This window comes from Anopheles merus, chromosome 2R, assembly GCF_017562075.2.
Source record: "Anopheles merus strain MAF chromosome 2R, AmerM5.1, whole genome shotgun sequence".
Classification (NCBI taxonomy): Eukaryota; Metazoa; Arthropoda; class Insecta; order Diptera; family Culicidae; genus Anopheles; species Anopheles merus.
In genome coordinates, this window is record NC_054082.1 from 4,245,819 (window position 1) to 4,389,997 (window position 144,179).

The following is a 144,179-nucleotide window of genomic DNA, read 5'->3' on the forward strand; positions in this document are numbered from 1 at the left end:
CCGAGGAACAGTACCCAGGCCGGTGGGGTGAAAAATAATTGAGTTTTCTTTTAAAGACCTCTGCGTCAACATTGCCACACGGGGCGGCAGTCCCTCGCTTTGCCTGGAACGCTCATTAATAAACACTTCAATAGGATCTTGGTGCTGATGTTTTTCTCCTTCTTACCTTCTCCAATTCCCGCACAGAAAAGATTCTAAGGCCGTTGGGGAAGTGTCGGTGTCGGTACCGATCGGAATGCTGCGTGGTAGTACCTCACGTACCTTCTTCTCTTCTCATCAGCACGCGTGAAGTTTGCGCTTGAGCGCGCCCGTTTCGCAGGGTAGTGCCAAGGTACGGAGCAGCTCTAATAACGCCGAGGCAAAAGTCCTTTGGTCGGTGTGGGGCCGGGGCGTGGCGGGGATTCCTTTTTTCCTCGTCTGCCGGTTCGATCATAAATTCATTTTAAAAATTCAATAACCAGCGTGAGATAAAAGAAGGAAAAGCAATTCATCGCACAGACCCACACACACACACCGCGTGAGATGGGATGAGGCGACGAACCGGCAAAACGGTGCTGTCAAACGAAGGTACTTCTGAGCTAGAATGCGTAAGAATCGTATCCTCTACCGGTTGTGTAGAGGCAAGGGTAGAGGAAGGCAAGAAAAGAAGAAAATAAATTGATTTTGATCAATCGAGTCGGGGTAGGGCTATGCGGCATGCGAGAGTTTTTGCACCAGCGACGCTTTCGGTAGCGGTATGTGAATATATTCAACGCTACCAATTTGCGGAAAATGTGTGTACAAAGAAAGGACAGTTTTCCATACTGAATGTATGATTGTACGTACGGAAGGGAAGGAACAGTGACAGAAGCCTTTCTTGAGTAGTGCAACCTGGTTAGGTGATAGTACGGATGCCATAATTGTTGTGCATTGTGAAGAAAATGTGAAGTTATTTGTAATGAAATTTCCCATTCGTTTTTTTTTTTTTGTTGCCCATCACAAACCATACAAAGCGATGAATGGTTGTGAAAGAAAGACAAAAAAATGCGAAAAAAATGTTTCCACTTGCCAGTTCTACGACTAGAGTGACAGTGTGACCGACAGAGACGGAAACAGTGCAGAAGAACTTATGTACCGAGCGGAAGGAAGGAAGGATCTAAGCAAACGACCTCGTAAACGGGACAGAACATTGGGCGAGGAAGAAAATCAAATGATTATTAAAATTGATTTCCCCCACTCACCTATGGGGTCCCCCTCCATGTCCGTAGTGGATCCAAGGCCCAGGACACAGTCAACTTCAGTTCCATTTATTTGCACCATCGAGCTGTTCCGTCATCTTACGGAGTGAAATGCTTTCTTCTGCTGGAATATTTGCAATTAGTATGTGAGAGGGAACAGTGCATGGTATGTGTTTCGGTGCAGTTGACGGGTGTTACTAGTAAAACATTTGATGATACTCAACATCAAAACTTTACACTCTAGAGCAGCGATGTATCATCAATGGCTGCTAAAGTTGTGTGCGATCAATGCCTTTGCTGGTACGATTTTACAGCCATTTTTAATATTAATCCCACCACTGTGCATTAGCCTTTGTTGTTGTCAACTCACACTTTCCCTCGCGTTCGTTTGTTCATGTTGTGATTATTTCGCAGCCCCATTTCCTTTCCCCGTGCTGCAGACCCGTGCTTCAGAACCGTACCGACCCGTGCGAAGCGCAGAATTAATAAACTCGCGCTTTATTAGGTTTTGTGCCGGGGAAGCCGAACGAACCGGAATCAAATCATTCGGTACGATTGGAAAAGCTCACCGGTTCTGCTTTCCTCGGGGGTGTTGTTGCTGCTGTGTGAGTTTCTGTTCATTTTTTCCACCTCCTCTGCGTACTAGTTCTCATCGTACAAGGTGAAAAAAGTTGATAAAAAATGTATAAATATGGAAAAACATGTGAACCGTTTGCGATAGAAGTGGCAGCCGAAGTAGGAACAAACTTCTAGTTCCCCTTTTCATAGTCGTTGCGTAGCGAAAGTGAGGAAAAAATGGTCGAGGAGGTGAAATATTTCACGGCAAGCGCGTCAAATCATTAGAAACGCAAAAGAATGTGATCGAGCTTAGTACGAGTCCGAGCTTTACACGGGGAAAATGTTCGCTTGGCGGGAAAATGTTGCCAATTGCCGGCCCGAAAGCGACGAAATGGGAATGCGAAGCCACACAGTAAAGGAAAAGAGAGAGAGAGAGAGAGAGAGAGAGAGAGAGAGAGAGAGAGAGAGAGAGAGAGAGAGAGAAAAACGCTGAACCGTTTGCTTGTGAAAGCAAAAAGAATCTTCAAATAGAAGAGAAAATAAAAGCTGAAATTGAAATGAAAAAGAAAAATCAATGATTATTCATGCGCAACAATAAAAAAATGAATAATCGGAATAACGCTTTGAGCGATATTCATGAAAGTTTTACGCGGTTTTCCGCCATAACGAACGGGAAATTGCTTTCCCTTTTTTTATGCTGTATTCCACCACCGCACGCCGCTGATGAGAACGCAAATTGGAATTGGCGCCGTTGGAGCTAGGGCGCGGAAGCTTGCGCCAGCACGTGCTGGGTGGCTGGTTGTTGCGCACGCTGGAGTGTGCTTTTTTCGCTGATTTTATTCGAAGGTTTTGTTTTGCATGGAGGCGCGGTGTGGGCGCGTTCTTTTAACTGCCACGATCGATCACTGATTATGGTTTTGTCTTGCGGATTGTTTTGGAATTTCCGTGTAATATCACTAATGCGGCGTGCAAAGTGCAGGATGAGCGCTAACCAGCGGAGCTTTAGGCATGGAAAAAACGGATTTTCCATTCAATTATTCAGCTGAACTGGTGTGATGCATCAAGTGACATGCCGCTCAGCTGTTTTGTGTATATATCCAACAAACGAGCACGTTGTTAATGTTTGAGGAAGCTTTCGAAAAAGCACGTGCTTATGAAGACGATAGAATATCGCCTGCAAGACCATTTCCAACACACGCACGTCCGCACGCACTTGTGAGCATTTGTGAGGTCGTTCTCTTGTCCCTTGTTTTCCGGGGTGCTTGTACGGGGCCTGTTTGTCTTCCCGCCCGAAAGCAGCGGGATGGTGAGAACGCATGAGAGACCCGGCTGACTGACTGTTGTGACGTACTCGCAAGCAAACAGTAAGCCCTACGAGACAAGGGCAAAAATCAGTCCACCACGCTGACCAAACATATAATTTATCACTTATCGTGATTTATGGTTTTTTGATTCATTCAGGGGAATTTAATATTATTTATTTATTTAGGGCCGCAACGATAAATTTCGTTGTGACTAGGGATACCGTTTCTTTCCTACGTTCTCTTGCTCTATCGCTCTGTGTATCTCTCCGGCGCTGTTTGTTTGGCGGTCGTTGTTGTCGTTGTGCGGTATCCTTCCTTCCTTCCACGCCGGTGCACGATTTTTGCTGAGCCGCACCGAACGGAGCCGAAGGTGTATGACAGAGTAAGCTGGCAGGTTTCGTTCTTTTTTTTTCGGGGGACAACAGACACGCACAAAGAAAGCACTGGATGGGGAGGGTGAAAAAAGGGAAAAAGTCATCCCCGGGCTCGACATAGGTGTGCGTACATTGACTTGGCGCGGCACGCATAGATCAGGCAAGCAACGGAGCGACGATGACAATGGGAATGTATGCGACCTGTGTGACTTGCCGGCGTGAGGGAGTGCTGGGCGGAGCTTTATTTGGCTTTAATTGATCAACATTCACGGGAGGGAGCCGTGCCATGATGAGCAGGTTGAACACCTTTCGTCTGACATTTGGTGACCTTGGAGCGATGGCGGGTTTAGCTTTGATGAGATATTTGCTATCTGTATGTACATCTTATCATTAAACTGTAGGAATGGATGGTGAACTTTGATCATGGACGAACTCAACATTTCCATGGCATACTAGTGTTTTATAACAATGCATGATGATGGCCCGTCTCGTGGTACAGTTGTCAACTCGTGCGACTTATCACCATGCTCGTCATGGGTTCAAGCCTCGAGTGATTATCTTGCAAATGGGTAATAAATGAGTTACTGAAAGCCAAGCTCTTTAGTGGCACAGGGCAGACCTTGACCAACAACGGTTGTTGTGCCAAAGAAGAAGAATAAGAAGAAGAAGATGGGCTGAATTTCTTATAAACCATAACGTTCATGTCTTTCATATCATTTCAATTTTGGAGTAAAAATTCCTTTGTAAATTAACCACAATACATTTTATTTAAATACTTTCAATCTATCAAACACCTGCTGTTCCATACAGCTCTCATTCAGCTATAATTCATGACATACGCTCACACAATGTATGTACTCCTCTGCGCCTTTTCCGCCTGATGTCTACTGATGCCGGGGATGCGAAGAAATGCGGAGCGGGGTAGAATTGAAGCTCAACCTACGCACCTTCGCGACAGCCGCTGACAGCGGGACTTCCTGCTGTCGGCCGAAATTGCGTGCTGCGTCACTTTTGCCATGCAGCACGAAGAATCGTTTACATTCACTAATTACAAGCTATCTGCCAAACGACCGCAGCTTCAGCTTGATTACTTCATTAATTTGCTGCAGTAAAACTCTCCCCCTGTGTGTGTGTGTGTCTGTACAGTGTCAGCGCACTTTGAGCGCCCGCGTCCAGGCCAAGTGGCAGGTGGCTCCCTTCCAGTTTCCGGTGTCTCACCCGACACGTGTATAAAGTCTCGTTTTTCTCTAATTCTCCTGCGCCCATCCAGGCAACAAACTCAATCTCTTCCATGGTGCGCTGGTACCACGGCAAAAGCCGCACGTAATGAAGCCTCTGCGATCGGGGATAGTACCGCACCGTATCGGTATAACGGCAACGCAAAAGCACACACACACACAGGAACAGGCGGCAGGCGGCAGGGATGGTAATTCAAATCAACGTCCACCCACAACAAACAACATTCCCGTGCTTCCCCTTCCGACCGGTGCCATTCAGCGAAGCTTTCAAACAACCGGGAAGCCACATCGAAAGCCCGCATTAAGAAGTGAAAATGGTCTGTCTCGTGACACATTAGTGGTGAACGTTGTCCCAGCGAATCGAAACTCGGCTGCCTCCCGCTCCCGGCTGCAGCCCTCAGTTGGGAACTACACCAGCGCACGACTAATGCGTTGCGTTATTGTCTCCCCTTGCGCTTATCCCTGCCAGCCCTGCGCGGAAGACACGCAATGCGAACATTAAAAAGGAACGAACCAGATCTCCCCAAGGAATAGCGCACTCGAACCATCGCAACCATGACCTGCGCGGCCGGTACCCTTTAATGGGCAGGATTAGAGCCCTGGCCGCCAGCAGTACAGGGCAAACAGAGCAAAAAAAAAAAACTGTTACTCAAACCGCAGACACGAGCACCGGTTTCGTGGTGTAGGTAGTAGCCATTTTGCAGGACGTGCAGGACAGCGCCCAGCAAACGGTGCACGGGTGTCGGAAGCCTGTGCAAACCCGCCTGTGTCTACCTGGTTTGCCTTTTTGTTTTGTTACGGAGAATTAATGTTGCTACGAAACAATTCGGACACTTCCGGGCCCGGGCGTATCTGGGTAACAATGAAACGTGAATGTAACCAAACAGGGCACAAAAAGCAAACTCGCAGCAAGTAAAGAAAAATGGACGAGTGACATAAAAAGCATCCGCATCCGGTGAGTGGGAGGGGGCGGTGTGGAGGGAGAGCTGGCCAGCAATATACGACTCTCAGACCGTTCGCCAAGCACAAGCAGAGGCCAGGTGGATCGGAACACGCGCGTAACAACATTCCTGGGGCCGCTGCGGCCATAATCGTAAAGAGTCCTAAATTAAAAAGGACCTCAAGATACATTCGTGAATTAGTAATTGTTTCTACCTTTAGCAGATCTTTTATTTTTCCGCAACCGTTTCGCAGGTTGCGCTTCCGCTTAAGTAACGCTGAGGCAAAAACTGTAACAGCAGCAGCAGCAGTGGCAACAACCGATGGGATTGGTTGGGAAGTTTAATTTCACTGTAATTTCCACGTTTTTCATTCCAACTTGGCGTGGCTGCGCTGTTCTGAAGTATCTGGCCGCTCTGTGGGCGTACGGGGAGGAAGGAATAAGAGAATGGAAAATGGAAAATTAAGCTAACCGTGGCTGGCCACATTGTCTCATAAAACTGGACGAAATGATTCGTGGATGGTCGTCGAGTAGCACGTGGACGGAGGGAATGCAGGCAACCGCGCGCCTTCGGATCGGTCCAGAGGTTTGTGACACTTGTTGTGACAGTGGTGTGGTCAGGGTGGGAAGGCAAAAAGAAAAGAAAAATTGCAGATTAAAGCCACATGCACATGATACGAAAAACGGTTGGGGTTTTATCGTTTTGGACAAGCGAAACAGGCGCAGAATGTGCCGCCCACTCTACACGGAAAGCTAATTATTGGAATTGCTTTGGCTTTGGCTAGGGGGGGGGGACATTACGGAATGATTTGAAGCATTCCAAAACCTTAGAAGACTTATTGCTTAAAGCGCTCATCTAAGCCATAAGGATGAAATCTAAAATTTCTACTTCCATTTTTATTTCAAATGGTCTACCTCACAGACAGAGTGGTCAGGGTGGTTCAAACATCCGTCGAAAATGTGTTAGATCGCGAACAAATGGTAACCAAACGCTAAATAACATTTCACACCAATTTCACGATTGTCGATTGTGTAGACACGACCCTATTTGCCCACCCCAAACTACACCACAGCCGAACGCCCCTAAACGTTCTAAACTCTGAGGCGTGGATCACAGCGCAACAGCGACAACAAAAAAAAAAAGGCGCACCTCCCACACCAGTAAGTGAGATGTTTGCTGCTACTGGTGTTGATGGCGGTGTTGGCAAACTAAACACAAAAAAAGGAAACTCGCTCCACACACACACCCCAAGAACGCACACGAAATGTCGAGGTTCGAACAATCGGGAAAAAAGTTGATTGATCTGCCACTGGTAACGATAATTTCAAATTATAGTTTCCATTTCCCCGCAAGCCTCAGGCCGAGCACTCTCCTCCCCCTCTTCTATGTGTTCTCCCCCCTTCCTCTGACAGATGGGTGGGAGGGAAGGTTTCGAACTATCATCGCATGCAATCAGCAGCAGGCCGCGCAATGCAAAATTCGATTCCTGATCGGTGTCGGTGGGCGTCGGCGGTGGGACAGCTCGATTCATCGCAAGCTCGCGGGCGAGGTTTTGATGAACGCTATAGTTCGTTTGATTTTCCGAGCCGGATTGGGTGTTTGTGTGTGTGTGTGTGTGTGTGTTTTTTTTTCACCGCTCTACATGCCCGAGTGTGCCTTTTAACGGGCAAGTTTTTGCGCGTTCGCGCGAGTCCTTTTCAACGCGCCACCGGAAATTGCCTTTGAACGTCTGACGCAGGGGATGGCGTGAAAATGTCGATTGCAGTTTTATAATGAAGGTTTTAAAGTTGCTGGCAATAGGGGCAATGGGAATGAGCAGTTGGCAGGGAAGCCAAAACCAATGGGAAAAACTCCAATACTCCAAATTCGTGAATACCACTGAATGGTGCCCCGTTTGCTGACGGGGGTTTTTTTTCCCCCTGATGGACGGGTTGAACGGCACTGGGATGTGTGTAGTTTTGTGCGGGTAGTTTTAGTACCTCGCTCACAGTCCCCGAGCAGCGGTATTATGGTTCCGCTGGTGGAAAACGCCTCACCCATCGAAATTAAGTCGTCACAAATGGTGAAGGCGTACTGTGGCGTACGGCGCTGTCCCGTGGAGGGGATGAAAAGTTGGCTGTAATGGCAGCGCTGCTGATGAAACGAAGCGCCCTGCGGGTGTACGCGCAGGCGGCGGAAAATAAACAACAAACAAAATGTAAACAAAATTGCCCAGACAACTTAAAGCTAAAGTTCGTTTCGGCAAAAAAAAAGCATATTTTGAAAACGTTCCCCATTACTGTGCACGGCGATAAAACTCATTCAACTCGAATCAAAACAGAATAGGAAAATTGTATTAGCAAAATGCGTTCGGGTAAATCTGCTGCTGCCCCTTGCAGGGGGATGCTCAAGCCATGAGGCCATGTCGACGGGTGGGATGCGAGGGACGCTTTGGCTGTCTAAAAGCTGCCTAAGGTTGCCTACCCACCAGCGACCCCAAATTCTTTAGAAATTCTTCTCGCAACGCTGTACCGCTGTAGAAAACGGTCAAAGTCGGAGCCGTTTGCATCCAGCATGGCAAATGAAATAACCGCAAAATATGACACAACGTCTAGCTAACGCGTGCCATCTCGGTTCGTTCGACTCCAACAGCAACAACAACAACAACAGATTGGAACGCGAGTGTACGCGGTTTGCTTGCGGGTTCCACACCTCATTCCAATAACAGAAACTGCTGCCAAGCTGATGTAAATGGCAAGATAAGTAATTTAAATTTTACAGCACGATTGCGTTTTGTGTTTGAGTTGGAGTCTTCGGAGTTGGCAGTTTCCTCGAAGCAGCAGGAGACGTGGCCACTTCTCGCGAGTGCGCTCGACTGCAGGGTACATAACATAGCGATCGAGGCGGAGGGGGGAAATTTTAGGAAAATTTGATAGAAATGAAAATGGTGTGCGTTGTTTCCTGGGAAAGTACAATAACGGTAGTAGTACAACCTTATCGTGGAGGAGATCGGCGAGCGTCTGGCAACTTTGATATGACACGCCGGAGTAACAATGTGATGCTTGTGCTTGATAAGACATTATTGTAAATGTTTGCTTACTGTAACGCATGTCAAGTGAAAATGTGTGGCTTTGCAAGTACATTGAGGCCAAAAAATGTGTCAGAATAGAGTAAGATCTGTGCCATTTGGTCGCCTAAGAAATCTCTGACTTTTATTAGCAATAAATCTTTTATCTCTTAAAGCGTTTAGAGACGATTTATTTAGGTTATAACTGGCACCACGAACAAAGATACGTCATCACCCTGTTTTGAGTGACTTTTCCCTGCTACGTCTGGATGAAGTGCAATAGAATGTGTTTATATACATTAATGTATTATTACAACTAGGCATGTGTGTGTGAGTACCGGAAGAGCTTACAAACATTTTCATCGATATAAATAATCTCCTTCCCGTATCCAATGGATTTCAGCGCTCTCGAAGAAGAAGAAAAAGCATCAACAACAGCTTCAAAACATTACCTCGACCTTATTTGCCCTGTCTCCAGTGTGCCTTGCGAATTATTCCATGTGCAACTTTGCTGTTCATCGATTTGCTCCATTTACGCAACTTTCCTGCAACCGCATCTTCCAGCATCAACTTCCGTCAAAGCACTCAACGCATTCCCTTCTCGTGTCAGCATTCTTGTCAAAATCTTTTCCATAAACCTTTTTACATCCCTGCCTTTCCGCTCGTGCCAACTCTTATCGGAAGCGTAAAAGCTTCCTCATTCATGTGCATTATCCACCCACTCACTCACACACACACATCGCGCACAATCCCTGACTTTACAACATCACCCTCGAGGAGTAAGGATTATCGAGCAACGGTGGAAAACTTTTAAACAAACTCAGTCCCCCGCCCCCCGCCATTCTTCGGGCGCATTTTTGGAGCGTATATAGTTGTTTCCTAGAAGAACGCCAAACTTGACGCGAAAATCGTGTCCGCGCGTGTGCTGGAGAATGTGGCCCAAACTTTAGTCCTTCGCGAGGGGGCAGCCGGCGCGTAATGAGTGGTAAATTCGGTGGAAAATGTGTGCACCGCGGGCAGTAACGTTTGGTTGCTTGGGTAAGGGGGACTGCTCTTCTCAGTTCCTTCTTTTCATCAACTGGAACTGGAACTCTCCGTGTGGAAGGACGACCTTGCGCAAGCGATTTTCACACATACACACACATACACACATACAGCCCACAGCGTTTGTGAGCCCTCATTACGATTTCTTTTGTAATGGCAGCCAAAAGAAAGTGCTTTATCGGTGGGTGAGAACTAGTTGGGCAAAGTTTTTGATCCTCACTGTACTACATGAGTCTAGTACAGTACAGCAGTGGACGCTTGGTGCTGGGTGCAGATTGTAGTTGTACTGGTGAAACTTGTTTTTTGGTACGCGTTGACGTTAATGCACCGGACGGAACGAGTCGTAATCAGTTTTTAATCAAAGCCCTCGGTGGTGAGTTGAAAGCGCTCTTTGAAATTAATTTTCAGCTCTGCTGAAAAGGAGGCTTCAGTGTAGGGAGCAAAAATGGATGCTTTTTTCGTTGTTGTTAGCTATGGTGTGACCGGTGTCTGGCCTTTTTCATATGCTGTTCTGCATGTGTGTGTGTGTGGCATTGAATGCGTTGTCTCCTTTTTTTCGGAAATAATACTAATTACACAACCGGATCTACTGAGCACAAAGGTGACAGCTGCGGCGTAATGATGATGTGTAATCATGCTCAGCGTACGGAGAAGTCAGTAGACGAGTAGTTGATAACTTCCGAGAACTACGAACTACGATGGCATAAACAAATGTGTTGATAATATCTCGGCAAATGACGAGAGTGTTTAAGAAGCTCCTTCACTTTGCAAATACACTCCTATTTCAGAAATTCTCTATTTCCTTTCCAAGCCTGCCAAAACATGAATTCAACATGAAGCTTCAACACGACCGCACTCAATTAATAAATTATACACTAATGCGCTCACTTTAAAAAGCGCTTTCATTGCAGCGCTCCAGAGCAACATGTTTGCTTATGCTCCGACAGCAGAGGCTCCGACCCCTCCATCATCAACCCATCAATACACTCTAGCGTACGTGGTGAAAGCTGGTGCCGTATATTTGCCTTGTCTTTTTTTTTTGAGCGCACATCAAATCGCAGCGATCCACTCTCAAGTACGCTCCGGTAAATAAAACAAGTTAATTTCATTAAATTTATAGCGTGGAGATTTTATTAACCAGCCCATTATACATCAAACGCTACGCGGTGGCTGCCAGTAAGTCCGTGAGTGGGGCCTGTAAGTCAAAGGCAAAACTTCGTCCTCGCTGTTGTCGATGCGTGTGTGTGTGTGTGGTTGAATGGGGTTTATTTTTATTTTTCCATTCCAGTTTGAGGTCCTTTCTTGCTCTTCTTTGATTTTTTCGTCCGTTCTATTCAACTGCTTCGCTGTTCGGTGCGCTGACTAACTGGCGCTCATCGGCACTTTAGTCGCAAGCAGGAAAGGCACTTGGATGGTTGATCGGAAAAGTTTATTGTTTGAAGTGTTTAATAAAATTTGATCCCCAACGGTTGGTCCGGCCGCCGGTGCAGCAGGGATAAAAGTGTTCAGCAAGCACAGACACACACACACACACACACGCAACAACCCAACAAGAACACTTAATCTGACTTCATTGGATGTTCCGATGGCAGCGTGGGGATGGACAGCGGAGCCATTCAGTTGAATTCCGGCCACATCCCGTGGTTTGGGCGTAAATCAATTCAATTAGATTTAAAGTGAATTAAAATTTATAGCATCAAAATCGTCATGGATCGTAAAAACTCACTGGCAGCAGGAGGGAGGAAGCTTCCGTGCCATCACAATCGACCCCGTCGTAGAGTGGAACGTCGATGGGATATGGGGTGACATCGGCACTGTACGTATGTTTTTTTTTTCTTTCGTCAGGCACTTGCCTTTCATTCACTTCCCTTTTGGTTGTATTTTCGGTCCTTCGCTTCTCAGCGCGTTGCTTGCAATCGTCCTAGTGGTGGTGTACAGTTAGGGGGTAAAAATCCCCGATGGAAATGGTCGTAAAAGTTAAGCCTTTCCTTCTGGCTGGTTGGGTGGTCCCGCCAGAACGGCCCTTCCGTGGGTACTTCCTCCCTTGTGTGGGGTGTTGACGGTCCAAAATTCCAATATGCTTTGGCTGGGTGCTTACAATTCTCCCCCTTTTTTCCCGATGCGTCGGAATGAACGTCGTTTCGTGCCCAATCTACATTAATAGTCTCCACGGTCGTGTGTGTGTGTGAGTGAGGGAGAGTTGTCGCCGTTCGCCACAATCTTCGCTTGCGGTGAAGAAATGTCTCAATCAAAACTAGACGATCACATCAACGTCGACGGCATATTGTACTAATCCTGCCCGAGATATTACCATGCCCACTGACACAGCTCCTTCCCAGGCCGGGAGTTTCCTTTGTGACCCACTACGAGCACGCGGGTTCATTGTGTTTGGGGCAGGATATAGTCGGAAAAATTTGCTGCCAATGTAGTTATGTGATTTGAGCACCGGTGAATGGAGCTCGCGCACAAACCGGATGTATTATGGATCCTGGTCGGCCGGGGGCCCGGGGGGAAAATCCGACCGTGGGCGCAGTTGGTATTTTGTCCATTTCCTTCCTCAGCGCCGTGCTCGCATGAATGACAGCTCGCCGTTGTATGTCGCGGGAATAATTCACCTTATGCTAATGTTATTAGAGTTTTGGTTCGTTTCTTCTTTTCTTCTTCTCCCTGTTACAGTTATTTAACTGTACCTGAAAGCCGCCCAGCAATGCGTCTTGCCGGTGCGAGCAGGCTTGGTAAGCAAGGGGTGTAGTCCTTCTGTTGTTGTGCGCTACAACAACTTGGCAACTGTGCGTCGTTATGGCCACGAGAACATGAGCTGAATACTTCAAGAGCCGGGTCGGGAAAGAGGGTGCTGCTCCGCCAGCTTATTGTCCGGTTTCCACCAACAATCGGCCCTATGCTGCAGCATATTTTTGGAGCAATTTATTAAGAGCAGAAGTATATTATGAACGAGTGGAGCCACTGCCAACGGTAGCGGCTCCTGTCCATAGACTGAGCTCAACTCGACGCAAATGGATATCAATTTGTTATATTGACACACAAATCTCTTCTCCTGAGTAACGGCGCAATAGAACGAAGGTGAGAAATTGAACGTGCTGTCCGCGTGCCGTTGACGTCAGAATGTTCGGCCGGTTTGTTGGGATAAAGTTGTTCGGGTTCGATGAAGATTGGTTAGGGGCGAGGCGGAGGAAAAAGGTGTGTAATTAGTACTAATCACTTTTACGGATTCGACGGAACACTTGGATGGGTTGTATTAACCAGGAAGCTTTGGTTTATTGCCTTGCATCATGCGGAAAGGTTCAAGGGCACGATGATGTATCGTTTGCGGAGTACAAAGCTCTTGTGCTCTTGTAACAAAATCGATGGTTTGAGCTAAAAATAAGCAAAGTTGTCCTCCAAAGAGTGTTGTCATTGTGACAGATATAAACCATTCAAAGTTGTGGCAAACACAGTTTAAGGTCTGATATTTTTTGCATCCAACGCATAGTAAATTGCAACAAAAAGCACGTTATTTATTTATGATATGCTCGTTTCCACTTAGAGCCACATGGGCAATAATTCAGTTCGTGCTATTTTCACACCACGAGCGGTACACCTAGCGCGGCTTTTTTGTTGCCCGCGGGCTTTTACTTGTTGACCCGTTTGCACAAGGACAAATGTGGATAGTTTTTTATTCTACCACCCTAGTCAACAATTGGCAGCACAGGCGGCACCATTGCCAACGTAACCGAACCCACATCCGCATCCGCCGGCAGGCGTTAAATTTGGCATGAAATTAAATCACATCTCGCCGCCACTTCAAACAGAATCCATCTCGCCGTGCATTGAGCCGTGAATATTTTTCCCTTCCGTCCGCCGCATGGTTGCGACACGACAAGTCCTGCCACCGGCACCGACTGACCAGCAACCGTGGTCCCGTGGTCAACCGAGTCCGACAGTACCGTCGGGATGGTTTCAACCCTTTGCCGGCCGGAAAAGGCTGCCCACCGCCCGTGTCCGTAACCCGGAAACCAGCTGAAATTGATACCCAATTTCGGTCCGAAAGGATAACTCCGCCATAGACGGATTGGATGGTTGGCTCTTCGCCCCTTCCCCCCCTCCCATAACCGGGTTTGAGTGTAATTGGCTTCGGATGACCTTTTCGGGTTGACGGTTTTTGTTTGCTCGCTTTACGTTGCTTCCGTCACGCAAATGTCAGCTCGATCGTTCAAGCTTTCCCTGAGACAGGCCCGCTGGTCGCATGCCAATCTTCGTCGCCTGCTCGAACTCTGCATGTGCGGACGGGGGGACGTGAACGGAAATTAGGAGACGCGCAATCTCGGGCGAAATTTCGCGACAACCGTGAATTGAAGTGACAGGTTGGGCGGAGGAGACCGGTGGGCCGGCTCACGCGCAAAAACCGGAAGGAATAATAAGTGGGAAATTTAATTCAACTACGAACAAGAATTTCCTTTGCTGCCTTGCTTGTCGCCTGCCGCGGGCCTGGTAAGCAGCCTGGGCAGCACATTTGCATATTGAGATAAGCGAACATCTGCCCAGGCTGTGAAATTCTCGTTCTTTTCATAGCTTCTCGCCTCATGTACGTACACACAGCAGCTCATGCTCGTGGTACACGCACATCACACCCACTATCGTGATCGCACCTGTGCTGGTAGTCATCGGGAGCAGAGAGGCAAGAGAATGTGTGGGGGGGGGGGGTGGGTTGACGAATTTTCTAAGAAAACTTGGAAGCCTGCTTCCGGTGCTTGGTGGCTTTTTCGGTGAAAATAAATCACCATTGCAGGGGGGAGGGAAAGAGCGGGAAGTTTGGCTGTTTGTGTTTATTTGGAAGAAGTTTTTCGCACCGACGGGTTTGAGTTTTCTTTGTCGAGATGTCCGTCGGTGTGTGTTTGGGAGAGTTTTGCCGACACGGCTGCCATAGGAGAACAGTTCCAAACAGCCAGCAGGGACAGTGTCGTCTTGGTCGTGTCGAATGTAGCTTTTCGAGCATAGAGACTGTTGGGCGGATGTTGTCTAATCCTTTTGCCGGTGCTCTAGTTCCTTCCGGCAACGTGTTTGATTGTGTTTTAGTATAGTTTGGAGCTCATTTTTGCAGTTAATTGTGGGCTATGTTTCAAGCGAAAGCTAACAATTGATTGGATGCTTGAGATGAGTTTGGCAGTTGTCAATGATGCTACTAGATCAGTATTGTTACCGTAGATCTCTTAGGCAACGGTTCATTTAATAAAATCTTCTTCTTCTTCTTTGGCACAACAACCGCTGTCGGTCAAGGCCTGCCAGTACCCACTAGTGAAGTGAGCTTGGCTTTCAGTGACTTATTGTTACCATAGCAGGATAGTCAGTTCTGCGTATGGGAGCACGGACTTGAACCCATGACGGGCATGTTGTTACGTCGTCATTTAATAAAATACGTATAAGAAAAGTCTAGATTTTGCAGAAAAAAATGAACAATTTAGAGGAACATCTCAAGAAGGACCATTTAAAACAAAATTAAAAAGTAGAAATTATGAGTAGTTTATGGTCATTTTGAAAAGATGTTCTTCCCAACTACTATTTTTAGCTTTGTGGTAAAAAATAATGCTGGCTATTGTTTGACAACAATTGACTTTTAAGCACACTTTTAGGTTAACTAATGAGTGAAACTCAAATATGTAACTACACAAATCACTACCCGTAATTCAAACATCAATTAACTATGTCCATGCAATCATACCAATTAATTGCTTCCAATAAATAGCAATCCCCTGCGCAAGCGATATTATAATCCCGGATTTTGTATCATCGGCAATGGCACTCGCAACCAACCAACAGTGCTGAGGAGTAACGAATTGTGGTAGTACCAAATCTTCCACCTGGAAGGACAATTGTGTCATGACAAAGTACACAGCAAAGCAAAAACAATTCCACCACAAAAAGGGAGCGAAACAATAACGGTAGCCCCTGTCCTGTCCCACTTCAATTGCGCTGCATGTGGGCTGTGGGCGCGTGTGCAAAGGCACCGGAGTACGATGAATTATTCAGTAATAATAAATATAAATATCGACATTAAATGAAAATGGAAAATTAACGAATTAGTGACGCAACCGTTTTCACATTTCCTGCTCCACTCAGCTTCGCTGTGGGCTGCGGTGTACGTGCCAGCGGAAGGTAGAATCGCATAAAGCATTTGAAGGGACCGGGTGACAAGAATGGCACCCCCTCAGCCCACACCTCACCAAGGTAAGGGGGCGCAGCGAAACGCACCAGAACAACAGCCGAAACATTAATGGCATTTTATGCAACCATGGGCTTGGGTTGGTTTTAGAGGGAAACAGGCAGGACGCGTTTGGACCGATGTACTACTGTGGTTGCAAATGGCGCAAAGAAGTAAACCATCAAGCGGCAAACACACACACACACACACACACACACACACACACACACACACACACACGTACACACACACACACACACACACACACACACACACACACACAAAATAACGACTTCCAATGCCAAAGAAATAAGAGATGCATGAAACGGCCGACCAACCGTTTCCGCCGATGCACACCGTGTCCGTCGCCAAATTGCAACACATTCGGCGCTTCGCTTAACCCCCCCCCCCACCCCTCCCCCAAAAGGGCTCACAGAATGGCATAACGCGGAACACAAACGCACAAACGGTCAGCCACTCGAGCTTCCACCCACCGATGGAGGATAACGTTCGCTGCGTAAAGTGGAAACCTTCCAAGCATGAATCAGGAATTAATAAATAAAATCATATCCACAATATTAATTGCAACCTTCATTATTTTCGTTTATTTCATTCAAATGGAAAGTGCTGCTGCCGCTGCGCTCGAAACCTCGCAATGGCTCGTGCCGTGCCGTGGCCGTGGCTTTGGTACGGAAGTACCTGCTATACGATATGGCAGCCGCCGCTGCCCAAAATCAGCCGGGACGTTATTTGCGAAAACAAACGACAATCATCATTTATCATTAAACGGCCGGTGTGATAATTATTATTTTAATTATCATTATGATTACAGGCCTCAAATGCGTGGTTGTGTGAGTGTGAGTTTGTATGTGCGTGTGCGTTTTTCCATTCGTTTGAAGATTGGCCGATTTATCGTGCACGCGCGCGTGTGTGTGGTCCGTCCCGTGATGCACATAACCACATGCAAATAAATTCAACACGATCAATGATAATTATCGTAGCGGTTAAAGTTTGTTTTCCTGTTCCATTTTTCCCTTTTTCCGTGAAAAATCAGGTATTGCCTGGGACGCCTCTACAGTACTCTATAAAATATTATGTGATTGAACTGAAGCACTGCACTTCCTTCAAATTAACTTTATGCTGCACTCCAATCGGAAGCTTTACAAAGTATACTAATGCATATTAGTAGCGTTACGGCATCTTTCGCTTAGTTCGTTTGCCGGATTAGTACCGGTTACGAATGGAACCTTTTCCTTATCAAGGCAGGAGCAGCCCAATGCCGCCGTCGGCCCGCAATCAATAGACGGTTTATGGAGTGGCACATCATTTGCAGTGGAATTAACATTTTATTACGTCTTATTTATCTTCCATTACAGCTCTTTCCACAGTATCGCACAGGCAGCCCCGTGTCATTATCATTGTCGCGCTGGAGAAACCCCGATAACGGGACGGAGGGATCGATCGTAATGCATGCAAATTGTGCCATGATGAGCAATCGGGATTGGATGCTGCTAGAGCGATCTAATTACAATTATTGAAATGAAATCACTCTCGTTTACTTGCTCTATCTCTGTCTCTCTTTCTCTCTCTCTCTCTTTCTCGGTTAAGAAACGGATGCTAGAGACGATTGGCAGGAGTTTTTACGCGATTAAACACTTTACAGGCGTACAGTAAATTTCATAGAAAAGCGTTTAAATCATTTGCTTGCTTTAGCAGCTGCCATGCATTCGAATAATTTCACGTTTTTAAGTCTCAATATGCCAATTGAATGCATTGAAATGTAAATCCCCGTTTAAGCAGGATCGGTTTGCGACTCGCTATTGCTCATTAAAACTATTTTCTCATGCTATCGCTCGGACGGAAATAGCAGCAACAATATATCTGCTTTTGCCCACGGTCAGAATAACATTTCCCCATCGCCCAGAACGTACCAGGAAAGCTGTGTACCCCGCAATGAGCAATGGGCCAGTGGCCAGTGGGATAAACATATGCGAACTTTAATCCAATTACAGTGTCCGTCAGCACGTCCAGCGCAGGCGAGGGATGCAAATTTGCAGGCTGAGGAAGAATATGAAAAATCGACAATTCCAACTTACACTCACACACACATGGTAGAACCGACAGCTGCAACTCCCGTGGGGACAGCAAACCTAGAACAAACAAACAACCCGCCAAACAATGGACAGCGGATGGGAAAAAAGCGATACCCCGCCAGGTTTTGCAAAATAAACGGTTTCCATGTATCGTTCCACCATCATTTTCCATGCGAACAAACATTTGGATTGGAAATAAAAAGTTCGATGAAAAATGATTAAAAACATTTTTCAAGCGGATGGTGGGCTGTTTTAATGGAAAATAATCTGTTACCGGTGGGGAAAATGGAACTCCAAACCGTCTGCCGTTTCATTCACTTCGCTTCGCTCGTCGTTGCCTAGCGACCAAAATGCACAAATCAAAACACATATCAATTGCGAAACTAACAACTTTGCCGTCCCGCTGGGAGATAGAAAGCGAATAAAATGCGATTGTGGCTGTGCAAGGGTCGGCGGTGGGAAAAAAAATGTAAAAAATAAAACGGTTTACCCGCAGAGGATCGTATCTTTTGGCACGGATTCTGTTTGCGTTATTCGTTATCCTTGCCGGGCCGCGAGCGTATCGGGCGATGCGCACGCGATGCATCATGTATGTTGCAGATTTGGCTGGCCGTTGCTTTCGTGCATCTTCCGTTGCCGTTTCGCTTGAAAGGAGTGCACAATAGGAAGTGTTTGCGTGTGTGAGAGGGAAGAGGCGAAAGCGAAAGATAGCAATTCCCTAGCAACGCCGCCGGGGGTGAGTGGCGTTGTGGGTTTGCCGGCTGGGTTAAGATTCCGCATTAATCACGTTCTTGCTTCACAGCACAGCACGTAAAGTAACTACACATGGGTGTTATGACCGTCACCGGTGGGAATTATGGAACTGTTCCGCACTGCTCAGCATTTCCCAAAGAATGTTGTGACAAAAGGTAAGATCAGGTGGAAGGTACAGCATTTCTGCTCGAGGGCTTTCGACACTCTTTCAGTCGTTTGCAATTTCATCTAGATATTGGTTGGGCGGATGTTTAAAGTGTGAGTGTGTTAGGTAGCTTCCTGCAGGCAATGGATAACACTACTGATTGGATGGGAGCATAAGTTGGTTCTTTATTTGTTATTGAAAAATGTTTATCGGAGGTTGGGGCTTGTAGAAAAAATGGAGTAGAGGAGTGTGTGGTAATGAGTTACGCATTAAAATAGGCAGCGTTTCTTGAATGTACGTTTTCACAGTTCTTTCCAACTGTATGGTTATCCATTTGATGATTGCGGTTTGATGTACCAGTTTCAGATAATTCAACATGGCGCAAATGATTGAAGGGGAGCATTTCAAATATTCCTGTTAAAATTGAAGTGTGTTTAATCTGGAGCGAGAGTTGGTTATGTTAAATATAGCAATTTATATTTTAATTAATGTAACCAGTTCTTGGAATGATTTTGCATTACTGATTGCAGCATGATGAGAACTTTGAATTAAATTAAAAAACAACCCAACAAATTGCACTGCAAACTATTGTTCGATGTTTATGCTGTGTTTGATCAGTTACAGTTCGTCTGAAATCGATTTGCTTTGTAAAAATCGATTATAATGAATAGTAAAAGATGAACTGCAACTAAACGTTGTGCTTTATCGTTAGAAAACTAAACTATTAATTGTGGGCTGATGATGGATTGGACGCATTGTAAAGAATTGATTTTTTTATGTGCACAAGCTTTGTTACGACTAATGTTTATTTTATAATACCGAATGAAACACAACCAATATAAAAGAGCGATTTGGAAATGATGATGCTGCTAAAGTGGATTGTTCGTACGATGTGATTCCCCGCTGCACAATGTATGTAATACAACACGCTAGAGCATTTGCCAGCCTACCAGCAATGCCCAAAGGAGTCGAGTTGATTTGATTGTTGATCCTTTCCGCTCTGTTGTTCCATTGTTGTTGCTAGTAGCGAATAGAAACCCTCCCATATTAGATACCGAGCCCCACCGGCAAGCCACCGCACCGCCGCACAGCGCCGAATGGCCAATCAAACTTTGAATGAAAGCAATGTTGTTTATTGAGTTTCCGATTCTTTCAGGCATTTTCTGACGTGTTGTTTTCCTTGCTCGTTTTTTTTATTGCTTTCCCCTTCCCGAGAGGGAAAAGCGCAATGCAAACAATACGACGCCATATGCACGACCAGCCTTCACTGCACCCATCGAACGAGGCGTGAAACCCACCTCCGAGGGAAGGCGCCTCCATACAAATTGGCCTCCTGTACGCATCGAACTTTCGGGGCCCGTGTGTGTGTGTGTTAAGGGGGTAGTGGTGTGTTACCCGCAAGCAGTGGAACGCCACAGTCACGCAAGTGTCGTAATTGAGTTATTAAAAGTTGCAACTTGTGTAGGTAAATTTTCAACTTCTCAATTTTCCCGACACCTTTCGCCACAGCTTCGCCACGCACGCCCTCTCCCCATCGCCGGGTTAGCCATTTTCCAGTTTGGAAGTTGCTATTTCCGTCCTGGTATGCAAACGGCAACGGGCAGGGCCAGTGTGTGTGTGTGTGTGCAACTCGGGGGCAAAAGTGCATACACTCACGAAGTTTGAACTTTATCGCGCGCCCCACTCCTTTGGCTCCCTTTCAGGATGGGATGTCGAACTGTCCGTCTGCCGTGCCCCGTTTGGTTCGTTGCGCTAGATCGGAGTTATCCGTACTCGTACCGGGTTAGGCGGGAATGGGCCGGCCCAGGAGGTGTTTGATTCGACTCGACACGATCCAAGCGGACGCACGTCCGCATCGTCCGGAGGCGAGATTTCTTGAAAGGCAATTAACACTCGGCAATTAAAACTTTTCCAACGGGTTTGGAGAACTGATCGATCGAGGGGTTGTTGTTGTTGTGGTTTATTGTTTGTTTGTGACTGAATGGTTACTGTCTGATGTGGATTTAGAGATTGTAGGCCGGACAAAATATAAAACAATGTCTATGTATATTTGCATTGCTGTTTCATGCGCGATTATGATCAATATCTACTCCAAAGTTTGTGGTGAAGATCGATTGCCTATTGACGCTATAAAGTGTTGACGTTTAATTGTTTTATTATTTGGGTCGTTATCGATATTTGGAATATGAATTAAAATTTACATACTTAGTATATACATTAATGGTTGCAGAGGGCCTTTTTCTCATCATTCCTGTAAGCATTTATTTCGAGATTTTTAGTAAAATCCTTCCCCGTTCTCAACACAGTACAAGCCAGCGATGTTCGCTGAAACATCTTCCCGCGCTATTTCCCCAAAACGGGTAGTACAGAGTAAAATAGTGCTGGCTGTCTTGAAGAAGTGGTGAAAGTTAGAGCGAGAAAAAGCGACAACAGAACCTGTTGGAATAATTTATTAATTATCGGAAATTGAAGTTTTCTACCAGCTTTCTTATAAACCCGAGCTTCAGCATCAAAAGGGTACTTGGCGGCTTTGTTTGCAGAGAAATGAACGCAAGAACCCCACCCTTCCTGGAGTTGGGTACGTTAAGCTGATCGTTTCGTTTACCCGGCCCAGAACGGAAGGCTTTGTGCGGGGAAGGGCTGCATGCCCCCAATGGTGCTTTGCCCCAATCTCGAGCTTGTTCGAAAAACACTGCTGTGACGAAATCGTACGATAACGACTAATTCTGGACAGAGAGGGTAACGTGTGGTACGCTTCAACTGGTGAACCTGTGCGGAGCCTGCCCAAGCCCAACCGACGAGCGAACCGAACGATCTGTAGACTACATCACAAATTCCTCCATACACAAGTTCCTTGCACCCTTGAAAACATGGTGTGTTTTCTTCATTTCACCGAAACGGGTTCACAAGGGGCGCGGACCTGTGCGGGTGGCGTGGGTGGAAATTTGCAAAGACCCCACCGTACGGTAGCTTTTCGTACCGCTCGTTCAGTAATTTTCTCCCCGAGCTGGCTGGCTGATAAATAATTCAATGTATCGCCTCCTCGCATCCACTCCGCCACCCGGCGAGCTTTCCTCGCTCAGCACAACCCTTTCGGGCTGTTAGCTTTTGTGGAGAAAGTTTCCCCAGATTTTGGGGTTTGTTTTTATTTTCATTTAGACCTGGCAAACACACTCCCACACACACACACCCGCGCTCTGAATGCCGGAAGCGACCGAGGAAGGGTGTACATTTCGAGAGCGCCCGTAATCAATAGGCAAAGTGATTTTGATTATAACTCGATATCATTGATATGGAGCAGATTTTCGTTCTACATCGTACTCGCTGCGAGTCGTTGCCTGGTGGTAAGCGGATGTTCTTTCACGAACGACTTCCGAGTACCGGTTCCAACTGCTTTGTGGCGCTCCAGAGCAGGAGCAAAACAATCAAAGGAGTTTAATTAGAGCGCCCAGCTTCTTGTGGCGCTGTGTACGTACAGTGGCAATCGTTTCTTTGAGGCAGCGTTTCTGGAGAGAGAATGGAGGATTTTCTTATGTCGTTAGTTTTCCTGTAGTGGAGTGGAATGGTTGTCGTCGTAGCACTATTCGGCGAGATCGGTGGGCGAAACTGGTAGTCGTTACGAGGCAGTAAATCCCGAAGGAGTTCTAATACGACCAAAATTGAATAGAAAATGAGTAGTGTGGGACTTTAACGAGGTGTTTTAACGAGAATGAATATATTTGAGGAAATTGTTCTTGATTCAAATTTAGAGATCCGGATTTCTTTTTTAAAATACTGCCAATTTATAAATTGAGGAGCAGCACTGGTCTATTTTTAGATCTTGTTATCTATCCATGTAAAGATCTTTCAAAATAGCAAATGATTGATGTCATAATGCTCTTATAAATAGCCCTTGAAACACAACCGTTTGGCTGACATTCATTAGAAACCTTGGGAAAAAATGAACTCATCGTTAAGAAACCTTAAGTGAATGCGATCGCTTCACCATGCTTTAATGTGGCGTTTTAATATCACCTGCAGGATGTGTGAACGTTTGCACCTTGGTTGAAAAGGGCCGCACAAGGAGCTAAAGTTTTCCTTCCCGCTTCGCTTCGCTGACCCTTCACACGACACTTCCCAAGCAGGACCCCACACGCGGTTGTCCCGCGTGTGCTTCGGATTTTAACATTCATCGCCAACCCGCGGTGCGCTGGTGGTTCGTCCGATTCGTCTGCATAGTCGGCTCGCGCTCTCGCTCACCCGGAAGCACACAATCCCTCAGGGATTGTCTACCGTGCGCTGGAGTCAAGTGGAAGATTCATCTTCCCGGAACGGTGAGGTCGAAAATATGTGCCCCGTTTCGCGTGCACCATTCCTCGACAAAGAAGAGATAAACAAAAAAGATGACGCTACTGCAAGAAAGCAGTGGATAGAGCTCCGGAAGAAAATTCCTCGCCAAAGCTCTGGGTGTGTGTTGTTGATGTTGCTCAGTCGAGAAAAATTGCTCGGGGCATTGTTTAAATTTTCTGGCACATTTTTCAGGGCTTATCCTGGTGAAGTTTGTGTTTGTGTCCGTGTTGCTGCTGCCCATCAGACAACCGCACGGCATGAGCGTTAGGCGCTTGCCGTTGAGGACGCTCGTGCTGCGCGACTACCAACAGGAAGGTGTCGCTTGGTTTTGCGTTGGATTGTCGGCAGTGTCGGCAAAGGCAACAACAAAGCTGGACCTAGGATAATGGAATGTTTGTTGTGTGAATATTCCAACCATGATGATCCCCAGAGAGGCTTCGAACACAACCAGAAATATACAAAAAACAACAACAAAAACGAGTGTGTAGAATTCGCGTCCGCTGGATGTGAAAGTTATGTAGTTTACGGTATAATGCTGCTAATAGTAATCAAATTTCTTTCCCACTGTTGCACTTAATAACATATTCTGGCGGAATGTTTGGAAATCATACATTTGTTTCGTTTTATTTTCTTTGTCCTTATAAGATTTCTTCTCCGCCATCCGCCAAGACGCTTGACAACTTGTTCCTGTCCGTTCATTGTTTGGTAGTTGCAAGTCTCCTCAAAGGATAGATTCGTTTCCCTCTTTATCTCTCGTTGCTTTTTGCTAGTTTAGAAATGGAAACTGAAAACGTAAAGCAAACACAAGAATTACCTAGTACTTCCCTCTTCTGCCTGACGACCAGATGTATTAACTACTTTCTACTACACTTCTTAATGTTTGCTTTTGTACAGTGAATAAAAACAACACGTTTTGTTACACACACACACACACTCACACACATCTGGCGCTCGCGCGCTACCATTCTCACGGGGGCCAGGTGCCATCTGGCTCTTTTTAAATCATTGTTTACCGAATCTCTTTGGAATTTCCACGACCTACTCGACGTTTCTGTGTGATATGGAATCAGTCAGTCGAACCTTCGAACTTACTTTCGCTTCACCGGTTTCTGATATATATGTGTGTATTTACCTTCCTTTCCTTTCACAAGCTAGTGAGCCTTGCCTGCCTAACCGAACCGATAGGGGAATGATTTATTGTGATCGAGGCTGCATCGAAGGGAAACGATTGCTCAGGGTAAACAATCCGCCAGCTTCAGTTTTTCACAGTCTATCAATTCTTTTCCTGTTGGAAGAATTACTTGATGTGTGAAAAAGCTTTCCAGCGAACAGATTACCTTGCAAACGCTTTCCGTTCAACCGAACCGACAATACTAACTCTCCCGCAAGAGATCACAGATTCTCCGCTACGAAGTAAAACCCGCTCACAACTAATCTCTTTCTCTGGGGATATTGCACATTCTGTGTGGCTCTCTGCGGCTGTACCGCATCTATAGTGTACATCCACGCTTATTGTCCAGTCATTAACGCAATGTCTTGGAAAGGGCTGCTCGCGCTGCTAAGATATGCGACACCGAACCGTGCGCACGCGCGCGCGCGCGTGTGTGTGTGTGTGGGTTCTTCAATGTCGCTTCCGAGCAGCCACCAACACCATCTGTAATTCTGCTTTCTCGCCGGAAGATGCAACTCCGTTCGAAGATCGAATCGACAAGTCTCTAAAATATGTACATACATCGAAGATATGCCCCAGTCCCTCGCGAGGCGGGACAATATCTCGCTTGCTTAATAATGGCGCTACACCTTTTCAAATTCGATCCATTCCACTGTGTTTCTAAAACAAAGGCTCTACGATAGCTACGCACTAAACTTACGCACAATCACGCATTTGACGGGATGAACTGGGATGTTTCGCTCACGATAACGGGGGAGCTTCGGGTGAGCTTCGGGGCGGGATGGTATGGAGGATATGATTCTGTATAAGATTCCGCAGGATATGCGTGGGAGCCTTACGAACAAACACTTACACTAGTCTGGCGGGGTGACGTAGGATGAATGGGGGGGGGGGGGGGAGGGGAGGGATGAAGTCGAAGTCGATCTACACATTATATACAACTTTCCTGTATTCTGTTGGATGTGGTGACCACCTCGGGCCGAAACCGGTACTCGTTCAGCGTCGACGTGACCAGCGACTGGGAGGCCGGACTGCTCAGCAGGCTCCCCACCGCCCCGACCCCGGTTACGGACATCGACGGCAGCGGCAGCGTCGCCGTGGACGCCTGCTGACTAAGTGGACTGAGCGTCGAGGTGACGCTGCTATTGTTTGCACGGCCCAGCGTGGCATAGCTCTGCAAGGGAGAGGTGTAAACAGACGGTAAACCCATCTGAGGTGAGTGTTTGGGCTTGGGAGTGCTTAAATCGCGTTTTACTGCGAAAATATGGGGCTGGAAACGGGTGAAATGAAATTCTTGCTGTCTTGCACTTACGATTTGTTTACTAGGCTTAAAGGAGTAATGATGTACTTCAGTGTTCGACCCGGTCAGCGAGGCCAGACTGGATCCATCACAATGTCGCTCCTCCTCGTGGAGCAGATGCTCACCGCCGTTGCGGTGTATCAGTCTTGCCGAGGGGCTGCGGAACAGCGGCGTAGGAAGTGTCGTCTTCGGTGGCCTCCGCTCTGCGTTTGAAAAAGGGCACCGAAAAACCAAACCATTGAGATTTATGCCAGATCCGTCCAAACGGTACCCGGAACAGGTGAAGTGGAGCTGCACCAGCGCACTACTTACCATACTGATTCGGTATCACATCCGGATCCGTTTCGTCCCCGTCGGGCGGTTCGCCACCAAGCGTGGGACTACCGCGTCGTCCCAGCCCTCCAACGCCGCTGTCCACCAGCGGCGTCTGGATGCCGTTCGGGTCGTGCGTCTGATGATGTACGCCAGAGTCTAACTGGCAGTCGGGTGTCGAGGTCAGCTGGGCGGTTTTGGTGGGCTTTAGTTTTTTGGTCGTGTTTCTGTGGATGTGTGTGTGTGAGTGAGATAGTGAGAGTAGAAGCAGAAAGAAGGCAGGAGAATAGGTGGAGTTAGTAGTGCAGCCGTGCGAAGTGTTCACAAAAACGCCGCAGGCCTCCGGACTCCGGTGGACATTTTGCACCGCACACATGGACGGTGTGGGACTTACTTGCTCGCATGTCGCCGGTAAATGGTCGCCAGGACGATGCAGACTACGGCAAACAGGATGGCCACCGTGAGTGTTAATGCGGCTAATACCGGTGATAAAGGAACATTCATAACGTTGGACACGCCTGTAATAAATCAGAGAAGGATTGGCTTTGAAAAACCTGGTCTTTCGCAAACGGTAGGCTGGTAGGCCTTGGTAATGGCTTGGAGTGCGATCGTGTTGCGACCTGGCGAGAGGTACGAGCTTGAAGCAAAAGCACTAGAGCACACAACATTTGCAAACTTTGGTGTAAGAATGTTACCGATTGTGTAAGGTACGCAACAGTGATTGAAATAAATGTTTTGCAGAAGTAAACAATTTATGCGAAAGTAATGTTGAATTCAATTGGTTTATGTTACATTAATTCAAATAGAAAGTAATGCCCTATGCAACAGCTAGGCAAGCATGAATTCTTAATCCTCGGCTGCTCCCACTGCTACTGCTAGATTAGGGCATTAATCACTATCTAAATATTTTATCACTGTAAATCTTTCGCTAACTCCAGTCCGCCCAACCGCACTGAAGTATCCACTCGGAAGTGGACTGATGCGGCCTTTCAGCAGCCACTGTTCAGCGACATATGTTGTCGTCGGTAAGCCAGACGATACGGTCCGCCATAAACTATTTAGCCCCGGACCTCTGTCTGTCTCTGTGTGTGTGTGTGCGTGTGTGTGCGTGCCGTCCATTGGGCAGACTAAACGCAGCGCCGGGCTCATCTTCATTACCCAACGCGCCGTGACGCGTGGACCAACCGCTTTCGCCCATCTGGCCGAGCCGACCTTTAAGGCCGGATAAGTATCAAATTTATTATTAACGTCCCCGGGATCTCATTAATTTCCATGCCTTGCCGAACAAAATTACCTCCAAACCTCGGAGGCACAGTAGGTCCCGAAACGGCTGGGGACGGTTGGGCTCGCGCGCGCTCGAGGAAGATGCCGTCCTAGGCCAACCCAGTGTACGATGAAACGCTCTAATCCGGGGCACAAACATGACCCTCAGCCCCTTGCCCATGGTTTGACGGTGGAAGCTGTCCGCTTCCGGTGGTGAAACCATTCATCACGCTTTTCCTTTGCGGGCCACCGTCCGCTAGCCGGCCTGCCTAAGCATGCGAAGTAGGGATTTTAGCGACCGAGCAAAGGACGCAAGTGTGACAGCAGGTGATGTTGGTGGTGGTGGTGGTGGAAAAATCGCCACTGACAGTTGCGGTGCGGTGGTGCGGTATGGTGCCGTCTATAATCTCTTTCGAGCCACCGGGAGCTTTTCTCAGGTGGCTCACAAACAAAAGCGATTCTTTTGCGGATCTTTCGTGCAGAACCTCGGGCACAGCCGAGCTACGGTGAGTGACGGTGACCAGTGTCACAGGTCATCGGGCGTGCAGGATTGTGTGCTACCTGGGCGGTCAACACGGGGGAGGAAGTCGCCGTATGCGAAGGCGAAATGGATGGAGTGCGAACCCGTACCGAGTTATCGGACTTGCTCGATGGCAAGCCAGCTTCTACGCTGTCGCCCGGAAGCTGCGTCGTTCATTGGCTTAGGTTTTGATAACGTGCACACGGAGACAACAAGCTTAAAACGGGCACGAATGGTTCTAGAACGTACGGGATGACACAGAAAAAAAACAACAACAGGTCCTAAAAGTCTATAAGCTTCTTGGTGGAGTCGCAACGGCAGTGGTGTGAAGAATAGCTTTTTTTCTTCGCAGTTGCTATGGTTTCGGTACGGCAATGGCGGTGAAAGTGCGCTAGCCGATTTGTGCCGATGCTTTCGAGAAGGCGAAACGAACGCCCTCTGCGCTGGGAGTGTTAACGGATTAAGATGCAGCAATGACTTTGATGTGCATGTGAGCCAATTGTACAAAGTTGCTTGCTGGAAGGCAGCGGCGAGTGTTGTTTTCAGCTTTCCAGACCTGACTTTACGGAGCTCAGAAGAGCAATGGCCGCTAGAGGATGTATTTTCTCGTGAATTGTGTTAGCGAGTATTGTATTCCTGTGTGCTCTTACTGCAATCGTTGGTAAGCCGCTGAAGGCGCTGACCCTTACCTGTGTATTTGGCCACACCCTTGAAGGTGATATCATCTATTATGACCGGCTCCGAGCGGCCTTTGGCGTTGGCGGCGAACAGGATGATGCGGTACGAGCTGCCCGGCTCGAGGTTATCTATGAAGAACTGCACTGGCGGGTGCTGTGGGTGAGAAAAAAGAAGAAAAAATGGAAAGCAGGGTAAGTTTCCGTACTGAAGAGACTGTCCTGACTGTGTCGTCCAGACCAGAATCGGATGAATGTGCAGCATCCTTGAGCTGGCAGAACCGTATCCATTTCTAGGAAGGGTCTATTTCTAGACCAATTGAGATGAATTGAGTCAAAATAGAGACTGTGACACAGAATGTAGGTCAACTTGTTTATTTATTTCTTTGTTATATTGTTTACTTACTGACTTGCAAAGTTAATAAAACAAATCGAGCCAAACATGCTTCATCAAAGCTATATAGGCAGTTGCTTAACAGGCACTACCAGGATTTGCTGAACTGTGAAGCTTTGCACAAACAATGCTTGACCTCAGCAGCGTTACCTTCATTTCATGATGAGTTTCCGAGCGGGGAAAAGTACAACAAAACCACTTGTTCTATCCTTCGCTTCCACCAGATGGACGTAGAAATGATAACGGAAAACTACCCTTGGGCCACTTGTCACAATGCTGAAGCTTCTCCGAAAAAGAACAATCCTTTGCCCTGCCTTGCCCTGTCCTCTTCCCACAGGCCCGTTCTTCATGGGAGCAACCTAGGTGAAGCCCTCAAAACACCGTGGAATGTTTCATATATTTTCCAATTTTTATGTTCTGTACAGCGCTGCAGGAATCCCCCGGACGCCCACAGGTTATGACGAAAGGGAGATAGTTTTCAACCCGAGCAGAGTACGGCACGGTGATAAAAGGAGAAAGTTTTAAGAACCACCTTGACAGAACACAGCATACATACTCGCTCCTTTCCCTGCTCTTGGCGGCGCAGTGCCCCTTATTACTGGCTGGCAGCACTGGAAACCACGGCACGAGCGGGATACAACACTCAACGGCTGCACCGTGTTGCAGGTGCAGAGAGATGAAAATGAGATTTTTGCTCACCCGAGCAGAAAATGTTAGTGAAACAATCGACAGTGACAGCTGCGTGTGTGGGAGGGGCAGGCAGGCATGGCCGGTGCAAGGCTCAGAGGTCGGCTTGGAGGCTTGTTACGTGGCAGGGAGTGCAGGCGTAGTATCGATTTTGTTGCCAGCTTGCTGCACCAGCCAGGTGTCTGTCTGTGTGATGCAACCCACCCCACACCCGGTGTATAACCACGAAGCTTCGAGGGAATGTTTGATGGAAGGCGGGAAGAGGTCACATACCTGTAAGCTTAAATTTCTAACTAATCGCAGGACGGGCACCTCCACCAGCTCCAGCAGGAACATCTGCGGCAAACCGCCATCGAACCCCTCGATACACTCGATGTGCAGGGAGTCGGCTGATTGATTCGACACGGAGCAGTTCTGCAGTGCGAAAGGGCGACCTGGAACGAACACACACACACATACACATTTACAAACAGCGTTAGAGGGTGGGAAACACAGCAGAAGGCGAGTGGAGTTTCGGTGGTGGGCATGCTTATGCAAGAGTATCGATTGCAGTGACGAGAGCAGGCAAGGTAGCGGGCTTTGCACGGTTCGATAAGATCTAGAACATTGTAGGCGAATGTTATCTTGTGTCCCAACGTAGGAGTTATTTTTTAAGTTTTAGGAAGGCAGCTGCTTCATTCTTGCTTTCCGCCGCTCGGGAACGGGTATGGATATTGTTCGTTATGTTTTGCAAACACCTTTCACTTTGCATCGTCCACGCGGGTGCCTTCCTTGTTCGCTTGCGTTCCTATCGATTGTATGGCGTTTTAATTAAATTCCAGACTCGTCCAATTTTTGCCCCTTTCAGCAACCCACCAACACTTGACCGGAAGCGCTCCACTCCACCACACTCTCGACACTTCAGTGCTGTTAAGTGGGCCGGATTCGGTCCGGCAACTTACCTGCAGCCACCACTTGGAAGACGCAGGGTGATTTCTGCACACCGATCGCGTTCCGTCCCCAGCAGGAAATCGTCCCGTAGTCCAGATCGGATGTCGGCGTGTAATTAAGCCTCGATAGACCGGTCTGTCCAGTGTGCGGTCAGGCGTCCAGGAGTCGGGGGCGGAACCGGCAACGAGCAGCGACGAACAGAACACAGATGGAAAGAAAAGAAACGGCACGTAAGCTTACGCTAAATTTCACCATCCAATTACCACCGGTACGGGACCGAGGTGGTTCGTTTTCATTATCGCATTTTGAGATGTTTTCTAATTATTTGTCCCGTGGCCCTGGCGGTGGAGGGGGAGGGGGGGGCACTCGTCTCCGTGTCACTTACCTCGCTCGAGTGCAGACGGGACGGTAGCTCGGTCTGCTCGCCGGACGAGTTGAACGTCCAGTGGAAGGATTCGGCCGGTGGCGATGCATCGACTTCACACTTGAGCTGCAGCGTTTCGTGCTTCAGAGCGCCCAAGAGCTCTTCGCGATCCACCGCACAGACCGGGGCATCTGGAATTGTTCGAGGCGGGCGAATTGTTGTACGGTCAGGAGAAAGAAATGCGCATCTATTAGCTAAAGTGCATGCTGATGGAGATTGTTTCGGTGGTGGTGAGGGAATTGAATTTTTGTGGTCGAATTTGTGACGCTGAAAGCTTAAACCAGGACAACAGCTTGTGATTGGTGCCAGCTAATGGAATCGCATGACTTAAGGCACACTGAGGCCTGGAAAGAGGTCATTCGAGGTAAATTTTCCACAAAGCCGTATAACGGAGGATTCGCAACACTTGGGAAGCTTCTATGAAGGTTTGATAATGTATTTTATTTCAATAAGGCCTACAGATGTGTGTTTTTGAATCGAAATCGGAATAATAATTATAAGAATTATATGAAATTTTGTGGTGCCTTCCGAACCTTTACTTTACCAACATAAAAAACATACAAATGAATTAATTTTCCGAACATCATTCGCATTGAAACCGTTAAGTGCCTTTATTTTGAAGCCACAGCTTCAGCCCACATACTGCCATTCTGCATTATGAACTAATTGAGTGTGAAATGTGCATCGAACCAAATCAGTGGAAATTTCATTCAAAAAAATAAACGAATTTCCCATTGCCCTCCACAGCCTCCACTGCCAAAAGTGCCATCAATGCTGCTGCCAGTTCATCAAAACAGGTGGAACGGGAATGAACGGGAACGGGGAGGAGAAAAATCAAATGGCGTAATTTCTGATTTACAACCATTTCTGACAAACAAATTATCAGTCAATTGAGAGGGAAAAACGTGCACAAGGCAAGCACAAGATCGGGGCCGGCGCCGCAGCCGTAGAGCGAGGTGCCTGTGTGCTGGTTTTATTCGATTATTGTGACTGATTGCGGTACGGCGAAATCAAAGCATCCTCCGTTCTCCATTAAGCGCGCGAGTGCGCGAACAAAAAACCGGGCGGCTCCATCCCGTGTTACAACCGCACTGACACTCACACACATACATGCACACGGCCATGGTGAGTGGCGTTTTCCGCACACTGAAACCAATTGAAGTATGCTGGGTATTTGGGTGGAGATCATAGTGAACTGTTTGGTTAATAATTGGGGAAAATGAACAATGTTGGAGTGAACATGCCATTTTGGATGGACAATTTTGAGGGATACAATTTTACATGATGATATCATTTTTGGGCTTGGATACTGATGCCCTTAATTTTGGCCGAATATTGTCTCACTGTGCGATTGATGCTGGCTGAAAGTTGGAATGCTATGTCCCGGTCGAAAGGCGCCCACCATCGATCGGAAATCCCTGGACGGTTGTGACACTTCAATTACATTTACACGAATTGTTACGATGCCCACAATCGAGTACAAAGTGGAACCGCTTTTTTCCTTCCCAGAGCCCAAACCTAGGGCCACTATTTCCCTTTTTCACACACACACTCTCTCTCCCTCTGTGAAAACCCCTTTGCCAGCCGTTTAAGGAATAAAAACATCCATCCACAGCGTTACACAGCGCACAGCGTCCGGATGGCTGGAGTGCGTTTGTTTGTCGAAATTTACCGAGAATACAATTTAAATCCTCTCCCACCCCATTCGTGCGTCAAATTATTCGCTCATATTTGCGCTTGAATTTTCGGGCCGAATTGTTCACCCCATGGTCGCGGTGAAAGCGAGCGTAAATCGAACTTTTGCTGCGCCGGTAAATATTCATGTGTGAAATTAAATTCGACGCGAGAACAAAACACCGAACCCCCAAAGTGGTTGCAATTTGCGGAACATGATGCGGTTTAGTGAAGGTAAAATAAAATTAAATAAAAACATGCTCACTCTCCCCCCAACCACACACACATACACGGAGGTATGAAAACAGGCAAGCCTTTCCACCATGCCACCATGCCGCAGTGATTGCTGAAGTTTGTATTGCGCCGGAGGGAGGAGGGACTTCACCGCCGAAGCCTTATTTGCTTCCAGCCCACCGAACCGAGGTGCACCAGGGGTGCCAGGAGTGAGGAGTTAATGAAATTTCATTTCATTTACAATAATGCTTTCCCAAATGAATCCGTTCCAGTCGTTTGGTCGGGTGACTTCATTCAATGGTACCGAGCACGTTGGGAGGGAAGCTTTTTTTTCCCTCTCCCGCGCGTGGTTCTTTTCAAAACACAGAGAAGTAAAAGGCAAAGCGACGATTCGCTGAACCTGCATTGAATAAAAAGGCGAGGTGTTTTTTTTCTTTCTTCTTTCCAGTTCGTCAAGTACGAGTGGAGGAAGGAAATTCATAGAAGAAACAAAGTATCGTAGCGGCACACAAAAAAAAAAAAAAAAGAAGAGGGAATGAGGAAAATCAGGTCGTGATCATTTACGCGGTGAAACGGCAGCCCCGGAGTCGGAAGGATACTTACAGCGCACGCGAAGTGTGACGTGATTGCTCGTTCCGCGGCCCTCGGTGTTTGCCGCCATGCAGGTGTAATCTCCGGCCAGACTGCGGGACACGCCTTGCAGGGCCAGCGAGTGGTCGGACAGGATGATGCCAGCTGTGACATTATGATGGAGTTCGTTTCCCTGTTGAAAGAGTGAACGAGTGGGAGAGAATGAGAGCGAGGTTATAAAGGAAGGTATCGTCATCGGGTTCGCAGGACACGACACACTAACACACCACAAACGAGGTTCTATCCACCAGGAACGTTGGGGAGACAGCAAGCAAGAAGGACCTCAGACGAAGAAGAATCACAAGGAAAAACAATCACATATACATATACATTACTTTTTTCCGCTCTCGAACGGTTTCGTGCTCCGTTCCACCGCCTTGAAGACGTAATTGAAGGTGAAAAATTTACCTCAACCCTCAAACCCGCCCCCATCCCTCGTGGGCGAATCTTGGGCAGAAATTGAATTATTTACCCAGACCGCTTTTAATAAGGATCAAGTGAAGCGCCGGCAAGGAAACGCCGGCAAGGAAACGCCGGCAAGGTAATCAGACCGACCGCCAGCCGCGTTCGCGGCCCAGCTGTGTTCGCGGCAAATGAAGTTCCAAGTCAGTGCGGCTGCGTTTGCCAGTGTTGTGTTGTGTTGAGCGTTACGAAATTACACGAAAGTACAGACACACACCGTTTGGCACACACATCCGCGTAATGTAACTACCAGCGGTTGTTGTTTGCGCTGCTGGTTAATTGTATTCCGCTGAAGCTTTTCCCGCGGTGAGCGAACAGAACGCAGTCGTGGCGGGTAACAGGCCCCCAGGGTTGGGAAAGTGGATGTGGGGCGTAGGATCCTCTAACGATTATGAATGTACCGTGCAGATAATCCGAATTTTCGACATCAAACAGCAGAGCGACTGGAGCAGTGCGCGAGGCAGGAGGATTTTCGTGTAATAGAAACAGGTGGTGATGGTGGTGGTGTCGATGGTAGTGGTTTTTCTTTGGAAACAGCGACAACGGTGCGTAATATGCGGTTGTGGTTTTCCATCCCTTTTTAGTTGGTTGGTTGCTTGCTTGTTTTGGCTCAACCGCGTGTGCTGTGCCTGTTCTGTGTGGCATTCAGTGTCAATTAAATTGTTAATTATTCTGCTTGGAACATCATTCTCTCTAAAAGGCACCTGCTTATCGTTGGTGGCGTTCACCGAGAGGGTAATGTTGTACAAAGATTTCGTGAATAGAAGCGTTGGCTTAAGAAATTGGAAAGCGAACAAGACAAGAGTGCATCGTTGTTTTGTAACAGGTGGCACCGTTATGCCACAGGAAAGCGTGTGTTTTAATGCGGAAGTGCGTTGCATGTGCGTTACTGGAGCTATTTATGTTACGAAGAAAATAATTAAGCGTTTAACGCAGTCTTTCTGAATCGTTGGTATGAGTTTTGTAACCTTTTCGTGTGAGTCGTTTCGTTTTCGTTTCAATGCAATGATGAAGAACTGTCACAGTCACTTTCAAGAAAACGATTTCACTCTCAGTCGCATTAAATCAGTATACAATTTATTCGTGAGCATTAAACACCAATAAAATCGAGAGCTTTTAGCATACATCAAATCCGTTGAAAGCCACGCGTAATACTAAAATTGCTGACTAGAAACAAAAAAGCTCCACCAGGGCCATTATTTTCACACCACGCCAGTTCGAAGGATGATTAAATTCAATCTCTTTTCAGTGCGCTTGCCGCACAATTTGAATTAACTAATTTTTTATGAGGAGGTGTCTTTTATGGCCTCACATTATCCTCGCCAGGGCAGTAAAAGAATGGGGGGGGGGGGGGGGGGGGGTACGTACCATAACAAAACCACGCATGGTCAAGTGAGTCTGCGCCGCTCTCGAGATCGCTCTCGACTGAAGCCGGAAGGGTCCGGAATCTGCGCGTACCGAGCGCAACGCCATAAAGAACGCAATTCTCCGGTCTCATTTGCAACAGATCAACGCTCAGCGCCCCCGCGGGCGGTGGATGGACCGCACCGTTTCGCCAAATCCCATTTACAACCAATCCTCCAGTGGTTAGGCAAATCAAACACAGCACAGGACGGGCTTATGGGAAAGGAATCCAGGCATGGGGAAGCAAACGGAATGGCAAGCAAGTACGACGTCGAGCTCGCCGACAAATCGCCGTCCAAGGTTGCAGGAATAGCAGCCGAGCTGTTGGACCGAGCTGTCCCTCGGTGGGTGGAAAGCTCGAGGAGTATTCCTTTGTTACCGGAGAGGTACACACTCACACATCAGGATGCTCGGGGGCAGGGGAAGGCAGTTTTGCCCAAGGACGGTCCATTCTTGCTGAGCTCAGCGCAACGTCCCAGGGAGCAGAGGCAAGTATCGCACCGAATCGCTCGTTTACGACGCTCCCATCGCATCACGATGGGTTTGCGAAAGATTATAACGGCCTTCGGGAAGAGTGGCCAGCTTCCGAGGGAGCGAAGGGTAATGCATGCGATCGAGAGATAGGAGCAGGCGATGTGGCATAGTTTCTCGAGCGACGCGGACCCTAAAACCTTCCCGCTTCGTTCGCGTTTTCTTTTTCCTCTGTTTGTTTGTTTGTTTGCGAGCAGACGGATGATGTAAAACGGCAACCGAACGTATAAACCATCCTACTTACATCGTGATACCAGGCCAGCTTGTAGGGTTTGGGGTTCGATTGAATGTGACAGTCGAAGTAAATGTCGTCGCCCTCCTTAATGTCGTCCGGATTAAGAGATGATCCCATTTTGAGCGTCACGATCGGCATGTCTGTTGCGGCAAATGGGAAAGGAAGAAAATGCGGTAAGTAAGCTTTTTTATTACAGTGTCATCACTTTGCCAGAGTGTAAACATAATTTAGAAACCAGAAATAAACCAGTGGAAGTTTAGCGCAAAACTCTTTTATTCCGTGGGCCCGTCGGATGATGGCAGGCAGCTCCGAAGCCAGTCGTAAAACACACTTACAGCGATATAAAAATTCAACAAAACCAAAGCCAAGTTGCATTGCGAACGGCGGCGGCAGCGACGGTGCACTCAGCCACCACCGGAAGCAACTAAAAGTCACGACTGGAAAACATCCATTACGCTCTCTTAGTGGAGCACTACTACTGTACTGCGATTTACTTGTAAAATCATCCGGTAATCAAACCCCGGGCCGCTGGAATCACTCTTCCATTGGGCGCTTGCGACGAAACACGGCGGCACAATCTTCGGGCCACTTTATCTGCCACAACCGATGCAAATGGGTATGGATCTTCGCTCTCTTTCTCTCTCTCTCTTCCTTCCCTTTGCAGTCCAAAAAGAAGTAGTCTACGAGTTTCGGTTTTTATTGCGCTACCCGGCCAGACAACACACGCGCTCCAGGGTGGTGAGCGTTGATGGTAAGCAATAAGGAGACAAGTTTTATGCTACTTGTCGTTGGCTAACGTTCGCTTTTTTGCTTATTTATTTACGATCCTGCGAGATAAAGGGGCCCCCTTTGTGAGAAAGGGAAAGGGGGAGAGTTGTGGAACTGGAGGCACGAAGACACAAACACATGCAGACACTTTATTCGTCAACGGTACACGGCCAGTGCGGGCAGCAGGGCAGGTTCTTTCGGTATTCTACACTCGTGGTTAAGTGGCGCTTCTTCGCCGAGCACGCCGTGAGGGAAGGCAAGAAAGAGAATCACAGAGAAGGTAAGGAAGTGGTAGCAAAAGTTTCATCTCGCCCTGCCCGGACCCGGAGAGACTTTCGAAAGGACAATTTCAAGTATCTGCTTTTTATCATTTCACGGTTGCATAAACACACCAGGGCACAACACATAAATAGACAGCAACATGCTATGCTAGCGCTGGCAGAACAAGCGGGACAGTGATCTGAATGCAAAAAAAAAAAAAACACGAACACCGAAGAATCTCAATGGGCCAACAACGAAGGAACGACCGATTCAGTCCCATTCTTGTGACTAAAGTGAGTAGCAACAAAACGCAGAAACGAACGAACGAACGTACGCTCACAAACTTTCGGTGCGGGAGAATAAGTTAATTTTCAGTTTTATGCTACAGTATTTATTAGATTTGGTTTCGTTACGTTTCGTTTGCGCTTCCGTGTATCGTGTTCCCGTTTACCTTAACGGGAAGGTGTGTAGAGTGCGTTTGTTTGTTTTGTCACCGGCTCCTTCGATTGCTCGATCACGATTTATACGGTTGCGTCTCAATTAGGACCGTTCCGCAGGACCGCGTTACCGAAAAGGGAGGCATACAGCGAGAAAGACAGAGAAAGAGAGAGAGAGCGAGATTGTTTCCTCCCAACCACTTCCTGGCAGGCAGAATAGTGATGATGGTCTTTGTGGAAGTTTAGCATTTATTGGTAGCGCAATAAAACGCCTGGTGAGGTCGTAACGAGACACGCAGCACACGGCGCCGATCGGCGGAACGGCAGCACAGTTTTATCGTTCCGATCGAACCCCGTGGACGAATAAAACTGATAGGAATGCTGTAGGACGGATGGGGAGGAGGTCTGTAAATGGAATTCAATTTCCGTGTGCCGTTCCGTGTGCCTTTTTTTACTACTACTGCTGCTGCTACTACTGCCTACACAGCTCGCACAGTGCTCGAAGCCAATTCCGATCCATTGCCGCCCAGTTCGAACTCAATCACGGGCTGTGTGCGTGTGCGTGTGTTTTGGTGTCTTGAGTGATTTATTTGCTGGCCGCGCCGCCACGGAAGACCACGGAGCAACCCCAAAGAGACAGACGCTAATAAGACCGAGACGGAATAGAGACGTTAAAGCAGGGAGCGCCATAAACGGTGCACAGTTTTGCGCCATCGCCACATAAACCGAAAATCCTACAGCCGTAATTGGGAAATAAAAGGAGTTTTGAGCTGAAGTCCCTGCCCACCCCCTGCACGCTTAATTTTAAAATGTAATGCGATTTTTCCGTTACACTACGCTACTTACAATGCACCACCAGTCGCCACTTGTCCTCGATTGCGCTGTCCGGGATGAGCGGGTTCTCCGCCCGGCAAGTCAAATATTTGCCATCATCGTCCACCGTCGGCGTGTACGATATAACGCTGAGTGATTGGTTGCCCGTCTCGGAAAACTGTAGAACAGATGGAAAGCGAGAGAGAGAGAGAGAGAGAGAAAAAGAGAAATTGAATGGCAAAAGTAAATGTACTGACCGATGCGACAGAGGAGAAGCGAAGCCACGAGCATGGTCACGGTTCCAATTCGCAACAGTTACGAAGCAAACTTCCACAGCAGTAGCTGTGGGCCGGTTAGAAAGGTTCTCAGCGTTACACATTTCAATCACGTTCACGCTCAGCACTTGGAGGCACTCGCTTTCCCTTTTATGGCAGCACACTCCGACACTGGCAGCGGAAGATCTTTGACTGTGTTTATACTATGTGTTCAATCAGGCTGCAACAAAGTATTACACTGATTCGCAGAACTGCAGAGCCTTTTTCCGCAGTGGAATGTGTTGGCATTACATTTATGTTTCATGTGCTGCACATTTTGCGCTGCCCGGTAGTGATATATTGCACTTGAGTTGGAATGATATGAAGACGGGAAACGCTTACAGCGTGTTTATATAACATTGCAGCAGATTAAAACTGTCAAGCTTAAGCCAATCGGTGGCTGAAAATAGCACAATCTTAGCACAAAGCAAGAATGTTGGGGCCATTTTTAACCCATTATTACAGAATGAATTATTGGAAAAATTAAATGCCAAATGCGGTGTTCTATTCCGCATTGTTTTCTACCAAATATTCCACCAAAGGTTCAATGCTTACTGCCAACAACGAACGATTGCAAAATTTGATCATGTTTGCTAGCACAAACATTCGCTAGCATTATCATTTGCAATGCAATTTATTCGCGTGTTGTCTGCAAACGAAATTAGTTTGGATGCTCTCCAGCCCATCGCGTCGTACGGCAGCACAGCTAGCGCTACTTTGAATGAGTTTTTGAGCTAGAAAACAAAAAGGAAAAAAACAATGACCGCCTTCCTCCCCGGCCAGCGCTGCGCCAAATAATGGATATCGTGAAACTGTTGATTAATAATTATTGCCGATTGGTTTTGCTAATTATTTCCTCCGGCGGCACAATACAATTCGGCTGTCCGATGCATTGATTCAACCTACACGCAACATAATTATGAGCGCAATTAGCGAGCGAGTGCGCTCGCGCACGCCCGCAGAAAACGTCGCAACACCTGCGCTAGCCGGGCCAGCAGGTGTTCGTGGTGCGGGGCGTTGAAATTGTGGTTTGATTTAAAATTAATATTTAGCAATTTCTGTTTACGGCATCGGTAGCGATCGGCCTCTGTGTGTGTGTTCGGTGTGTGGTCACAAGGCCACAGTCGATATAGTTCGATTGTTGGCACAATGTTTTCCCAGAACTATGTTCACTTCAAAGATAGCGTTCGCAATCGCCCTCAAGGTATGAGGCAATACATTGTCGGTCTGTGTTTTTCCCCCATTAACATGGCGAAGGGGTTTTTCGCCCCTTTGGCAATGTTTTCCATTTCACAGGAAAAAAAGTGAACGGCATGTGTCGTGTGAATAGAATTGTTTGGAGTTGCTCGTCTGGAGTTGTGCTTGTAAGGCGAGAGCGAAGGGGAGATCGTTTGCAAATGACCAACCAACCGTGACGCCGTCCCAACCTGTAATTACAAACCGAGGGCCCTCGTCCATACTTACGTTCTTGGTCACTCGCTTGAGCATTCGGGTTCCTTTCCACCACGAGATGGCCGCTTCCGGGCGGGAGCCTGAACTTTTGCACTCAATCTCGTACCGCTTGTCGGCGGAGACGAACTTTTCCTTGGCCATGATGTGGACGGCGACCGGTTTGACTGTGGAAATCGAAGCATCGTTGCGCTTTAGCAGCTCATTTCCATATGCACACACACGCTGATGGAAAGTTTGAGTTCGTCAGCAGGTACTTACGGTTGACGTCCAGCACGACTACTTTATTGTTGGGCGGCGTCAGGTTCGTATTGCTCGCGACACACATCAGCCGGGCGTCCAGGTGCTGTCGGCCAATGTTTGGATAGGACAGATGATTGACCGTCGTCCCGTCCGGGCGGGTCTCGAACGACTCGTCGATGACGCTGTTGTCCAGGTACCAGGTAACGTTTGGCCGAGGGCGCCCTGGAATCGCGAGAGGAAAACATGGCACAGTGTAGCGTCACATGAGATGTGACCCTGCGAACCGATGACCCTCCCCGGCCGGCACTTACCTCCTTTGACCTCGCAGATCAGGGCAATGTCGCTGCCCTCGCTGTACGGCTCGACCGTGTTGGCCTTTTCCCGGCGCCGCGAATCGTAGATGATGGGCCGATCCGGTGGCACTGGAATGAGGGAAAACAGCCCCCGGTGGGAAAACGGAAACGATGAGCACAACATGGGACGCAAAACCGGTTGAGTGACAGCAGCGAGCGATATTTGTCAATCAGTTGAGGTGTGGTCGTTGTGCGAAAACCGTCCCTGTAGCCCTGGAAGGCTTACAGCAGGACAAGGTAAAATGATAAAATGGGGAAAAAGGGTTAAAATTGTGTCGTTTTTTCGTTTATTGATCGCTATCTGGGGTCAAAACAGAGCAACGAATTAAATATTGAAAGGAACAAGGAAAGAACAATCGTTATTAAACGGCGTGAATGAAATCACAACGAAGCTTTTCATTTGAACTATTAAGGGTTTACATTACAAGCGACTACTAATGAACTACAAGCTTCAGGATCGCAATGTTGCCTTTCTGATTGACTCTTTGAGTGATTGATGAATCTATTTAATTGTTTTTTTAAAATGATGATTGACGCCATGCCAGTCACCAGTCTCAACGAATGATACAACTTAATCGCTCGCTGCTGTTTTATTTTTTCATACCGCCTGCATTGTCACACACATAATTCAAACCACACGAGTCAAATTGCCGCAACAGCCGAAAGTCGGTGGAGACGCCCGGTCACTCTTACCTATCACAGTGAAGTTTATTTTGAGATTTCTCGTGGGCGAATTGCGAAAGTCTACCCGGCACCGGTACATGCCCTCGTCCGACAGCTTGATCTCGTCCACCAGCAGCTGGGCGGGATGGGTGGTGGCCCGGAAGAAGGCCCGCTTGCCGAAGTACTTGTCCGACGAGGAGAGGCGCGCCTGTGCCACCTGGCGGCCCCGCACGTCAAAGTTGTAGAGCGGTTCGTTGTCGTCCTCTTTGAACCAGAGCACCATGTACACGGCATCGTCCCGCTCGAGCGGCGTGATGTCGCACGGCAGGCTGGCCTGTTTGCCCAACACTCCGCTTACCGTCGTGATGGGGACTGGAGAGTGGAGGGATAGAAAGAGAGAGAGGAAAAAAACATGAAAATCAAACACACATTAAAGTAGTTCCACATCGCACCGAAGGCCAGCTGAATATTTACTTTGTCGTCGATGAAAGCAATAGCTTAATTAGCACAAAACCCTATTCTCCCTCAGCCCTAAGGGCACACACAACTCCTCCCCCCCACCCCCCCATTGAATGACACCGAAGCGGGGGTCTGGGTAAAATAATCTCATTTACGTCATGTTTTCCGCACCGAATCGATCAACACACATTCGCTCGGCAAAGCTGCGGGGCTTATCACCACTACGTCAATAACTTTAATTCTCTGCGCTCGCCCCGGATTTATCCTTTGAAATCGCTCACTTATTTACGATGGCGGACCGGCGGGACACCCATCGGCGCTGAGGGAAGCGCGCGCACACAGGTGAAACCGGGATCGCCGGGCGCTATTAAAAGGGACCTCAGTGACGTTTATGGCCCTGTCCCAAAATCCCCACCAGGTGGACGATGGCGCTTTCCGGCAATCTAGTGCCGGAATCACAAAAGCTTCGTGTCCCTTGACGACCGGACATGATGGTCGAGCTCCGAGCCCGGGTCCCCGAACCAGGGCGGAGCGCAAGGGCAAAAAGCCCAAACCCAAAGCATAATCCCATTCCGCCCCGATAAGCCGTAAGCTAGCATCAGTCAAAGCAAAGTATGTGTAGCCCGGGCCGGCAGCCTCGGCATCCCGGACAGCAGGGATGGGACTACTTCAAAAGCACACCCCGGTGATCCCGGCACATGAAACGAATTTGATCCATCCAATCCTTGCTCCCACTGCCTTCCAGTTCGTCTCGGCGCAGGCCGCATTCGCTCGAGAGGCACTCATTTGGTTGACTAATTTCCGTGCCAACGAGATGGGCGGTGGGTGGTTGGTTCTATACACAAACACACACACCGCCACCCCCAACGAACCAACGAAGGCCACACCACACATCGGATTACGTTCCACCGTTTGAACTTTATTTTATTACACTTCATTGTTATTGTTATAGCGCTCGTTGTCGTTGTTAGGATACTTCACTCGCAGCGCCACCCAGCGAGCCTGGTCGCCCACTCATCCCGCCCAATCGCATACTCACACCCAAACACACAGCCTAATGTCTAGTGCCATTCGTACGATGGCGCTCGTGTGCCTGTAAAAAACGACCATCATCAATTCATAAATACCACCTGTGCCACAGCCAACCGACCGACGGTAGAGCAGAACGCGACGGCATGAGCGCCACCGAACCGTAGTACAGCATTGCGCTAGGGAGGGCAAAGGTGGTGGTGGTGGTGTAAAGGGTTTTGTTTATTTATTTATCACTGGCATTTTTGCCATCCTCGGTAGCTAGCACTACTTTACTGCCTTTCCCTACATCATCTTTCTTTCCTGGGGGCCGGAGTGTTGTTTCGGTGGAGTAGTTTTCTATGCTGTCGTATTACATCAATGTAAACAACCGACACTATTGGGTGGTTATTGGGCCGTGGTGAAAATCACTGAACATAATCATGAGCTCGGAGCGAGCGCTTATTAGATATTGAATATGATTCTTGTGTGCATAGACATTGAAAGTCACGGATGTGTGAACAAGTAAGAATTGTTTCCAATTCCAATTAGCTTTTTTTAAATAAAATATTAGATGATTGATATACATTTCTATTTTTATTATATTTTTCTTATTTATGTATGAACCAAAACACTTATTTCTATCTCGTAATGTGTCTATCCGGGTCGAAGGACCAAAGAAGCGATGTTGTTTTGTTTAGTCCCGTCGAATATTTTCCCCTTCATTTTGTTGCAAACATTATATTAGATCTTTTATTACATTGTACAAAGCCATAAAAGAAAATATCCGCACATACAGACACAAGCACAAACTCTGTTTGCCTTTAAGTTGGCTGAATCAAAAGCATGAGGGCCTGCCAACACAACATGCCTGTAGTCCGCTGACACACGCTGCCAACCTTTTTTTGGGGCGCTGCGCCTTTTTGTCAGCTTTAATGCAATTAAACCCCCGAAAGCCCCCCGAAGCTACGCGGCCCCGGTAAGCCCACGCCGGATAACATCTCACGGGCGGGTAAACGTAAGCGGGCAAGAAAAAAAAAGGTTCAATTTTCTTTACGGGCACCACCCGCGCTTTCGATGTGTTGCAGCAGAGTGAAACCGAAAACGAAGAAAAAGTATATTTCCTTTCCCAACACAAACACACACACACACACCCACACGTAGAGCTTTTGTTCGCTCAGTGCGGCTTGTTACCAACGAGCAATGTTCTAAAGGTCGCTTAAACATGTTTCGATTTTTGTTCCGAGAGGAAAAGTTTCTTGAGTGTCGTTTTTTAGTCTTATTTTTAGGTAGATTTTTATTACGCTGTTAGTTCGATGTTGTTTGTGCGCGGTTTGTATGCTGCTGTGTTCGACATACACCTGCTCGCAGCAAACGGGAGGTAAGAAACGCTTTCGTGTGGTTAGAGGCATTAGAATTGGAATGATTAGCAGCAACATTGCTACAACCCACATCGTACCCACCTTTACGAATGCTATTCACTTCCTATCGACTGCCTAACAACCGTGCCGATCGAGATTAGTGGAAGTACATTTTCAATTAGAAAGCTTTCCCGTTAGGTCCGACGACCCAAACCGCTTGCTTTGCTAGCTTTACTACCGCAGCCTGTAAAGTTCTCAATGCAATCGCGTTGACATTGACCGTTTGATTTGCCTGGCCCGAAAGTCTTTTGCGTTCAATCATACCGACCCGGTTGTTAATCAATATTTACAAGGCTCCTTTCTGCCGTTGGGCTCTTGGGAAGGGAGCGCGAACAGGACGCAGGTAGGAAGAAACATCATCGTTCGGGGTAAAAAAAGAAAAAAAGTGCTATCGCGATCCACCTTCTCGGCGTTCTCGGGTGTGTTTGTTTGCCACTTCCGTGCCACCTACTGGGAAAGCGAGTGAATGTGCGTGTGTGCGTCCTGTGTCCCGGAATGCCACAAACGCGAACGCGCCCGGAACAATTTTAATTGCCGACAGCCGAACCCTGACCGTTCCGCGCGAACCCAGTGCCCGAGCCCGTGCCGTTCCGAAGGTAAAAAGGTAGGCAAAACAAGCAGGAAAGCATTGAACGAAAAAAAACCCACAGACCCGAGGAAAATAAATCAAACAAACGTGGGTGAGCCGTGGCGTGAAAGACCCGACGAACCTGATTATAGGGCACCGCGGTGTGCGTCGTTCTGCACCGCAATCGAACGGAAATGTCCGCCTTCTAGAAACAGGGCGATCTTTTTTTTTGTGGTTCTCCCGATCGCCTTGCAATTCCGAGCGCTGTGTCGATTAATTAACGGAACCGTTTTTACTTTCCATTTACCCCGTTGGTTCGCCTTATCGTACGGGGGCCGAAGCTCGCAGCCGCCATAAATCAAAACCACGAACCCGAACGAGATGCCCCCGCCTCTCGCTGCAAAGGACTTAACCTTCTGGGTGGGCTGCGAGTTCGATTGATGATTGAATTGGTAGGTTTTTCGATTGATTTCGAATCGTCATTAATTTTGGGCTCGACATTGAGGCGTTTTTTTTGTGTGTCCCCTGACTGTTCCACGTCCTGGAACTAACGGACCAGGGATCAGTTTCGGCTTATATGGGTCGGGCTTTCAATTTGAGCCTGAACTGAACCCACGGAACACGCTGGAAGGGTTTGAACATGGATCAAAGCAACACACACACACACAAACACGCAAAACTCTTTTTTTACTCCAGTGCCCTTTCCGTTCGTGCTTTCGATACGGCGTCATGATTAATTCACATGCCCTATCATTGCGGTTTGTGTTGGAAAAGTGTCAAATATTAAAACCGCTCATGCCCGCTCGTTTTGCCTTTACCGAGCGATCAAATATTCAACGGGCGGCGTGTTTCGGGCCTCGACCCGTTCGAACAGAACCAACCGGACCGATTTACACGACGACGGCGATGGCGGCAGAGTCGTCGGCAAATGTCTTAACCTTTATCAAATTTAATCCATTGACCGATCTCTCTATGTGATCTCTCTGTGTGTGTGTGTGGGACCGTTTTGCTGTCCGCAAGCTGCTGCCCGCATTTTCACCAGTGGGTAGGAAATTCTAAAATAGACTTCACATTAAACCCTTTCCCGCAGCGCATGTGACACACACACACGCACACGCACAGACCTCCCTCCCGCCCTTTCGGACAATCGAAACCGGCCAATGTCTTCTTTATGCGGCACGATTGGCCCTCAGCAGCCGGCTTGTGGCCTGTCCCTTACTTTATCTGATGTGCCTTCCCTATCAGCTCCGGGAAGCCGTCCTCGTATCTGTGTCTGTCAAAAGTTAGCATTCCCGGTATCGAGGGCCGGGTTTTTCTGCGGCCCGTGTTGTCTTTGCCTTCAGCCTACCTTCCCCCTGTTTGCCACTTTCATTTGCACCGAAAAAGTTACTCCTATTGAATGGAATTTGGACACGCGGGCGGAGGTTTTCGGGCTTTAACCGACCGGCAACGGAAAACATCCCTGTCGAAATGCTGGCCACTTGCGGGTGCGGTCGAGCACGGAGCACGAAGCAGCAGTAGCAGCAGCAGCTGCTGAAGGTTAGGGCTAAATTTATTGATCGTGCGAGCACATAATCTTGCCCAATCCGGCTAGCGTGGATAAACGAGGGAAATTTGCACCGCCCGGCGGAAAGGTGTGAAAGGCGCGACGTGGCGCTTGTTGGCACTTTGGTGTGTCTGTACTGGTCTGTGTGTGTGTGTGTGTGTGGATGTGGATGTGTGCTACACTCTACTATACTGCCACTTACTCGATATCCTGTGCGCTGGGGTTTATCCGCATCCGTTAGTGCGGCGTTGAGTGAGAGTTGACCGTCCTGGAGCAAAGGAGGTATATGATTGGCCAGTATCAGCGTACCCTGGGCGGGCCGGACGTTCCCGAAGGAGAGGAGGGAGTCGCTGGGAAGCACTTCAGCAGGTTCGCTTGGGCTTGGGAGTCAGTACTGAGGCAGAAATCGAAACATGGCAAGGCACAACTGCAGCACACTTTGCGCTCTGACCGACCATCTGAAAACGAGCAGCTAGCGAGCAAGGCGCTTCACCACGAGCGGGCTAGCTAGCACGGTTGCAGTTCCGGGTACCCAAAGGGGGGACTCCAGCGGCAGCGAGAGGAAGTGTACGAGTTGTCGACGCCACAAAACACGCTCTGTGTGGTTTTTCCGGTTCGAAACGGCAGCACACTTTTCTGCTACTATTGCCGGGAGTTTTTGTGCAGCATCGATCGATTGGCCGTACTCGAAGGCGAAGAAATGGAAAACCAGACTGGTTTGGTCAGAGTTTGAGTCGGTGTATGTGTGTGTGTGTGTGTGTGTGTGTGTGTGTTCTTGTGTGTTGGTGTGTTGAGTTTTCTTACCACCGAAAAAAGAAAGAAAGAAGCACACCACACCGTACTTGACGTCATAGCAAAGCCGCCAGCTGACTCACGTTCTCAAGATGGCGACAATTTGAAAATCACCGCAATAGGGTTATACTTGCAGCACCGTTGGTGTGTGAGTGTGTGTGCGAGAGTATCTTGTTGGTGTATTGAAGATGTTGAAAAGGGGATTCTTTCGAAGCACTTTGTGCAACTAAGAATGATGATCGCTTTAAACAGGATTGGGTTTACGGATTGATTTAATTTAAGGGAAGAGCTACAATACGTTATGAGGTTATGTGTTATCTGATTTATACGTCAACTATGAAGGATTTGGGGCAAAGAAGCACACTAACAGAAGAATCCTTTTTCAATCAGACACTCATATTGAAAGCCAATTTTAAATACTCCTACAAAAACGATCCGAAACTAGATATCTCCGTGTCGTTTGAATTCGGAGAAATGCATGATGCATTCAATGGCCATGTTTATTGTTTATTTAGGATATTGTTAATTTTCAGCCACACAGCTTTCGGCTGCAGTTTCCGGAGCAGCTAGCATAAATATCCCACTCCCACTCTCTTCCCCCAATAGATAGCGCAACTAACAGGTTAAACGAGGCCACAAAAAAGCCCCACCAAGCAATGCCAACTTGCAACCGACGCTCAGCAGCTTTTCACTTCACTGTGGTCATTTTACGTCCTGGTCCTGGCTTACAACAACAACGACCGGCGAGGAAAAACGGGACTCAAAATCTGCTCGCCAATGGGCCCATCCAGCATCGCATTCCCTCCCCCCCCCCATCCACCCGCTTACCTGGAGTGCAGAAACCATTTACATTCAATTCACAGCCCCAGCGTACGGCGGGATTTCCGAAGCACAACTTCCGCCCTTAAATATCCCGCCCTCCCGTCCCTCGGCTCAGTCATTCTGGCTCGGCACTGTCACAGTGGGCCATCTGACGGTGCCATCTTTCCGTAGCCCACCCAGCCCCGTCCGCCCTTGCCCCAGCTGTGACGGTATGAATTTGAGCTTTTGAATAATTAATCGGACGCTCGGTCCAATGCATCCCTCGCCGTTCCCTGCTCACTCCTCTTTCGGTTCACAGCCCGGTGGGTGGGTTACGCCACAGCCCACCCAACCCACCTGGCCCATTAAACCGGTACGCTGGAAGCCGGACGCAAGCCGTGTCCGGGCGCCCGGGTGCACAGCCCGAACCATAATCTCTGGCGAACAATCTCTAGCCAGCGTGGGACGGGCTGGGTGGTTAGTAGTGCTTAGCCTGCCAACCCGGGATTGTTGTGTGTGTGTGTGTGCCGGGACATTCATGATGTCTGCTGTGTACCCCGTCATCCCAAGCCAAACTCTCCACAACACAGTCAGCAAGAAGCCAAAGCACCCAGAGGGGAACCAGGTTACCGTGCACGATAAGCATCCAAAGAATAAATGGGGATCGTGTTGCTCCTTTGCAACAGGCCAAGAGGGAGGAGGCGAGGAAGAGACCGAGCATAACAGGCAGCAACTATACACTGGCTAGCAGAGAACAGAGGGAAGAGAGAGAGCGCAAAAATAGTGCATGCTTGCTGTATCCCGAGGCACCACCACCACCTCACACAGGGGACCGTGTGGCAGCCAGCGCCTCCCATCGGGTAGAGAAAAACGCTTAAAAAGCTTTCACAAAAACGGCGCTCGAAACTGCTGCTAAACTTTAGTTTGTGTGTTGTTATGTTCGGCCGGAACTCGGTGGCCCCTTTCCTGCTACCCCGCTTGCCGCGTACCGTAGCGCACAACACTTTTCGGAAAATGTCCCACTTTTCTGGGCGCTTTTAATTTTCCGTAAAACGACAACGACGACCCCGCAGGTCTCTTGATGGTTTTGCCGCAAAAATGAAACCACCTCACACATACCGAGACACGGCAAAGCACACGGCGCTCGCTGGGCATGGGCACATGCAAACATGGAGGCGAGAGGCGGGGCGGATGGGGCGGGGGCAAGCGAGTGGACCGCGCGGAATGGGCAAACGGCACGGAAGCAGCGTCAGCAGGCGTCAGGGCAGAACGGAGAACGTAGCGAAGGGAGTGATGGAACACAAAAAAAAGGAAAAATGGCGCACACACACACACACACAAAAACGAAGCAAAAGAAGAAGATCACCTCAACACGTCGACATGAATAAAAGTCATGTACCCGGGGCCGCAAAACCGGAATGTGTTCGGCCGACGTTAAGCAAAAATTCACCGGAAGTTTATTTTAACCCGCTGCGCTCTCCCCTCACACTGTCCACTTACCGCTCGCCGACGCCACGCCACGGCGTTGGTCACAATTCACGGTAGAGCTAAGGGTGAATTTGGTTTCGCTTTTTTGCTCCGTTTCGCTCACTCCCTCGACACACTTCCGTCACATTTCCGTCGGTTGGGCGGGTGCGTCGGTGCACACTTCCGGCTCTTGGGGAGGATTTGTGAGTGTGTGTGTGTGCTGGTTTGCATCGCGCCGGATGAACCCCCGGCACGTAATAGCTTATGAAGATGATTAATAAAATCCATTATAGCAATTTATAGAGAGATAAGATTTTTCCCATTCACTGCCGGCCAACCCCGGCAATAAGGAGTCCGCGCAGCGCGCGAGAACACACTCCCATTTCCACCCGTCGCTTGGGGGCGCGGCTTTCTTGCCTATTGCTGGATGCAGGATTCGTTAGTCGAGGTGAGCGCCGTTTTTTTTTTGTTGTTGCTTCAGCAAACTTCAACAAGCCGAGCTTGTTTACCGTGCTTACAATTAGGAATTTTTCATTACAAGCCACCCAATTCGGGTCGGGTCGCTTCGGGTCCCGTTGGAGCCTATGGAGGAGCGGGTGGGTTGGTTTTGTTTTTCCATCCTTCATTTAGGTAAAATAAGGCCAACCGAGCGGGGCGATGGGAGGAACGTTCTTATTGGGCGTTTGGCCGTGTGTGTTTCTGGCCGTTTGTACAAAGTTGGCGAGAAGATTGTTTCGCGTGAAAAGGCTGTGAAACATGAGCGATGAGCGATCCGGCACGATAAGAAGTGAGCGTTTGATACGGTGAATGGAATTTTGACGCGACGATCAGATAAGTAAGATTATAATTTTGTTCTTCTTTCACTTTAAAAGCTTTTGCAACAACAACATGAATTCGACTATTGGATTAGTTCATTGAAGATCTTAACGTCTTTGGATATTTTACCTTCAATCTATGACCTTATCTACGAAATTTGAAGTCCAAAAGTACATAATTTGAAGCACAATTTTCGAATACAAAAACAGCTCCACGACATAAATATTTCTTCATTAAAACGAGCTCTCGTTTCGTTTGCTCTCGCAGGTGTAATTTTAATTATGGAAACGGTCCGTTTTAAAATAAATATTCGACTCGTGCTCTGGTTCCTTTCGCGTCCCACCAACCAGCCCCATCAACATCAACGAGCGCCCTGTGCAATAAACAATTAGGAAACGCTCTAAAACAATTCACCCCATCATACCCCCCTACACCCCACCCAGCGGGCAAGGGTCCACCATCAGGGACTGGGAAACGGGGCGGCGAACTGGTTTAACATTTCCTCCGTACAAAACCCCGCCACGAAGGTTAAGCGAAGAGGTGAACCGAAAAGAAAGGAGAAAAAAAAAACGAAAACGAACCAACAGTACATCACAGTACAAGCCCTCCTCTTTCATGGCCATCAATTAAGTCGTGTCTTATCAGATGGGAGCCGGTCCCGGGGGGCGGGTGCTTGAAAGGAGTTTGTTTGCCAGGCCAATAAAATCTTTCACCAGAATTGGAAGATTCGTTGGCCGTTAGCTGGCAGTGGTGGCGCGAGCTGGCCCAGTCCGAGCCGCTGCTTTATGTCCTTCGTGTTGCGAAAGGTTGGAAAGGATGGATGGACAGACCCCCGGGGGAAGAGGGGGAGGGTGGAAGCGGCCGTATGCTAATTAATGTTGCATAAATTAAGATGCGACCAGCGCGATAAGTAATTACACTTTTGTAGTCGCAACAGCACACTCTAGTGATCAGCACGCAATCTTTTGCCCAGTGTTGGGAGCAATAGCTGGGGACGGGGGAGGCGCGTGGCCGATACTCGAACTGGCAAACCCGAAAGCAATACCGAACACGTCAATCCGTCGTTTTGCAGAAGCGTTGAGGCAGAACGGTTATACGTCCGGGAAAACGGAGTCCTTTCCGAGCGATTATGGCATCGCGGCCACGGCTTACACGGGTTGCGGTACGCGCTTCGTATGCATCAACCCTCTGGATGAATGGGATGTCACAGACGGAGCGACGTGTTTTTTGTTGTTGTTGTTTATGTCGCTTTCCCACTCTTATTATTTATGGCACAACGTGTGTTACAACATTTGGTTTTACGCTTGCCGCCGGTCTCAAAAGGGAGTTTTTCACTCGAAGCGCATTCGCCTGTCTTCACCTTTCAGCAGCTCTGTGACGGCGTGTGACGGGGGAAAAGATGGAAGAACCGCGGTTGGTCCTTCCACGGCCCAAAAACAGCCAGCAGCCAGGAGGGGCTGTGCTGGTTTTATGGTGTTTCTTTTCCGTTTTTACGCTTCATTTTGTGAACCACAGAGAAGCCCGCTGGCACAGAACGCACAGACACACACACACACGATGTCACGTGTGGAAAATGGAGCGCCATCGCAAAAAAAGATAGCGAAACCGCGTCCGTACCATTCCCGTTTCCCAATGGTCTCAGCGTGTGTGTGTGTGTGTTTGTGTGAAGGGAAAGAAAACCGACAACGACAAGCGAAAGCGAGTAACGACATTCTGCGGATGATGGCAAAAGATGAGCCCACTGGGCGTAGGTGATAAAACGACAAAAAGCCTCCACGTTCCGCATGTCTTTCCTTTACCCCCCACCAACCACCAACCAGATGGCAGATAAGCGTGGGTGGACTGGCAAGCTTCTGTTTTATGTTTTGTCGCGCTGACAGACCATATGTGGAAATGGCCCGAGCACTGAGCGGAGGCTCGATTACACGGAGGGATTTATTTGTGCCGCTGAAGTTATAATGTTGTCGCGGCTAAAGTAGTAAGTTCCCCGGCACGACTTATGTTTGCTCCTCTCTTTCTCTCTTTCTCTCTCTCTCTCTCTCTCTCTCTCTCTCTCTCTCTCTCTGTGTTTTTATGTTCCCGTTTTGCTGTTGCTCATAATCCTCGGGGCCAAAGTTTCGCCGGGCCGGGCTTGGAAAACTCGACACGAATTCCTGGTACTATCGTGCGTTGTGGGGATGCATTGTGGAGTTGTTAAGCTTGTGATAAGGCACACACGCACACACACACGTACATGCTTCTTTATAAACAGTGTCCAATTAGCTCATTGTCTAGCGTGAGTGCACTGCCGGTGGATCGGTGGCTGAGCTTGTATCGTAAAGTGCATACAGATCGTGTGAATCGTGTTTTACGAACAGGGAACAGAAGCGTTTGTTGTCGCTCAGCTGAGAGTACATACAGTGTAACAAATTATTATTTATGGGTTTTAAGTGGAGAGCTTTTTGAGGAAGTAAATGAAACTGAAACAAAAAGAGCTAATCCATTAACATTGTCTTAGAGAGTTCTTAGTTCGTCTGTGAAAACTTCGATGCCTTTTGCATTGTTCCTGTTACATTGTGATCCAGTTTTGTGGAATGTATTTCCATCGGACCTTATTAGCCTCACAACTACCTTAAAGCGAAAGCAATGGTGATACGCAAATAATGAAAAGAAAATCCCTCGTAGCACCATTTTAGCATAAATCGCATAAATGGGACGCGAACTACAAAAGCAACTTACCCCATTCAGACAACCTAGTATGGTTAACACTTCCCCCCTAGCAAGCAACTTAATTACCGCACGTATTCGCTAAGCTGTGCTTTCCGTCCAACCCACACCAGTTTCTTCCACTCTTTCCGAGGCTATTTCTGGATTTCCGCTTTTCCTTTCATTCCAGCGACACGGCACGGGACCTTCCCTTGGTGCGCCGGAAAGTCAAAAGCAGCATAAATCACTCCCCATTCATAGCGCACGAAATAAAGTCTAATTTATTTATGGCTTACTTTCTTCATTAAGCTTGAGCTGTAAAAAATCACTCAACCGCACCCGCCCGCTCCTGCCGCCAGCCGCCAGCGGCGTTGAAATCGACCCACCACGGAGTGACCACGGCGAGCGCTGTACGTTTTGTGCAGTGACAGAACGTAAGTAAAGTTTTTCTGACCCATCCGCCAGCCGGTCCTTACGGTTTGCCTCCCGAACAGACGAAGCGAGACTCCTATCTCGGTGTGGCCACAGCTTAATGCTTCAACTTTGGAGCCTTCGCTCATCTGGCCGAGGTGGCATTATGAATTTTTATCCAAGCGCACGCGTCTTGGAAGAAAGCAGTGCGGCAGTGTTTGGCACCGGAGCGCAACATAAATCCTGTAATAATCCTATTGCAGATAAAGCACCCACCTTCTGCGTGCTGAAGGGACGAATTAGAAAAGGTGCACCGAGAGGAGTTTTTCGTGCGGTGGGAAAGAACTTTTGTCGCCATCAAGGCCATCTCCGAACCTCCGAAAGGTGAACTGGTAGCAAAGCGAAGCGCTACGGAGAACGATGGCTCAACTCATAGGAAAGTCATTTGCAATCGAGACAAAACTAACTTCAACCTTGGTTTGCGCTGAAGATGGGAAGGATCGTTTGCGCTTCCGTGCCCGCGCGTTGACGAGAACGTGGCGAGAGCAGCAGCAGCGGACAAAAGTGAAATTGTTCCAAGAGTGCTTTTTCTCGCATTGCAAATCGGGATAAATATTTCAACGTCAAAAAGTTGCTCCCCTAGTCAGGGTTTTGCTGGAAGATGGCAGGAAGCAGGAGGAGAGGAGCGAGCATTTTCGTACCGAAGTTCGCTTCGGCTGCTTGCCGTTCTTCGCGTCAGCTTTTAGTTTTGTTAGCATTAGCAACTGTGCCGACTGTGGATGCAAAGTTTGCGTCAGCATTCTTTCACCTCAAGGGCGCACCACACTTACCGGGCTGGCGCAGAAACGATCCTGCCTCGCTCGAGACCGAGGCGAATGTATTGTTTTCTCTTTTAGTGCGGCTTAATTCGACGGAAAACGGGCTTTTCCTGCCAATGCAAACGTACACAACACAATCGCACGGGCGCAAACGCATTGACAGGCACGGGAGGAAATCTTGTCGCAAACACCAGACACGTACCCTTGTCAAACAACTCCATCCGAGTAGCTTCAACAACAACAACACCGCCGTCCCGATTCTTCCTCTCGCACACGGGGGAAATTGATTTCCCGGGCACTGACAGCACGCAAACGCTGGCATGGTTTTCTGTGCGGCTGGTGCGGCTGCGGAAAATCCCTTCCAAACGAAAGCAACACACACACACACACACACACACACACACACACACACACACATCCTGGAGCAATCCACTCACACGGAGCGCCCCCTATTGTATGCACAACAATGATACCGCCAATGGGTGTTCGTGTGTAGGTGCGTCTTTCGATGCATGCCATGGGCACGGTCCCCGGTAAAAGAGACCTACGTAAACATAATTAAGAGGAGCCGTAGTCCGTAACCGAACAAATCACTTTCCCTTCCCCTTTGGCGTGGAAACCTCCTCTCCCGAGTCGGACGGGCGCTTCTGCAGTGCTGCGGTTTTCTGAGCGCGTCTTGCCGTAGACCTGGTCGTTTCGATCTCGGAGTGGAACAAAATTGCCGTTGACTAGATAAATAGAAAGCGGGCCGATGCTCTCTTAGGCTTACGCAAACTTTGTGCCACACACCGAATCCGTGTCCGACGGTGTTGCTGTTCTTGGCCGGCAAGTGTGGAAATCTGTGCTCGCTGTGCGGAAAGGCAAGTCTTCTGCTCCTTGCAAAGGTAACGGTTGGGCTACGCGGGCCCCGGGCCGCCCAACGGAAGAAGCTTTTAGCACTCTTATTTCTCCCTCATTGAAGCACTCCGCTTGCCGCACCGATGCTGATAGCAGCCGTTTCTGGGCAGCCCGGACCGCCTCAAAGGAGCGCTGCACAACGGAACCGTACGCGAAACGGGGTATTTTCGGCGAGGCCTTCGGCTTTGGGCAAACAATGGCAAACGAAACGGTGATTTATTATGCAGTCTGCAATTAACATGTTAAGAGAATTAGGATATATTATTCATCTGCCGGCTATTTTCTTTGTGTCCTTTTCCCGTAGCGCCGGTGCTCGTTGACGCACCAAACTCGGCGCAAGACGTCACAAGCGCACTTGCGATTCGCCACGGGGAGGCTCGCCCTGGCCGGCGAAACCGGCAGCGTCTTTTCGTCCTGACACGGCTTTTGAGATGATAAATGAGTAATGGCACTTCTCCGGCGCTGGCTTCGGGTGCAAAGTCAATCGATTGGCCCGGCGCCCGGGTTCGATGTGCAACCGGGCGATGCCATTGTGCATTCGGGTGCAGGAAGCCGCGCTAGAAGGCGTTCGGTGCGCCAGAAAGCCATCTCAACAGAGCATGATTGATCATCTTGATCGTCTTTCTTAGCGCCTGGCGCGTTAGCCAAGGGGCAAACCCGTACGTGTCTGGGTGGATCTGACAGGAAATACATCATCTCATACACCTGTCATTTAAAGTGGAATGCATTGCCGATGGCGAGGGAAGAGTGTACTGTGAGATGGAGGAACATTTGATGGTGTAAGAGGTGGCCTTGCCCGGGAAATATAATTGTTATAGAGTTGAATAATGCACGGCGATAATGGAATTGGTCCTTGGGAGTCTGTAGATTGTCAAAATTTTCTAACAGAGTCACACGAAAATTAAGGATAGCATATGTAAATGTTTAGATTAAGTTATGTGGGATAGTATTCTTCTTCTATTTGGCGTAACGTCCTACGTGGACATGCCAGCCTTCAAAACTTAATTAATTACCACGCAGCCGGATAGTCAAATCCTTGCTTTGGGGGGACGGTCCTTTCTAGGCTTGAACCCATGACGGGCATGTTATTGAGTCGTTCGAGTTGACAACTGTACAATGGGATCGCCCCAATAGTAGTATTGTTAGATAGTCGAATAGTATTATTATCGTTAGATAACTCTAAATATTTGCTTTACAGGGTTTCCCACGTTTTATTGGTTGGTTCCTATTAATTTTTGGTGGGTTCCCATATTTGTTTTGGTGCATTCCCACGATTTTTTGGCCGTTTCCCATAATTTGTTGTCCAATTGTATTTATATACAATCGAAATTACCAATAAATTATGAAAATGAACCAAAAATCTTTGGGATACGATCAAAAAATCGTGAGAACACACCAAAAAATCATGGAAATTAACCAATACATCGTGGGAAACCCTGTATATGATAGAATGAATTATACAAAAAAGTAAGTGCTAGTATAAAAGCAATGATAAATATAATCCTACCTATTTTATTTTCAGAAATTATCATATTCTCTATCTTCTGTTTAAGACATGTAAAAAATCTTCCACAACTTTCAGACTTTTACTTCATAGTGAATAACCTACAGCAAGGCTCTAACAGAATAAATCCTCCACCACTATCGCACTAGCGTCCTCATTTTGTGTGTTTGCGTTCAGGATGGCTGACAGGCAGTACCGTACCAGCAAATAGTGTAACCCTCGCTCAACATTTCCACCGTCCCGTAAATCACACCACCGTGGCATAATTTTCCCTCCGACGCCCCAACAAGCGCACTAAGCTAGCGGGAAATCGCAGGCGTTTTGTTTACAAACACAAACAATCCCCGGACTGTTGTGTGGTTGGGGGCAGGCTTTGCGGAACTTTTCCACCCGATCCACCCGGAGTGGAGGGGGTAAAACCAGGGCTCCAGGGTGCGGTGTGATCGGTGTAATAAACTTTTCCTTCGCGTATTCCCGCAGCCTAACCGCGTGGTACGCGTCGATGCACTGTGCGGTGTGAGAATTAATCCCTAATTGTATACAAACATACGGAGGCAGTCGAGTGACCCTGGGCCCATGGGCAATGGCCCCGACGCGGACAGCACGGTGTTTGAGCTGCACTCCCGATGCATTAACAGGGGAAACGCAGCAAGGAGGGGATGGTTGTTGCCAGTGGCTGAGCCGTACCGCGTGTTGGAATTTAAATTAGAAGTAACTCCACGCTTCAGCTACTCCACTCCGGGCGGGCGGAGAAAAAGTGCCTCCGGGAGCGTGAGTGAGCGCTACGCTGGATTGTTGCATGAAAACGCTGCTGCGGTTACCAAATTATCTTCGCATCGTCGAAAGCGAAGCACCAGCGCAACCACCAACAGTTTGCTTTGAAGTCAAACTACTCTATTTGACAGCTCATTAGCGTACGCTAGCGCTCTGTCCGAAAAAGTCATGTGTACATTGAGGTTTCGATGAGCGGAGCCGCGTGCAGAGTTGGTCGTTGAGAGTAGAGAAAACAGACATCTCGCACCCTCCACAACACCCACTCGACAAGGAAGAGGAGAGAGTACCGAACGATGTGGTGGCTGGGAAAAATAAAGCCAATAGCTAAAGTGCACCGAAAACTAAGGCGATTGTTTGCCGTTCTGCTGCTGCTGCTGCTGCTGCTGCTGCTGCTGCTGCTCTTTCGGTTTCCCGCATCGCCGCCCGCCGCAAGATCAAACAAAACCGTTCCCGGGGCAGAAGAAAAACTAGCAGCATGTAGAAAAGAACGGCAGAAGACAAGCAGTGTTCCCAAAAAACCGCTCGCCCCACGTACAACCACGTTCGGCGGGCGGAAAGCTCAATTCAAACAGACTTTGTAGCTTGCTGGCGTATGAGTGAGTCCGAGATCACTCCCGTTTGATGTCACAGCAGGGGGGTTGTGATGTGTGGACGGATGCAACTGTAACGTTTGTTGCAGTCGGGAAAGTTGGTTTAAATTGTGCCATGCACCTCCTTACGGCTGCGGATGTAACTAAGGCACGCTAACAATGCTGAAAGCATAATGATACAGAGACAGAGAGAGAGAGACAGAGTTGTGTGTACTGACCGACTCATGTTCATGTTGATGAGTTTCATATGGTGCTGCACTATCAAAACGACGAAAATTACAACATTGTTTTGGATGTGTTGCATGTGTGTGTGTGTGTGTGGTAAAACTGTGAACGGGAGACACACTGCCAGATTGTAATTAAAATTAATTTCACAAGCTCTACCGGATGAAAACAAAGCACACCTATTTGCCGTAATGGAAGCGCCGTGGACCATGTGGAAAGGAAAGTGCTTGCCAAGCAGCCAAGCTACACAAAGCACCGGAAATGAACTCTCACCGGAATGAATAGTCGCTGAAAAGGACTCCAGCTCCAGCTCCCGTCCGATTGGGTGTAATATGGTGCCAAGCAGCCAAGGAGCAGGTTGATGTATGGGCATTTGAATGTACACCGTGTAAGAATGGTCTTTGCCCGTGCTATACGCGTATGAATATTTTACCTCTTTGAGCGTACGGTTGGGTTTGATGAAATTTAAGCAGAAGTAAGAAACTGCATTAAATATTAAAAAACCAGCTCCAGCCGGGAATGTCCTTGGCTGGGCCAGGCACAGTGGGTGGCTTCGAAATGCGCGAGTACGCTGCTCGTACCCGACATGCTCCCGTGATATATCTACCGGTTTAAGATCAAACAGTTGCACCGTAAATAATTTGCCCAGAATAACCTACCAGTACGGGTCGTCGGACAGCGAGAAACGGCGGCGCATTGTAGTGCCGTACGGTGTACGCTACCCTCTCGGTGTCCACCGTTGTGCGTCGTCATGCTCGAGACTTTGTGCTCGAGCAGGAGCTTTCATCGCACCCATTGCCCCAGCGCACCGTGAAAAAATCGCAGCACGCGGAATCTGGCTGCTTTTGTGCGGGCGCGTTATCGCGTTGTTGGAAAAGCGCTGGTTGCCAAGGATGGTTGGCCCATGGCAGCAACACAGCCCAGCCCACCCAGCCCGTGTAAGCGAAGGTGGAAAGGTAAGGTCCGGAGCGAAACAAACAGGACATCCATACCATACGGCGACACCGGAGGAGGAAAACAAGCTGACAGCGAAACGCGAGCTCCGAAAGCCGTCAGACAGGGAAGGAGAGCGAGGGGGAACAAAGTGGAAAAGCTTCCTGAAAACAAGCAGCTAAATGTCAGCCCGGTGTGTGTGTGTGTGTGTGTGTGATGTGGCTTGATTTATGTACACGTGCTCGCGTACCAACAACGACAAGAACGACGACGACGACGAGGTTCGAGCAGCGGACTGCCACAGCGTCTTTTATCGCATTGCAATACTTTGTGTGACTTGTCGAGGTGAAACTTTACCGGTACTGCGAACCAACTGCCACTACACCGGGTGATTGTGTAGAGTTTTTCGTGCTCGTGAGGGAGTAAATCACGCAAACCTTCCACCTCGGCTGCTACTCCCTTCAACGCTTCTTTTTATGCTGCGTCCTTCTGCACCCAGTCCAGACGTCATAACGAATTAAACAAAGCGTCAAAATGTCGGCTTCCTTTTGTTTCCAGTATTTTTTTTGCCTAGGAATGGTAATTTTACTTACAAAACAAAACACCGGAACAACTCATGCTACGCTCCGGTTCATATGCACACAACTCGCTACTCCAACCACTCTGCTCCATAGGCTGCGGGTTTTGTAGGGGTTGAATTATTGATAAATGGCTTGTAATTACAATCGGGTCCCTCCACTCTACGCTGAAACCAACACCCCTTGAAGCTAAATCGACTCGCCCTTCCCGAACGAACGACACAGTCCTGGGTGTGAGCATGCATCCACATTTCCTCATAATAACTTCATTGCAAGCGCACGAAATCGAGAGCTACGGTCGGTTTATCTCTTCAGCAATCCCCTTACTACCTCTATCTGAGGCCGGGCGTGCAATAATGTGCGCTTGGCGATGGTTTCACGGGGTCGGGTTTCCCACGCCCACGTTAAACACTTCAAGCCTAGGCCCGTGTGATCGGTGTGTCTCAAGGATGCCAGGCTGCAAAAGGAGGGGAGTTAGATTCTCCAACACCGGTCTTATGATTGAGCGAGGTACGCCTCTCCGGGTTCGGGTTTAGGGAGGAGTGCTCTCAGTGGTTGCCGATAACGGGCTATTAAAAGCGTTATTAGTGAGCGGTCACGGAGGAAGCTGTAGCACGACGCCACGACGGGATGCCGTTGGCTAGGGCAGAGGAAATCGCAAGCAGGCACAGCACGGTGCCGGATGTATGATTTGTTATCATTTGTTGTTGGCCGAGGGTGAACCTAGACGGTGTGCGGTTGTGGGATGTTCCGGAGGGATGTACTTTTTATGGAGACTATTGGAGTCAGTAGCTCTGAGTTATAAGAAAAAGGAAGTTTGGGTAATCAGAATAGGAAGATAACTGAATAGAGGCAGCTCAGAGCTTTTGTCGTTGTAACTTGAATTGTGTTAGAATTGCGAACATCAATTCAATGATATTATCTCCAGTGTTTGCAACTCCATTAGTTGTATAATTATGAATATGTAAAGATTTCTCTCTGGAACATGATATAGGACATCCTTTTGCGGACTATTGACTGAGTTTTTGAGCTGAATTCTGCAAAAAGATGAATTCCCGTCATCATTACAGAAAGATTTCAGAATTATCAATACGGACATTTGAGATAACTGCTCCTAGAGTACAAATTGGAAGACCTTAGTCAAAACTAACAGAAGGTTTTTGGTGAAATTGAGAGCTTTTAAGATTTTCAAAAGCTTCCTTGTTATGTTATGTTAGGCCCTCGTGGGCTGGTCTCGTGGTACAGTCATCAACTCGTACCACTTAATAACATGTCCGTCATGGGCTCAAGCCCCAAATGGACCGTATTCTGCTATGGTAAACAAAAAGTCACTGAAAGCTAAGCTCTCACTAGTGGTACAGGCAGCTTTTGACCAATAACGGTTGTTGTGCCAAAAGAAGAAGTGTTAAGCCCTTTTATTGAAATGGATGCAAGAGACATATCTATCTGTTCGATAACTTATTCCCAATGTTTCAAAACTACTGTACTGTATTTGATGTATGTTTACGTACCCATCCCATCAAACCATTCGAAAACTGCCCCAACATTAACAACGAATCTGCAGAGGACGCAATCAAAACGCTGTCCAAGATTAATCGGCCATTAGAGGGAAAAAGTGTACCCCGAATCGTGTCCCGACTAACGCGCCCCCAAAGGTGATCCCACCGAACTCAAGGCCAACCCACTCACCCATCGTAATACAATTTCGCTCGCAATCATTGCCGAGACAATTTGTCACCTCATAACAAAAGGAATTGGCTTTTCGAGTGACACACACAGTGCCTACTTACTCGGTCGATCGAGCTCGTTGATTAGATCGTCCGTATCGGAGTAGGAAGCTCCCGCGAAGCGGCCGACGGCTAGCAGCGCGTAAAGCGTCAACGCTACCCAGCTCCGGCAGCACCGGCCGGCCGTCGTCGTCGTCGTCGTCGTCGTCACGCTTCGCCGTCTGGTACCACTCGACATCGTCCTTGAGGTGATGAGCTGACCTTTCGAGCACCGTGTCGCTCCTTGGCCACTTGGACCACCGTGACTTCCCGCTGCTACTGCGTCCGTCCCGCTGGCGTGGACGCGCTCACCGCACTGTCGTGAAAATGTCATCGCACTGTTGTCAGATTTTCGCCATTCCTAGTAGCACACGCGAACACATGCACCGGGTCGCACCAACACACCCATCGCGGACAACGACAGCCACCACACACACATCCACGCACGCAACGACACGTTTTACACGCGAGCGCGATAGAATGATGTTGCTGATCGAAATTTTCACCACCACCAAGTAGTCCGTTTTTCACACTCGCACACACTTTCACGTACACACACACACACACACTTGGTCGACAAACGATGCTTTACGGCACAAAATACGCGGCACTGGAAACTCGTGGGAGCACTTGTATTTTCACTACAAGATATCAATTTTCTAGCCCTTCGCTTTGCCCCACTGAGGCGCTCTTATCGCACGCTATCTTTGCACGGGTACGGGTGAAAAAAAAATTCCCCTTTCTTTCTCTCCCTCAATGCTCTTTCCGCTTCCTGCTCACTTCACACGAAAATTCACCTTCACGCAACGGAAACGGGCTGTGGGCAGGATGCGGCAAAGATGATCCTTCCAAATTCGTTGTTTATTTTTCCGGTCCGCACTGCTGCTGTTGCTGCGTGTGTTGGTGTCGGTGCTGGCAGCGGTGCCACCATCGCATCGTGGCTCGTTTCGGTTTTCCTTATCGCTAATGGATAGCTGTTGAGCTGTCAGCAAAACCCGTTGCTCTCGTGGCGCCACAACGCTGCCGTTGCGCTGGAACGAGAAAGCACACGCAGACACATGAAAAAAGGATCAGAATTAAAATAAAAAAGGAGCGACAAAGCAGCTCCCGATTGTGCCCGATAAGGCAGGAAGAAGAACACTCGGAACAGAGGGCAAGGGCAGGGAAAATTCGAAACCCATTTCCGTTACCCGCGCAACATGAAAACCAAACTCCAGGAAAAAGGTGGCCAAGGGGTTGGGGCCATTTCAAGCGTTGCCTCCCTCACAGCGTGATTGCCCTTTGCGTGGGTGTTGGAAAACCAACTCCCCCACTCTCCCATTCCCACCCCGCAAAGCATGGTTGAAGAAAACCGCCCAATGGTGGCATTTTCCACTCCACAACGCTTTCACTCGTTAAGTTCTTGTTGCGTCAAAGTGTTGTGCTTTTGCTCTTTCTCTCTCTCTCTCTTGGGTCTTCGGGGCTGCTACAACAAATCAGCTTTCCTGCAGTGCCCGCGTTTGGCGTGGCGTGGGCTGTGGCCGGGGCAGCGGATGCTCCGAGCCGACGCTAGACAAGGGTGAGTGTTATTCGATTGTCTCAGCGCTTCCGCCGACGTTTCCGCCTACGTTTGGTGCGGAAATTCAAACACTCCCGCGGCTACCCATGCTGGTCACGATTCGCCGTTCTTTGCACGGGGGTTTGCAGCTGGCTGGAGAGGGCAAACGCGAACAAAAACGAAACAACACGAAAGGAAAAGAAAAGAAAAGTAAAGAAAAAACAATACCAAGAGCACTTGCAAGATGAAGATGGATAGTTTCCGAGGGCTAAAGGACAACCTTTGCCGTTCGTCGTTGGTGTGGCACAGAAGCAGAGGAGAGAATGCGAGCTTGAAGCAACGATAAAAGGTACAGAAGCAAGAAGATACTCGTTATATGATAAGGATTAATGGTGTGACGTCTGAGCGAAGGGACACTGGTCGAGCGTGCCAGTGAGTCGGTGATGAATTGGACTTGTAAGTCAGATGTGTGTCGTTCGTTAGTTTGTAGTTGAAACGCCATTGCAAAGAAATGACTCCTTACCTCTAGCATGAAGTATTTATTGTTCTTGAATCTCAGAGCCGATATTTTTCTAATCGTCATAAAACCTTCCGATACGCAATTTCTGCTTTGTTTGTCCCTTCAGCGTTGCTTTCTGTGAAATTTGGATCTGTGGAACCGATCCCTTTTTTAGGTCCAACCATTTCCCCGGAACTATCAATACTTGTTGACGTGAAAATCACGACACACACCGCACGAGCCCACAAATCAGTGCCCACCGGGCCCATGCACCCGTGGAAGACATGGTTGGCAATTTTCCCGAAAACATGTCGCAACAGCATGGCGATCAATCTCTGACAGCGCACCTCACGGACGACCTATTCGTTGAGATTGTTCGCGTGCCACACGTCGTCTCGTTATCGTCAGCACCGTTCCCTTACCCTTCGGCTCGGCTTCGGTCACCTGGTCGCCAGCCCACGTTTTTGTCACCGAAGACAGCCCAAGGCCGTTGCCATGAAACGCGCTTCCCAATGGAGAGAGCGAGAGAGAGAGAGAGAGAGAGCGAGGGATGTATGTGTGTTCCAGTTCATAAACGACACCGACACTGGTCGTGCATACGAAACTACACTGACTAGTTCGCTACGGCACACGGCACGGCGTCATTGGCCAGGCGCAAAAGAAAAACTGTCATGCCGAGGGAGCGAGGCAAAATCACATCACGCGTTGCGAATAAAATGATATATGGAGCATAAAGCCTCGCTGCGTCGGCTGCAGAACGGCTTCGCCTGTGCCAAATAAGCTCATTCTTTCGCTGGAAACACGTCGACAGCTGGAACGACGTTTGTCGGCACTTGGAACGTTTGCTGCAGATAACGAACTTACATCTGTGCACTGTGTGCCGATGCCGCGACATGGGTCTGTTTGGTCCTGCCGAACGTGAGCTACTTAGGTTATGTGTTGAAGGGAATTTTTACTTCTTCATCGCTCGGATGTTTTATGGACTGCTTCTGCTGCTGCAAGGCTTTTCCCGCTGCAATGCCTCGTCCCAATGGGTCGGTTTATGAATGTATCCCAGCAAGGACAATCTACGCGAAATGTCTTACACCGCTTGTCGTCTTTGCTTGTCGTTTTCCCGAACTCACAGAACTCAGTAAATAATCCGAGGGGTGAGTTCTTCCACTACGCTTCGATCGACCACGAAAGTGACTTGTTTTAGACTTTGAGAAGATTACTCCGCAAATAAAACAACAAAACACATTCCAAACGTCACTGTGACTGGTCGAAGATTCTCTGCGCTCCGACTATTTTCAATATTATTCCGAGAAAGCCTGTATCTTTGCTGAACTTGTTGCTGGTGTAGGTGACTTCATTGCCTGGTTTTGTTTAACAACTGGATTATTCACCGTCAATCACCTGGAAACGTTTTCCGGCCCACAATCATTTCGTCGCTTCAACATCACAATCAATCGCTCATCCACAAAGCAATGGCTGGTATTTGTTCCGCCTGCGCTAACGACATCGTAGCTGCTGATCGCATTGTGAAATGCCAGGGTTGGTGCAACTCTGAGTTTCACTTCTCATGCAGCGGACTTTCTGAGGAACTTTCCGCTACTATAGAGTCCTGTGCACAACTTTTTTGGGCCTGTAAAGCCTGTGTAAAGTTTCACAAGGATCCGCGTACGGCCGTGTTGAGGTCATCCACCCCGTACACTCACACTTCTGTCGACCTACTGTCCAGCATAGCCGACCTTAAAGCGGGCCTCCGTAGCGAGCTGTCACAGCATACCACAGCTATTAAGTTAGAGCTTCTGGAAGTTTTAAAGGCGGAGATCCGTTCCTGCTTGCGATCGACGCATGCCGCCACCGATTTACCGTCTCAACGGCCCATTCATCACAATTCAGCGCCTAAATTGTTTAATTCAGGGGTCAAAAATATCCCCGGTACTATTACACCCACACTACAACAGTATCCATCATTAGCCGCTTCTCTTAGTGTGAGTGCGAACGAACCGTCATCCTTCACCAATATGCCACCAGTTTACAACCCGCAAACACCACTACTCAGAGGATCGGGATCGCCGCTCGATTCTGACACACTAGACACCATCCCACACACTGATACGCGAATGTGGCTATTCTTTACGCGTTTCTCCCCATCGGTTACCACTGAGCAGATTTCTCTCATGGTACAAGTACGGCTAGCACTCGATAAGCGGGATGTGTCTGTACACCGTTTGACGAAGCTTGGTGCCGACACTAGTACACTCTCATTTATCTCATTTAAGGTGGGCATACCAGCCACTCTACGCAACAAGGCTCTCTCACCTAACACATGGCCCTCTGCTCTTACCTACCGAGAGTTCCGTGACTATCGGACCAATAATTATAACACTAATACCTGTGCAACAACTGAAACAAATTCGATGCTCGATCAAAACGTTACTCCCGCTACCGACACTTATCATAATCCTCTCTCACATTCTGGAGGGAGTGCCGCGATGCCAACTACTACAACAGATACGCTCGCACAGCCCGTTACGATTTCCTCACCTGCCATGACCACTACAGACGCAGCTTTGTTTACAAACGAACCACATCTTGACCTTAATGAGCGAATGCTTGTTACCACCACACCTACTAGGTCACCTCCCGAATGCTTAGCCGCTCCTAAAAAACGACCGAAGCGAAACGCTAAACGGACTGATGAATCTGCTGACGCTGGCCCGTCGGATGAATAGCAATCTTGCACAGCATCCGGCGATGCACCTCGTTCAGCTCATCCCAGTCTCTCTATCTACTACCAAAATGTACGTGGTCTACGAACGAAAACTACAAATCTTCGCCTGGCGCTATCAGAATCAGAATATGATTTTATCATTCTTACCGAGACTTGGCTTACTCAGTCCATACCTTCTTCGCTCCTCACTGACGATCATTATCATATCTACAGGTGCGATAGGAATCTTTCCAACAGTGCCCTCTCACGCGGTGGGGGTGTTTTAATTGCAAGTTCCTCTTCAATACCGACATGTGAAATCGCATCGCCTAATACCATACTGGAACAACTTTGGATCAAAACATTGCTGCCAGGTGTCTCTGTTTACATCGGCGTTGTTTACATTCCGCCTAGTCATGCGAATGACCCCGCAGTGATGAACGCTTTACATGATAGTGTACGTGAAATTTCAAGCCGCATTAAAGAGAGCGATTTATTATACGTCTTCGGAGATTTCAATAAACCTGATATCAGATGGGAGCTGACTAATACATCAGAAGCCACCGATTGCTCTCCATGTTATTCTGTCATGCATTATGCACCTTTATGCAATTCCGTGGCTAATACCGATTTCGTTGATGGGTTGCATAGTACCGGATTATTTCAGTTGAGTGGTATTGCAAATCAATCTGGGCGTCAATTGGATCTGGTCTTCGCAAACCTTGCCGCAACCAATATTTTGTGCGACTCAATCACACCTCTGCACTCTGTGAATGGTACTTCGGCTCTAGAGAACTTCCTCCCATACGTAACACACTGTAGTATTCCACTTCTCAGTGAGGACTTTCATCATCCTTCATTGGATATGATGATTTATTATCCCGTACAACTATCCCACACCACCAACAGTCACACTCGCAGTACAGTCAATAGAAATTTCTTCAAAACGAATGTGGAACGTATGAATGCCCTTATTGTGTCGTTTGACCGTAATTTTGACTGCTCCAACTTTTCCACTATCGACGAAGCCACCGATTGCTTTAGCGTTTTTATGCGCTCAGCGATTAATTCCTGCGTTCCTGTTGCTCAACGAAAGCCTGGCCCCGATTGGTCTAATGCATCTTTAAGACGGTTGAAAAAAATAAAATCAAAAGCCTACGCGGATTACAGTAGAACGAGATCATCGCTGCATAGGAGAATTTTTTTCGATGCACTGAACAATTATCGTCGACATAATCGTGTGCTCTACCGCTCCTTCATTCGCCGTACCGAAAGGCAGCTATTTTCTAAGCCGACACGGTTCTGGAGCTTCTGGAACAAACGGCGCAATATAAGAAGTATCCCTCCGTCAATGAGCTACAATGGCAAAAATAGTATCGATACATCCGATATTTGCAACACTCTCGCCAATCGTTTCGCTGATGCATTCACCCTTCCTGTTCACAATCCTAACACACTAGCAGAGGCCACCCGCAATACTCCATCGGATGCTATCGATTTTATTATACCCACAATTGACGAAGCATTAATTGCGCGCACACTCAACGATATAAAACCATCTACATCATCTGGACCTGACAATATTCCCGCATACATATTGAAGCACTGCCGTCAATCACTCGCACCCATTCTTGCCAAAATATTTAATGATTCCCTTATGCGTGGCACGTATCCTGAGTCCTGGAAACACGCGCGAATGATTCCTATCCATAAAAAAGGCAGTCGACTTCATGCTAGTAATTATCGTGGCATTGTATCCCTATGCGCTTGTGCAAAGGTGTTTGAGCTCATTCTATACAATCCGCTACTCACAGCAGTTCAAAACTATATGAGCCCTAGTCAGCATGGATTTCTCCCAAGGAGATCTTCCACCACAAATCTTGCTGAATTTGTTGGCTACTGCTTCGACAACATGGATCGTGGTACTCAAGTTGATGCAGTATATATCGACTTCAGGGCTGCGTTCGATAGTATTTCTCATGATATTCTACTTTCGAAGCTAAAAAAACTCGGTTTCCTCGACTGGCACATCACCTGGCTGCGTTCATATTTAACTGGTCGTTCGTACTACATAAGTATAGGATCTCATCGTTCTCACTCTTTCACCAGCTCCTCCGGTGTGCCTCAAGGGAGTAATTTGGGACCGCTACTCTTCCTCATCTATATTAATGATCTATCTTTCGTTTTACCGCCAGGCCAACACCTAATGTACGCCGACGATGTAAAAATATTCGCTCCAGTTAGAAACGACAGTGACTGTGTACGCCTTCAAACGATCCTTGAGAATCTGGATAGCTGGTGCAGCAGAAACGCTCTCCAAGTGTGTGCTGATAAATGCCAGTGTATATCATTCAGCAGAGCCCGTCACCCCATCACGTTTACATACACTATGCTCAACACGGCTTTGGCTCGCACGACATGTATCCGTGATCTGGGGGTGCTACTCGATCAGAAGATGTCATTTCGCCCTCACATTGATAGCGTTGTTGCGAAGGGAAATCAGCTACTTGGTTTAATTACGCGGACCTGTAGCGAGTTTACCGATCCCATGTGCGTCAAGTCGATCTTCTGTGCCATCGTAAGGTCGTGCCTGGAGTACTGCTGTCCGATCTGGTGCCCGCTTGGCGTTGGTGACATCAATCGCCTCGAAGCCATTCAACGGAGACTCACCAGGTACGCGGTTCGACTCCTTCCATGGCAATCCCACCACGCTCGGCCCACCTACCATCAGCGGTGTCTGCTTCTCGGACTTGAACCACTCTGCTCTCGACGTAAAAACGCCCAATGCCTTTTCATATTTCGGCTCCTTAACGGAGAGATCGATTCCCCGGCATTACTAGCCAGCATCAATTTGTTCGCTCCCTGTCGGATTCTTAGATCCAATTTCCATCTCCGTGTTCCGCGTACCCGCAACAACCATAGCCAGGGACACCCTATTATACGTATGTCCCTCGAGTTCAATGAAGTGTTAGATTTGTTCGATTTTAGTATGTCTACTTCCACGTTCAAGGAGAAATTGCGTCTACGTCACATGTAATGTTTGCTTATAACTAGATGTTTATTTATATGCTCCTTAATTTAATTATAAGGTTGCCGATTAGACATGATGGTCCGTCGGTTTATATATGAAATAAATAAATAAATAAATAAATAAATAAAACAGCTCTCTTGCTACACGGTTTGCGTCACCACTAAATCGAGCCGCATTCCACGCGTTTCCGTGGCGTCATCCGCGTACGCCATTTCCATCAAATGCCCCATAATTAGGTTTGTCACCACGACGCGGCCTGATATTGCGTACGGCGAAGAGTCTTCCCTTTTTCGTTTACTCCACGGGTGAAACGTTCCCGCCACTTCCTGGGACGGCCTGGACGCCAGGACGCTGTGTGGCCAACGTAGGGCCGCCGTTGGGCCGCATTTGAGCCACATCGTGAAATAGATTATTCATGAGCATCCGCTTCAAAAGCGCCTCGGGACACTCGATCAGGTCATGTCCCCGGTGCCGGAGTGGGAAAGTGTGATCCGAAACCGAATTTCCTTTTTCCCACACACACACACACACACACATACACTTGCACACAGACACAGAAACACGATCACGATAGGGCGGCCGATGAGATGATGATTCGGTAAAATTCCCTTTCTCCCTTTCCCGGGGAGGGTTTTGCCGGGTGTTTCAACTTGCAAAACACTTTCTTCGCCAAGCTCCCCGAAGACAAAGGAAAAACCGGACCCGACGGCGCATAATTTTTAAAAAGCATTTCAACCAACCAAAAAAGAAACCTTCCCCGACCCGTGGCCGTGCTCCGTGGAGCAAATTTAGATGCGGTTTTTATCGGCGCGGCGCGGCTTCGGGGACTTTGGCGTTGCGATGATAATATTGTGTTACACGGTGGGTTTACAATATTTGTGCGCCTACCCTCTGGGAGGAACATCGGTATGACAAATTGGCAGGAATTTCGGCAATGTTTCAAAGGACCTTTTTTCTCCCCCGCACTTTCTCCACGGTCGGGGCGGGAGTTGCTTTCGAAAAAAAGCCACCGAACAGACGGCTAAGAACGGGGGAAAAACAATAGCGCACACACGCTGCTCGTGCTGAGATACATTGTTGTGCCAACCGGAATGGAAAGTTTCCTTTTTCTTTGTGGCGGTAGTGCTACAAGTGTGTGCGCGGGTGAAAATCTAATCAAATTCACGAAAGTAATTGAAATACAAAAAGTAGACAACTTTACCATAAAGCCCATAAAGCCTAATTACGGTCCACGTGCTGTCTGGCTCGGAGGTGAAACAGCTAGCATCATTTCGCTTTCAAACGAACGGATGATGAGCCGGGAGGCGCCCGCTGGCCGGCTCGCTACACCATCGCAAACCACCACCATCCCGTGGGAGGTTTTGCGGTGCGAAAAGTTGCGGTCGCTAATCGTTCGTAAAGAGGGCGTCGTTGCGTCGTTTTTCTTGCCACCGCCCCTCCGGGCTGAGCTGATGGGGTAAAAGGAATATGGCGAATTTTCACCGCGACATCAAAAGCAAATCCCTTTGGGGGGGGCGGTGATGTTTCGCTTTTTGGTGCCGCCGAGACGTCATAATTCGTTCCTCGAAAGCGGTCTCTGTGTGTCTGTGTATGGTTGTGGGTGTATCAGGGTGAGCGTTGGCGAGCACTTTAGCATTAGACGGTGGCAGCGATGAAAAACGACAAGTGACACGTACCCGAAAATGAAAATGGTTAACCGAATTAGCGTCTGAAGCGTTCAACGGTTTCATGTGGCTTTTCAAGTGAGCAGGTGGGGTGGCGTTGTAGCTGATTGCTCTCAATTTGCTTGCACTTTATTGTGTTTGATTCGTAAGTGTAACGTTTGTTTGATGTAATTTATGCAGCTGGCAAGCTTTTAGGTTAGATGAATTATTTAGGCAAAATGTAAACCATTTGCGATTAAAACGTGAATGCATAATAAGAATTTCCGAGAAGGTTTCAATGAGTAAAGATTATGCTTAAGCTAAAAATAAGCACAAGCATAGTCAAATAAAATGTAAAATTTACATTGTAGAAACATGCACGGGTTGTTTAAAGATACGCAAGTTACCCAAAAGAGTGAAAAGAACAATTAAAGTTTCAGATTATACATGAAAATCGCTATAATTATACGAAATTGATTCAAAACAATATGCTTATTGGATTGTTTTAAAGAAAAAAAACGTTCCTATCTTCTATTAAAAAAATAATTAGCAACCAATCCATGCAGAAATTGACAAGGAATGCAAAATCCGTGAATCGTACAACATTATTCACATTATTCAGCTTAAATAGCATATTATGGGGTCGACTCACCCACCACACGCTCGCATTAATGTGTATTTGCATTGCAAATTTTTAGAGTGCTTCTATCGGACATATATTTTATCTGTATGATGTTGTGCATTTCTCGGTGCTCGGTGCGGAAAATGTGGTTGCAGGTTGGTCAGAATTATGACCCCGATCGCAACATTTCATACATACTTCATGCGAATTCCATCCGAACTGCAGCATGCACCGCACAATGTATCCTTTTTTTTCTTCTTTTTATCAAAAGTTTAATCGGAAACAAAAACCCAATCAAAGTATCTTTCGATGTGATCGGTATCAACACGTTTCGCACATTTTCTCACCACTCACAGCAATCAAACTCGCATTACTGTTAATTTGCGAAACGGGCTAATCATTTGCTGTCCCACCGTGCTCCCGCCACCATCGAAACGACCATTTCGACACACATACACTCAAACCCTCAACAAGCAGCATAACGATGGCGGTGGTGGTGGGCCAAAAGTAGCAATAAAACTATCATTTGTCCCAGATTCGCCTAGTTCGGAAAAGTGGCAGCTGACATTATCGATATATGCCTTGGCAACGAGCGCGCGAAAAGGCCTGGCTCGCAGTCGGGCACGTTTAGGACGGGGAGCCTAAAAAAAGGAAGGAAAATCAACGCCCGAACACTTCGCTCACAGGGACGTGTAAAGCTTTTAGCCACTGCCACCGCCACGGCGGGCTTGACAGACTTTTCGGGTTGGCTGTGACAGCGCGGCGGCCAGTGAACAGTAATGGGTCGTCCCGCTTCGGCACAGCGAGGCACAGAACGGTGGCTACTTTTGGCATAGTTCATACATTGATGGCCATTGTTATGACTGCAATTAAACGATTATGGAACACGCTTGCACCGTGTCCCGTGTGGGTGGGTGGATGGGAGGAAGAAGATGTTTCGTCCCCCAATCTGTCAGTGACAGTTGAGCTCTAGTCCGGCGCCAGAGTACGTGCGACAGTGGGAAGACAAACTGGAGGAAGCGAATCCTGTGTAAATGTGTGCATGTGTGTCGTGTGATGACGTCCATGCTTCATCAAGGATAATGGTCGCTCGTTTTGCGCCAGCAACGGAGGAGGGCGCTGCCAGGAGGGGCTGTGCCAGTTTGCTCGAATGATCACCATCAGCGTCGATTTGATGTCTGTTGCCGAACTGCCCAACCGCAACACATCGGACTCATCGTTACATTCCGCTGGGAAAAAGGGACGCCACGGTGGACGTGTTATCTCCGGCCGAGTCGTCCAGTGGCGCGAAGAGACGGAGAAGGAAAGTTCGTATAAACTCTGCTTAACAGAATTAAACTCATATTGTACGTTATTACAGTTATGCTTCTTTATTACATTTTCATGGCCATGACAACGCATCGAGATCGAGAAGGACTGCTTGGACAAGAGAGAGAAAGCCAAAGAAGGAAGCCAGTGGAATGTAGCCCCGGGAATGGGTAGTCAATTGGAGATTATACGGCGGCTCCGTCCTACAAGACGTGGATTTAGGATGCCACGAAGTGTGTTTGTCTGTTTAGGAATTTGCTAGCGTTTCTTATCCTTTCCACAGTGAAGTACGAAACAAATGTCGCAACGAATTGTTTGCAATATACTTAGTGATGGTGGAATCTGTCACTTGTACTTGTACAAAGTGTAAAGTGAATTTATCATGTTTTCAAGATTCTTGATGAAATCTTTTGCCTAAGCAACACGTGTGAGAAACTTTTGAGCAGCACTGTACCAACACAAACACACACACATGTCCCGATAAAAATACACCACATGTTAGGAGATTTCTTGCGCACCGTGTGCTGACCGAACCGTGGGCGTTTTTGCACGTCCTGCCAGCTGCGATGCTCTTTGCTCGGTCCGGAGGAAAAACCAAGAAGGAAATCATTATCGAAGGATGTGAGCGGAATAATAATGCGCGTGTTGTTGTCTGCTTGCAGCGTAACGGCAGGTCGATCGCCAGCAAACAGGAAGTAGTTTGCGGTCAACTTCTTGCACTTGTAGCCATTTTCCTGCACATCACAGCAGTGTTAGATAATATTTTGCCCAACCACGATCGCCCCACACTGTCTTGCGCTGCGTGTGTGTGTGTGTGTGTATGACTGTGGTTTTGTGTTATTTATTATCCAAAGAGCGTGGCGGTGACTTCAGCAGATAAGTGGTCAGTTGAGCCGCGCGAGGAATACACAGTTGGCACGCGTATGAATTTAATTTCGCTCCATTTTCATACGTACTGCAAAGCTGTGTACGTGCTCAGCTGTGTGCTCAATTTTACAGTTGTTTAGAGCTTGTGCGGGGAAAACCCCCCCCCCCCCAAGCGCAATATCTAAGCGATGAGTACTTCCCAGCTCCATACGTTGAAGTGATTTATGGCTATTGTTGAGGGATTTATTAACTCAACGAAAACGCAAAAAAAAAAAACAGAACGTTTTCTTCTAAGAATTAGCTCGTAAATTTGTTTACAAAATTTTAATAAAAAGGCAAAATTGTGGAAAATTGCAACGGTCCGTCGGTTATGTAGCCTTCGTGAATGAATATATTCTTCCAAAGCCCACACCACAACTGCAGGTTTTGAGATCAAGTTCACTTTCCATTAACATTGCTTGGAAAACATCCTGCAACCCAGCGCCCTGGGGTCCTCCACCCCATCCAGGTTGCGGGAGGGAAAAATAATTCACGCTCCAATTATTTTTCCACCCTCCCCGTGCGGTGCAGCAAATGGGAGAGATTGCTCGCCAGCAGCAGCAGCAGCAGCAACGGTATCAACATCAGCTAGGAAGAACAAAGGTAACGCCAGTGAAAAACAAAACCATCCAAGAAGTGTTGAAAAGGGTCAATTTTACTACGAGGATGAAAATGGTCGGTTGCTTGCTTGCTTCTTCAGCATCCCTTTTTCCTACTGTTCCGAGAGCTTGAGCCTGATTGTGTGAGTGTGTGTGCACGTTCTTTCGATAGCTTTATTTTGTTGGAAACGGATTTCGGGAAAACGTGGAAAGCCCATTTGCCAATCAAGCGTGGATCGTACAGCCTCGAGCGCTTTTTTAAAGGCGCTCTGGTATTGCAATTTTGTATACAAAAAAATACACATCGAAAACAAGGAAATCACGCACCGCATATGCTTGTGATATTTCGTTAAAAAGGTTGCTGTATTAACATGTTCACTCTGTTCACGCTGCCCCTGCTATTCAACATCAAAGCGGCTGGTAGCCGCGGCACTGTACACTGGCTTCACCGGCAGCTTGTTTTGGCGTGAGTGAAGCAGTATCTTTTAAAGTTTTCCACGAACATAATGCAAATGTCCATATAAAGGCTGCGCGGAGCGGAAAAAGCGGGCTATACACTTTCATCTCGATCGACTAATTGACAGGACCGCAGTGAATTTCCCGGGCGTTTTTTTCTTCTTCTTTCTTTCACAAAACTCCCAATGCAAGCTTGCAGTGCGGTGTGATGCCAAATGCCACCGGAGAAGCCCACAGCAGTGCAGCGCGGGAACATAAATAAAAAAAAAACATAATCAATTGCCGACACTGCAAATGGTTGCGCTCATCACTGCAGCAGTCGCCGGGTGACAGCGAGATGAAAGGAGCAAAGGCCCTTCCTCGACACTAAAGCTTTTAATGAAAAGGATACGGAAACCAGCGAAGCGGCACTATTTCAATAGTTTGTACAGTTTGTGCCGGCACAAAACCGCAGGACCGGCAGTCGGCAGTCGGGCAATAGGGACATATCAAGGACAGTTTCGGTTCGTTTATTCGCACACGCTGGCCTACTCTCGCTCTCTCTCTCTCTCTCGCTATCTAGGACACAGGCACACAAACAACACCCGTACAAAGTCATGTCAGCGGCAAAGCACTGCCACTGCACACGGCCAGAGTGCTATTGCAATGCCGTGAGTCGGAATAATTGATTAGTTAATTAAGTGCTCGGATAATGATGTGTCTCACAGCAGGGCCCGGCAGCCCGGGGGATACACACTGCACTGCGCACCGCCACCGGAAGCGATGGACACAACTGCGGAGATGGCTTTAAGCTATCTAATGTACAACATAATCCCGCGAGGAAATGTCCACTTCGTTGGCTGGAAGCGTTATGGCGGTGGGTGTTTTCTTTAAACCTTGATACCTTAAGTGGATCAGTAAACAATGCGCTTGTGGAGTAGGGATCAGGAAAGTCATGTTGCATCGGAACCCATATCCAAACAATGCAGGGCACTCGGACCGTTTCGGAGTTTGTTTTCGGTCCATTGTTGTTTGCTGCCAATTAAAATTCCAAAATTTCAAATCAACAATTACTTGCACTGCCCCGCAACAGCACTGCCAGTCGTTCTTCTCTTCGGAGTGCACTTGTCCACTTCCCCCCCTGGAGAACGTGCTCTATTATGTGGCCATGCAAATCAAACACTCAATTCCTGCCTGCAATCCTGCCAAAGCCCCACTCTAATGCCATCCGTAATCCCGGTGCATTAGCGTCAGGCGTCAGAGCACCACCAAACACCAAAGAGCGCACCATACTGTACGACGGTGGGGCTCGAACGTGCTCACCAACCGTACACGAACACGCGACAGCAACTGCAAGCCGGAGATGGTTGGCTCGGTCGAGCGAAATTACTATTTGTCAAGAATTCCGGCACATGGGTCCCACCATCCGGGTGGGCACGAAATCGTCCTCTATTGCTGCGGCGTACGCCGTCCGTACGGAATCACGTCCGAGCGTACGGGCCAAAGCGGGCGCCAACACGCGACAACTCGCCCTTGCTCGATGGTTCGTACGAAACTCACACACACACAGAGACAGACATTGGGCAACAATAGCGGATAATCCACATGTGTGGCCACGGTCCACGGGTCCCCTCGATCCCAGCCGGCCAATTATAAATAGTTTAATCACTCCCGTGGGACCTCGCTCGGGCCGCTTAATCGAACTGGGACACGAAATCTCGGAACTCCGTGCCTGTTTATGAGATCGCTTCGACCCCGGTTTCTTGGATGTGTGTTCCCTCTGCCGCTCTTTACCCTTCTAGGTGGCGATTGTTCATTCCCTGTCCCTCGGAGGGGATTCACCGTTTACCTGAATTGCGGGGGAATACGTTCAGCGATTTGAGGCTGACAATTAAAATTAATTTAACATTTTAACCCCTAATTGCTAGGGATGAGGGCACAAGTAGCGTTTTCTATGTGCGGCCACCCACAGCCCACACACACAGAGAACTAGAAACAGATGTCTTGTTCCCAACCCTTCCTCCAAAGAAAGAGAAGAAAAGAGCAGCACGAAGAAGGAAAGTTTTACATCAGAAGCTAGCTCACACTGTGACACACGTTGTGCCATTGTAGGTCGTGAATTTTGCTGCACGATGGAAAACATATTTCATACCGCTAGTGGCTGCCAGGGCGCCCGAGTGGGCGTCGTCTCGTGGGAAAGTTTGGACCCATAAATCTTTTCCTTTCTCTTCGTTTTTTTTCCTTTCTTTTTCCTTTTCCCAAAACGGATCGATTCCACATTTCGTTCAAAGTAGTCCATTTCCCGAGGCTGTTTCTGGTGCTATGCCTCGGTCGTCAGAACATGGGACCGAATAGCCATACAAAGTTGCAAAAAAAAGAAGACCATACACACACACACGTAGATGACCAGGAGGGTAGAAGAGATGGGAGAAAAATTATGTGTATGTGTGCTAACAACAACAAAAAAACCGGGTTATGAACGCTTTCCCCACAAAAGGATTGGGCCAATCGATTCTTTGGCTATGTAAAAGAGTTATTTAGATTCCGGTTTTGCACTCATGTTTGTGTAGCACTCTGGCCCGCCGGTTTCCACTAAATAAATAACGATCGAATGTTTGTTGCAAAACATGGCTCCATACACACACACAAACAGGCAAACACAAACACGGGAGTAGGGTTTGTTTAATTCACTACAGCCTTAATCAAAAAAGATCAAAGCGAAACACGAAACACACAAACGCTCCGTCCCTCACCCTCCCGAGCGGTCCATGTTGGCGAAGGAATGTTGCTGTTTCGATGTGAAATTAAAATTTCGCAAAACATACCACATCGAACACCACACACACACACACACACACGCTCCAATTTCAGAAAAGAACCCCCGGGGAAAGGGTGGAATGAAAGGATCACTTACACGCACACGCACCACAAAAACATAGAGAGCATGCATAGAACCGCATCATTACGCTTCAAAACAACCATCGCACCATATGTGTATGTGTGTGTGTGTTGCGGGAGGAAAGAAGCTCCGGGGGAGGCATAAGTTTCGAGCCCACCGGCTCTTACGGCCGAGGTTTGATCGCTGCCGGGCTTGCGGAAAAATTGGCCCATCAAGCTTTAAACTTTTTGGCCCTCCATTTTTGGCGCCCCGGGGTAGCGTTCACTTTCACACGCCGGCACGCCCGGGAAGGCTTAGTTTTCTTACGCCCGAGTTGATAATGAAACGGGGTTGGATTAAGCGTCTCCAGCACGTTCCCTTTTCCAGCACGCCTCCCTCCCCCTCCCCTGAAAGTCCTGAGCGCTCAGCCTTTGGCTGGGACGAAAACTTTACACGCCCGGCTAGGTTTTGCGGTGGGTCTTAATAATTCATCGAATCTTCAAACGGCGTTTCGGGCCGGTTTGGCAGTGCGGTTAACCCCCGGCTCATCCGGAACAGGCACTACTGGTGCTGGGAGGTGGCAGAGTGGACGGCCGGGTGGTACCCGCTCGTTAACAATGCTAATTTATGCTAGCGTACGGTGTTTTCGGTGCGGAGGTTTCGATTTCGAGTCCGGGTGTCCTTCCTTTGTGACGTCGCTCAAAACCAGCCCAATCGCAATCGCTGGTGTGACAAAGTTGTCTGGTGCGAGCGAGAACCCGAGTTCCCCATCATTACGTCTCTGTGCCTAATGCGCTGCCGCTGTAAGTTGTGGTTTTCAAAAGCGGTCGGTGCAACTTCCAGCGCCGTCTCGTGCGGGCTTTTGGAGGTCGTTTACACTCAATCAAACAATCGATGTCCGTGTGATTTGACATTGTTTAACTTCAATTACGGTTGTGCTTTTCCGACATCGGTGTGGTCCCCAACCCCACCACCGATCGATAGCCACTGCATTGCACACAAACACATACACACACACATAGAGACAGCAGCGATTTCTACTCCAATGCGTCGACTCCTCATTATGCTGAGCGTTGGTTGCTGCTCCATTCCATTCCAGGCTCTCGTTTTTTGTTTTACCAACACGGCGGAACCTCGGACCTATGCCCACTAGCAAGTCATTGCATTAATTAATCGCTTAAATCATGCTCACGAACAGCCACACCGACACACCGACACAAAGGAAGAGTGACAAAGTAGAACAGTCAATACGAGTTTATCGGTCGACGCTCATTATCTCGACCCGCTGCGTACTGCCATCCTTCCGATTATCATTAACAGACACCCGCGTGTCGACCCTCGTCACAACCCAGTGGGGGTTTGGGGCGCCCGTACAGCACACACGCACGCCGTCCCCTTTGTACTAACCTACCCCAAAGTATCTCGTTTCCGGCTTCCGTTAAAGGCGACGCTTTTCCGGCATTTTCCGCAGCTCACAATCAGGGGCGCGCGTACGTCAATACGATTAGATGCGACTCGCGCACGGCAACACTGTTGATTCGCTGCAGCTTAGAATACAGCACAAGCACACAGACACATAAACACACACACACACTGGCGCACACACATCCGCACAAGCTCAATCGCAGTACCGCCTGCCTTGATAATCACGCTTCACTTTAACGGTGGCACATCGGAAAGCTTTTATCCTTATTATGCATCCTGTTTCACTCGCCCGTGTCACACACACACATACACACACACACACACTCACTCACTTTCCACTTCCACTCGTCTTGCCGCTCTTCCCGCTCCTCGTATTGGCACACTGGTTCCGGTGTGCTTCCGGTTGTTAGGAATTCTCTCGCTACGCTTTCCCGTTTTACACCAACACACGGATGGACACAGCACGGCTCCTGGCAGGACGCATGCGAATACAAAGATATTTTTCTCACCTCACCCGCACTGTGAGACCCTGCTGGGGGGTTGGTGTTGGCTGGCTGGTTGCAGAGGCTGGGAGACTTGTCCCACTCTTTTCGCTATACGATGCGACGCTAGATGGCTAGACTATTTGGCTGGAGGCTTTGCCAACCCGTTGAACCGTGGAGCTTTAAGCCCCGTTGCGCTGATTACATAAACACTTCCGCCACGGTTGGCGAACAGGACTGGGCGACTGGGGTTGCATCGGACGCGGACCCCCTTACCGAAACACGTGACAAAGTGGGTCCTGTTATGCTTCTTTTCTGAAATTTCCACTTCGGAGGTACTTCAAAGCTGTTGGTGTGCACCGGGTGGAGTGGATTGAATTTTCACCAATCGTTTTCCGGTTTCCGGACACATCCAGTCAGTCACTGTGTTTTCGACCTCATTCACTTTACACACACACACACACTTTCCGGGGGCTTTATGCTTTCGCCTCTTTCGGAACGTAGGCGATTAAATGTACTTCGCTAAGTGCTGTGTTCCAAAACTTGAAGCTGACGGTTCTGTCATTCATTTATCCTTGTTGCTCTCAATGCTCACTCGCTACCATTACCACGGTACGGCTCACGGGGTACACGGCACGGACCACGGACCACTACGAAACACGCACACGCACGGCCCGGAGACGGCACACGAGCATCACGATGATGTGATGATGTGATCACGAGCGTTACTGACGGAGCTTGGCGGCCTGCAGCAGCACCAAAGACACGGTTTTTTCGGGCGCCCTCCTGTGCTGAGATTCTCCGAGCGCGAGATGGCAGCTTCCCCATCGGGCCGGGTCGAAAGGGCCGAACGTGCGTTCGCGTTTGTTTCGGTACACGCGGGAGTTGTTCGGGCCTGCTGGGCCGTTCATTCATCGTTCGGGGCATTCCTTGGCGCGCGCGAGTTCTAACATTGGCGGCTGTTCGCTCGTGTCTGGCTTGCCGTTTTGCTCGCGGTAACTCTGAGTGCCGTTGTTTTGGTGGGGAACGGGCTGCAGATGCTTGATGTCGACGTTATGCTATGCTCTCCAGCTGAACTATGGGATTGTGTGGACATAGGGCTGCAGTGAATTTGGTTGGTAAGTATCAATTCGATAAATAAGATTAATTATTAATAAAATTATATTAAAATAGAGCTTAGTTCCTAATCGCGTGCACGTGTTTAGCTTTGTTTTTAAAGGAATCAAATGAACTACAAATACTGTACAAATGCAGATGCCTCAGTCGCTGTAACGTAGGGAGAACGTAAGTACGCAGCCAGTTGTCTAGACTGCAAACGATTCTTTGGCGATTTGAGCTATGTTTCAAACGAAGTTTAAAAGCTTGTTTTTGTACGATTGTGCCTGATAGATTTGGTAGTTAACTCATAGATTGATGAAAATAATGAATTGTTGATGATTGATGAAAATTGTTTTTGCTATGTAATTTTTTTTAAATTGAACTGTTACATCTTAATTAAGCCATACGGCCCGTTGAAGATTAAAAAAATAAATAAATTAATAATAATAATAATAATAATAATAATAATAATAATAATAATAATAATAATAATAATAATAAAAATAATAATAATAATAATAATCATAATAATAATTATTATAATAATAATAATAATAATAATAAAAATAATAATAATAATAATAATAATAATAATAAAAATAATAATAATAATAATAATAATAATAATAATAATAATAATAATAATAATACTAATTATAATAATAATAAAGAAACAAATACTGTATGGGTATATGGTTAATAGTAAATAATTATAAAAATATTTACTAAGATAATTTATTTTTCTCCAGCAAAAACTGCAAAACATAAGTTTGTTATCAATGTTATGCTTAGCATTTAGCAAATTAAAAACATTGGTACACATAAACTTGAGTGGGTTTACCAACCGGATTCTACCAAGCGGAACAAATCCAATTAAAGGGTGGATCATATTTCTTAATTGATGCAACAATTTTTATAAGCTATGGATGTTACAAGGTTTCTCTTGCATTCGACATCTTATATCTCCTTATATCTTATATCTCTTGTATCTTTACTGATGATGTTTAATAACTAGAATGGTGAAAGCCTCCTTTTTGCAATACCATTCAAATTGATAAAGCAAGAAAGTTCTCTCAAGCTCCATGCTATTGTTTCGTCATATCTTATGCACTTTTCATGTTTGCTTGTTATTCTTCTCAACGCCATCGTAAAAGCATACGATAACCTCACTAGATCGATCACCGAGACAACACCTAGCCTTCACTATTCACCTTCTATTCGATTATTGTTTCACCGACAACAACTGTCCTATTACTGTCCTTTCACCGACCTCCATTGTCTGCACATCTTGTCGAACATGAAGATCCCTGAGCTCGAATGCATCTCCAAAAGTGACCTGTAGTCCCCTAACCTTTTGCACACAGCTGCACAGCGCTGCAGCCCCGTCAACGCGATCGATCACGCCGCACGGCGCTTAACGCATTTCCTGTCTACATTCTTCGCGCCTTCGATGGGAAAACAGGGTGTGAAAATGATGACTGGCACCTTGTTGTGCACGATGTCGCGGTCCCGGATGTGGGGCCTCCCCACTGGGGATCCTGCGGGCACCGTTTAAGCGCAGCCCCACAAGGTACGCACGCGAAGGCGAAAGATCGATCAGTTCGATCAGTGATCGAACGTTGGCGATAACAAGCCTGACACAGAAAACGACGATCGACGCTGATCAGCGAACCGGTTGATTGATTGCAGAAATCCGGGGCGCTGGGCGATGGCAGCGTGAACGGAATGTAATCGAACGTAATGCCCACATCTCCCTTCCCCCCCCCCCTCCCCCACCCTGGACGATGGGTTGCATCTATAAAAGTCAGTTCTGCTTCACTCATCAATAAACTGTGCACCGGAGACGCTTCGGTTCTCGGCCGTTGGCGCATTCTTCGCCTTCGGATGGCCAAGTGTGGTCGAGCGGGAGAGGGCGAAAGAAAGGAAAGAAACAAAGAAAAAGCATGAGTACCAGTACTGCCGAGTCGTTGGCAACCATGCATGCTAATTTTCTCGCCACTTTAGCGTAAAACCACTCGACACTTGGCTGGTCGGTGTTGTTGCCGGTGCCGGCCGAGCGGACGGCGAGAACGGCGATGTGCTATCTTGCTGAAGCAATCCTTGCAAAGAAATGGAACGCTCTGGAATCGCTCCCCAAGTCGCACTGGAAGAGACTGCGAGGGAAGAAAGTGGGACTGTGTATGCCGTTTGCACGAAGCGTAAGCGATATGCAATTTGTGTAAATTACACACCTTCTTCAGCTGAAGATGCTCCATTCTCGGGTTTTGCGAGAAGGAGACATTTTTCATTTCCCACTTATCTTTTCTGCAATGATGCAGGGAGCAAAGGGGTGTGGTAGGGAAGGGTCGGTGGTGCATATCGATCACACGAGCAGCGAACAATGGACAACGGTGTCCAATACACTGGCGCGCACCATTTGTTCCTAGGATCCTTCGGGGCGGGATTGCAGCAGCACACCGAGCGTGGAAAACGGTTTTGCGATGGTTGTGCGATTTCATGCTGCTTGCACTGGGTAGGAGCTCGAGCTTTGTGCTCCGTATCGTTCGCTGGAGCTTGCTCAACAATCTGAAACAATATTTCATAGCATCATTGTCGTACCGACTGCTGTGCATCGCGAGGAAAAAAGCACCATTTGGTCCAAGCAAAGCGGGAGGATCTAGCAAAGATGCTTGAGTTGATAATCCGTGCTCCTTTCGGCGGCCGTCCGCTGCTCTATCCGATCCGTGGTAACGAGATTGCGCACAAAAAGACCACTAATTTTATGTTATTGTCTTGTTAATGTTTCATTATAACCGCCGAACACGGCTGGTCCTGCTCACACTGCCATTCCCTCGACGGACGTTTAAAAAGTGGGTTAGCATGCTCGATAACGAGCCAGCCAGCAGAGCGAACGGCACATTCCCATACCACTTTTAATGTGGCCAGATTAAACGAAATCGATAGCGGCGGCTTTCAAAAGGTCCACTGCACCGCAACCGCCCGCTCGGGTGGGTATATTGGCGCCAATATTGAGCTGCAAAGTTATTACGTGGGGGTTGAAAAAGTATGCTGGCGTAATAATTACCGCCGGCCATGCTCATATAAGGAATCTTTTCATTTACCGCGGCTGGGCAAAGGCTCAAGATGGTGCAAACCACGGGGCTCCGTGGAAAGAATTCTACACAACCGTCACTCCTTCTCTCTCTCTCTCTCTCTCTCTCTCTCTCTCTCTCTCTCTCTCTACCTCACCCATCGAAGGTGATAAATGTGGGCTGGTACTAATTATTCGCGCCCCATCAGAGGTGCGCGCGGTGGCAAGTGCGAACAAATTGTAATTACCCCAGCACCGGTCACCACTTGCACAGCGTTTTGCAGCATCGATGAAGGGAAGCCAGATAAAGGCATGGGCGCCAAAAGCTGACCGCCAAACCCCGCTGCAAGAAGAAGGAGGCAAACGTAAAGTAGCGCGCCCCCGGGTTGAAACTGAGCAAACAGGTGTTTTCGCAACATTTTCCTTTCCCTTTTCCTTTTTCTTATCAACCTATCGGTGGGCACGGTTGGTTTACTGCTCGGTCGATTTGCATACGATCGTTTGGCTTTAGTTTTTGCATTCCATCTCGATTTTGGGTGAATGTATGCAAAATAAGCGCCGAACAGCGCTAACAGGTTCTGATCGTTAATATGGCTTCAAAGGAGAATGATCGTTGGAAATACAAAAAAAAAAACCGATAAGACGGTTATAGTTTTGGTCATTTTATGTCAACAATCGTGGAAGAGATTGTTTGAAGATTTAAAGCAAATGTATAAGAATAACAACAAATCTCCCCTTTTAATTACATTATTCATTATGCAAAATTAATAAATTGCCAAAACGATGTTAAAATACTGTTCATCGTCAAAGATGCGTCAAACACTCGAAGCATGACAGTAAAATATCCCATCGAAGCTACGTTCCATTTCGCAAGCACAACAAAAACAAACAGCTTTTGGCCAAGTCTAGAAATGCTATTGAGGACCACTCGCAAAATCGAAGCCATTTTCATCTGACTTTACGGCTGAAGAACAGGCCTTCAAAGTGTCAGGCCTTCCTATACGCAATGCAACACTGTACGCTGTGTTTTTGCCTCGATTGGTTGTTGGCATCTACATGGCTTGGGGCAGGAATAAAAAGCGCGCTCTTACCAGCACCACGCTGCGATACGACGATAAACTTGTTTTTGACTCTCAAGCACGTTGCTTGTTATTTTGGAGACGCTCAAAACAACATACTCCTCAACGGTATCACGCACGACGGCCTGGGCGGCAGCTTTTACGACGCGGCATCTCATCCTAAATAGTACGACGGGTGCGACTTAGAAAGCGGCTTTGCCAACTCCACTGCCACGCTGGCATGTAATTGATCAGAAGCTGGTGGAGTGTATTTATGGGAAAATATTGATTTTCAAGTGACAAACTCCAGCGCGATGTTTTGGAGAGCTTTCTACGTGAAAGCTTGAGTATTGCTCACTAGTTTGTAAAATGTCTGTAAAATGAATGTTGTTTTTTCTGTTTTTAGATTGAACATTTTATATGCCTCGCTCCTCTGGTTGCTTTCATTATGATGCTATCGCATGATGTGAAATGACATCCCATCGGCAGTTGGTACCGACCATCGGCTGGGCCGTACAAACGACCACCGCGCCAGATGTTGGCCCAGGCCCGATCCAAAACGTGCCCGCGCCACAGAGTAACCATAATTGTTTTTTTCTTTTTCTCCCCTCCAAAGTGCCAGCAGCAACATGCCGGCGCGGGGTTTTGTACCCGCCCGTCGTGATGCATTAAATGTCCCGCAGCAAGTGTCCGGCAGATCTCATTTTACACACACGCGCCCGCGCATGTAAACGATGCTGCAAATGTGGATTTAATTAAAATTTAATTTTTAAATAATTGTTTCATTTCGTGTGCGCTTTATTTTTGCCACACAACTCCCACCCAACCCAGTGTTGGTTCAGTGTTGTGTTGTGCAAGCGCGATGCACCTGTGATGCGCCGCACGATTAACGGCGATAATGGGTTTTTGTGCGTTAGAGTTTTTTTTTCTTCACACGTGACGCATCCCCCAGCCCCCAGGTGAGGAGACGGTGAGAAGCGGGGACTCGTCCACTAAAAGATTTTTAATGTTTTGTGGTTCGTAATGGTTTTTCGTTGTCGGTCGTTGTTCGTTCACCCGGCCGTGCTCGTGCAGAAAGGCTCGTTCACGCTGCACACGGTGCGAGTGATTCGATTTTAATTGATAATTGATCCATTGTCAATTGAGAACGATTTACAGACAGGGGGAGGCAAAGGAGGAGAAGGGAAGGGGCTCACGATTTATGACCGATTCGGGGTTGATTTTTGTTGTTTTACGCTGCTGTGAGCAGAAGCAGTTCTGGCGTGACCCATGTCCGGCGTGATGGGTTAAGAAAGAGAGAGGGAGAGAGTGTGTGTGTCGATGGACACGATTAATGGCACGTTTTGGACCAGGGCTTCTCGGGTCCGCCATTCTTGTCGGTTCAAATTGATCCGACTGTAAATTAATCTCTTGCATCCTTGTGATTCACAAATTTTGCTGATCGTTCATTTTATCACTCGAGCAAACGGGGGCAACTGAAGGAGTTGGAAGCAAAGGTGCTTAAGGCGGAGCAGGTCCGAAGGTGAAATAAACTTTCCCCGGTCATTATCGTCGCCCCGCTGGGGAAGGGAGTGTAAAAGTTTTCCGAAACGCAAGTGTCAGCAGTATTGGATATTTGCTCCCATTCCGCTCCGTTTTTTTGGGAGGAGCAAAACTTTTCCGAGCAGGGACGCTGTTGCCTCAACCTGGGGAGTAAATGGGGGGGGGGGTTTGTTGAGCAGGGATGGAGAAAGTTTAAAAGTATTTCTTTCCAAATGCTGCTATTGGGGTGGCTCCGGCCTGCGCCTGGGAAGGATAACAGTCGGACGCAACGTTCGCACCGGAAACCGGAATTCTGCCCATCGGGTGGTACTTACAGAAGGGGGAGGTTTTACCTTTGCCCAATTCCACCCGGATCGATCCCTGCCTCCCTGCGAGCGCCCACGTGCGGCTTAGTCGATAATAGAAATTATTTGATTATAATCAGCTTAATTTGATTGGGTAATAATCGTACGTTTGTCCGTCAGCCCCGCATCCAGTTCGATCCAGCTCATCCTCGGCGGCACAGCGGTGTTGTCCGAAGCCGAGCAGGCAGGCAGGCTGGATTGGGCAAAGGGCAAACAGGGCAAAGTTTTCTTCCACAGTTGACCCCGAAGCGTAGTCAGCAGCGAGCCACTCTCCACTCCAGGCGGTGTGTGACTGTGGGCTGTGTGTACACCGGTGGTGAGAAAATCGGTAAAGAAAACTGGTAACAACCAGGGATTGGTTTCTTTCTGCCACCGCAGCACAGCTGACGCAACCGATTCAAATCCTGCCTTGCCTGCGCCCTCCTTCCAGGGCGCCCGGGCAGGAGAAAGAAAAGCGATTTGAATTTAAAAGTATCGGAAACTTCACCAATTGGTGGTAAAATTCAATTAGTGTAATGAGCGCGGGTGACTGGGTACAAACAGGTCCGATTGCTCCACGCGCGGGGGGAAAGGATTTCTTTCAAATCAGAGAGAGAGAGAGAGCGAGAGCTAAGGGAGTAAAAGAGAGAGAGAGAGTGAGAGAGAGAGGGAGAGGAACATACAAGGAGCGAGGAAAACGGAAAAGTTTGTTACGGGATTCGGGGGAGCATCAGCATAGGGAAAGTTGGAACCAGTTTGAAGCATCCGATGAAGCGTCAGCTGGTGCTGGGAACTAGTTTACAACAGTTGCAAATGACAGCGGCATCAGGCATTGGGATAATTTTGAGCAAAGTTTGCTGCAAGCTTTGGCTTAGCGTCGATCAGGGGGAAAGGGAGGAGAGCTTCCGGGAATTATTGAGAAATTTTAATTGAATGATTTTTCCTTACTTCACACAATGCGATGTGAGACGGCCACTTTATTGCTTCAGTCAGTCAGTTACTTTAGGGAATTTGTTCAGTTATGATTTTATGTTGGAAAAAGAAGAAAAAATAGCTTAAATAAACAAAAGATCTTCCAGCAACTACAAATGGCTTATAAATGTTAGATTATGGCAACACAATTTTCCACTGATTGGAATTGAAATGTCCCTCAGTTCGTAGTGTTACTCCAATAAATGGACGATTCACGGGATTCGTGGAAGCTGCAAATCATTTTAGGCGCACTAACAGTTTAAATTTATCCATTTGCCGCTTCATTACACTTTGCCAGTCCAATTCGACGAACATTCTATCCACAATCGCCTCGAACTGCGTTTGAATCGGGAGTTCAGTGTGGAATCGATTAGCGGATGGTCTCTCCGCGGGCTCGTACAGCATCGTACATTAAACGAATTGAAAGCAAATGCACACCCAAACACACATACACACGTTAACTGATTTAGGAAATTATCTAATTCAATTGCACGTATGTATTACCATACCCGAAAGTACGTGTTTTACACAATGAGCACGTGGGCCGCTTCGCCGTGTCATGCATACTGTTCTTATCGTGCCTCGCAGCGCACGAATTGATAGATTTCGGCGTTCATCTCCGCGTTCCAAACATAAAAAAGCGTCCTCCTCCTCCTCCTTCTCCCCTAACTGGCATGTCCCCCTGCCAGGTCGTGTGTGTGTGTGTGCATGAGCATTTCCGTTCTGTGTGCTGTGGATCAGAAAGCAAAACCATTCGATATGGATTCACGGTGCGCTGCTTAGCTTAAATCTGAGGGAATTCAATTTCTTTCGCCCCACTCTACCCTCCACCTGAACGCATCGCGATCCCGTGCACACCGGTAATCCGATCAGAAGAAAAGGTGCGTTCGCCTTCGTTCTCGGTGACGCACGTTCTTCCTACACGTGTACGGTACACGCGGCCCAGCGTCTCAAGTGCGCGGCCTCGAGGTAAGATTTGTAGGATCGCTTTTTGCACGCGCCTCACTCCCGCCGTGTCACTCTCATAAGCGGCTTGTCCTGCGTTCCGGACCTCTCCCCCCCCCCCCCTCCAGCTCGGCCAGGAAGTCGGCCATTGACGGTGGGGCCTCTCATCCCTTCGTGCCTTCGAGATGATTTGACAACGCGCGGGTATGTTTATGTTAGCCGGGCCTGCCTGCCTGCCTTCCTGCTTTACGTGAAACGCTTTAGCGTGTTCTTCCTTTATTGCTCCTCGCGGGCACACGCTTACACGCTCACCCACGGCTTTGATCTGAGATCCGAGCCCAGCCCGATTGCGCCGTGTTTATGTTTCATTTTCGAAGCTGCGCGGCGGCGACGAACATTCTTCCCGGTTCTTGGGCCCAGCACCGGCACCGTGATAATCTTCAAATCTCGTTTTGTGACCTTCGCCCTTGCCACCGTGCCGCCGTGCCGCGCCGTCCTGTCGCTAAGGTCACACGCACACCCAAGGACACACACACATACATACACACAGGCACATACGTCTGGTGACATAAGCCGGATCGTGCACCGAAACGGACGGTTCGAGAATAATATTTCGGATGGGTTTTGGGCAAGACCTGCCTGTTGATGGAAGTTTATCTTCTTGCCGTGACGTGGTGTAGGTAAAGTGTTTTTTTCAGTGGGAAAGGAGATGTAATCGCTCGAGTTCGGAGCTCATGATGATGAACAAGAATGCTCCAGTTCCTATGAGCAGTAAGTGTGGAGTCCACAATTCTATGACTCTTGCAATTCAAACATTGTTTTTTCGGTAATTTTGGATGTGAGGTTGACTCACCAAACAAAGATCCTGCAAAAAAGAGATGCCTCAACATGTTTTATCAGTTAAGTCTCTCGAAATTACTCCGACAAATTGCTACAAAAAATTCGGGATAATGCTTCAAAAAAAGACAAACAAATGCGGTAGGCGGTAAGGAAAACATCTCGAAAGAATCGTAGGAGAAGCCACTGGCTGAGATTTTTTTTGATTTTTTTTTTAGCCGGTCTCATGGTACAGTCGTCAACTCGTACGACTTAACAACATGCCCGTCATGGGTTCAAGCCCCAAATAGACCGTGCCGCCATACGTAGGACTGACTATCCTGCTATGGGGGGAAATCAATAAGTCACTGAAAGCCAACCCCACAAGTGTGTTGGCAGGCCTTGACCGGCATCGGTTGTTGAGCCAAAGAAAAAAAAAAAAAAAAAAAAAAAAAAAAAGTGTTGCTCAGCCCGGCTAGAATAAAAATTCATCAGACCGTTACCACCTTCACCGGTCGTCAAGTTGTTATTCTAGCGTCTCATGCGTGATGCGCGTGTTAACATCTTCATTCGGGCTTAGGACGCCCGGTTCACTTTCTCCGTCACCGCACGTGGTTCGAGGTGGATTTGGTGCGATCCCTGGGGGCGGGGTGCGATGGAAAAAGGTAAACCCCCAGCAATAGAGTGAAAAAGCCGGAGCGACGCAAAACGACAACGACCGGAAAACCGATTATACCACGTGCTGCACGCCTATCAGCGGTTGTGAGGATGTCTTCCTCAGGCAGCCCTTTCCACACGGGAACCTTCACACACACACACACATAGATGTCAACGACGCATTCAATCACGGGTGTTTCCCGCCCCGAGTGCTGGAGCGCACCCGCTCTCCCAAGCGTCCCCGAAAGGGCTGATGTTGTACTCCGATTAGCGTGAAATGTTATTAAAATTGTTTACAAGACACAAAACACCGCATCGTCGCCGTGTCGTTGTGTCGGGGCGCTCCAGCATTCGGGACGCCGCACAACGTAGCAGTAGGGACGCTCTCTCGCCCGGGCTCTCGTTCCCAATTTTGTGGTGCGACAAACGGTCATGAAGATATTGGAACGGATTAGTGTCCGAACGTGTTAGGTACGGCAGGCACAAAGTTCCTAGGGAGCCGGTTTGGGGCGTGTATACCCATGGCCGAGCTCGATGCTGCCGAGTGTGGCCCTCCCGAAAAACTCTTAGAAACTCTGTAAACCGAAAATGCGGCAACTGCCGCAAACCGACAAACCGGCACACACACACACACACGTGCATGTCTTCAAACGGTAGGTGCTATGGACCTTCAGCGGGCGTTGGCAGCAGACGGTTAGCGTGGCTGGCAATGATGGTCGGTTGAGGATTTTCACTTCTCAGGTTGGGGGAAGATTTTCTTAATTGGTCACCGCATGCATTGGCTTTGATTTCTCAATTGGGTGTGCGTTGGGTGGGGCCGATCGGGAGGGAAATGAGTTTCCTCCTCTGCGCGGCTGCTGTGTGCCATGTGCCGCTGTGTTGCGGGGATGTTATAAGGAGAGATATTATTTTTATCTGTAAAACACTTTCGGCACGCCATCGTACTGGGTGCAGTGTGTATCGTTTAGCTTAATGAGCGTGATAAATTTATAAACCGCTGTTGTGGTGACGCTTGCACAATGGTTGAGAGGCGATTTATGGTTGCTCTCTCTCTCTGCGGTCGGTTAACTGCCGGGACGATAGTGGGGATGAAATGAACATTCATCTAGGAAGAAGCGAACATCAACTCCAGTTTGGGAAATCGTTCATTTTAAGCAATACCTTTAATATCTAAGATACCACTCTTAAATTTGATTCAAATCCGGCAATTATATCATAAAAAATAGGTCCTTGTTCTCGCATTCTTAGCAGCTACACGCAAGTTGTTCTGCTTAGCGTCAACCTTCCCAATGGTTTGTCCTATTCGTTTGCGGTAAGAACCAAATCTAATTATTCTTCCACTTTTTGTCACCCTCTCTCCCGCTTCCCATTTTCGCTTCCCAAGCTGTTAAAACGCAAACTTCTTCATCCGCAATGACAAAAAACATACAATCCTAATCCTCCCTGCTTAAGGCGCCTTCGCGCTCCAAAGCGCCGAACCACGACCGTAACCTAGCGGCAGCATTTTCTCAGCTCCCTCCCCACGAACGCAAAAACGCACACAGATTATTGTCCCCTAGAAAAACCGTACCGAATTCCTACCGCCCGGGAAGGCGCCAAGGGAGCGCCTTCACTCGGTGGGTGACGGAATGGATCCGCACAGGAAGAATACAGTACCGCGCGGACAATACCGAACCGACACGAATCGTTTTCTTGCCGTTTCTTGCGCTGCGTTTCGCATCTTCCTCCATCCGCGCGCTCGGCGCCGCGCGTGGCAAAAAGGTGGGAAAAGCGTCGCATCAATTATTTATTTCATAACAACACCGATCGCATTGCATAAATTACGCCAATGAATAATAAACAGGCCGCGCCAGTGGGGAATGCGGACGAATGGCACGTTCCCCACGGACAGCATCCGGAATGGCGAAAGACAATCTGCGCCACCCTGCCCGGATTAGTGAAGGTATTTGCCGGTGGACTTTCGGTGCGGTGCGGTGCGTTGCAGCATCCAGCTTCCCGGAAAGTGTCATCCCACCGGAGATCAGCAAATGGAGAAGCATTGCCAGGTGGTGGTGGAGGGGCGAGCGAGCTAATGAACGCACCCGCGTACAAAAGCGTACAAAAAGAAAGAGGGCAGGCCCTAAGAAATTAGTAAACATCGTTCCCATTCCCAGCCATTCAGAAGCCACGAGCAGACCGCTTTTGTGCAAATATAACTCCGTGGAGAAAGTTTTTCCACCGAGAAAGCCTTCCCCGGGCTTACCTGCACAAATGGGGAAGGGAGGACATAATGCCGGTGCATAAATTAGGCCAACGGAACAATAAGCATGGAAGTAAGGGCTTAGCAGTTGCGCATGATTTGTCAGCGGGGCGCGATTTCGATGGGCTAAAAATGAACCGTGGATTCTTATGGCTGGACAAAGCGGGCCCAAATGGAGACACCAAAAACAATCCCAGATGTCAAAACTGTAATCTGCTTTGCCAACTTCCTAATGAGCGGCTTAGTGATGATGATGAGTTTTTGGTGGCGAGAGAGCGAGAGAGAGAGAGAGGCTTTCGGAAAGCTCCTTCCTGGGCAGCCAGCAACATCCTCCAAAGTGTGCCTCCGGTTGGCCATCCACTGTCGACCTTCTCCCGCTGGAATATCTGGTTCGATTTATCGGCCATTATTTTTGGGGCATTCTATTAATGCGCTTCATTATTTCGAGCGCTTCGTTGGGGTGGGCCAGAGCTCAGAGAGCTGGTTCGTTTGATCCTTGACCCTATCGAGAGGTCACACATTGGGAGAACTTCAAACCGAAGCTTAGTTAGAATACCACAGAGTGTGTTTTGTGTGTGTGTGTGCGCCTCTGGGTGAAGTAAATCTGAGTCTTGTCCCTCGGTAAACAAACAAAAGAGGAAAGGTCTGCCGAACATTGCGTCAACAGCTTTGGCCAGAACCACACCAAAAGTTCAACCAATTGGGAGGAAAAATCCTTCCCTTTTTGTTTTTTGTTCGCCTGCAAAACTATTGCCAGTTATTTTGGCTTCAGCTTCACCAAACCTGGGACCACCAAATCTAGCCTGACCCTCTTTAGCCGCACGGGGTGCGTTCTCCCGGTTCGGTCTTAAACATCAGTTTCTTGATTTGAAAACTTCATCCCCTGCTTCTCCTGCCAGCGATAACACGGTTCGGCACGGTGCTTCTTTGCAGTGTTTTATCCGACGATATTTTTGTTGCTGACCGTGGTGTATGCCCGCCTCTCCAACCATTGAAATTCCTGCATCCCAATGGGTAAGGCGCCCAGTAGCTACCCAGCCAGGGGGGGGGGGCTGGAATTGAGCGCAGGGGAGCAGGGGATGTTTTCCCAAAACCAACCTCAGCTTGACCGTACTCGTGCTGTTGTTGTTTTTTCTCCGCTGCTTTGGTGTACCGACCAAGTCCGGCAGGAAGAACAGGGCATGGGGGTGGGAGGGGTGGTCTGGTGGGGCGGGAGTGCGTGGGAGTGCGGGGTGGGAGGGGTACTGGTGCCCAAGATAAAAACCCACCACCAGCCACAACCGGCAGATTAGTATCGGTCGAAGGAAAAATGGTCAATTTACTTGTGCGATGGCTAAACGCTGGTAAAAAGGATAATGGCGGTCATGCGGTAGGATCGCCAAAAGTGGATCTTAAAACCATTCCATCTCTTCTCTCTCTCTCTCTCTCTCTCTCTCTCTCTCTTTCTCGTTCTTTTATTTTTCAATGCTCGAATTTCTATCTCTAAAGCTGAAGTGAAGAGCTGCCTGGTAGCAGCAAAACAACACTCACTGTACCATTGGACAGGGGTGCCTTTATTGGAAGGATTCCATCACGCCTCGATAGCGAGCGGTTTTTATCGCACTTTCTCTCTCTCTCTCTCCCTACCCGTCATGGGCTCTCCACCCCACTTCGTTGCACGTTGGACGGTCGGTCAGAGATGGAATTTTATTTGAATTTTGATAAGTGAAATGTTATTCTTTGTATCACGTACGGGTTCGCCCGGGTTGCAGGTGTGTGATGTGCGTTAGAACACAGAACCCTGAAAAAAAGAAGCACCTGTACGAGAGAGAGACAACGGTCCCCCGGCCCCACAAGCATTGCGTGCAGAAATGTTTACACGCGATTGTGCAACCATTTGAGGCTCGTGTGTGTGTGTGTGTGTGTGTGTGTGTGTTTTACCCTTTTGGAATAGTGGTACTATGGTGCATTTTGCCTTGAGCTGCTGGATAAAATACATTGCAAGTAGCGTTTCGTGCCGGTTGTGCGTATTTTAGCTTTTCCTGAGATATTCGCCCACAAATAAAAGCGTGCTGAAATCCGTTTTCTCATGAAATCTTTGTAGTAGAATTCAGCAGAAAGCAAATAAATAAACCTGAGCAACAGCCGTCCTGCAGTCTCCGAAGCGTTTTGCGTGAGCTCAGGTCTTTGGGCCACTTAATCGGTTTGCCGAACACTCTGGACAAAGTGCGGCAAACGTTTCTTCTGCTGCTCGTGTCATCAACCGGCACGTGTCATCGACAACCTAATCCCACTGTGCGTGAAGATAGCATAAATGGCACAGCGTCGATTGCGCTCTGCACTCAGTTAATCGTTCGGCCTCTGTCGGGTGCCATTGTAGCAGGTGCGGAGGCGGACCGGCTAAATTGATAGTGTGAGCCCCGGATGAGCGAGGCTGCATGGGTGATCTTCCATCAGCAATTGCGTTCGCCATCGCCATCGTCATCATCAAACGCTCGAACGCTCGTTGACCTGGCAGAGCACATTACGCAATGCATATCCTGCCCCATCGGAAGAGCATGTGGGCTGTTTGTTTACCACCTCCATATACACAGCTTACTATTTACATTCACTCAATTTCCCCGCACCATTCCATCACCCTCGCACTAGAACGCTCGCACAAGGACACGTGTGTGTGTGTGTGTGCATCAGACGATACGGCCGATTGGTGTGAGTTTTCCACTCGCTTGTACAGCCCGATTCTAGCTCTGTTTGATGGGAAAATGGATAGAGATTCTCGTCCAATCCGAGATCTCTCGAAAGCGTCCACCTCGGTGTGCGTTGCCGGGGAGAGTTGCCGTTGCCGTGGTTGTTGTTTTTTTCCTAATGAGATTTTTATCTGATTCCAGCTTCCAGAGGCCGTTCGAAAAATAACATGCTTTTAAAATCGGTCCACCTTTCGTGCCGGCTGAGGGCACCCGCAAAGGGAATTGATGATGCGATGAGGGCACCGGGCACCAAACTAATAGGCCAGTAGTGTGTGTGTGTGTGTGTGTGTGTGTGTGTGTGTGTGTGTGTGTGTGTGTGTGTGTGTGTGTGTGATTGTGTGTGTGGTGTGTGTGTGTGTGTGTGTGTGTGTGTGTGTGTGTGTGTGTGTTGGTGTGTGTGTGTGTGTTGTGTGTGTGTGTGTGTGTGTGTGTGTGTGTGTGTGTGTGTGTGTGTGTGTGTGTGTGTGTGTGTGTGTGTGTGTGTGTGTGTGTTTGTGTGTGTGTGTGTGTGTGTGTGTGTGTGTGTGTGTGTGTGCACCGATATTCACCGGAACGCATTTTCGCATATCAAAGGGTTCGCTTCTGATTGTCTGTATGTGTGTGACCATCCTAATCGGTAGTCTTTAACGGGCGAACCAACGGCCACGGGCGTTACGCTTTTGCCGACAGCGCGTTACAAAGTTCAAAACCAAGCGCAAAGGTAAACCACATCATAATCCCACGAGAAATTGCAAATGAAATGGCGACACAGGACAAGTGTGTGTGTATGTGTGTGAGTGTTTTTCAGTATTTATTTTATTTATTTACCCCTACGCAGAACGTCCCGCACATCCAACGCCGACGCGATCAGTAGCAAATGGGAGAACTTTATTAACGTATATGGATTTTCGGCTGTTTCATAAATAATGGATGAGAAAAGTTACTCCAAGCAGGCACGCTGAGAGCTGAACCGGGGATGGGTGGGAAGGGATTCCATTCCACTTAACAACAAAAAACAAGGTAACTCTAAACGTGCAACCAAAACAACCACACACATACACACTCACGCGGGCAAAACGAAAGCACTAAAAATTTTATTGCCTCTCAAGCAGAACGCGAATTTTCAACAATTTATTTATTGCTCTCGCCGTTAGCCCCAAACAAATGTCGACACAGACTCACCACACAGAGAACCACACACATACACACACACACGAGCGCGCAAGCACGCCTTTCTAGAAGGGCTGTGGCGCAGGGCGCAAACCGAAACCGATCTTAAAGATTCATCCAAGAGCCCTGACTGGCTGGCCCTTTGGTTCGTTGCCGGTGGTGTCGCCTAACCCGTGCACACATCCGCTTGTAAGTGAGTGCCGCTTTTGGTGCTGCGTTGGCGGTGGGTTTGGCGGGAAATTATTATAAAAAATGTACACTTTCGTGTGTTTCATTTCCTCGCTGGGCGATGATTTTATTTGCGCTAACCGGCGGTCGGTGGAAGCGCTGCGAGCAGCCATAACTGTGCTGTGCGTTGTTTGCTTCTGTTGCCCATTTTCACTTCACTTCCACCAACACACACACACACACACAAGCGAGCACAAACGGATTTAATTGAAATGTTTCAGGTGCCGAGCGTACTCGGCACGTAAAATGAAAGCTAAACAAGCAGCAGCATCCCACCTTCCGCGACTCGTTCCGCTAATTGAATGAGTGATGTTGGAGTCCCTCATTCCCTGCCTCCCCAAAAACCTGCCCAGCAATATCGCAATTAATTTAGCTCGATGCATAAAGCATGCCCGTATGGGGACGGGGAAGGCATACGGTTGATACATTAAACTGCCAAACTCGGTTCGAATCGCGGGAAGGCTGTGTTTGACTTTGCCCTAGCACGGGCTTCTTGGAAGCGAGCAACTAGTCAGCGCAGCCCCGGCGATAGGAGCGTTGGAAAAGTTTGCGTTTCCGTGTGGATAACTTCCGCGGAACAGCCACGGTACGGTCAGATCGGAACCGTATTTTTTTCTCTCCCAGGAGCACTGTGTGCACTACCGGTTGGTGTGGAAAATGTTTCTCCGAAAATGATCCTCTCTGTCGACAACTTTCGGCGTAAAACGTTCACAGAATGTGAGAACCCAAAACTGGCCGTAGCTATTGTTCTGTTTCATTATGCAGAGTTATAATGTTGGACAGTGATTTGATGGTTGAATAATTTAAGCCACTGTCACTTATGGGAATGGGGTAATGTTTTTCCTGGCATTCAGTCGTATTTTTCGAACACATACGCATACCTTTACGACATATAATTCACTTCTGAGTGCCGGAGAACAACCTGCAAATATTATTCCAATTAAGTAAACATAGTTCTGGTAACTGATGCATGAATGCCTTGAATCACACTTCACATTCTGGTCTTGTCCACCTGTGCAAGACATAATCCCCATACCAAATCATGCTCTATTCGATTCCTGCAAGTGTTTCCAATTTTATTGATTAAACATTCTGAATCGAATAATTCTGTATTGAATTCAAGTCAATCTCTCTACATCAGGCGGCTCAGAGGCATGTGTTGATTGCAGCATTAAGATATGAAACATCCCTCAAAGAAGCGTGGGCTTCAATCTAACCCCTACCATATTTATCTTTATGACATCCTTTTGGCAAATTTAAATGCCAATGCCAGTATGCCACTCACTCACACCAACCCATCTCCGGGACACATATTTGCCCCCGTTCAATCCGTATGCATACATCATCCCTGTGAGCCATTCATCAAACCCGGTCCGAGAAGGCTTCCGAGAACTGAATGGAAGGAATTTGAAATGCTCGCTTTTCATGCCGGGGTGAGCTACATTCCAACTATGGCTTCCAGACTCCGGTGAAGACACGGTGACGAGCATCATCTGGTCTTGCTTCAGCCGTAGGGCGACCGAGTGGGCAGGCCATGTTGGCAGGCCCGAAAACATACCGAAGCTTGTAATTATAATCTAAATATTTTTAAGCTGATAGATTTATTTATTCTTCTGGTTGGTCATATTTTGCTCGCACATCGAGGTTCAAAGAGAACGGAGATGTGCTTCCTCGACCGTCGAGCCCGGCTCGTTACCCGGGCTCGGTCCCCGGGTCCCCGAAAAAAAAAGACGATCGAGCTCGATTGCTCGTTCCGTTCGAAAATAGAGCCAACCGAACCGAACGGCCCAGAAGGGATCAGTTTTCCTTTTGCGCTTTCAAGACAAATCACTGTCATAAATAACGAGCATCGCCAAGCGTGCCGCTGCTGCAGTCGGAGGGGTCTCGCCCGACTCAGCCGCTCTCAGTCACTGAGATGGAAAATTGAAGTAATAGGTGAACGGGAATGGGAAGCACAGGAGAGGAAAGGAAGATCGGGGTGGCCAGAACACGTGAGTGGAGAAAAACCAGACGTCCACACGCACATGGGATGTGTGGCTGCTGCTATCGAAATCAGTAGAGCTCGATCTGTTCCGAATTGTATCTTTTGTTCACCTACGAAGATCGAGTTACGGGCGAGCTGCGGTGAAGGATTCACTTTTTATGAGTTCAACTCGTGGGTCTGTGTTTGGTGTTGGGAGTTTTTTGTTGTTGTTGTTGTTGTTGTTGCTTCTTCTGTCGCTGTTAATTTTCTACTTTCCAAACTGTCTGGCGGAAGCAGAACCCCAACGGCTGTCTTCACGCGCTTCTTCACCCGCGCCCGCGCATACAACGGAACGAAAGGAAGGAAGGGCGCGACACCAAAGGCCAAACACCACGCAGCCGGCGAGCAGGGCGTGAAAATGGATATGGAAACTCATTTAAATACAAATGACATCTGTTAATGAAACACTAATTAGAGCATGCCCCAGCCGGTTGGCATGTGTGTGTGCTGGTTTGGCACCGGCCAGGCAAGGCTCTGGCGTGTCGCACAGTAATGCAAATCACAAAAGCTGCCAAGCTGCTCACACACACACACACACAGAGCTATCGGTTGCCCAAAACGGTACCGAGCAAACCGAACGTGACGTACGGCCGCCCGCTTTATGCATGTTGTTTTCGGGCTGACATTCGATACCTTTACCCTGGGCTGGCGCATCTTCCCGCCAACGGGCTCCGACGGGAGAATGATTCACCGAGGTTGGAGGTCATAAAATAATTGGCTTTATTTCTGGGAATGCCCGGCCCCGGATGTCGGAGCCTTTCCGGGGGCTTGCACTCCCGCTGGGCCAAACGGCTGCCACGCGTCGGTGGCCAATCGCGCCGTTTAACATCTTGACTTGACCGCCTTGCCAGCAGGTAGCGCACAGCGCCAAATCGTTCTGTGTAACGGACGGTGTAAATTGATTTCCACCGGACATTTCGGGCCCGGACGAGATCGACGTTTATGGTCGGGCTTACAGCATAGCAGTTGGGCTCCGGGCCAGGCAGGGCTCACTCACTCAACAGTGGTGCAATAAAAACGCGGCGTTCCATGCTGATGGGCTTTCGCTGGATGGGTTGTAAAAGTTTGGCTAAGGTTTGCATGCAGAAGCGTGCCAGTATCGGTTGCGAGAAAACAAATGCATAGAAACAGGCAATATAAATGAGAATAAATTAGAAGCTGGACAGATTGTTATTGCTGTAGGGTATAGGGAAGCATAAAACTTAGAACAAAATGCATGTTAATGAGGAGCATCTGTGTTTATCTAGTAAGCGTAAGGAACTGGAATGGAAAGAGGTTAAAAGGGAGAGAAAATTGACGAATGAAGGAGGAAACACACAAAACTTCTATTGCATGATTTTCGTTGCCTAAGAACAAAATCTAAGTTGGTTTCGTGATACAGTCGTCAATTCGTACGACTGAACAACATGCCCGTCATGGGTTCAAGCCCCAAATAGACCGTGCCGCCATACGTAGGGATGGGCGGTAATCCTAAAAGTCACTGAAAACCAACCCAAGTGTTATAGGAAGGCCTTGACCGACAACGGCTATTGTGCCAAAAGAAGGAGAAGAAGAAGAAGAAAAAGAAGAAGAAGAAGAAGAAGAAGAAGAAGAAGAAGAAGAAGAAGAAGAAGAAGAAGAAGAAGAAGAAGAAGAAGAAGAAGAAGAAGAAGAAGAAGAAGAAGAAGAAGAAGAAGAAGAAGAAGAAGAAGAAGAAGAAGATAATCATGACACGTTAAGCGACAATATGAGCAATTAAAAATAAAAGACAATTTAATGAAAAATTTACCAAGAAACATTAAGATCCGAGCAAAAGCAATGAAAAAGCTAATTTCTGTCCACCAGTTGAATGTTTCTTTGCAGAAATGGCAGTCATATTCGTTGCCATAAATGTCAAACCATTTCTCGATCATAAAATCTCTCTCCAGTACAACGATACACATGTTACCGGTTAACATCCATTCCATCCATTCTGAAAGCATTGCTCATTCCACGGCCTCCAACGATTTATGCCCCGTTCTGGGATGCACGCGTTCGAAAGTGTTTTTCAATCAAGAAACGGCACTTAAATGTCGTCTATTTCCATTTTACACCGTAACGACAGATCGCTTTCACTTTCAAACCAGGAGAACGTCATCCCCAACAAAACCCGATATGATTTACTCCGCTCCGGATCTTACGGTTTAATCCATCGTAAACACATAAATTGCCGACGCCGGCCCAATCGTCACCAAGGCTGTTGGCAAACAGTTAGATCCTTCTCTTGGGTGGAATAAAATAACAAAAGTTGAAAAAAAAACGATCCCAAAAGTCTCGGGCCGACTCACGCGAGACAAAACCGTTCGAACCCGGGCGAGGATTACCATTCCGTAGCATCATCTTCGGCGCGGGATGATTCGGTTTTGTTTTACTGTAACTGCGCTGCGGTCATAAAAATTCCACGCGACACCAGACACCACCACGGTTCGGTGCAATACGCTGGGCGGTTGTTCTGCGATTTGGTGGCGCACGATAAGAGGGATTCTAAAAATATGCCCCCAGCACCCCAGCACCTACCTTGGTGATGCTGCGTCCGATTGTGACCGTTGTTTTTTGATGAGTTTGTTTGATCGGGGATGAAAGCCCGTAGCTCTTTGCTCTAGGCCATTTAATTGCTGCTTGATGGCCACCCGGGTATTTGATAATTGACTACTAAATCAATCCCTCGGCCGCAATAAAAGCTGAGGAATGGGAGCTCCCGCCGATTGGCAGCCGTTTGAAGTTGGGGGTGGAATGAAGAGGTAGAACCATTTTTATGAGGAATTCCGTTGCATTAGACAGTTAAAAACGAGCTTACTTTTGCGTAGTGGAACGAGTGCCGAACTGGCTTTACGAAATGACGGCTCCCGCGACGAGCGTCTGCTGCGTGTTTGATCGTCCGCAACACAGCACAAGAATCTCTGTTGTTTCTTCTCTTTTGATGTAACCAAGGGCGAAACGAATTCTGAGAACAGATGAGTTAGAAAAGGTTGCCACAGTTACAGCTCGGTGCGTGACGGTTGGCTCGGAATCATTTTGGGCTGTTCCATTTTAAATAAGAAATTATCAAAGCTTGGATCATTTGTTTCACCGAGTTTCCGCCTGCCTGACTGACAGGATGCCATTTCGCTCCAGAAACGACCCAAAGTGACGGTTAATTGTGACGGAGTTGAGATTTTGGCGCACCGACACACGCACGACCACCCACGTGCCTTCGGTGTGTCAGATCGGATCGCGTGTGCGGTCATCGGTCGTCTATTTTGGCCGCTTTTGGGCCAGCCTCCCTTTCCCCCTGCACATCGAACCCGCCTGTGTCTCACGCAAGCAGAACCATTTATCTCACAGCGTTCGTCATTCCGTCAGGTCGTAAATGAACGCTTTCGCTCGCAGTCCAGAGAACCAGAGATGTGTTTGGTCAGAAAATAAACCCAACTTCCCGGCGGCAAAATGAACGCGCGCCGTGGCATGGATAAATGGTTTCGAACTCCAGCAGCAGCGGTTTCGATTGCGCGGCAGTATCGGTCCCGCGTCTCGCGATTGTGTTTTGACTGGTGGAAATGGATTTCCGAGCAATTGTTGATGTTTTGCGTTCGATGGCACGCGAGTTCCCAGTCATATGCATGGGTGGCATGGGTGTGTACACAAAGCACGCCATGCCACTCGTATTACGCACCGTGTTTTCCCGTTTGCAGTGGGAAAACATTCCCGTGGGCAGGCGGGATTAGCTGGGATTTGGGGGGGGGGGGGGATTGGGAAGGATGGTGGCAAAAATAAGCAAACAGGGAAACTGGAGCTGTGAATGTTCAAACTCGAGCTCGGATGGATAATTGGGAACGCTTCCCCATTGGCGCGGCAGTCCATAATTTACACCGCAGTTCTCCAGCAGCTCGCCCCATCATCGGTTAATAGATCATGCGAGAGTGTACATTTACGCTGTGGAGAATTTTCGTTTCCCGAAACTATCAACGGAGCGATGCAACCGAGGCCGTTTCGGTACGTTTCCTGCAACTCGTAAATATTGTCTTGTTGTGGTTTACTGTAGTCTTGGTGTTTTTACATTCCAGCACGCAGCTCATAAATTGACCACTGTAGTTTGCCAGGGGAGTTTTTTGTTGTTTCTATTGATTGAAGTAATTTGAAACGCACCAACGGATGTATGCTCTCATGGTAAATACGAGCAACCACTTAATCAAATGCCTGTGTTGGGATGTTATCATTTAATCCGCAAAATCACACAAAACGCATCTACAGTTTTGTACAATTATTGCGATGACTACACAGTGCTGTTTGGATTGAATATTCCGATGCTGGCCGATCTTTGTCTGTCGTAAGATGAACCAAAAAACAAGACCCAAAACTAACCTTTCAAAGGTAATTTCCAATTCTCTCCACGCCACAGCTCAGTTCGTTTTGCCTATCAAGCTGAAACACTGAATCATTTACGCGGCAAAACAATACAACGTCCACAAAAGAAGTCACAAATCCCTTCGTCACGGCACGATCGGTCACCGCACGATCATCAATTTTCCGCTGGTAGATAATTAAATTACCCGGGCACAGTTTTGCACCGCGTGCCAAATCGTTCGAAGGCAGGCACGATTTCACACCTGCATTAGTGCTTGTGGTGGTCGTGATTTTGTGTTGCTGGAGATAAAAGTGAAACAACGAACCGCTAGCAACAGCAAACTCAACTCTCCCAGTAGACCGTCAAGGTCAATGGAATTACAGTTTGAAAAAACGCCACGATGACTTCCTAAGGTGGGTGGATGCTTTGTTTGACGATCGAACCCGATGTATCTGGTCCAGCGACGAGCGATGGCCCCTTCGACTTTGACTTATGGTTTCGGCATGATTAATGAATTTGCCCAGCAGCCACGGTAGCGTGCTACCCGCGTATGGATGTTGCATTAATCTGTCCAGCTTCCCGTAGCGACGCCATACCAACAACGGCATACGACAATAAGTGAATAATAATCGTGTTTGATTGATTAATTATGAAGCCGCGAAAGCCCCCTCGGCTGGGCAAGGGATCATCCGGGGCCGGTCCGGCCGTCACTGGGAGATCGAATTAGCTCGCTTGGAGCGCCGATTAAATTATCTCGTCATCTCTCTGCCGAAGCGATGGCCCCACTCCGACGAAAGCGCCCAGGGATGATGCATTGCGTTCACTTGCTCTGGGAGGGTGCGATGTGTCTTGCTGTAAACAGCGGCCCTTTCCAGTTTTTGGAAGCAACCACCACTTCCCACGGTTGACGTTGGGGATGGGGGAGGCTGGAGGATGGCCTGCTGACCGCGACCCGCTCGGTTGACGATAATCCGAGCGATTACCTGCTCGGTACGGTGTAATCATAGCTGACAAGCCGGGGAAGCGTTTTCTAGCTGATGATTTACACAAAATTGTAGGGCTAGAACACACTGGAGTAGGACCCTCAAGGGATGCATCCGGATGAAGTGGTGTCGGATCTTTAGAGAACCTTTCAGAAATAAATTAATCAGAAAAAGCTGTGAGATACCGAACTTAACATCAGCTCCTCCAGAATACCCCAGAATAAGAAAAGAGCGACCGAAAAAGGGCCAATGGGTCCCCGTTTGCTAGAGCTGCCCTTCGTTCATTAATCTTCTTCGTGATGAGATGAAACCATGCTGCCATAACTCATCGTTATTTATTTATCGAGATGCTGTAAACAAGATGTCCCGTACGGATGGAACACACACAAAACACAGCCTGGAACTGGATCTGGAGCGCGAGCTGACCGGCGACAGTTGGCCAAATTTGGTGTTTTGGTCGTGTGAGCGAGCGGGTCCGCACAGCAGCTGCACCGATCGTGGACACCATCGAGATGGGGCGAGAAATCGTAAAACAACGCTAATGATAAAAACCTCGTCGTTGGAACGGATAGCACACCAAACCCCCGACCGAAGGGGTCGCGGTGCCGTGGACGTATGCAAACATCTTTCTTCGACTGCTTTTGCGGTGGAACATTAAACCCTTTTAAGCTGATGAACATTGTTTACACTTTTTTTCGATCGTTCTTTCGTGCCGCTCACCCGCTCGTATGCCATTGCTCATTCCCTTGAACGTTTCCGTGCTTTCGGTATCATCGCGCCCGAGTCAACGCGATGCAAAACATGCTGAATCAATAAATCATGCCGCGCATCTGTGGCAACGGGATGATCTTCATCGATCGATTACAACCCCGGTTTGTGTCGTTCCGTTGCTTTATTTATTTACTTTCGTTAGCAGAGTGTGGTAAATCGGGAAAGACGGATTGCATCCGAACGAGGCGGGGCTGGATGAACTACTCCGGGTCGGGTGGGTTGGGAGTGCTTTCGTCTTCGAAGACAAAGTGCTGTAGCATTGCGGCGAAGAAGCTGCATGCGAATGGAGTAAAACCGTTACGCGGGACACGCTGTTTACGGGAAGGAATTGGAACGGCTCTGTTGAGTGATACGGAGCAATGCGGTTTGAAGCACGTTTGGAAAGGTACAGTGTAACTCTTGGCAATGTATTCAGCTACCAAATATTGTTCGATTGTGGCAAGAAAGTCCAAGAGATGAAGTTGAGAAATGTGATATTGATTAGACTGTTACATCTATTTCAAGTGAAGATATTTTGATCCTGCTTAAGCATTAATATTACCTTATAAGATGATAAAACTCAAAGAAGCAAATCAAAATTACGTGTTGCTCTATTCGATGTAAATTGTAAATAAACACGACAAAACAGCCTTAAAGTGTTTTCAACACATTGTGAACAACAGAACTTTACTTCGCCACTCGCCAACGGAAGCCACGATCAGTATCACAATCAATAGATTGAAATCGGCTTTGTCCGGTGCGATGACTCGAGACATTTTGACATTGAGCAGCTTCAGTCTCCCTTGAATCAAGTGCTAATTAGCTTCCGTAAAAAAACCCCGTCAACTGTGGCATCCGACGAGGGCGATTCTCACACCTCCCCGAACGATGTGCCCAAACGTCCATTGAAACGGAGCGACTACTCGCGGCCGCCCGGTGGCGTAATAATCATCGCTCAATTACCGCACCACCTGCCACCCCAAGGATCGAGGTGACGGGTGGCACAATAATTGGGCAACATTGTGCAAACATTTTTTGAAGTAGCAGCAGCAGCAGCAGCCGCTTTGCATAGCACCTTACCCGAAAAAAACAAACGCAACCAGATTGTTTCGAGAGGACGGCCGCTGATCGTGGTGCGAAGATCTTGCTGCGTGTTGAAGAATGGATGATGCTTATCGTTTGTGTTTTTGTTGTTGTGCGTGTATGTGTGTTTGTCTATGTCCTCCCAACATCGACTTTGCTAGCCATTTATCACTCTCAGCCGGTGGGCTTATCCCCTCTTCAATGCTATTTATTTAACAGATTAAGCGCCACACAGCTCGCCTTTAGATACGTTACGTTTCGATGCTAATGAGCGGTATCGACACCACAAAGAGCGCCCGGAGAGGACCGTTTCCCAAGCACATGGGGACATAGGGGGGGGGGGGCAAGGTTTGGACCGTTTGGTTTGGGAATGAAAAGGAAAAGATACACCCATATACTTGCCGGCCGTAATTGTGGTGCTTCTGGAGAGAAATGAAATGGAAAAAAGTACGGTACACCAATGCGAGCGAAAGAGAGCTGAGTTTCCATAAAATTTCCCCTTTCCGGTACACTTTTCACCGCTGCAGCTTCCCATGACTCGGTGCGGTGCCACTCTTCACACACACACCCGAAACCAAACAAAAAGCCGGCTTCAGAACCGAGCAAATATGGAATGATTTAAGGTTCTCTTGCTTAACCTCCGAACCGTGATGGATCATTCGTTCCAAGCCGAGGGCGAGGTGAGAGAGAGAGAGAGCCAAGGGTGCCGAGGGTTTTAACTCCGCTACCTCGGCCACACCCCAAAACCGCCAGCCTGCTTCAGCCCATATAACAAAGCGGAAGGATGTAATACGCTAATGGGTGTTTGTTTGGGAACGAGAATTTAATGATTTCCAAACATTTGAATTGGGATAAGCACTGTTTGTGATGATGGGGCACTGTGGCTGCCGGGGGTTGAGACGGAACCCGGTAGGCATGCGGCCAACTGGCCAGACAAAGAATGGACTAACGTGTCGGTTAAGTACGCTCCATACACTTGCAAGCAAATACGCAAGCTAATTTGGGTGCTGCACGGACTGCGGCGTTCCCCGGGCGGTATCGTGACAAATGGGCAGCTTATTTGGGCAAGCATACCGTTTTCGGGCTTAAAGCAGCAGTGAAAGAATGAAAGGATTAAATAAGGTTCATTTTTCAATCCTCATTGTGGTGACTGTTTTAAAAATTAGTTCACCCAGGGGCTATAAATTGCACCAGTCGCTAGGTAATCTTGTCGTTGAATGACAACTGATGCTATCCTGTAGCGTAATCAAACAACGCGGCGGCTGTGATTAATGTTGTGCATGTTAACAGCGCCGAAATATGCATCGATGCGTACGCGCCGGCGATGTATCATAAGCCGGCTGCCACATCAAATCAGCGCGCCTCCAGCTAGTTCGGCTTGCTTCGATGGCATTACGATAAGACACGTTCACTACAAGACTTTCGCGGAACGTACAACGCATTGAACTCGAGCTCGTAGTAGGCCGTACGCCCAAATCTCTTGGCGTGGAAAACCACCCGCACACATAGCAACCGTCGCGTAAAGCCACTGAAGCGACCGTAGCATGATGAACCCATAAGTCATTCCCGCAGTTCGGGGTACCACGTGCGAGTACTTTATTCGTCCGCACGAACCATTCGCCCAGGCCAGGGGAAGCTCTCTCGCTCTCGGTACGTAAAATGTCACGATAAATCGTTCCAGCCGGTACTACTGGGCGAGTGCTTCGCTGTACGCCGAAACACTGTACGCATCGATGCCCGGGACGGGCTTACTTACGCAGCGCAGCGCACAACAAGCGCAGCAAGGGCTTGGACGGGAGCCCAGTTACAAAGGCCAAAAATCCACTTCCTGGTTAGCCATTTTCAACTTCAACACGTTCGGTAGGCGGGCAGGCAGGGGCAACAGGAGCAACAGGAGGCTATCGTTACGCTGAATTATCGCACAACGGTTCGCGGTTGTTAATATTCCGTCGGTTTTTCCGATTTCCGTCGAATGCACCAGCCGCTTGAACGTGTAAGCGCCCGGTAACGTTGGCAAGGATTCCGCGTTTCTCTTCTTTTTTTTTTTTGATTGCCTGTGTATTTATGGGCTGGAAAATGCCGGCCGAAACCGTTGGAATAGACCAACGTTGCGCGACCTCGTAACCATGGCGCGGACTATGTTGCACGGTACCCATCTCGAGGGTACAACGGTTCACAATTGCAGCGTTAAATTGCATCTGTTGTGCAGCTGCATGTGCTGTGCACATTTTTCCGTGCACAAGAGGCCTACAAAAAAAGGGCAGGAAGCTCGGTTCTTTCAATTTACAGAGAGAAACCCTTTTGTCGATTTGGTTGCATTGGATGGAGTTTCCGTTTTTTTACAGAGAGAGAGAGAAAGAGAGAAAGAGAGAGAGAGAGAGAGAGAGAGAGAGTAAAAGCCAAACTTTTGTTCGATATGAACAAATGCGCAGCATAAAAATCGAATTGGCGTAGCACAAATATTGCCGGACATGGCGGATCGTTTGATGTCGGTTACATTGAATCAATTCAACGGAAGAACAATAAAAGATTCTGCAACTATTCCAGTTTGCTACGGTTGGTTTTAAAGTGATTTAATATCAAATTGGTTTGTATTTAGCGGGAAAGATGGCCATTTTAGATAGAGAAAAAAAAAAGAGTTTGGGTGGGATCTCTTGATATGATTTTATTGTCAATTTTTACCTTGCATGAAAATGGCAAGAAGTAGTCAGAGGAAAATCTATGTTCCCAATATTGAAGAACATTTAAAATCGCAAAATAGCTTGCGCAAATCAAGACCATACAAGTTCCTTTTTTATCCATTTAAAATATCCAAATCCAAATGATGCATCTAACGATACCTTTATCTTTTACAAAATAATTCGCTATAATGTGATCAGAAATTAGAAAAAAAAACACCATTCACGAAGCAGCACCAAACGAACGAGCGCTCACTCATCAATCTCGTCCCAATCCAGCCAGTAATCCAAACGGTCGCCACCACACCGTACCAATTTAACCGTTCAATTTTGTATGATAAAGAGAGAAGGAGAGAAAAAACAAGTTTAACATTACCACCACCTCCAATCCGGCCAAGCATAGCCGATCGAGCCGCTCGGAATGTCCCCTGCAGTGATGGTGCGGTCTGGCGGCAATGGCAGCGACACTCGATCAAACGCTTCCCGGACTTGATTCGATGGAAACGCGCAGCATGGTTTAGCACGCGGCAACCGGATCCGCTCGGAAACGATTCTGACCCCCCCCCCGCCCCCGCTCCTCGGGCGGTTCGGTGTAATGGCTCAGCGAAAAACTGACCGTTCATCAAAAATAGGAACCACACGCGTTCGTTTTTCATCGGGCGATTTGTTTCTCTTTTTTTTGCTCACCCACCGTTTTCCACCATTTCCAGCATGATTCCATACAATTTGTACGAGCGTTTTTTTTCTTTTCCAATTTCTTCCCCTCTCTCTCTCTCTCTCTCTCGCGCACTCTTGCATAGGCACGTAGGCAGAAAAAGCTCCCGTAACGTTTATGTATTAGCCGTCCCCGGTTCGACTGCCGTGTTGTGCCGCGCGGAAGAAGATGGAAGGTCCGCGTGATTGGACGCAACGTGGGATGAAAATGGCAGAAAATTATCGTTTTCCAACCACCGACCACAGCACACCGAATCCACACGGAATATGTAACCGTTTCGACCCCTGATCCTGAGGGGAGAAAAGATTTAAAAAAACGAAACGCACAACCTGAAACGTCCCAGTAGCCGGGTTAGAAAGGAGAGTGAAATAAAAAACGCTGGCAAAAGAACCACGTCGGACGACATGAAGCGAAAATTCGTTGACCGATGATGTCATTAAGGGTGGACGTTGGCTCCTGTGTGGGTAAGGGTGTATGTGTTAGTCTGGCATCGGTCGGTCGGCGATGTAATCTGTCGCAAATTTTTCGGTTAAATATTTGATAGATTAAATCTAACAACCTTACCCCGAGTTGCGTCTGCTCTCTCTCTCTCTCTCTCTCTCCCTCTGCTCTTCCCACCGGTCCATAATCTGTCGCACAGAGCCTGCGTTGCCCATTGCCCCGGGGCGTACCAAACCAATCAGGAATCATTTATGCTGCCCGCACGGTTGCGTGGGAATTGGGAATACGAATTATGATAAATACATGCCGGACACGCGGCTACGCGGTAGCGCGGTGAGCCGAGGATAGAAGTACGGTTTTGATGGAAAGCACGAAAGGAAGCATTTACTTTGAGCTAATGGTTTGTGGTTTCATTTTTCTCTCTCAGGTTAAATTTGTTAGAAAAACATCATGCAGTTGGGGAAAAAACGTGTCGATACAAATGAGGTGCAATAATTAAATTAATTGGTGATTATAACACCGATTGCATTTTTTGAGCCCCGTTTTGAAACCATCACAAGTTTCCTAGAATTCTCAGCTAGAACTCCAAATAATTAAACAGGCATAAATAAACGACTGCATAAATATGTCGTGACATTGATAGGAGATTTAAAGAAGTAATACTGTAAAAAAATAATAAAAAAATGAACATTAAAAAAGCTTTTCCCTGGGTTTCGATCTACCAGTTGTTTATCAACATCCCATCGGAACCAATTCCATAAGCGAGGCAATCCATGGGCAATCTCTCGCCGGGAATCGACGGGATGAATTTATGGGCACTCGCGATCACATTCGGCAAAGTTGATTTAGATTTAAATTGAAACCGAACACAACGCCAAAAGTGGTGTCGTGTCGCTACCGAGACCGGACCGATCTGGGATCGTTTTCTTTTTTTCCCATTTCTCAAGAAAATCCTAAAAAAAACCATTGCACAAGCTAAGTGAACAGTGTCCGGCCAATTCAACGGTAGGACCTTGCTAATGTCCCACGGGAAGCTTCTGTGAAGACCTCCAGAGGGGGGGGGGGGGGGGGGTTCCCTGAACAGGAACAACGGCAATAGCAACTTTGTCCGTTTCCATTTACCTTTCTCCGGCCAGCACACGGCCGCGGTCACAGCTTCACAGCAAGCGGACACTGTATCGAAATCGGTAATAGATTTCAAACAAGATGCCACACTCCCAGCACAGGGAATACCGCCTCCTGGTAGAAGATTTATTTGACACTGATTAAATCTGGAAGATAGGTTTGTTATTTCTTGCCTGCAGCCGTCTCGGAGGCACTCGCTTTCACACGCAAACACACAAGCGGGGTTGTGTAACACGACGAGCTTGCAACAAAGCGCAGCCAGTGCCACAACAGTAAACAACACGGTTGCTAAATCATCGAGGAATTGGAAACTAGCTTCCAGCCTTGTAGCACAAGTGTTGAAGCACGAAGAATTGCTGTCTCTCAAGTGCCTAAGATGCTAAGAATAGAAACGGGTGTGAAAATAAACACGGCAAAGGATATTGATTTGGAAGCCAATTTTATCGGACAACAACATTCGGGAAGGACGTTATCAGCTTCGGAAATGATATTTACATTCCGTTTATTGAGAATGCTGTCAAGAGAATTGAAGATGTACTTCATCTGATTCTCCTGGTGAAAGGACAACTTTATTTGTAATACATTGGAGGTGTATCAAACATCTATTGAATTGGGAAGAATGTATTTCCTGCTAATTATTATCATCAACGTAGTTGATCCGTTTCAAAGACCAATTTTTGGGTTTTATCTCAGTGTTATAGTATATCCTTTAATCCAAAAAACAAAATTTCCTCGAAAAAAGCATCTGCTCCTGAATGAATGCACTTGCCTTCCATGGAACTAACGCTTTGAATGGGCTGCAAACAATACGCCTCACCTGTGGTTATAAATATTTCATGTGAGCTTTCCCGGCCTTCCATCACCGTTCCCCATGGACCCTGGAAAATGAATGAATAATCTCAAATAAAAAGGAATACAGACAAAAAATAACATCTCGATTTTGAACACCCAACTGAGCGCAATCAGTAGCCAGGGTATGAGTGTGTGCTTGCGTGGAGTTGGAACAAGGCTACGTAACAGACCAAAAAGCGTACGGGGGTAACCTACCCGGTGGCGTCATCTGTACCTTGGTTCCGCACATAACCGCAGGGATATTAATCCGTGATGTGTAATAAATATTGCAATCATGCATTTTATTGTTACTCTTGCCTTCTCCTCCCCTGTATCCCCTGTCTGTCTGTGTGTGTGTTTGGTGCCGGTCGCAAAGGGCATGTGTGTGCGTCACAATCATTTGAGTTTAGCCTCTTTATTTCGTTTTTCGGTTGGAAGGAAGGGAGTGCGTGGCTTGTTAGTTGTTTCTCTCCCACCGAATCAACCATTCCAGTTCCCGGGGAACCCCAGAAGTAGCACCACACAGGCAGGGAGAAGAGAGACTTTGGGGCAAAGGCAAACAAATGTGGCTAATTATTTTTACGTGACAGTTATGTTGACCGTAAATGAGTCTGGGTCGAGGCGAAATGTGAGTTGCTCCGGTTGACGAAAGTGTGCAATGCTCTACGGTGTGGCAGGACAAATTGGAGAACCGCTCACCAGTGGACTGGCACAACATTGTAACATTGTTGACCTTTTTGGGTCGGCTGTTTATGCCACTTTTTTGTGACGGTCAGCCCAGTTGACGATCGCTGCCACGATTATGAGCTACAGCTTTCCATTCATTCGTCAAGCTGGGCTGTGTTTGGGCGATGTGTTCCACCCGGTCGGATCGGTAATTTGTGTGGGTCATGGAGGAATATCGATTTACATGATTACCTCGTACCTTGGGCGCAATGGAAACCTCTGAATGGTGGTCAGTTTTCTTCAATCACCAACCACACACACACACACACATACGGAGGTACACAAAGGGCACCAAACAAAAGACGAATGACTTGATCTCGAGCGAGCAACCTTCGTTTTGTCGACGACCCAGACTAGACCAAACAGGCAGCCACTGGCAGTGCAAACCGACTGAGCTGAGCTGAACTGGATTGGAGTTGAAGCGCACTTTATTCGATTGATTAATGGCACGTATTTAGGCACAGATAAATCATCGGTTAATTATGAGCTGAACGGGAGAACGATTCCAGCGCACCCAACGCGCTCGATACCTCCGTTAAAGATGATCGCTGTCATTAGTGAAGCTCATTGATGTTGGGCAACTTCAATTCGCTTCAAACGCCAGCAGCGGCCGGGAGGTTCCACTTTCAACCAACAATTCATTATTAATCGTGCATCTCATCCGCCAACGATACGTCCGGCAAACGGCAAGATTCCGGGGAAATAGGACCACCACCAGCAACCACTAACCGCGCTGAACGACTGGCTGACTGGCTGGGCTGGGTGTGCAGTGTACGAGGAAGCCAGTCGAACCGATAAGCATCTGGACAACCCGGGGACGTTCGTGTCTAGACTGGACCGGCGGTTTGTAAGGGCTTTGGCGCCGGCTTGCTTTGAATGGGTTTCCTACGCTTGCTGCGAACAAACCTTCCGTCCCACTGGCGGATCCAGCATCATCCGCTAACAAGATGATCGGCGTGTTTAACAGTTTGATCTAAACATTCGACCGGATGGATGCGTGTGTGTGTCAATGTTTTGTCTTGAATGCGAACCGAACAGAAACAGGACACGTTCGCAGCTGGTCGTATGGAATATCTTGCTACCAGCAAACGGTGCCTTATGATTATGGCTAACGTATGGTCTGCGGCGTGAGCAGGAAGCCGAGAAAGCCGAGGACCAGCAGGAGGAAGGAATGCGCGATAACAGTTTTGTTTATACATACGCCCGATGCCCGATATGTTGCGAGCTTATGTTTATCTACTGCCACTGAGTGTTTGAATGGCTGATGAAGATGTTAGGCGCACGAATATCATTAGAGCTGATGTAGGGGCTGTTTGCTTGAAATTTGCCCTCTTCGGGCGAAACGCAACCACAATGGATTGTGCTCGAGGGAATGGCGAACGGTCGCAAGGGAAGTTGATATGAATTATGTAGTTTTAAGCGTCTTTAATCGTAAGAAGAGCACAGTTGGTGAGTTTTGAACATCATTCAACTTATACTTTAATCTTTGTTCTCTTCGAAATTTTGTTAATAGGATTATTGAACAGCTTTGTTCAAACAACACACACACACACACTAGAGCTTTTGGAAATGTAGAATCGATCCCAATAGAACAATTTGAAGTTTATCGCTACTAATGGGATAGCTCGTTAGTCGTTTGCAACGAACAATCCGCAACAGCATCCGGCCTTCCACCAATCTGGAGCGGAGATTGGTCTTTCTCACAAGAGATCGACATGCATTCCCGCTGCTGGCCATCTCGATTTTGAACCATTAACGTAAACCTCGCGATAGAGGATTTTCCCCCCGAAAAACGCCCCAAACATGATGCACATGTATTCGCAACGGCATTGGACTGTGCTCGGCTTTGGTCGATACTACTTATCGCCTTCTGAGAAGGCTCTGTTCTAATCTACAGTCTCTCTGCTGGTTAACGGCAACAGCGAAACCAAACAATCCCGTGGTGAAAGCTTTTTTTGGATTTGAAAGGGAAAAAGTTTTTTTTGTGTGTGTGTGCACGAGATAATAGGATTAATTTTTAATACGAAGAAATTATTTTAGGATACGCAGCTGAAGCAAAAATTATAAAAGAACGCACCACAGCCACTTTCCCCACACGATGAACACCACCACCAGCGAGAGCGTCCCAAAATCGGCTCTCATCGAGAGGGGGAAAAAGAGGGGAAATTGTGGGAAAAATGGTAGAAAAAAAACACACGCACCAAGAGAGATGCGTTTTTTGTTGGCAAAATGACAGTTTTCCGCTATCCGCCATCAACGCCTTGCCAACGCCAAAGAATGTGCCGACGAACTAAACAACGAAGCCGCAGAAATGCTATCATAATAAAATAATTGAATATTCTGTACCGTTCACACCGGAAGCCAGAGGAGCACGAACGCACGCACGCACGCGGGTGAGGGGAGAGGTTGACTGCGGCAGGCTGCGGTCCAACGCTGGCAAAACAACCTCGGAAAACCTGGAAACGGACAGGCTGGCTGACCCCTTTGCCGACCGGGGGATTATCGAGAAAATTGACCTGTTAACGAGTTTGAAATGCTTTCAAAAGGTGGTTCACCCATTCTAATGAAGGATTATCGTCCGGAGACTGTGGGTACGGTCAACTTTTGCCTCTACCTGCCAGTTTTCGATGGATGGGGAACCTCAAACGTCCCGCTTCTGGCTCTGTTTGCTCACGTGCTTCACGTTCCGGCAGTAGTGTGTGTTTGGGTATGTTTTTTTCTGATCGGATTTTTTCCTCCTACCACATTGGATCTGGTTTCCCGGAGGTATAGAATACACATCCAACAAGCAGATTTGCCTATTTCTCAGTGCCTAGTTTCCCTCACTATTAGGATCTCAGTGCCATAGTTTCCCTCACAGTTTGTGTGCGTATGTGTGTGTGTGTGCTGTACCGTTCGTTACGCAAACCAAAGGGAAGAGGGAAAGACGTAAGACGAGGGAAATATAATCTACCGCTGGACAGATCTAATCCAATAAAAGCTGTCCTGCTTAAGATATTTGTCGAGGAGTAACAGTATCATCCAGGATTTTTTTCTGGTGTCCCTCTGTCTGTAGGTTGGTATCATTTTTGGACATTTTTCGGGGGAGCAGGATTGCCATTACGCTACAACCATATCTGGGAATAATTCCGGTAGTTTAATTTGAATCTCAATGCTTCTGGATTATGTTTCAGCAAATTATGAAAACTGAACTCGGCACATTGCGTGGCTTTACTTACGAATAAAGCTCTAAGGGTCTTGGCGGGAAGTGGAATGGAAACCGGGATGGTTCTGAGGGAGATTATTGAATTTAGCCATAAAAATGATTCAAAAATGCTCCAAATATAGAAAACAATTATAAACAGTATCACATTATCTTACATAATAATGATTTTATAGTAAAGTGACGCAAATTGCAATTAAAATATGAATGTAAATATGAATAAAATATGAATTTGAAGATAAATAACATTATTCGTTTCTATAAGCAGACAAATTTTAAAATATCGGTCAAATGTACAGGGTGTCCTAGGGATTATCACATTTGTGGGACACTTTCTTATGGGAAGTAAACTTCATACGATGGAAATCGGACTCTATGGCACCCTTTTTGGACAGATTCATTGGAAATTCTAATTGGATTTGTACAAAAAGGGTGCTAATTTACTCCAATTCCCATCACATAAAGTTCATTTTGTGTAAGAAAGAGTCATGAAAGTATCCTACAGGTATGAGAACCCTTAAAAAACCCTATAATGGATTTGCACGTCGTCTGCTCAGTGTCTTATAAACCAAACCCCAAGCAAGCACGATTTCCAATATCTGCCACTATTCCCGGTAGAATTAAAAAAAAAAACTAATCGTTACACCCGCCTGGTCCTGTTTTATGAAACACAATCGTCAGCAAACATTCGTACCGACTTGCGAAACGACTTTGATAACTATCCAAATAAATAACCTGTTCATCTTGTTCAACCTCTTTGCAGCGTGCCATCCGGCGTGATCTTAGCGCACAGCTGTGCGTCTCTTCCCGGTTCGCCACCCTCCCCCCCCCCCCCTCACACACAGCGAGCGAGGGAAGACGTCACGCTCCAGCAAAAGGGGCAGGAACACAATCCCTGACAAGTTAATTTCTAACAAATCTACGTTCGCAACGGTTCGGCGAAAATGAAAAGTGGCAAACTTTTTCCTTTCGCTTCCTTCCGTTTCGTTGTTCGCCGTTCGCTGTGTGGTGGCCAAAGATTGTGCTTTGCAGTCTTTTGCTGGGACTGGCGTTTTTTTATTCCGGTAACTACTGGTGAAGGTGAATTGGAAGGGCTGCTTGAGCAACGGAACGAATGAAAGCAAGAATCCTTAGCTCTACACTGCTCGTCTGCTGACATGGAGCTGGAAACTGGAAAAGCACCAAACGGGTAATCAAAAGCGGGAAAAAGGGTAAAAGCGGGCGAGGAAGGAAAGAAAAACGTTTAATATTACTTTCGCAACACTTCAGTCAGTTCAACTCCGTTCATCAGGGTGGCCGTGTTGAGACACGTTACTCTACGCTCTTCCACACCATCGCTGGGATAAGCTGTTTCTTGAATCAACCCCACACAAGGCGTAGAAACTAGTTAGGCTGAATTGGCCACCGTGTGGATGCTTCCGTTTCCTTCGGTTCCGGTGGCCGGACTCGGTAGAAAAACTCCCAACACCGTCTCCCGCTCAACGACAGGTTGGAGTAGGATGTTTTCCGAAAGTTTTCTAAAGAATAAACAAACGCTCCCGGCTGCCACTGGTGGATTGGCCGTAGGTGCACACAGTCGGGGCTGGCAATAGCCGCCACAGGATAGACACCGTGTAGACGTAGACCGTGCTGGCAGGTAGCGCAGAGTCGGCAGCGGACACACGTCGGAAGCAGTTTGCGAAACAGCGCAAACTTTAGAAACAAGCGTGCAAACTGTGAACAACCGGAAACCCCTGAAGTTATGGCGCACTGTGCGCCTCCATTTAGGGCCCAGCTGCTCTGCTTTCTCTCACGTTCTCTGGCATGCCTCTTTTCGCTCCTTCATTTCTGTGCCTACCTAGATGAGGAGGCATAGAAACTGCCCAGTCGAATACAGGAGAGAGCGGAAAAATGGTGAGACCTACACACATACTGTGTCATGAAAATCAGTTCCTTCCGGAGGCGTCGTCACGCGTGAAGGTCCGTTTTACGCGGGGAAGCTTTTGCGTACCCAATGCAGACACACACAAAAGCGCATCGAAATCCGTGGCAAGCAATCAGGATGCAGCAGCGTCCAAGGCAAGGGCAAAACTTCTGATTGCGTTTGTTGTTATTCAAAGTTTCATTTCGTGTCGGTTGGGCAAATGTTCCGCCCTTTTTCCCACTGTGCACACAGATTGGTTAGTGGCGCCGGCGGGAGATGGGATTTCATTCGGGAATAAGTCACCGGACGAGCGAGCGAAAGCAAAGGTGGCCTACCCTAGCGGAACGAGCAAATGGTTCGTTCGCGTTGGTACCGACTGTCTGTCGGTGTCCGGCGGCCGACTGGCCGTTCGCTCTTACACAGAACAAACAGTGGCCGTCGAGCGTACAAGTGCTGTTTCACCGTGGCCCCGTTCGCAGAGGAAGTGTTAATGCAGCTAATGTCGACGATAAAGGCAACATTCATAAAGGGCTTGATGTACCTATAAATCATAGAAAATATACAAGGGATTATCTTGCCCTCTCGCGCGGGCTGTCCGATCGGGCCGGAGGGTTTTCCGAGGTCAGTTGAATTCTGATATCAATGTGGATCAACGCGGTCAGCTCGCTTTCTTTGCACTCATTGTACGGCTCTTGGTTGCAGCTCCTGATGCTTGATGATAGTGCATTCGGCTGTGAATGCTGACCTCGGCCGTAAATTACTGCAATGCAATGCAACGGCCAACCTTGGCGCTATGCGCTCGATGTATCGGTCCCAGCCTTGAATGCTGTGTGTCTAGGGCAGGTCCTTGCCACCGATACATTGATTCGTGTTGCTCGAGCTTGACTGTAGACAGGCTAGAGTTCCGCTCGATGATTTGATCGGTAGAGGAAGCGGAGCTGAATGTTTGGTTGAAGGTAAATGAATTGTTTCATCGCCGAGTACACGGTAGTGCTGTTGCTCGGAGGTTTATCATACAGAGGCAGGGCATATGAACGTCAAAGCAACACATTTCTATTGCCATCGGTATTTGGAAAGCGCAATTTCTACCATATTTAAATGCAACTACTCTCGTCCGGAAATACACATTCCACTTCCGCACAATAGCTGCATACAAGCAGCTTGGAGAAGGATTCAAACAATCTCCTGCCCTCGTTATTGGACGCATGTCAGCGCCCAGCACCAGCAACACACCCACAAACAGAGACTTTTTCTCCTCTGCTCCCTGTGTAGCGACGTCATTAGTGCCTGCTTTTGACACAGAATAGCGTTACCCGGGGTGATATTTGTCCACCCGTCCGTTGGATGGCCTTCCAGCCGTTCCAGCACAACCAACCAGATGACGAAACTGTCTATTAGCGCTGCCATTATTCCTTCCACGCATGGTCGCACGCATCTCTCGGCCAACAGGCACCGCCGCATGCCACCCCACTGTCATTATTCATATGCGCCGCTGCCCACCACACACCTTTTTCTTTGCATCCGATTTCGAAATTTCCACTGATGCGGCAAATCAACCTTAGCCGTCCGTGCGGGTGCCATAACGAGCCCGGATCCCAACCTGCCAGGATGCCAACCGATGTCGACGTCAAAGGTTCGCCGCCCACCACCGGCACCGAACCGTCCAAAAAGCTGGCGCCAATGTCTTGCGCCACCAACGGTTTGCTCGTTTCATTCGCTGCACTGCAAAAGAAGCTTTTGCAATAAACACACCCAACGAACACACGACACCGTGCGCACTACCTTTGTCGTGCCCGTGCAATAGTTTAGTGCAAGCTGTATGAGTGTGTATGTGTGTTTTCTCTTCTCTCTCTCTCTCTCTCTCTCTCTCTCTCTCTCTCTCTCTCTTTCTAGCTATTCTCCTAACAAGAATCGGGGACATAAATCACAATCAAGCCGCTTTGGCGTACGGAAGCGTTGCCCGTGTAAGGTGTGATTGGATTTCACTCGAGAGCGATGGCCGCATGCAAGGAGCAAGTTTATCAACAGCTACCACCCAGAACCAAACGCGGAGGCAAGTTAGGGCGTGCAAGCATGCAGAAAAGAGACAGAGAGAGAGAGAGAGAGAGAGAGAGAGAAAGAGAGAGAAAACGAAAGAAACAACCCTGGCACACGGTGCCAGGACACTTGCACCTCCGAAAGCCAGCCGGCGAAAACGGCGAACCATTTTTCTCGCACTGCCCCAACAAAGCATGCACTTTGCGGGATGATTGTCGTGTCGGTGCCGCGGCAAAGTTATTTTGTACGGTGCTTCCGGAAACCTTTGAACAAATTGCAATTCAACCACCGCTCTTCGGGTGTCGCCCGGGCATGATTATTACCGCCCGGGTCCGGCGCCCGTTCTCCGCGAGCGCAAGCCGTGTGAATTGGTTCGGCAAAGCGTTTCTTATTGTTTCGTTTTGAACGGGGTGTAGGCTGTGCTTTAGCACTGTTTGTGATATGCGTGTGTTACTTTGATTGTTGTGGGACGGTAAATGGTTAAGCGAGCTGGAAAACACTGAAGAACATTGCATACACATCGACAGTCATTGCGTTTTGTGACTGACAATCGACTGCATGGAGTGTCCTGAAGGGTTTCGATTTACAGTTTCATTACTCTTTGTGTTTATTAACAACAGTTCAGTCAATAAATCCTGCTTGCAAATCAATATATCTTCTTAGAACGATAAGACTTTGAAGTTTCAAGCAAGTTTAATAACACTTGAAATTCACCAATACTTCATGAGGCTTAGTAAATAGTTTCACTCTTGTTTTATGTACCTTAACGTTTAATTATTCACAAGACAGAATGCTTCCTTCTTTTCAATTACCATCCTTGAGCTCAAATTTATTTATTTCGTTTCAAAGATGAGTGCCTCTCAGAATCTTCTTAAAAATGCAAACAACCCAGTCGGCTCACGTTGAACCTCCTTTAAACGCGAACGGAAAACTTTGCGTCGAATGCCTAAGCGTTCCAAAAATAAATTATGTTTCAATCAAAAACACATCATCCTTATGCGTCCCAGGACCGGCCGGCAATCCACTACGCGGTGACGTTCGTTTTCCCCTGTCTTAGTAGCACCCGCACCGAGGCCAAGCTTAAATTTCCCGCGCCATAATGGATGCGCACCGGCATCGTCGTTCGTCCGCTCAGGCATTGATGGCGCCGCGCCATGCGTCGGCCTTCGCTTTCGTCGGCGTCTTCCATGCGGGCGCGCTCCGTAATTTGATTAACGTCAGGTCTTAAGCAGCTTTATAATCAATATCGTGTCTATCATCAATGCCCGGTGTCACGTTTCATGTGCCGTGTGCCTGCCGCCGGCCGCGCACTGTGTGCGCGAGGTGTATCCACCGCTCTCACTTTACACCAAAACGAGGATCCAATTTATCCACCGCTTTAGAATGTCGTCCCTCCCCTCGATTGCGTCTTAGAGTTTTTGCTTCCACACGCCTTAGTTCGCCTCCTCCGCATGCACTGTGCGAATGACATCAATCTTTCGACCAGCGGCTCTCCCTCGGAAGGACATAATCTTTCCGTTTAACCTGCCGCTTCCGCACTTGTCACGAGGAGCTTTTGCCGTTACATTTGCTATCTTCCACCCGCTCTTCTATTCCACCCGTCTATTCCCCCCCCCCCCCCGCTACTCGTTACCGTGCGATGTCTTCACGGCGGATAAGCACGCGGAGAGACAAAAACAAATGCGCCATCCTCGCCGCCAAAAAAAAGGCGAAAGCGAAGCGACCAGCAGGCCAGCGAAAAGAAAAATGCTACAAAAATAAAACACCAACCAAACCAAGCGCAGTACAAATGGCAGTCAATTTTTCAGATCACTGATTTTGATTGGGGTTTGGCTCGGTGTTCTTGCCTGAACTGGGGGAGGGACTGGGTGTGTCGGGCCAGGGACACAGGAGCACACAGGAGGCTTTCCGTTCATGGAAACACTTTCGTTCGCAATTGATCGTGGCTTATCTCGGGAGGGCGGTACGGTGATCGTCCTCCAACACTAATCCTGATAAATGCTAATAAATGTTTTAAGGCTTTGCTGCCGAATCGGCAAACAATCCTTCGGACGACAAGGGCGATACGTTCAGCCGTGCCTATGAATTATCTGCACCGTGGTGAATCTCTCCGCGCTCTGCCGAAACGGATGAATGTATTTTGGACTGAGGACGTCTCGGACGTGTTTGAGATTAAGCAACTTACGAGCAAGTTAATACAATTTACCCTCATCAGCAGATGATTGCCTGCCGAGTGAGCGTTTGATACATTGAAGCACATTCGTTGAGCTTGAACGAATAGTGACACAATTCTTCGTTCGATCACAAAATGCCATCTTGCAATGTTTCTTGCTACATTTTTACTAATTTGTAACAGTGTTTATAAGTCAGCTGTGGCTGCAGTTGTTGCCAATCGAACGCCTCTCTGCAAACCAGACGACGGTATCGAATGGCAACTCCGCTGGTTCACGAGATTTCAAAACGACTGCACCATACAAATGGCAAAACCGTTATGACCATGGTAAGACACGGTAATAAGGGATGATTTCTCCGAAGCCCTCCCGCCCGCTCTCCCCGCACGACCAGTTCACATCACACGGTGGCAGTTAAAATAGCATTTCAACTTCGAGATAGCAGCTGTCAAAACATTCGCCCCGCCCGGGCTGCCCCGTACGGCTGCACTGCGCGGCGTTTTGTGCCAAAGACAGCCCATTTACCCGTGCACATGGAATTCGTCTCGTCCCCACCCACCCTGTACCCAGGCCATCAGGGATGCCAAACGCACCGGTACACCAGCGCTTCCAATAGGTTTCGGTTCCGGTTTCCAACAAGGGGGTGGCCTGGCCTGGGGGAAAAGCGCTCGGTAAAAGTGATAGCGCGCACTCTCCGGGTATGGAATAGTTGATAAAGTTGAATATGCAAAGTATTTTATTATTCCTTGTTATTATGCAGTCAAAACTTTTTTTTTCTCTCTCTCTTGCTCTCTCCCGCTCTCTTTCGTTGCCATACGATCACAGGGCCGTCCACAGGGGAAGGGCTATCGCAATGGAGCAAAGGGGGGATTCCAGCGCGGAAAAGACAAGTTGTCTTCTCACTGTTTTTTTTAATTTTTATTCGCTCTCTCGCTCCCTTTTTCCCTCAGCAACAAAACGACAAACGACGCAGCAGCGCACACGGCGGGCTAGTTAAAGCCCAGTGGCAGTGGCAGTGGCGGCTGTCGATGCGCACGCGGCTGACAGAAAAAAAAACGAGGCGCCGGGAAGGAGGGGTGCAGGAGGAGGAGAGGAGCGCAGTGGAAAAGTTGGTCCGTTCGGGGTGGTGGTGCTTTAATATTTTGCGCCTGTAGAATGATTGCACATTTCCTACGTTCCATTTGCCAGTCGGAAACTGGCTTGTTAGTTTTTGGGAATGCTGCTGGCTGTTCCACTCGCTGTTCTACGCCTTTTTCCCCCTCCGTTTTTCACCCCCTGTGCTGCGTTTTTGGTGACGCGCGGTGCAGTTAGCGCAGCGCGGCAGTGGTTTTTTTTTGCAGTTGCAGCAGCCTTTTTTTTTGCTGCTCACTCTCGCCTCGTTTTGTCTATAAAATTTTCAAACATATGCGAAAACCAAACTTTTGCAATCATCGCAGCAAAACGGTGAGGTATGTGCTTCGCTTTTGCAACCGAAGAGGCGGTGGAAAGGGGGAGGGGGAGGGGGGTACAGTAAAGGGATGAAATGTTGAAGAAAGTGTGCGCGCTCTAGTAGCGCCATTTTGCCGCGGGAAAAGTCTGGACTGAACATAGCGAAAAACAAAAAGAGGAACAGAAAAACAACGAACCAGACATGTAACCGTAACGAAATTATGCTGCAACGAACGAACAAAAAATTAAATCATTCTCATTCGCCCGCTCTGTCCTATGCATGGTGTGAGTGTGTGAGTGTGTGTGTTTGTGTTCTGATAAACGATGGGTAAAAGTATGTAGCGCAGAGTTTTGTGCTTTGTTCGGTGGCCACATACTCTGCCATGAGTGTGTTGGTGTGTCACGTACAAACATTCCACCGGGCAAAGCGTTTGCATACCATGGCGAATTGATGGTTGATACATTGGCTAATGAGTTGATAAATGGGGAAAAGAATACCCAACTTGAGAACACAAAGACACATTGTTTCAGGGCTGTGTTGCTGGAATGTGCGAAGCACTGGGGAGGGGGGCAATGTTGAACATCTAATGTGGTGCGAAATAAATGAAACATTGTGTGAATGTAATTCCTGACGTTATTTATCGACATTCAAACTAATGACGTGCTCTCTGGAGTACACACACGACTCCGATCCAACATCAACTGTTGTTAGTCCTATACCGACTCTGGCACAATGGGAACCACTAGTTCCGTCCAGAGTCGGAGTCGTCTGGGGTCGTCTGGAATCGTCTGGAGTCGTCTGGAGTCGTCCGAAGTCGGAGTCGTCTGGAGTCAGTCCAAGATGACCGGAGTCGCAGTCATCCCTTAATCATCCAGAGTCAATCAATGTCGATTGGAGTCAACTTGAGCCATCCGGTGCAAACTGCTTGTTATCAGGCATTTTATTTCGTACTGGTTTTTGGCTTTGACTTTTCGCGTGCACTTTGCGTATAAAGGCCTTTGCTTCCGGCCGACTCCAGACGACTCCGGATATCTCCAGACAACTCCAAACGACTTTGAATCTGAGTGACTCCGACTTCGAAGGATTCCAAGCTACGCCCGGCGACTCTGGAATGATTCCGAACGACTCCGGATGAGCGTCGGTTCGGAAATTATCGGAATCAGATCGGATTCGACTCCGAACATTTGCCAACTTTGCCACTTCTCTCACTTATTCCAACACCATGTTTTAATTATTTCATGCTTTTCAGGGTCGTAAACATGTAAGGCCATAGCAGACCACTTTACATTCAGATTGTCTTTGTTTCTTTGCACCAAAAGTTTTAATCTCTATAAAACAATCATTGGCGAAAGTGAACAACATTCACGCTGTCCTTGAACTGTCACTGACAGACACACACAATCGCACACTTATAAACTTGGTGACAAACTAATGAAATGGCTACAAAGTTTTCCCACTTTCATGCCCTCAACGTACAGGCTCCCACCAGCAGCACTGTCCACAAGTGTACAAGTGAAATGAACAATAATTTCCCATAAGAGTACTTAAACATTTTGTCTAAGGGTGCCGCAAAAAAGGGACAACAGACGGTGAAGCAAATACTTTAACACCTCCCCCTTTGGGTAGGAAAAATGTGTTTTACAACGGTTTTGCAACCCCTTTCCCGAGGCCCGACCCGGGCTACGCTGGCATCGATTGAACGGGAGCTGCCTGCCAAACGCCACAGGAATGCAGGCAACTGCTGCTGTTTATGAAGTGTTTGACGCAATCGTTCCCTCAAGCAACGCCACACTCGCTTCCACTGCAGCATCATCATCATCATTGCCGCCTGCATGCAGGGGGAGACGGCAGAGAGACGTTGGCTGCAAAACTGCAGCCATTGTGAGCGTCAGCTGTCACCGGAAAGTACACACACACAGAGACTCCCGTGAGCTAACGCTAAGGCGACAGCACCATCCACCCCAGCAACGACAGGCAGGCAGACGAGCAAGCAAGCAAAACCAACATCGACCCTACGGCGTAAGTTAATGAACGTTCATGGACCAGCATGGCGCACCCCGAACACCCGAGCATGCCGAGACCAGCAAACAGCATTATCACACCGTCTTTGGCATCTTCCTTCGGGTGGGTGTGAGGGTATGTGTGTGTTTGCTTCGCACGCAACCACAAATAATGACGGAAAAGAAAGCCGGGAAAGCAGAGTCGCCTCGGGAATGCGGCTGCGGAGCCATTTCACTTCCTTCTGTCCTGCGGCAAGCGCCCTAGCACACGATACAACAAACAGCACAACAGGCTGTCCGCATAGAATCTAGTGCTCGGAGCAACGGTATCGCTTCCCAGGCCCAACCCAACCGTGCCCAGACCCCCCCCTCCTGCTGCACATGACTCAAGATATCGTTTGCCTGAAATTGCACCATTAAACAAAATGTCACAACACAATGGTAAACAATATAAGATAAATATAATTTTAAGAACATCATAAACCAAATTACTTCTCCTTGTCGGTGTGAGAGGGCTACTCGTTCGCAGGCTCGTCGTTTGCTGTGCTGTCAGTTGCGGCTCGTGGCTGGTGAGATGGTAAGCCACCCTACCCAGGCAATGGTGCTCCCCTTTTGGCGTTAGGACAGCAGCGCCGTGAAGCTTTCCAGCGCGCAAAGGGCTAACGATGGCTGGCCTGAATGCAGTCTGTGCGGCTCTGGTTGTGATAGTGTCTGCACTTACCATTGGACCCCAAGCGGTTAGTGACTTTGCATGCGTCTGTCTATGTACGGTGCAGTAAAGATGTGGATATTGAAACATTCTTGCCATACTTTTAGCCCCTTTCTTCCAATATAACGTTCTTGTATGAATATGTTATCGCACAAAAAACAACAACAACACACACACACAACATTGAGCTTAACCGACTGGCACAATTTGAAAGTCATCCCGGCGTCAATCTCGCCCACAGCACGGCCCAATGGAGACGCCCAATACTTCACGCATCGATCCGTGCAAGCGCTCACTCAATCGGATCTGGAATTCGCCCGTATCGCACTGAACGCAACCATACCGCCGGTCATTCAATCCACCGGCACGGGGCACAACTCTCAATCAAACGCCGGCGTCAGCTGTGCGAACATCAGGGCCCATCGTTCCCTCCGCAAGCTTCCGTTGCGCGAAGCGTTTTGTTACTTTTTTGCAGCTCGCAACGCTAAGCGCAACGGAATCGCAGCTAGCCTTGAACGTATCTTCCATTGCCACCTTTCGACGCGCGCGCGTGTGTGTATTTGTGTGTGAAAACCCCCGACGAAACAACTGGACCGGGTCGATGGGAACGCTCATAAATCATATTTATATACCGTAAATGATTGAGGAAATAGCTTTTCGTGTTTTTCGTCATCGCTCGCACACCCGTCCTCTTCGGGCGGGGTCCGGAAGCACAGCAGACGCCCGAATCGAAACCCGGCTGGGAGGCGTGAGTTGGGAGTGAAACATTTTTCACACGTCAGATGATGATGATTTGTCGAACGCTCCTGAACAACAACAGGGTGCGCGTGCGGGTGGCGCGATTGGCGAAGAAAACAACCTCATCCGAGAGCGAGAGCCGAGAGCTTTGTTGTAACTATTTCTCATCGTCAGCGGCGCCTGATGGCAAGGTGGAAAATCTGCACTGTCCTTCTGCTGTGCTGTGCTGCTCAATGGGTTATAAAAATTTATGCTAATAAAATGTAATAAAAATTTATACAGGCGAAAAGTTGCACGAGAGCCGGCACCGAGACGGCAAACACTGCTGTTGCTGCTGTTGCTGCCACTGCTGAAAACTGACTGGCTGCCGGGACTACACTTTACTACCCATTCGCAGGAACAAACAGAAAAAAACAACCCCTTGAGTGAATGAAGTGATCGAAATGAAAAATTCATACCATGCTGCTCCGGAACGGTGCGGGAGAGGGAGAGAGAGAGAGAGAGCAGGAAAAAAAGGATGCCTTCTCGATGTCGATCTTCCCTTTCCCTGGGAACAACAGCCCTGGGTAACAAAGTCCACGGGAAAAGTCAAACTGGCGGTGCCGGTCGATTTGAGATTGTTTAAACCGTACACCGCGTGTGCCGGCGCGGCCTGCCGCATGAATGAACTCTGGCACCCGATCAACCGACCAGCCCGAACCAGCCTCCCCCCCCCCCCCCCCCGCCCCCGAACCAACCCTGGCGTGCCTTTGCGGTAGTAAAAGTTTATGACCATTCCCAACCACCGACGCTGCCCGTCCGACGCGGATGCGGCGAAAGCTCCCGGCTTACCCTTGCCGTTGCAGAGGGAAAAGAAAAGTTTGCCGGTTGGTGATCGTCTTTGTCACTAGACAACTGGTACGGGAACCGGAGGGGGGGTGGGGGTTAGGAACCGGCCACAGAATGGACCCATTTGCATTGGATCAGCGAAAGCCAAACGGTTGTAAGCCTTCCGTTTGTTGAAACGGTTCGACCCCGTTCTGTCCCACTATTCACACTATTTGTTCGGATGGGGAGGGGGGGGGGAGGGAAGGGCCGCTCGACCGAAATGACGAGTTTTATGTTTTGGGATTTTTATGACAAACTTTAAAAGCTGGCACTCTTGGTCGGAATGGCGTGGCCCGGTGGCCGTCGCAACATGCAAAATACCCGCACACATGTCACCAATGGCAGTAAAGACCGGGTAAAGACGTTTATATAGGTGAAGAATGATTAGGACTGACATTGGGCAGGGTCAGTGGATGTATGTATGTGTGTGTGTGTGTGTGTGTGTGTGTGTGTGTGTGTGTGTGTGTGTGTGTGTGTGTGTGTGTGTGTGTGTGTGTGTGGTGTGTGTGTGTGTGTGTGTGTGTGTGTGTGTGTGTGTGTGTGTGTGTGTGTGTGTGTGTGTGTGTGGTGTGTGTGTGTGTGTGTGTGTGTGTGTGTGTGTGTGTGTGTGTGTGTGTGTGTGTGTGTGTGTGTGTGTGTGTGTGTGTGTGTGTGTGTGTGTGTGTGTGTGTGTGTGTGTGTGTGTGTGTGTGTGTGTGTGTGTGTGTGTGTGTGTGTGTGTGTGTGTGTGTGTGTGTGTGTGTGTGTGTGTGTGTGTGTGTGTGTGTGTGTGTGTGTGTGTGTGTGTGTGCTGGAATGACTGCAACAATTTCACAATAACTCCAATCATTACACGTCAACGATAGCTTAAGAATGTTAAACTATAAGTAAGGGAATTAAAGCTTCACAAAACCTGCTGACGTGCTGTTGTACTTCAATGGATCAAACAATACAAAAGTATGAGAAAACATCCCATTCATCCAAGAACGTATGTGATCGATTGTTCAAGAACAATTCACGCTACAATTGTCATCATTGAGGTGAAATTTTTAATCTTCTAATCAATTGCAAACCATATAGCTGCTTTCATTCCTTCCTTTTCGAGGAACCATCTACTCAACAATACCAGCGGCATCTGCACATCAAACAAATTGACACCATGCTCTTAACAATAGGCATCTTAACCTTCTTTCAAACGACTTCCACCCATCCCATGCATTCCGCATACCGCAACTTAGACAGCAAATGTTTTCTCCTGCTGTACAATTATTTGCATACTATTCTGTCAACTGTGGCCGCTCTGGACAACATGATGTATCGGAATGTATGGAATGTGTGCAGTGCACCCCTTTACAGGCTTACATTTAATCGCATCATCAGCAAAGCTTTTTGATTGGTTTTCACCACCCCGACTGTTATGATGGCTCATGTGCCAACACACACACACACACCCACCATCGGAGGCATTTGGCTCAATTGTCTGTTGTTCTTGGAAGTGAATTTATGCTCTTCGAGTCGTTCAGGCAGAAAGAAGATACCATTTACATACACACACACACACACACACACACAAAAAAAAACTTCATCATTCAAATAGACAAATTGAATCTGGAAAGATTGCTAGCATGGCTTACGTTCATTGCATCGGGAGAGGGGAAGTGAACGGGCACACGAACATGTTATGTTGGTCGCTCCGTTGCGAAACTTTCCACCGTCCCTCTATGCCTTTCCTTCGGATGGCCCCACTTCTATTAACATTCCATTGCTCATTGGATGCAGTGCGCCAGTACCGCTCCACGGTACGCCTTAAATCCTGAAAATGCAATTTGTTTCTACCTTCTCGATCTCGATCTGGGAGGCAAAATTCATTCCAACCCGTCTGTACCACCCTGCCAGCCGGCATCCATTCTTCCGTCAAACAAAGCCCAATCCAACACATCGACGTTTCGTTGTACAGACGTAGCACGCGCTCACACAAAGCTACCCTCAAACCCGTCAGTCCCCGGCCAACGGTGCAAGTTTTGGGGGTGCTATCCGTGCGTCTCAAAAGCCCCGAAAAGCGAGATCGAGTTTCCAACCGGCAAGCCTCTGCGCGCTCCCCGCCACAAACCCCTTTAGCATATGTTGCTCCGAAGCCCCGGGATTACTTGATTAGAGTAACGAACTGGAAACGGAACTGTTCGCATGTTCGCGATGTTTTCAAATGCCGACCACGGAATGCAACGTCTCCGGTTACGCCACATTCCACTTCCTTCCGGGAAATGTGGTCAGCGGGGAGAAGCGGCTGGGAGTGCGTGAGCTGCGGGACGAAGGATTGATGGAATCTGAAATCGATAAGTAGACAGCTACCGATACCGTGCACGACCGCACATTAAGTGTAGCGATGTGGAAATCGACCGAACCTTCTTTTCGGACCGCCCCGGCACCCAGCAGCGAGTGGAAAAGGGTTTCGCCCACATGCAACCCGGAAGTCGGATGGGATTAGTGTTCGTTCGCGATAAGAAATCGCGGTGGGAGATGGTCAGGGGGGGGTGGGCCCACAGCCCACAGATGCTGAGTAATGTTTCGCCCGGGAAATATGAGATTCTGTGTTGCCGGGGTCAATTGCGGAGTGATGGGGCTACCCCGTTCGCACTTGATGAGGTAACCGTACACCGATCACGTTCAGTTTTCGCATTCCACACCCCCTGGTCCCGCGTGCAGTTGAAACGGTGACCTATAAATGTAGGGAAATAGCTACACTACAGTATAGTTTTCTTTTTTTTTTTGCTCCGTTTCATGAAGGAAATCCATAATTGGAGGAAGGATTGGACGGCAGAAATGGATCCGGTTGCGAGATGGAAAATCAAACCGCACACAGACGACGGATACATGCAAGATATTCGAAACATTCGTCAGTTTTACGTCTGAATCGATAAAAGGAGCCGCAGCAGCAGCAGCAAAAACAAAAGACGAGGCTGGTTTTGTAAACCTCCACAAACCGAGTGGTCGTAAAATCCTGATCGAATGATGTTTATTCGTCGGCACCTTTTGCCATTGATGGGCTGGAGGGGGCGGAGAGGGCTGAGCATTTGTTATTTGTTATTTCGCGTAACGATTTTCCATCCGCTCGGTCCGATCACTAAATTTGTCATCCTACCACAATCCGAAATAATGCCATTTTTTCTTATTAGATTTTCGCCCGCAAACCCCCCCCCCCATGCGATTGCCTGCCAGGAAAGGCATGGACGCAAAATGGGAAGCCAAACAAAACATCGGAGACGGAGAATGAGGGTGAAAAATGTTTATCAGTCAGTGGCGAAAAGAGTAATGTTTCTCGAGCGCGAACGAAGGAGGCTTTGCGTGACGACGAGCACGATATATCTGTCGGTGGCACGAACGGTCTTCTTCTGTCTAGTCCTGGTCGGGTAAATAAATGTCACGGAGCTTTCGTTGGGGCTGTGCTTTCACAGCTTTGCTTTTAATTTTACAGCAACATGAAACGCAACCCAGGGCAGGCAAGCTGGTAACATCTTGGTGAGTGCTAAATATTTATGTCCATTTTTTATGGCGCCACCGGTGAGCGCAAAAGTTTTCCAGCCCAAATGTTGCCGTTTCTAATCGGTTTTCGGAGATCTGCGGAGGTAGCAATAGCAATTTAATTGCTTGGAAATGTATAATCAATTAAACAACCATCGCTTATTAACTGTTTGATTGGCATAGTGTTTAATCGTTGGGTTAACGTGGTTGGTGGTCTGATGGTTTAATGAAAGCTCAGAGAGAGTTTGGTTTGCGAAGACAACTCTAGAGGCGGTTCTGTTAGTTAATTTTATATATTATATTCATTATTCATTATATTCATTTAATTATTACTATTTTCATGCTGTGTCGAAGTGGTTCCTCATATCCATGTTCCGGAGCTTTTTCAACAACTTCTTGGTTTTTTAAAAGCTATAGTAAATAACCATTACAAATTACTCCACAATTTAAATAGAAAAAAAAATCGAAACTAATTCTTAAAATTGGGGTAATTACGCTTTTGAAGGATACTTTTTATTCATTAATCCATTGATTGCGTGAACCTAAATCGCTAATTACACCTCCAAATGCTTGTAAATACACTCACCGCCAATCACTCATTCATTATTTCTCAAAAATACATTTATTTCACAATTCAAAGTACCGTTTAATTATACATCCATCACAACATAAGCCACCTTTGATTGCTTCCCGGTATCACGCCGCAAAAAGCACTTGCCCGAAAGCCTTACCGAACAGTTCCTAGTATCACCTAATAAGCGCTCACGCTGTGCGCCTTCTTGATTGTCTTAAACTAATCACGATTATTTTTAGCTCCCGTCGCGTCGGGCGAAAACACTCATCAACGGGCAAAGGAAACGTAAACATTTTAGCAAAACTGAACAAACAAACTGCTGCTCATGAGGGGGAGGGGAACGCCGTACAAACGCACTTTCGTCTGTTGATTCGAAGCGCAATTCTGTCGCAATGGCGGTGGTCCTGTGCTAATAGAAGAGCATATTCCCGGAACGACCAAACCTAATCTGCTCTAGCATACCGGGAATGACACCCAGCAAGCAGAGACTAATCATTTGCTTGAGACAAACTGGGAGCTGGGAGAGAAAAAAGTACACAAACAAAGAAATGCTCGGTACAGAGCAACGAATGCATCTACAGCCGATACGAATGATCTTGCAAGGATATGAGCCCGCTGTGGTGGTGCTTTGGGAGAAGCAACAAATTGAATAGCATCCTGTCCCTCGCACCGCCGCCCTCCCCCCCCCCTTTTGCTCTCATTTCTATTCAATTAACTACGGAACGGAACCGGAAACGGGGAGGAACGGTGCGTAGCTGCAGCGCGTTGGATACACATTTGTATCGTCCTGATTTGATTACAGATAAATTAACAAAGATCTGCTGGTGTTTCCCGCTGCTCCACTAGTCCGATTGTGACGCTCCCCAGAAGTGGACACCAATCGGCCGGCTGCCGTTTGCCTGCCCACTTCCGTTTCGTCAATCAATGCTGTTCGCAAACTTTGTGCCTGCAATTGTAGATTTCCGGAGCAGGATTCTATTTTTTTTGGTCGGCTTTGTTTTCTTTCGTGTTTGCCTCCGCTGCTGTTCGCAGCACAATTTCCGGTGGGCGTTGTGTGGAATGCTTGGAAGGAAAGCCGGAATTGCTTCCGCTCGATGGCCCCGGCAAGCACCGCATCTGGGCTCGCCTGGGGTCGCCTTCGCACAAAATCTGCGCGCAAATAAGCTTAATTAAATTCACTTTAACAATACCACCACGCAGAATGGGAACATAGCCGAGATGAATCAAGAGCAAGAGAAAGAGAGAAAGAGAGAGATTTTAATGCAACGAAAAAAGTCCATCCCGGCCGCTATGAAATGGTCAGCTAGAATGTGTTGGCCTCCAAATGGGGGAAAACAAACCGAAGCAGAGGAAGGCAAGTGCACGAACGACAACAAAAAAAAAACGCACATTTAACTACCACCCTCCCCGGATGAGGGAAAGCGCCGGAAACTCCCCCGGACCGGATGTAGCCCGATCCAGCGGTGGTTTACTTTGCTCAAGAAATTAACCATTTCGAAGCCTGCTGCAGCTTCCGAGAAGGCCATCGAACTGGACCGAATGTTGCCACACCACGGTTGACCTACCACGCCCGATTCGGGTGATCTCATCGCCCTTTTGGCACACCCGCCAAACACCCAGTCATCCATGCCCGTGCCGTTCCTGCCGAATGGTGTTTGATGGACGTAGACGCGCGGCAGCACAAATGAAACTCCCTTTCCCCCCCCCCCCCCCCTTTTTGCCGGTGGCTGCTAGTGATGGTGGTGGTGCTGGAAAATAATTAGCCAATTTTCCACCCGGGCGGGTTTCTTTCATTGCATCAAATTCAGCAATTCTCATAACAAAAGGAAAGTTTTTCCTTTTCATTTCACGCCGGCCACCGGCCATCGTCACCTCCTGCGTTCGAGCGTTGTTTTCTGTCCCTCTTTCTCTCTTTCTCTCTCTCTCTCTTTTTCGCGAGCTTTTCCATTTGCTTCCTGTGCCCGGTTTGCATCCCAAAAGCTTTCCTACTACACTGCCACAGTTGCTGGGAGACAAAGCAAAACCAAACAACAAAAAAACGAGTTCGGCCTTCGTCCCCAAAACCGCTTCCCGTGTGGCGCATTTGGGTTTTCGGGTGCTGGAATTTTCCCATTCAACCTTTCGCGCTTCGCGTAATGCAAAAATGTGAGCAGCGTGGAGCATTTGACAGTAGTAGGCTGCGCTGCTGGCACCTTGCCCAAACCGCACCCGGTGCCCGGTGACGATGGAGCGGCTTAGCAGCTTGCTGGACTTGGGTGGGAAATGAAATTTAATTTCGGCTTAAGCGATCGGCCGAGATAAATTTGCGAAGAATTCCCATCAACTGCCTCGGTTCGGGGGTGGCGCATATGGTGGAATGTGTCGCTGGCTGAGAGCTTTGATGCGCCAAAATTGGCGGACGACTGAAATGGTGCCCCCTTTTCAGTGTGATAATAGTGGTGATGTTTGGGTTGATAATCCCTCCATCCACCACTGCCGGTGCAGCATTCTAGTTCACCAATATTGATTTAATGCATCTGTGGGTGCGTGATACAGCCGGCCTGGGTGTCGGCTCTTGTTGGAATGAACATTTTTTAACCGAGCGAGCGATATTCTAATTGCACGTTTTCCTAGAATTGACCCAGAAATAATTGAGCGGCAATCACTGGTATTCAGTTTTACAATGATGGGTATGATGTTGAAAAACTGTTCCCCTCAATGTTGAACTATTCCCTTCACTAATGAAAACACAAACAAAAGGCTCAATAGCAATTTATTGTGAAACTCATCCACATTACCCAACGATCATACTCATCGATCCACTTTTCACAGCCAGAAAAATGGCAAAATCTAAACATCATATACTGATATCACCACCCCGCACCAAATTCCGCCCACTTTACTTCAAACTAAACGGCGCCCATTGTTCGCTTTGGCTGGATCTAATTATCATAATTGATTGAAATTGTAAACCGAAATAGGCAGTCACTTTTATTACTACATTCATTTCGTCCTAGGCGAGATATCGATCTCGGTCGAATTTGGAACTCCCTTCCACCCACTGCTGCGGTTTGATTGTATTGATTACAGTGTATATTACACTCGAATTCACTTAACCGATTGCCCTCACTCAATCGCCTTTCCAGTTATCGCTTCAGCCATCGGGTGTCCTCTCGTGTGACACATCAACAACGCAAGAATAAAAAAAAAGAACCCTTTCCGAAACAGTTATTGAGTTTCAATTTTCAAAGAACAGAGTAGAGAAAAACACCCCACCCTAGAGCCGCCGCTTTAATAACTCTATCGCAGGATCAACGCCAGCGCATTGCGTTCGAAAGTCACGTGTCACGGGTTAGTCGTGGAATGTCTAGAACTCATTTTTCCGCCCGCCCGTCAACCTTTTTTTCGGTCTTTTCCCAGCAGAGCAAGCTCGTGGAGGGCTGGGGAGGGGGGGGGGGAGTAGAGAAGGAGGACGATGCAAACTGGTTGATTTCGAGCTTCAACCCCGGGCATCGGTGCAAACAGTCGATCACGGGCGGCGGGACCACTTCAAACGACCAAACTGCTGCACGGTGTGCCGCACTGCTGGACTCGCCTCGCACTTCGCAGTTCGATGGTGTGATGATAGCGTTATTATAATGTCATTATTTCGTCGATTCGTATCGACCACGACCGGGACCGGGCGGACCTCGGGGACGGACCAATCGCACCAATTACCCCGACCCCGCTGGTTGTCGCTGGCCGTCGCTTCAAATTTACATAACGAATTCAGGCGGGGGGGCGTTGGATGGTGGGGCTGAGCGTTTGCCACGAAATTGATTCCCAACGAGGTGCTGAGATTCGGTCGGCTGAGCATACCGTACTGCATTCTTTGCTCGCCCTGCCCGGTTTAAGTCGCGGCGGGGCAGCCACTCGGGCCGCTGGCTGAGCAATTTTTGTCATAAATTATTGACTAAACGGTCGTCCGGCGTGCGCACCTGTGATTGTAATGTTAATGAACTGATTATGAAAATGATTGACCCACTGCTCGTCACACACACACACACACACACACACACACACACACACACAAAGGATGGTTGGAGATTTGGCTTTTACCTTTTAAGTAGAACCACCGACGAAACTGATATCAATCTGTTGGAGGTATTTTTGATCGATCGCGAGGGAAAAAAACCTTCCCCTTGCTCAATAAAGTACTAACGGTTGTACTAACAATGTACTAATTGATAGCATGCCGGTGATTCGATCGATACCGGTTAAAGCGTTGCCCCAGACTCGTCAAACTCGTCGCTGATTGCATTGAAAAGTCTAGCCGCCAATCAACAAATCCCTTCAAACCGGTGTGAACACAAACTTCACCCGGAAGCCTCGGGACCGCAAAGGGTCATAAATCTGAGCCCCAACAAATCTACTTCACTTTCGAGCAGGTCGGGGCTAGCCTTCCCCCTTAGCCCCAACCCTTGAGTACACAGAACGCTCTCTCATGAACCACCCTTTGCCAAAAGCCTCCTTCGGTACGAGCATTAGAGTGGCGCTATTTACAGGTGCATTTTTCATTCAACCCTTTGCTCGGGGAGGGAGTGTTTTTTTTGTTGCGTTTCTATTTACAACCCCACTCGCAGGGATAAAACGCTTGCCGGCGCTGCTTCGGAGTGGCCAGTACGGGAACTGGAACGATTGGTCCAGCTGGGTTCGCTGGCTTCTGGTCGCTTGTTTACTCAAGCCCAAGCAAAGAGTTCCCGAGCGAACAGCGGGACGGGACTAGGCTAGTAGCCAAACTCGAGCCCCGAACCACCTGTCACCTGCCTCGAAAGTCCACCGCAAATAGAAATAATTGTATTTTTCTTACCCTAACCCAACTTCCCGTGCCAGTCCAGTGCGCTGCGTGTCTGGGCGATTCGGTCCAACCGGTTGGGAGACGATGAGGACTAGCAACGGCCAAAGTCGGCCGGAAGCGCCGGAAGGAAGGCGCGGTAAGACGCGCGATGGCACAGGGCATATCGGGCACAGGAAACGACTATACCTGTAAATACACACAGGCTCGTAACATACACACACACGCGCACGTAAAAAACAAGCACGATCGGCCAACCGGGGTTTGGTCCGTCCGTGGTTAGGCCAGTATCAACCATCCTGCGAGTGCGAAAAAGAAAAACAAACTAATAGCAGAGAGAGAGAGAGAGAGAGAGATCTGTGGGCGAGAAGGGCTTGTAGTACCAGGAGTTCTTACTACAACCGAGTGTGTGTGTGTGTAGTAGTATCGGAGGTACGGTAAAAAAGGATCCAGAGAGCTTTATCACAGTGCCAATATTTGCTGACGGAATGAATGAAACCCGCCGGTTCGGACGATATTGCGTTTCCGTGCCCTTACGGGTTGGCGGCCTTGTCGAGAGACCCGCCACCACGCCCGGCCAACCGACCCAGAGGTTGTTCTGCCCTGTTCCCTAGAATTCACCACTCGTTCGTTCTGGTGCAGCAGGTTCCACCGGCCGCTGGAATGGTCCGAATGGTAACGCTGCAAATATTGTATCAGACGGGCGCCCGGACGTTGAACGCCCGGTGAGCCCAGTTGGTCCAGTGTGGATCGATGATGTTTTTTAGATTTTAACGAGATTTTTAATGATTTTCTTGGGCAGCGTTCGAGGAGGGGTTTGGGGTGGCAAAACGGAACACGGCTGGTTGTTATCTAGTTGTTAATCAATCTTTTCCAGGAGCCGATACGACCCTCTGTGGGACACCTTTTTTTCGATGGCAGGTGCATGTTAATTTCACATTGTTGTTTCATTTTAGAGGCATAGAAAAGGCCGGTGCAATCATAAAAGCAATATCCACACAAATAAGACACTTTATGCTGCAGAAACGTTTTTAAAAGCTTTCCACCAAAAACCTCCATTGTGGCCCTTGGCCCCCGAGCTCGGTACAAAAATTTCTAAACATTTTCCGTCTTTCACTCTGCACGCCCGGGAGCTGGGTTACAGTTTATCCAACAACTCAAACGCTTTCAATAGCGACACACAATGCATCAAAATCACGGCTCGAAATGACCGTTTGTCACCTTCGCCTACGAAACCTTCATCACGGGCGCTTCATCATCGGCTCCCGGAAAAACCCTCTTTCCGGTGTTGATTTTCCCTCACTTTGGAAGGCAACTGTCAAAGCAACGTAACCCTCACAACCCTACCCATCACTGGTCAGCGCTTCTTCTTTTTTTGGTTTCGCCGAATGGGCCCTTTCTAACCCTTTTAGCCCGTGTTCAGCCTTCGCTGCCTCTTCTTCACGGGTTGCTGCTACTCTGCCGGATGGATTCACTTAAATGTCAACGCATTTGCATAGAGAGAGAGAGAGAGGGGCCGAGGTCTCCGGCACAGCCACACCAACAGGTAGCACACCAACCTGGTCCGTTTCTCTCCAGTGCCTCCCGGACACCATTTGCACCATTTGCCTGTTTTGCATCTGTCCTTCCAACCATCCAGGAAACGCATCACACACAGCGACGAAAAACAAACCACCGCTGGACTAAACGCTTCGTCGGTAAACGCAGCCGCTAACACACCATTCTAGGCGGGGGGGGAGGTGCAGGGAGAAAGCGAGCGAAAGTAAAAGCGACAAAAATCCCTTTTTAATTGCAACCCTTGTCATGTTTTCGGAGCGCGTGCTGTGCCCGTCCACATATGAGAGGGCGTTGAAGGGTTGTTGCATTTATTTTAACTCGTGTTGTTTTGCTGTTTTCCCTGTTTTTCTCTCTCTCTCGGTTTGAAGTGTTTTGCTTGTGCGCGAATGTGCAAAGGCTTCTCTATCTTGTTTTAATTGTTTCGCGAATCTGCGCAAAAGAAAGGGCTTTGTTTTGCCTTTTTCGAGTGTGTATGATGATGTATGATGCCTGTGTGTTTGTGTGTGTATATACATTAATGTTTGGTTTTCAGCACTGCGTTTGGCAGTCGTTACTTGTAGCTCGCTTGAAAACGATATCGATCGCTCTGTAAAGATCCAACGTGGCTGTGTGAGTGAGTAGAAAGAACATACAAGCTGAACGATTGCTTCCACTTTCCCCCCAAAGCAAAGGATTGCTCCACAAGCTCCTGCAGCTCAATTTTCTGCATGAATATTTCATTCGTGCAAAAATGTACGCTTCTTGCAGGCGAAAGCATAAAGCAGCACATTAATTTCATCACCCAGACATCCCGGGCTCGATAGCGTCCGGTACGATTGCACGCTGGCAAATGGTCTTACCTCTTCGTTCTAAATGGCTCAACGAAGTGAGTTTAAACCAGAAGAAAAAAAGGGAAAAGAGGAGGCACAAACAAACAGGAGTAGCAGCAGCAGCAGAAGCAGCATAAAAATAATTCGATACACTTCCCAAACAATACCTACGGGAGCAATAGCAAACGGACGGCCCGCCGGCAATACCGTTCGTTCGGCCACACTACAAATCACACATCCATTCCGACAAGGGGCACACACACCCACACACACACAAAATCCTTTGCCAGCTCCCTGGGAAAGTAGTGCCGGAAGATGAACTAACCGGCCCCATCGACCGGGCACAGAAGCGAAACCGGGCCACAATCGATTCGCAAAACACGAGCGAGCATACGTAAAACACAAAACGAGATGCAACGACGACAACCTCCCTCCCACCTACCGTCCTACCCCCAGTGGCAGAGATAAGACTCAAGAGCGGGAGCGAGGGCCGGCCTCAACGAAACAGCTTCATAACAATAACCGTAAACTGGAAGAAAACTAACGGAAGCACTCCAGAAGCCCGGCCATATTTGATGGCACCGGGGTCGATTCCGGCCCGGGACACATCCTCGGCTCGGCGTAAGTGCTCCCGGTCCCGTTCGGCCTTTCGGCTTTATCGTTTGCCATTAGCCCTATAAAAGACTCATTTTCCGAATCACCCATGCGCGCCTACGCCCCGGGGAAGCATGCATGCCCGGGACGTGTGCGCCGTGGAACGTGCCAGGATGGAAGAGCCAGCCCGGTGTGTTGGTGTGGGTACGTACACGAACTAGTTCCGGGCGAGCGTAGCAAAAGCGAGTGCAAATCTAAAAGCACAAAAAAAGGAGCAAATGACAAGAAGAAGTACGGACACGAATATTCGATACATCCTGGGCCGGAGGGCGCACTGCTGCAATTCGGCGGACGCAAAATGGCGGCGGAAAGGAACCCGGGGAAAGCGCCGAGCTCCATAGACACGCGCTAGACAATGTTATCGTTGTCTTTTCTTTGCGCAATCTCTCCCCACACCCGGAAGGCAGCGTACATCACTGCCTGGACGGCTGTATTTATTCAACACATCCTTCCTTCCTTCCCGCCCGAAACTGGCCTTTCCCATTTTGGCTTGACCCTTTCCAGCCTTTTTTGGTTTTTGCTTATTGTTGCCGGTGTTGATTCATCCTGCCCGCGTCGCCCACGATAATGACTGGTGTGCTGACTGCAACTGTTCCTGCTGGCTGGCTTGTGCGGAAACACTATGAGCAGCACCAATGCAACAAAAAATACCTTCCTTTCCTACACAAAAACACACAAAAAGCTGGAAATAAAAATCAACACAAAAAACAGACACTGACTGCCCATAATCTGCCCCCGGTTTCTTCTACATCCTCATACCCATGAAACGTGGGAGCCGAACCAAGCGGAAGTAAGGTCAAATGGGTTCGGAATGGCGATGGTACATGATCGCCGGAAAAGGGAGCTGGAACAAAATGCTGAGCAGAAGTACGAGTCCCAACTGTCCACTACGAAACACTCTGCACACGTACATGACTCCCCCGTTTGTCCACCACTCTCTCCCTCCCCCCCCCTCCCTCTAACCATAATCTGTTTTAGGGAACGGTCCTTGCATTCATAATTTGCAGCTGCCGAACGTTTTATTACGTTTCAAATTATTTCGAATGTGACTTTTACACCGAACCGAATTTGCTCGCTGCACTCTGCTCTGCCACGGCTGGGCTAGCTTACTGCGGCAAAATGCTGCTACTGTTGCTGCTGCTGCTCTGTTCTGATCGCCCGCGTGCTTGCTTTCCAACTTTTCTTAATTTGCACTTTATGCCACTCGGTTTGGTTAATGCATTTGGAGTGGCGCATTTAAAGCACACGCCGGCGGTGAACTCCGATTACAACGGCACGTACGTGAGGGTAAGTTTTAAAGTCGTTTGCCCCGCGACCTCACCCGTGAGCAAACCCTTCTTTCCTTGCTTGACTTGTCGAACGGTTGAAGCGTGAGAGAGAGAGAGAGAGAGAGAGAGAGAGAGAGAGAGAGGGAAGATGCATCAAGAGATTAAAGGCTTTCTACAGGTTGGTTGGCGTAGCAGAGTATCTTAGTATCGTAGTAGGCGAAAACGGGTTGAGCAGAAGCACCAGAAAGTGGGTTGCAATCAAGGTTAGCATTTTGCAGCATTTTAGTAAAAACTTACAGAACGTCAAGCGCTATTGATTTCGGTCGAACTTTTGAATTATTTTCTTATTCTTTTATTTTTTGGTAAACTTCTTTGACTTTGCGGACTATTTGGATTCTAGTGTTATAAGGAAAACGTGTCGAAGTTCCGTAATTCATCAACAAAACTTATTTTTCCTCCCAGTTTCATCAACTCAGTTAACCTTTGGGGTTTTAAACAATCTTCATTAATCATTAAACAGCGGCTTGATTATTTTCATTCGCCTCTAAAACCGTCGACATCCGATTTCGGGCGAACGGCAGAGCAAAGAGAAAATGCTTCAATTGGACATTGACTTCTTACTTTCCCAACACGCTTCAGTTTCGCCGAAAGCTGCGCTACACTTTAACGCCGAAACGTTGCTGAAAAGCGGTACACACTAAAGACGCCCTGGCATGGAATGGATTACATTCACCTGTTTTCTCTCGCCCCCAAACCCACTGGCCCCGCTCTGATCGGCACAATTGAAGAATTCGAACCCATCCAAGCAAGAGTGAGGCATCATCCCCTTTCCCATCGGTCTTCGACCGAACCAACCGACCAGGAAGAATACACTCCAGCCCGATCGTTACAGTGTTTGGCGAGCGGCGGGGAGCCACACCCGTTTAGCTGGGAGCACTTAGCTAAAAGGCGACCTTAGCCCGGTGAAAAGCCACCGCCGCAGGCTGTACCGAAAAAAAAACCCCGAAAACAAGAATCCTCAAATCCCACCGTAAGCTGAGTGTGCAATAAAACGCTTCACCGGGTGGCAACTTGAAACCTGTCTGCCATTTGATGGAAACACCTTCACCAGCGCCGGGCCACTGCCCGGACTTCTTCGCAACGGTGGCCCTCAATAGCCAATCCGGGCCACCCTGATCAGCGAAGCCAGCCTTACCCGGGCTGGGATGATTGAAAAGGTAGACACATTGCGAGTTTTTCCGCCCTTTGGAACCGACTGAGACAACATTGGCCGGGCGAGAGGAAATGTTTTCGGATGGTTCCCTCAACTGGGTTCAGGAGAACCGAAACGCACCGAAACCATCTTTCGCAAAGACGAGGGGACGAGCAATGAAGCAATGAGGTAAGGGTGGGACGAGAGGAGGAAAAACGAGCCAACATTTTCTCGAGATTGGACTCTTGGGATGGTTAACGAGAGTAAGAGTAGGCCTTGTGTGTTCGGGCGTTCGTGCTTCAAACGCCCACCCGGCCATTGCCCGGCCCTGTTTGAACAGGGGAAAATGAAACTCACCCACCCGCTGCCGTTCCCTCGCTCGCAGCCACGTGCAAATAGATCAACCAACCTGTTGGAGGGCCGCCCGAATGTAGCAGCAACCGAGGTGCTCGAAACCAAAACGCTCCAAACGCTGAACGATTTATTACATTAATAATGAAACAGAGAAAATCGATTAATGGTCGCTTGCGCTTCCGCCGCTGAGACACGGTGGGTCCTCGCATCTCCCACGGGATTGCAGGGGGGTTTGGTTGGGAGTGAAGCAGCAAAAAATACCTTTTCTCCCTTAAGGGGCAAATAATGGACGATGGGAATGGTTGTGGATGAAGTCAGCTCAAACTCAAACACAGATGAAAGAACAAAAAAAAACATCAGCTTACGAGGAGGCTTGAGCCTTTTCTAACTGATACGGATACACTTTAACAAGATTGTTACGCCTGAATTACGCGGAATGTGTCCGTTGTGCTTCTTTTGCGCGGTGAAAAGCAAAAAAAAGAAAGAAAGAAATAGTTTGACATTCAATCCATTCCATCTCGCGCGGGTGTGCCATGGGTAAAGTAAATTAATTTATTCCACTCGCTGAACTTTGATTGGGCCCCGTAATGGATCTGTCACCGATCATGAGTATCAACAATTAACCGCATTGCTGCACTTCCCCCACCCCTCCAATCCAGCGAGACAGGGCAATGGGCATTGGCATTGGGGACTATTGCACTTTGGGAAGGCCCTCAGGCTGGCCCAAGTAATTGTGGAGTAATTATTTCTTTCTTTTTTCTCTTTCCCTCTCATTCTTTCTTTTCATTGACACTGAGCCGCGCTGGGGACGCAGCCACTGTGAGGTTCACTGTCACGGTCGATAACGCAGCGGCGTGGCGATTCGTGGGTCGTGGCCCTCTCTGGAGAGTCTTGGGTCGTGTCGGGATTAACACATCTTTTGCATTACGCGATTGTCATAAATCATCCGCCAGTCAGCCTCCGGAGGTAATTCGGCCTGTTTTGTGGTTTCTGCTTACTTTCTGGCAGGGAGGTTGGAATGGTTAAGATTTCCCACCCGTGGAGGAAGTTTTAGACGAGAAAGCAAGGCAGCAAGCGCAACCTCGGAGATCCGGAAAGAGGACAGAGTTGTTTTATTCACGCATACTCCACCATTGCTTGCATTGCGGTGTTTGGATGGATTTTTTGTGCGTGGAAAACTCAGCAATTAAACTTGATGAGAGATGAGATACGAATCCTTACTTTATGCAGCGAATTTTAAGCGTTTAATTTGAAGTTAGTTTCTTCCAAAAATGTCTTTTCTTCAAACAACTGTTCCAAATTATCTGAACTTCTGGATTTAAATATTTTTCTCGTTAAGATGCTGCTTGCAGCTTGCAACTACCAAAAGTGAAAACGCTCAGCACGAAACAAAACACAGCTCGCTACACCATTGCACAGCGAGATCACCATTTCAGACGGCCAATTCCATTCCATTGCGCGCTCAAACAATACCAGCGAGTGAAATAAATGAAAATTGTTTCAAAGCACGCTTCAAAAGTTCTCGGCAATCGGCGAGCGCGAATTCTTTCACTCGCTTTACTCTCTGCAACCATGTGACCAGCTTGTGGGTCCCACTGGGGGGGGGGATTCCTGCCCACACCCCACACGGCACCTGGACGCACGGAGGAGGGATTGAGGCAAATCAGATTAGAAAGACAGGAAACATTGCGAGCGAAACGAGAAAATACGTTCGAACTTTGTAGACATGAATCTTGCCGCGCGGATGCAGATGAGCAGCGCCACTTCAAGATACGCACCGTGTGTCTGACGCGCCAAACAAAACGAAGAAGCAAAGCGAAGCGCCCAACGTTGCACGTGAGTGGAGAGAAAAAACTCCCGCACCAACCAGAATTAGATTGAGATTTATTCCTTCGATTTATTCCCCCAACGCCCCGGGAAAGGGCGGATGAGCAAAGCCGGCGGGCGGATGTGCGCAATCGTTGCAGCAAGCGTGGGCATGGCGAACGACCGTTACGATGCCACGCGTGAGGAGGAGCTGGGCGGCGTGAATGAGCAACACGAGCACGAGACATCCTTTCCACGGGCCCGAAGCCCCACTCACGCCCAAGAACAACCTGGCCACGGCACGCCACCGACAAACTCGCGCGAGCGCGACTCGAGTGAGAAGGAAATCAAGTTAAAATAAATATTAATCTAAATTTAAATTAAATTGCCTATTGGTGTAACTTTTTCTTTCATTCGCTCTCTCTCTCTCTCATTCTCTTGCAGCTCGCGTGTTTTACACGGTACCGCGCGCGCACCATCACACTCTGTTTGCACATCTAACAATTTTAAGCATTTTTCTCCTTTTTGCCCACCCTCAGCAAGCACCCAAAGAGGAGCTCGGCGATGGGGAA

The 144,179-nt window shown here is 48.1% G+C and overlaps 1 protein-coding gene across 2 annotated transcripts; it reads right to left on the bottom strand.

Annotated features, from left to right (window-relative positions):
• Window positions 1–23,833: 23,833 nt before the first annotated feature.
• Window positions 23,834–80,298, bottom strand: LOC121588411 (hemicentin-1). Of its 2 annotated transcripts, none has more exons than XM_041906288.1 (17): window positions 79,011–80,298; window positions 61,468–62,474; window positions 41,415–41,756; window positions 40,680–40,790; window positions 40,387–40,590; window positions 40,141–40,292; window positions 38,396–38,540; window positions 36,093–36,223; window positions 33,425–33,584; window positions 30,875–31,044; window positions 30,501–30,624; window positions 29,833–29,993; window positions 28,494–28,635; window positions 26,416–26,539; window positions 26,022–26,248; window positions 25,722–25,912; window positions 23,834–25,583 (listed from the first exon to the last, which is right to left on the bottom strand). In XM_041906288.1, exons 2-17 carry the CDS (start codon window positions 61,775–61,777, stop codon window positions 25,341–25,343), a joined length of 2,937 nt encoding a protein of 978 aa, XP_041762222.1. In that variant the 5' UTR covers window positions 61,778–62,474; window positions 79,011–80,298; the 3' UTR covers window positions 23,834–25,340. The 2 variants fall into 2 exon arrangements, with proteins under 2 accessions (XP_041762222.1, XP_041762223.1); XM_041906289.1 differs by having other exon boundaries at window positions 79,007–80,298.
• Window positions 80,299–144,179: the final 63,881 nt, after the last annotated feature.

Bases quoted from the DNA above. Each gene is read 5' to 3' on its own strand.
- LOC121588411 (XM_041906288.1), bottom strand. From the start codon at position 61,777: ATGACATTTTCACGACAGTGCGGTGAGCGCGTCCACGCCAGCGGGACG. The intron at 40,791-41,414 runs GTAAGAGTGACC...CCCTCATTCCAG, and splicing joins AATAAACTTCACTGTGATAG to TGCCACCGGATCGGCCCATC. The intron at 28,636-29,832 runs GTATGTGACCTC...TCTCACCCACAG, and splicing joins TTAGAAATTTAAGCTTACAG to CACCCGCCAGTGCAGTTCTT.